The 144179-nt window shown below is 41.4% G+C and overlaps 1 protein-coding gene across 1 annotated transcript; it reads left to right on the top strand.

Annotated features, from left to right (window-relative positions):
* Positions 1-45542: 45542 nt before the first annotated feature.
* On the top strand, positions 45543-115584 carry PASD1 (PAS domain containing repressor 1). Its single transcript, XM_042242340.1, has 15 exons — positions 45543-45614; positions 47762-47851; positions 56662-56786; positions 56967-56971; positions 57392-57505; positions 60105-60232; positions 62250-62323; positions 90642-90708; positions 98009-98135; positions 100677-101305; positions 108291-108473; positions 108770-108961; positions 109302-109903; positions 111135-111402; positions 115462-115584. The coding sequence occupies exons 1-15, from the start codon at positions 45543-45545 to the stop codon at positions 115582-115584; spliced, it is 2799 nt and encodes a 932-aa protein (XP_042098274.1).
* The last annotated feature ends 28595 nt before the right edge of the window (positions 115585-144179 follow it).

The following is a 144179-nucleotide window of genomic DNA, read 5'->3' as shown; positions in this document are numbered from 1 at the left end:
TATTTATTTTATACGTAGTAGTTTGTATCTCTTAATCCCCTACCTCTGTTTGTCCCCCCACTTTCCTCTCCCAACTGGTAACCACTAGTTTGCCCTCTATCAGTGAGTCTGTTTCTGTTTTGTTACATTTGTTCACTTGCGTTTTTTAAGTTCCACATATAAGTGAGATCATAGAGTATTTGTCTTTCTCTGTCTGACTTATGCCAGTAAGCATTATGCCCTCCAGGTGCAGGAGTGAGCAAGCCTTTGTGCACATTCTTCATAAGCAGAGTCTAGGTTTCCTGCAGCCCGCCTGTAAGTCCCACTGGTTTTCAAACCAGCTAAGAGGTCTTTGAACAGCTCACTCTCCAGGGAGGATCTCTGAGCCCCCAGGGTCCCCCTCTTCTCCCACGTCTCCTCCTAGGGGAACAGGTCCCAACCCGCTTGCTTCTTTTCCTTCATATCTGACTTCCTGTGGATATGTATGGCCTTAGTCATAGAAGAGTCTTTCTACCCGTGTCCTGTTTGTTTCAGTGAGGACTGCTCTGCATGTAGATGTCACCTTGACATTTGTGAAGAGAAGTGAGCTCCACATCCTCCTACTCCACCATCTCGATGGCCTGTCTGATTTCCACTAGTTTTGTGATCTTGTTAAGCCACTTGGGGGCTTCCCTGATAACTCAGTTGGTAAAGGATCTGCCTGCATTGCAGGAGACCCTGGTTTGATTCCTGGGTTGGAAAGATCCACTGGAGAAGGGATAGGCTACCCATTCCACTATTCTTTGTCTTCCCTTGTGGCTCAGCTGGTAAAGAATCTGCCTGAGATGCTCAAGACCTGGGTTCGATCCCTGGGTTGGGAAGATCCCCTGGAGAAGGGAAAGGCTACTCACTCCAGTATTCTGGCCTAGAGAATTCCATGGACTATACAGTCCATGGGGTCGCAAAGAGTAGGACACGACTGAGTGTCTTTCACTTTCACTAAGCCACATGAGTAGTAATTTTTAAAGTGTGGACTAAAGCATTTTTTTTTGTTTGTTTGTTTTTAGGCTTGCTATACTCTAACTTCAGATCTCCCATTTGGGAAAATGAACTTGTAAGTCGGTTGTTTCTTCATAGAAAGCAATACATATATCCCTTAGTCTAGGCATAAGTTGTGGAAAGCTTCATTTTCCTTCTTAGGCTGGGTCAAGACCAGTTTGAAACATTTCTGGGTACCATGCAGACAGAGCTTAGTTAAATCTGTCTATTCTTTGCCTTCTATAGTATCAGCTCTGTCTGCCGATCTTCTCAGGATACTTAGGTGTGAGCTCTGCTGTATGGCAAGGACCACACAGCGCTTGGAAATAAGAACACTTGAAAGTCACAGGCAGGAGTTGCCTGGGAAACAAGGGTCTGTCTTCACAAAAGGATTGTACTTTGAGGTGAAATTCACAAAATCAATCAACATGAAGACTCTGGAAACTCTCATTGCGAGCTATTTCATTTTTCTGTGCATTCCACAAGAAGCAAGTGGGAACCTTTTGTGTAAAGTTCCAGCACATGTGATCCCAGAAGGTATTTGAAGTGTATTGAGCAGGGAGGATATTGCAGCTGTCAGCCAAGGCATTCACCGAGCATCCCTTTCATGTGGCCGTGTCTCAACCATCAGCACCGAGAAAAGGATTGTGCGAGAGTGGATTTGGAAGGAGGATGTCTGGCCTGGGCACAGCCAAGAGTCAGCAACAATGAGGGAGATCATTTCAAGTGAAGAGGTGTACAGTTTTTCATTCAGGAAATGGAAGGTTTCTTTGGCCCCTCTTTCTAATTTGAGAACTGTGTAGCTAATAAATTAAGAATTAATAAATTTACTAAAGTGTTATGCATTTTTAAATTTTTCACTGGAGAAGGAAATGGCAACCCACTCCAGTATTCTTGCCTGGGATATCCCATGGATAAAGGAGCCTGGTGGGCTATGTACAGTCCATGGGGTTGCAAAAACGTTGGGCATGACTGAGCCACTTTCACTAAAATGTAAATAGCAAATTGAAGTATTTATTTTAGTAATCTTACTAAAAATCAAAATGTCATTTGTCCTTAGCAATTTTATTTAAATACCTTAAAAATAGCCAAATAAATTCCTCATTGAGTGATATAAACAGTCATACTCTGTCATCTCTTAATTTCTCAAAATCATGATACAAATAAGTGGCAAAATTATAGAACATCAACATTCTCATAACCAATTGATAGTTCATCCCAGAACATTGTATTTCTAAAAAAAAATGACACCATAGTTAATAAAAAAAAGATTTTAAGACAATGAGAATGATCTGCCAAAGAGAAATTAATAAACATAGAATAATGAGTCAGTTTTATAAACTTAAAAATATAAAGTGATTAGAGAAAACATAATGGCAGATAAAAAGAGGAATAAAGTAAATATTATTTTCTTTTCTGGGTTATGAAAAATTGCTTAATAATATTCTTATTCAGTTGTTGCATTTTCCTTCCAGAATCAACATATGTCATCAAACATATGCCATTTTTTAAAGGATACTTTTGAATTGTAGTTAAACAGTATTCCTTCTAAGTTGAGCAACTATTCTAAGTTCTGAAAATCAAAAATAAAAAAGGTTTTTGAACAACTAAACATTTCCAAAAGTAAAACCTAAGATGCTTATTTGGAATAGGTTATGTTTGGATGTTATAAAAATACATGTGTGGTTTTTTAATCTTTTGTGTGATATTGGTGCATAATTCATATATTGATTTTAAATTATTTTTGTTGCATAAGTAAATATGACCCCCTTAAAAAAATGTTCAACAGCTTCTGGGAGACAATTTCCCTGTTTATTTTTGGGTAAGGCAGCCTAGTATACACAGAAGAATGGACTAGGATTCAGGAAAACAGGGGATTGGGCTGGGGAATTACCTTAAGGCAAGGGAATTAAATTAGGGGAAACCACTATACTTCAAAAGGGCTTATTATTCCTTAGTTGAATAATAGAGATCAGTCAGAGAACAAATTGTATTTGTAGAATTGTCAAAGCTACATTGAAAATGACTGGGAAAAAAATCATCTGAAACGGCAGTATTTGCCTCTGAGTGGTAGAATTCTGTTTGCCTTGAGTCTCTGCTCTATTTTGTAAATCTAACAGTCTCAAAAAGAGGAAAACGAAAGTCAGGTTTCTTTTTAAAAATGTGAGATCGCAAAAGAAACCAGAAACCTGGCTCTTTCCAGCGTTCTAATGGTAAATTATATATAGTTCCACAAAACTGTCCAAAGGGCTGTGCCGTGCTGATAGATTTCATCTCTTCAGGAAGTATTGTAGGGAATGGCAGGTCCCTCAGCCCCTCTCTGCAGAGATCGGGCTCCCGGACCTTTTTCTTGAGCGGTGAGTGCACCCAGCATGTAGCCACGCGCACCAGCAATGGTCTGTGCGTCACGGAGCACCTTTGGGAGCTGAAGCTGACAATTGTCCTGCCTCTAATCGGGTAAGCTGTCCAGCCTGTGGGCTGCCAGCTGCCTGAGCTTTACCAAAAGGAGGCGAGTCATTCCTTCTTTCACTGGATTGTTAGCTGAATAAAGCGGCCTGCCACATCCTGCGCACAAAAGCTCTCCATTAGGATTACGCTGCCAGGTTGGAGAATGGTCCTTTCAACGCTGCAAGGCCTCCAAGAGGGGCTGTACTCTGCTGACCACCTTTATGCAAATCCCTCTTCATTATCCAGAGGCCCCATGATGGAGGCCAACTAAGCCTTTCTGGGCGGATAGGCTCCGTGCAGGGCTGGGAGGGAGCCTGCCCAGGTTAGGTGTTTCTAGGAAGAAAAGCACCACGTTTTGTAAAATGCTAGTGTTAATAAATTGAACACTGGGAAGAAAAACATCTTCTTATATTTTGAGATGTTATTGATCAGGAACAAGTGATTCCTCAGATGGAACAGATGGAAGTGGTATAGAGTCTGGGAAGGCAGAAATTATGGTGCTCTGACATTATGCAAAACTGATAACGTCTGTATGTGCTTTTGCCAGTTCTCTCCTGGTTTCTTTCCTGATCCTGGGCTTCTTCCTCATCCTCCAGGGTGGAGAAGCTGCCTGGTCTCCTCACTTGCTTGGGCTCTCTTATCTCCCCTGGTTGCTACTCACTCCCTCCATCCTTCTCATTGAATATGTCCAAGGGTTTATTTTCTCTTCTTCAGGTCACTCCCTTGGAGCACTCATAGTGATGCATCAAATTCCAAATGTTCTTAAAAAAAATTTTATTTATTTTAATTGGAGGATAATTGCTTTACAGTATTGTGATGGTTTTTGCCCTACATCAGTATGAATCTGCATAGGTGTACATGTGTCCCCTCCATCCTGAACCCCCCTCCCATCTCCCTTCCCACCCTATCCCTCCAGGTTGTCACAAAGCACTGGCTTTGGGTGCCCTGCTTCACACATCAAACTTGCACTGATTATCTGTTTTCCATATGGTAATGTATATGTTTCAGTGCTTTTCTCTCAAAGCATCCCACCCTGTCCTTCTCTCCTTTGTGTGTGTCTTGTAGAATGGACTAGAAGAGATCGCCAAGTGATGCATCCAACTATTGCTCTTATCTATCTCCATGGTCAGATTGATCATTCTTGTCAAATAGAGAGTAGATTTTCTTGCATGTTTCATTGAAGCCTAAACATGTAAGAGAATCTGCAGTTGGTGATTTTTCTTTTCAGACTCTTCCATGACCCAGTTTCCCTCCAGTAAAGGATACCTTTGGCCTTGTGACCTTCAACCACTTCAGCCCCTTACTGCCGCAGGCCCATAGCGGCAGCATCATTTCTGCTTTGTAACTCATTCTTTGTCTTTTCTCCTTTTTACCTGCCTCCTTTATACGGTGTCGAAAATCCATCCTCTCTTTTAGCTTTCTTCTGTTCCTTCTGCTTACCTCCTAAACTCAAGCCTTTCCTCAGCCTGTCCACTAAGCTCCTGGCATCATCTCTCTTAAAGTTGCTTTGACCCTATCAGTCCCTTCTCAGAAATTTGCTATAGTGCCCAGTTAGCTTACAAATTAAATTAAAATGTTAACATCTTCAGTTAGAGAATATAACTTATCTGACAATATCAGTTTTCCCATTTGATTCTTATACTTTTCAATATTCTACCTTCTCTCTTTTTAGATAATTATTTTGGCAGTTATGTAGCTCTTCGAAATAATTATTGTTTCTCTGTAGGTCTTTTAGATTTAAGACTGACAATAACAGCAATAAAAAACCCAGCATAGTGCCTTGCCCATTGTTGATAACTATTTGGGATACAAACAACTAACTAAATCCATGGAATCATTTGAAATTGCTGAAGACATCTCAATTTGCCCAGAAAACAGAATCATAGGACTCAATGTCCTGAAAACAGAATTCTTGCTCCCTTGGTAACTTCTTATGGAGTCAAATAGACTGAAGCTTAAGAAATATGGACCAAGAGTGGCCTAAAATACTCCAGTGTAATATGTATCAGGTTCTTGACTCAAATTCAGTATTTCTGTGAGTTTGTATATGTGATTTCCTAGAAAATTCTGCTATGAAGAGTTAGATCCCCGAGATGCAGCTGCTGCTGTCCAAGAGCTAGAAGGAAGAATCCTAGGTGGATGCCAAGTAAGAGTGGAATTGCCAAATGGTGAAAAGAGAAGTCAAAATTGTGGCCCACCTCCTTCTTGGGGTCATTGCCCTCAAGATGATTATTGGAGGAAGAGTCCCCCACATTGACACAGATCTCCAAGTTGGAGAAGCTCCTCCCACAGCTGGAGCAGGTCTCTTTCTAGAGATAGAAGAGAGAGATCACTGTCCTGGTAGATAAATCACAAGCCCTCCCGATCTTTCTCTAGGTCTCAGTAAGCAAATGAAAGGTAATAAAAGACCAGTTTGCAAGAGGAGTGGTGTACAGGGAATAAATTCATCTGACAGAAGTATGTACTGAAAAACAAAATTTTTTGAGACTTCATAAGCTTAATGCATTTTCAAAGTGTTTTATCTGTTCAGATTTGTTTGTTGGAACAGTGACACAAAAGGTATAATTCTCTATGGTTTCCATTGGATCATATGAGGCATGTAATATACATAATTGTTACTTTACAATGTTTCCTCAAGTAAAACTGAATTTGCTTTGAATTTTAGTCTTGCATAGACTGATAATAAACCTCTAACTCCTGACCAGCTAAAGTTGATGTTTAACACTATGGAAACAAAAATTGGCAAAAACTGGAATATTTTTTCAACATAGCTAGGATATGGTATGCAGCTGTAGTTAAACAGTTTTTAAAAGCTGTTGTGAACACAAAGCCAGCCAGAAAAATTAGAGCTGCACCCTTAAGCTAGATTAAAGGTTTTAAAGTTTTAAGTTCCTTTTGTGATTGCTGAATATGAATACATAGCTCTTTGTAATTTTCTTTGTTTGGAAATTTGAGACTACTCAAGATACCAAATGCCCTTCCATTTTAAGGGTGCAATGTAGAGCTGGACTGAGTTACTGTGCAAGATTCTTTTTTCATGCTGTCATTTGTAATATATTTTGTGAGAATCCTTGGTATTAAAGTCTTGGTTACAAATTGTTTTTTAACCTGAAAGCCTGTTTTTCCTTGCAAAACTAAAATCTGAGGTTGATACCAAGTCCAGATGTAAATTTCCTATTGAAAGTCATACTTATATTTTCATATAAAGTGCTTTTGAAAATAAAGTATAAGCATAACTGTAAAAAAAAAATTTCCTTGCTTTGTTTCACCAGTTTATTTTCAGATTTTTAAACTGAAAATGGACTGAAAACAGAGAAAACTTACCTATCAGATTCTTTTTTTCTGGCACATGGGATCTTAGTACCCCAGCCAGGGATTGAAACCATGCTCTGTGCAGAAGGAGCTTGGAGTCTTAACCACTGGACTGCCAGAGAAGTCTCCAGAGTCTTACATGATTCACTAAGATTTCTTTCAATGGTTCACTTAAAATATACCTTTATATAAAGAGAGAAGGCTATCTACATATTAAGTCATCTCTCCTACATTTTTTCCTACATCTTTTTCTATATTTAGACTATTATTTTCATGAATCCTAGGGCTTCTCAGTCAGTTCAGTTCAGTCATTCAGTCGTGCCTGACTCTTTGCCACCCCATGGACTGTAGCAGGCCAGGCTTCCCTGCTCATCACCAACTCCCAGAGATTACTCAAACTCATGTCCATTGAGTCTGTGATGCCATCCAACCATCTCATTTTCTTTTACCCCCTTCTCCTCCTGCCTTCAATCTTTCCCAGCATCAAGGTCTTTTCCATCAGTCAGTTCTTTGAATCAGGTGGCCAAAGGATGAGAGCTTCAGCTTCAGCATCAGTCCTTCCAATGAATACTCAGGACTGATTTCTTTTAGAATTGACTGGTTTGATCTCTTTGCAATCCAAGGGGCTCTCAAGAGTCTTCTCCAACACCACAGCTCAAAAGCATCAATTCTATGGTGCTGAGCCTTCTTTATGGATCAGCTCTCACATCCATACATGACTACTGGAAAAACCGTAACTTTGTCTATATGGACCTTTGTCAGCAAAGTAATGTCTCTGCTTTTTAATATGCTGTCTAGGTTGGTCATAGCTTTCCTTCCAAGGAGCAAGCATCTTTTAATTTCATGGCTGCAGTCACCATGTGCAGTGATTTTGGAGCCCTAGAAAATACAGTGTCAGTTTCCATTGTGTCCCCATCTACTTGCCCTGAAGTGATGGGATAGGATGCCATATCTTAGTTTTTTGAATGTTGAGTTTTAAGCCAGCTTTTTCACTCTCCTCTTTCACTATTATCAAGAGGCTCTTTAGTTCCTCTTCACTTTCTGCCATAAGGATGATGGTATCTGCATATCTGAGGTTGTTGATATTTCTCCCTGCAATCTTGATTCCAGGTTGTGTTTCATCCTAGGGTCTCTGGAGAAAGAGAAAGCTCTTGTCACAGTCCTTAACCAGTTAGTTGACTATGATCTATTCTTCACAGTTTTGCAAGCTAGGTTCAGACAACCATGTGTTGTAGGGAGTAGCTAACATTTTTCCTGCCCTTGGGGGGAAACGGACAACATAAAAACTTTCATACACAGCCAGATAGGGCAGGTGCCATTTGGAGGGCAAGAGAGGGAATGACAAAAGGCTTCCTGGAGAAGATGCTTTGGGGAAAGTGACTTGAGGAATAGATACAGCTTCAGTCATTAAAAATATGAAGAAGGGCCTTCTAGGGAGGAAGACTGGATGGATCTGGATGAAGACTGACAGGGCAATGGTGCATACTTCCTGGGATTCAAAAAGATGTAAGCTATGGTGTGGCTGAAAAGGTGAGGTGGATCATATTCTAGAGGGCCTTGGGTGACAAGCTGCAAAGAGAACGCATGTAACCATGTATGATACCCATATTCAGCAAACATATGGAAATTCTTATAGTCTCCCCTTACTAACATAATCTTATCTGCAGTGAAGTGACATGGAATCGGCCTAGTAATTGAAGCAAAACCCAAACCTACCTGACTAAGGTGGGGCCCAGGGTCCACATTACTGCTGTTGCTGGCTTCATAATGGTTTCAAATGACAAATTTTGTCAGAGGCTCTTCCTTGAGGTCAGAGCTGGACCAAATAGTTCTGGATGCCAGTCACCAGTGGAGTGTGAATTGGGTGTGAATGCCAGCCGGCTTCTTGCAGATGCTCTTTGGCCAGTGTGAACTGAGGTCACATATTGGGAATGGCCCCCGATTTCCCTTAGTGGGTGCTTCTTGAACTTCCACTCAGTGCCAGGTGCTGGGGACAAGGAGTCAGGAAACCAGATTCTGCCCTTGTGCTCATACTCCAGTGGGGGGGGGGGGGGATAGACAAGGACTCAAATAGTGATCAGACATCCTAGAAAGTGGCAAGTGCCCTGAAAGAGAAGTAGACAGTGAGCTCTAGAGGGCTCAAGGAGGAAAAATCTGGGGAGAGCATGGGCGTGATTCTGGAAAAATTTGAGAAAAATGGTATCTTTTTGACACAAATTCATATAATCCAGACCCCCGGATACCTTCAGGCCTCATAGATGCTGTGAAGTATGTTTGGCAAACATCAGAAACAGATCTTTATTTGAGGACCATGCTATTGGCTTTATCCTTAGTACCATCCAGATAGTACAAGGATTATGTGTCCCTCAGAGAAGGCGGGGACACTCCTTATTTAGTGCAAAGAAAATCCATCACACTTGATAGAAGAAATTCCTGAATGTCAGCATCACTTCTGTATCTAAAAACCAAGGATTACAAGTAAACATTTTTCTCTAATTGCACTAAGAGGAGAGTTTTTATAGTGGCAGATCTTCACTTCATCTCTAGGGCTCTTATCAAGCAGACAGGTCAAGTTAGCATAAGAAAGCTCAGTGCCTTGGGTCGAGTAGGCTGCCATTGTGATTCAAGAGGGGCTACAATTAGTGAGAAACTCCAGAAATTTGACTTCATGTAGAAGCTGGCAGCAGTTTAAGAACATTTTTGGGTGAAGAGCAATCCCAGTTTCTCCAGCCCATAGCATTGGTATGAGAATCATAGCATTGTGGAAAAAGTCACTTCTAACCTGGGAAATCTTAGTTCTTGAAAAGGGTTCTCTTGTCTTTATTTTGGGGCTTCTCAGGTGGCGCTAGTGGTAAAGAACCCACCTGACAATGCAGGAGATGTAAGATACAAGGATTCAATCCCTGGGTCAGGAAGATCCCCTGGAGGAGGGCACGGCAGCCCACTCCAGTATTCTTGCCTGGAGAATCCCATGGACAGAGGAATCTGGCAGGCTACATTCCATAGGATCACAAAAAGTCAGACACGACTGAAGTCACTTAGCACACAGCACACATCTTTATTTTAAATGTACGTGATTGTTGACTTCCGTGGTGTTGCTAGAAAGGCTATTTTGATCTAGAAATATCTCTTTGTTCAAAAGTCAGCTAGATAGACTATAAGTGTCCACAGACAGAGCTCACAGTTTCTTCAATTCTTATTCTTGCATAAGAAAATGCCTTTATCTTTTGGGTTTTTCCCTTTATGCTTACTTTTTATATTATAATGTGTGCTTGTAACCTAATGAAAGTAAGAGTCCTCTGTGTTTTGCAATTGACTGGCAAGTTCTGACTGACTGGGGGGAAATCTAAGTAATGAGCCATATTTTAAAATAATAAAAATAATAACGCATGAATTAATGAGTAATTCATACAATCAAGATGTCCTCAGTTAGTTAAAGCACAGGTCAAGATGTAATATCATTCAAGTAGTCACAATCAACTCCGAACACACGCGAAATTGTGTAGAACAAGGAATAAAAAGATCTGTTTAGAGATGTCATTGATTTTTACCACCTACAAACTTAAAATGCAAACCATATGTTATTCTACTTGGACACTTTAAAGGTAGCACTGTAACCATTTCCCTGAGAGAATTTTAAAATCAAGTGAGGGAAAGAAAAGATGTCTTGGTTTTGGTAAACTGGATTTTTTAGATCAGTGATATATGTGTTTGTATGTGTGTTTGTGTATGCATGCATATAAACTCAGTTGTTGAACAAACGCAAATAAAACTGAGCTTGAATGTTAAGTTTTTGCTTCTAATTGTATATTTATATAGGTATATATATGGTAGCATGTTCTCATAGATGAAAAACCAACCTACATATTTCCTTTGAACTGTGATGTATAAAATAAAACTTACTGTTCTTGCAGTAAATATAATTTGGTGTTTAGGTTCTCCGGAAACTTTGTTACTTCTATAATGAGAATGTAAAGAGATATGAAAAATAAGATCATAAAACTTTTTCTTTTAATATAAATTTATTTATTTTAATTGGAGGCTAATTACTTTACAATATTGTATTGGTTTTGCCATACATTGACATGAATCTGCCACGGGTGTACATGTGTTCCCCATCTGAAACCCCTCCCACCTCCCTCCCCATCTCATCCCTCTGGGTCATCCCAGTGCACCAGCCCTGAGCACCCTGTATCATGCATTGAACCTGGACTGGCTTCAATTCATTTCACATATGATAATATACATGTTTCAATGCAATTCTCCCAAATCATCCCACTCTCGCCCACTCCCACAGAGTCAAAAAGACTGTTTTGTTTATGCATCTGTGTCTCTTTTGCTGTCTCGCATACAGGGTTATAATTACCTTCTTTCTAAATTCCATATATAGGGGTTAGTATACTGTATTGATGTTTTTCTTTCTGGCTTACTTCACTCTGTATAATAGGCTCCAGTTTCATCCACCTCATTAGAAGGGATTCAAATGTATTCTTTTTAATGGCTGAGAAATATTTCATTGTGTATATGTACCACAGCTTTCTTATCCATTCGTCTGCTGATGGACATCTAGGTTGCTTCCATGTCCTGGCTGTGCTGTGATGGACATTGGGGTACATGTATCTCTTTCAATTCTGGTCTCCTCAGTGTGTATGCCCAGCAGTGAGATTGCTGGGTCATTTGGCAGTTCTATTTCCAGTTTTTCAAGGAATTTCCACACTGTTCTCCATAGTGGCTGTACTACTTTGCATTCCCACCAACAGTGTAAAGAGGACTCCCTTTTCTCCACACCCTCTCCAGCATTTATTGCTTGTAGACTTTAGGATAGCAGCCATTCTGAATGGCACGAGATGGTACCTCATTGTGGTTTTGATTTGCATTTCTCTGATAATGAGTGATGTTGAGCATCTTTTCATGTGTTTGTTAGCTATCTGTATGTCTTCTTTGGAGAAATATCTGTTTAATTCTTCAGCCCATTTTTTGATTGGGTCATTTATTTCTCTGGAATTGAGCTACAGGAGTCGCTTGTGTATTTTTGAGATTAATTCTTTTCAGTTGCTTCACTTGCTATTATTTTCTCCCATTCTGAAGGCTGTCTTTTCACCTTGCTTATAGTTTCTTTTGTTGTGCAGAAGCTTTTAATTTTAATTAGGTCCCATTTGTTTATTTTTGCTTTTATTTCCAATATTCTAGGAGGTAGGTCATAGAAGATCCTGCTGTGGTTTATGTCAGAGAGTGTTTTGCCTGTGTTTTCCTCTAGGAGTTTTATAGTTTCTGGTCTTACATTTAGATCTTTAATCCATTTTGAGTTTATTGTTGTGTATGGTGTTAGAAAGTGTTCTAGTTTCCTTCTTTTACAAGTGGTTGACCAGTTTTCCCAGCACCACTTGTTAAAGAGATTGTCTTTATTCTGTTGTATATTCTTGCCTCCTTTGTCGAAGACAAGGTGTCCATAGGTGTGTGGATTTATCTCTGGGCTTTCTATTTTGTTCCATTGATCTATATTTCTGTCTTTGTACCAGTACCATACTGTCTTGATGACTGTGGCTTTGTAGTAGAGCCTGAAGTAAGGCAGGTTGATTCTTCCAGTTCCATTCTTCTTTCTCAAGATTGCTTTGGCTATTCGAGGTTTTTTTATTTCCATACAAATTGTGAAATTATTTGTTCTAGTTCTCTGAAAAATACCGTTGGTAGCTTGATAAGGATTGCACTGAATCTATAGATTGTTTTGAGTAGTATACTCATTTTCACTATACTAATTCTTCTGATCCATGAACATGGTATATTTCTCCATCTATTAGTGTCCTCTTTGATTTCTTTCACCAGTGTTTTGTAGTTTTTTATATATAGGTGTTTTGTTTCTTTAGGTAGATATATTCCTAAGTATTTTATTCTTTTCGTTGCAAAGGTGAATGGAATTTTTCCCTTAATTTTCTGTTTTCTCATTATTACTGTATAGGAATGCAAGAGATTTCTGTGTGTTGATTTTATATCCTGCAACTTTACTATATTCATTGCTTAGCTCTAGTAATTTTCTGGTGGAGTCTTTAGGATTTTCTATGTAGAGGATCATGTCATCTGCAAACAGTGAGAGTTTTACCTCTTCTTTTCCAATCTGGATTCTTTTTATCTCTTTTCCTGCTCTGATTTCTGTGGCCCAAACTCCCAGAACTATGTTGGAGAGTAGTGGTGAAAGGGGGCACTCTTGTCTTCTTGACTTTGGGGGAAATGCTTTCAAATTTTCTCCATTAAGGATAATGTTTGCTTTGGGTTTGTCATACATAGCTTTTATTGTGTTGAGGTATGTTCCTTCCATTTCTGCTTTCTGGAGGGTTTTTATCATAAATGGATGTTGAATTTTGTCAAAGGCTTTCTCTGCATCTATTGAGATAATTATATGGCTTTTATTTTTCAATTTGTTAATGTGGTGTATTACATTGATTGATTTGTGGATGTTGAAGAATCCTTGCATCCCTGGGATAAAGCCCACTTGGTCATGATGTATGATCTTTTTAATATGTTGTTGGATTCGGTTTGCTAGAATTTTGTTAAGAAGTTTTGCATCTATGTTCATCAGTGATATTGGCCTGTAGTTTTCTTTTTTTGTGGCATCTTTGTCAGGTTTTGCTATTAGGGTGATAGTGGCCTCATAGAATGAGTTTGGAAGTTTACCTTCCTCTGCAATTTTCTGGAAGAGTTTGAGTAGGATAGGTGTTAGCTCTTCTCTAAATTTTAGGTAGAATTCAGCTGTGAAGCCGTATGGTCCTGGGCTTCTGTTTGTTGGAAGATTTCTGATTGCAGTTTCAATTTCTGTGCTTGTGATGGTTCTATTAAGATTCTCCATTTCTCCCTGGTTCAGTTTTGGAAAGTTGTACTTTTTAAAGAATTTGTCCATTTCTTCCAAGTTGTCCATTTTATTTGCATATAGTTGCTGATAATAGTCTCTTATGATCCTTTGTATTTCTGTGTTGTTTGTTGTGATCGCTCCATTTTCATTTCTAATTTTGTTGATTTGATTTTTCTCCCTTTGTTTCTTGATGAGTCTGGCTAATGGTTTGTCAATTTTATTTATCTTCTCAAAGAACAAGCTTTTGGCTTTGTCAATTTTTGCTATGGTCTCTTTTGTTTCTTTTGCATTTATTTCTGCCCTAATTTTTAAGATTTCTTTCCTTCTACTAACCATGGGGTTCTTCATTTCTTCCTTTTCTAGTTGCTTTAGGTGTGCTGCTGCTAAGTCACTCCAGTCGTGTCCGACTCTGTGTGACCCCATAGATGACAGGTGTAGAGTTAGTTAGGTTATTTATTTGACTTATTTCTTGTTTCTTGAGGTAATCCTGTATTGCTATGAACCTTCCCCTTAGCACTGCTTTTACAATGTCCCACAGATTTTGGGTTGTTGTGTTTTCATTTTCATTCATTTCTATGCATATTTTGATTTCTTTTTTTATTTCTTCAAGATTTGTTGGTTATTCAGCAGTGTGTTGTTCAGCCCCCATATGTTGGAATTTTTTATAGTTTTTCTCCTGTAATTGAGATCTAATCTTACTGCATTGTGGACAGAAAAGATGCTTGGAATGATTTCAATTTTTTTGAATTTACCAAGGCTAGATTTATGGCCCAGGATGTGATCTATCCTGGAGAAGGTTCTGTGCATGCTTGAGAAAAAGGTGAAATTCATTGTTTTGAAGTGAAATGTCCTATAGATCTCAATTAGCTGTAACTGGTCTACTGTATCATTTAAAGTTTGTGTTTCCTTGTTAATTTTCTGTTTAGTTGATCTATCCATAGGTGTGAGTGGGGTATTAAAGTCTCCCACTATTATTGTGTTATTGTTAATTTCCCCTTTCACACTTATTAGCATTTGTCTTAAATATTGCAGTGCTCCTATGTTGGGTGCATATATATTTATAATTGTTATATCTTCTTCTTGGATTGATCCTTTAATCATTATGTAGTGGCCTTCTTTGTCTCTTTTCATAGCCTTTGTTTTAAAGTCTATTTTATCTGATACGAGTATTGCTACTCCTGCTTTCTTTTGGTCTCTACTTGTGTGGAATATCTTTTTCAGCCCTTCACTTTCAGTCTGTATGTGTCCCTTATTTTGAGGTGGGTCTCTTGTAGACGACATAGAGGGGTCTTGTTTTTGTATCCATTCAGCCAGTCTTTGTCTTTTGGTTGGGGGATTCAACCCATTTACATTTAAGGTAATTATTGATAAGTATGATCCCGTTGCCATTTACTTTATTGTTTTGGGTTCGAGTTTATACACCCTTTCTGTGCTTCCTGTCTAGAGAAGATCCTTTAGCATTTATTGGAGACCTGGTTTGGTGATGCTGAATTCTCTCAGCTTTTGCTTGTCTGTAAAGCTTTTGATTTCTCCTTCATATATGAATGAGATCCTTGCTGGGTACAGTTATCTGGGCTGTAGGTTATTTTCTTTCATCACTTTAAGTATGTCCTGCCATTCCCTCCTGGCCTGAATAGTTTCTATTGAAAGATCAGCTGTTTTCCTTATGGGAATCCCCTTATGTGTAATTTGTTGTTTTTCCCTTGCTGCTTTTAATATTTGTTCTTTGTGTTTGATCTTTGTTAATTTGATTAATATGTGTCTTGGGGTGTTTCGCCTTGGGTTTATCCTGTTTGGGGCTCTCTGGGCTTCTTGGACCTGGGTGACTATTTCCTTCCCCATTTTAGGGAAGTTTTCAACTATGATCTCCTCAAGTATTTTCTCATGGTCTTTCTTTTTGTCTTCTTCTTTGGGGACTCCTGTGATTCAAATGTTTGGGCTTCAACATTGCCCCAGAGGTCTCTGAGGTTTTCCTCATTTCTTTTAATTAGTTTTTATTTTTTTCCTCTTTGTTTCATTTCTTTCTACTATTCTATCTTCAACTTCACTTATCCTATCTTCTGCCTCCATTATTCTATTGTTGGCTCCCTCCAGAGTGTTTTTTATCTCATTTATTGCCTTATTCATTATATATTGACTCTTTTTTATTTATTCTAGGTCCTTGTTAAACCTTTCTTGCATCTTCTCAATCCTTGTCTCCAGGCTATTTATCTGTAACTCCATTTTGTTTTCAAGATTTTGGATCATTTTCACTATCATAATTCAGAATTCTTTATCAGATAGATTCCCTATCTTTTCCTCTTGTTTGGCTTGGTGGGCATTTATCCTGTTCCTTTACCTGCTGGGTATTCCTCTGTTTCTTCATCTTGTTTATATTGCTGTGTTTGGGATGGCCTTTCTGTATTCTGGCAGTTTGTGGAGTTCTCTTTATTGTGGAGTTTCCTCACTGTGGGTGGGGTTGGATAGGTGGCTTGTCAAGGTTTCTTGGTTAGGGAAGCTTGTGTCGGTATTCTGGTGGGTGGAGCTGGATTTCTTCTCTCTGGAGTGCAGTGAAGTGTTCAGTAATGAGTTATGAGATGTCAGTGGGTTTGGAGTGACTTTGGGCAGCCTGTATATTGAAGCTCAGGGCTATCTTCCTGTGCTGCTGGAGAATTTGCATGGTATGTCTTGCTCTGGAACTTGTTGGCCCTTGGGTGGTGCTTGGTTTCAGTGTAGGTATGGAGGCTTTTGATGAGCTCCTGTCAATTAATGTTCCCCGGAGTCAGAAGTTTTCTGGTGTTCACAGGATTTGGACTTAAGCCTCCTGCTTCTGGTTTTCAGTCTTATTCTTACAGTAGCTTCAAGACTTCTCCATCTATACAGCACCAATGATAAAACATCTAGGTTAATGAGGAAAATTTTCTCCACAGTAAGGGATACCCAGAGAGGTACACAGAGTTACATGGAGAAGAGAAGAGAAGAGGGAGGAGGGAGATAGAGGTGACAAGGAGGAGAAGATGGGGAATCAAAAGGGGAGAGAACAAGCTAGCCAGTAATCACTTCCCTATGTTCTCTCCACAGTCTGAACCCCTCAGAGATGTTCACGGAGTTACACAGAGACAAGAAGAGGGTGGAAGGAGACAGAGGTGGCAAGGAGAATAAAAGGGTGAATCAAAGAAGAGAGACAGATCTAGCCAGTAATCATTTACTTAAGTGTTCTCCACAGCCCAGAACACATAAAGAGATTCACAGAATTGGGTAGTGAAGAGAAGGGGGAGGGGGGAGAAAGAGGCAACCTGATGGAAAAAAAAAAGAGAGTCCAAAGGGGGAGAGTGCAGTCAAGCCAGTAATTTCACTCCCAAGTAAAAATGGGTACTGAAGATTGGGTTCTTAAACGTACAAAATTGATAACAAATACCAAAGAGGAAAGATTAAAAATCTAGAGTAGAAGTTGGATTCTCAAAAATATAATGTTAAAGAAAAAAACAAAGTCACAAACATCGTAATATATATATATATATGAAGTTTGCTTTAAAAAATAGGATCTCTCATTTTTTTTTCTTTTGCAAAGTAATAGTAGGTTATAATGGAGAAGGAAATGGCAACCCACTCCAGTGTTCTTGCCTGGAGAATCCCAGGGATGAGGGAGCCTGGTGGGCTGCCATCTATGGGGTCACACAGAGTCAGACACGACTGAAGTGACTTAGCATCAGCAGCAGTAGGTTATAAAAATGAAAATTAAAGGAGTAATAGAGGACACAAAATTAAAAAATAATTAATTTAAAAAATGATAATAGTAAAAATATGTCTAGGACTTTCTCTGGTGTTGTTGTAGACAGTGTGGGGTCAGTTCATTTTCAGATAGTTCGTTGATCTGGCTTATACTTCTTCTCAAGATCTATAGGCCCCTTCCTATGTAGTTGGTGCTAACTACAAGGTTTTAATCTGTTGTGCCTGTCACTTCCAAAGCAGTTCCCTCTGTTTATTTTAGCTTCTTCTGTTTGCTGGTCTCTTCAGTGTCTAGTTTCCGCCCTGACACAAGGGGGCAGTGGTGGTCACTTTTTTAGGCTTACTTGTTCAGTCGTGCAGTGGGGAGGACGGAACACTGCGAACAAATATCACTGGCGTGTGTGGGGAGTACTCTCAGTGTCTTGGCCACACTGGGTTTGCCCCCACTCACAGCGTATGTGATTTCCCTGTCTACACTGCTTAGGCTCTAGGTTGCTGTGCTGGGAACTGTCTGAGGCCAGCCCTGGGTTGTATGCACTTCCTAAGCTGTTCAGGTTCAGGTACTCGGGTAGTTCTCAGAGGCGCAGACTCGGTTGAGCCAGCGTTTTGTGCCCTTCCCAGGTCTGAGCAGCTCAGGTGACCAGGTGTTTGGCGAAGGTGGTTGCTGTGACTTATTGCCTCCCCTGTCCCTGCCGCTCAGTTTTCTGGGTGTACAACTGGCGCACCTTCTCAGGCAGATGTTGACCATCCAGAATCCCAAGAAATCTTGGTTAGCAACGAAGCCTGCTTGCAGTTTGGTAGATGATGCCTTTCTGGGGCCACGATAGCCCCGTTCCGGCTCTGGCTGCCCTTGCCTGCCTGTCACTGGAGGAGGATGGGATGGTCTGCAGCTGGCTAGCTCTGCTCAGTCCTTTGTTCTGTGAGCGGGCCTGACGGTGTCTTAGGTTAGGGCTTTTCGTGTGGTAGCTATCCCACAGTCTGATTTGCTAGCCCAAGTTAGTTCCCTCAGATTGCCCTCGGGGCATTCAGGCCCGGTCCTTACTCTAAGCAATGCAGCCCAGGTCTCCCTGCCTAGCCCCTGCTTGCTTGTCGCGGATGCAGGCATCTGTGCTGTTTCTCTGCTGGGGGAGTTACCACTGGGCACGTAATCTGTGGGGTTTAATTATTTATTTATTTTTCCTCCCAGTTATGTTGCCTGCTGTGGTTCCAAGGCTCGCCACAGACTCAGCAGTGAGAGTGTTTCCTGGTGTTTGGAAACTTCTCTCTTTTTAAAGACTCCCTTCCCAGGATGGAGCTCTGTCCCTACCTCTTTTGTCTCTCTTTTTATCTTTTATACTTTCCCCTACCTCCTTCTGAAGACACTGGGCTGCCTTTCTGGGTGCCTGATGTCCTCTGCCGGCATTCAGAAGTTGTTTTGTGGAATTTACTCAGCGTTCAAATGTTCTTTTGGTGAATTAGTGGGTGAGAAAGTGGTTTCCTCATTCTATTCCTCCACCATCTTAGGACTGCCCCTGTCCTTTAGCTTTTTAAGTTACAGTGTTTTCATATGTCTGAGTCCTAAAGGAATTCAGATGAAGTCTAGGGGAAATCAGAAGAGACTCTAGAAGAGACACTACAAAAATCTTTGTATTTTTACTTTATATTAGTTCTAAGCTACATTTATATTCATTCTCAGCTAAATTTATATTCATTCTCTGCTAGATTTTTAAAATGTCAGTCAGAAGATTACAAATTTCATGGAGTAATAAAAAACCAAGGTTGATATTCAGTGCCATGGCTTGAAGTATAGGGACCACAAAACATAGTTTTAAGAGTACAAATAGTTTTAAGCGTACAAACTTTCCAGAATAAGTTCAGGAGTTCTAATAATGTACAGCAATGTGACGATGGTGATGGACAGGGAGGCCTGGTGTGCTGCGATTCATGGAGTCGCAAAGAGTCGGACACGACTGAGCAATTGAACTGACTGACTGAACTGATGTGACGATAGTTAATAATGCCATACTTGAAGTTTGCTAAGTTTGTCCATTATTACTACACAGACACACATACACACACACCAAAGATACTTATGTGAGGTGATGGATGTGTTAATTAATTTGATGTGGTTATCATTTTATAGCTTATACATATATAAAATGTATGCAATTTTATTTGTCAATTATACCACAATAAAGAAAAAATAGAAATTTATTTAGGGAAAAAAAAAAAACAGATCTCCCATCTGAACCCCACAGTAGATGACTTTCATTGCAAAGTGAAGTCTAGCCTTAAGAATAGAGGTTGAAGGATGGGTCTGGGGAGGAAGTGCCTGACAGGGCATCCAGAAGCAAAACAGTAGTATTGTCCCCATGAATCTTCCATCATTAGAGCTCCTTTTCTGCCTCTCAGGGGTTAAGGCTTCTAAGGATTGATATCTAGGTTTAATTCTAGGACATGCTTTGGGAATAATGAAAAACATTAAGTTCTACAGGGTGACTGAACTCTAGTTAAAATCTTAAAAATCTACTCTGCCACCTGGATACATACAAGGCTCATTTGCTAGTTTTTTAGTTGTCCAGCTACAGTGACTAGCAAACAAATCGGGCACATCAGATCAGCAGAGACTGTGGATCAATTCTGCTTTTCCAAGAAATGAAGTCCTAGGAAATTACCGGGGTCCAGCCCTAGTTGGATCCAGGGTAATCTAAGTGTGGATGGTGTCAGCAACTGAGATTTAGAGATATAGAGATATAGAGAGAGATAAAGAAAGAATGTTGCAGTTAAGAAAACAGAGGAGAGAAAGAGGCTAATATTCCTTGGTTTACACAGAAAGCCAATAAAGCCCCAAGACAAGGAACTTGAACCATTCACGTAGGCCGCAGGTACCCTCCCGGTCTCCTGAGGGAGTGAAGATGCAGAGCGCCTTCCCGTTCAGGTCTTAGAAGCCCAGGCAGATAAGTGAACACGGAGGGCCCCTGTGCTCCAAGGTATCAGCCTGAAAAAGAGAGTAAGAGAGAAAGACAGAAAGAATTGACACGGGGGAACCAAGTTTTGGTCAGCGAGGCCTGTCACTTTATTTTCAGAGGGAGCTTTTATACCCTGAGTTGTACACTGAGCAAAATGAAAAATGCAGAGTCAACTCAACATTTCATCAGTATTAACTTTTATCGATACCAGGTTTCTTCCTGCATACTGTTTCATAAACAAGGGTCTTATTTTTGTGCATTATCTTCTGGCCCAGAGGCCTGTTGACATTTTATGACCCCTTTTCGATAAAGGTTGGTCAGCTAAAACACTTTCCCTTGAAATGTTTTTTCTTAAATTCTTTAGCCTGCATCACCCTTAAAGTACCGAGTTACATTTTTATGGAGCAAAGATTCAGTGGGTTACAGCAAAGAAAGAACTTATTAACTCAAAGTCTAATGTTGCTAATGCTAAGGCTATTACTTGTTTCTTCCACACCCTAACTATATGCACTCCCAGGAACACAATGGATAAGGGATGTGGGAACTTGGCAGCAAGCATTGGCTCAACAATGTTGCAAGAGTCTGGATAAACCTGCCAAGTAAGCTAGAATGCTAACGGGGGGTTTGAATTGAAATACTCCTTTCATGCCCAGGAGATTTATCACCTAGAGCCCTAAGGTAATTTTCTCCAGTAAAAGGTGGTCAGGGATAGCCTCCTGTTAATGTCAGAAGAGTTGGTGAAAGGCATAACATAGTAAGACAGACAGATTCTGGTTTTGGGGTAGATGCTCGAGCAGATCCAGGGGGTCCCTCGAGTCCTGATCCACCTTGCTCATCAGGTCTCTCCACATGACCTTGTCGTGGGTGGGATCGGCCCAGGGAGTCCCTCGAGTCCTGCATGACTTGTCATGGGTGGGATCTCCCGTGCTGGCTCCCAGAAGGAGATATTTTGTCCTTTTAGTGGAAGTCAGACTGAGTCTGAAGTTCTTTTTGCCTGTCCATGGAGTGGAAGTAGCCCTGGGCAGTTAAAGTTATTGTGAACCAGCGCTTTAAAAATGCCAGACACTTGGAATTCATTTATTTTGTAAGTGCTTTCATAGGTCATTACCTATTCTTTACCCCTTTGAAACCATTTAAGATATGCTAGGATTGGTAAGCCTCACACAACATTCACTTTGGACATTGAATAGGTTGGATTTTTTTGAGCAGTATTTATTCTCTAAAATTCTAGGACTCCTGGGGATCACATCCTTTTAATTTTTGACATTCAGAATTTCCATTTCTTCCATTCTGTCGTCTGGGTGTGTGAGACTGTGAACCTTGCAAAGAAAAGAGAGAGTTGTTAACATTAGTTTCTGCCAGCACTCTCACAATATATCTAAGTTCTCTATATTGTATTTTGTACTTTTGTACAGTTAATTGGATTAAACAAGTACCCAATGCTTTGTGTGTCTGGAGAAGAGTTCTAGGTACTTTAATGTACAGAAAGCAGGGTAAGAGTCCTGTGGCCCAAGAAAGCTTACATTCTAATACACACAAGGCACAGTGTGTATCATAGTCTTGAAAGGAAAGACTTTGGGGAGATCTGGGAAGACTTATTTATTTATTTTATTTATTTTATTTTTTTCCTACATTTTATTTATTTGGGAAGACTTCTTAGAAAGGATGACATAAGACTGGAAGGCAGTAGGGTGTAGTTTTGAACTCTAATACTAGTCTCTTTGAATTCAAATCACTGGTGTACCACTTACTAGTTGGATGATCTCGGGCTACCTTCTTGTGCCTGTTTCTTGAGGAACTCAGATGATAACATCAGATCAGACCTCATAGCAATGTGAGAAGCAAATAAGTTGCTTACTGTAGAGCTCAGGGCCTCTCCATTGGTCTTGGATAGCAGAGGACCCAGGGGGAGGGCTTAGGAGGAGAGTCGGGATTGGGTTGGTGGATTGGATCATGCTGTCTGAGAGGTGAGGATGGAGTGGAGCGGGGCAAGAGTGTAGATGGACAAGGAGGATGTGGTTTCAGGGTTTGCGATGAAAGGGCCTGAACTTGAGGTCTGGTGTGGATGATCAACAGAAGCAGACAGGCATGAGCCCCAGTGCAGAGGCAGATGCTGATCAGACTGGCCCAAATGGGGGCAGAGAGACAAGAGAGCTATAGAGGGTAGCTTGGCAACCTTCGTTTGCAGGACTAGATTGATGATGGTCATGCTTAGGAGTTTGGTCATACAACTGGGGTTTTTTTCTGCTAATATCTTGCAACCAAGGGAAGCAAATGTTGGTTTTGTTGATGAATGAGGAAGGGGCAGGAACAAACCTTAGGTCACCTCCTTGCTGTTGATCAGCCAGATTCCTAGGTAGCCTTGGGATTCAGGAGGACAGGATTGTGGAAGGAACACTCAGTTTGACCATGGACAAGGATGGAGATTATTTAGAGACTTCATGTACAACCCAGGCAAAGGTTGTAGAGAGCTGTGTCCAAGTGGTGGGTGGTCAGAAAACTCAGAAGTGTCCCATTTATTCAGATGCTATCTTCTCCAATAACTGGGCCTCCAAAATAGTTTAGAGAACTTTCAGAGTAATCATCTCAGGATTTAATGAAAGAGAAATAAAGTGGGTGGTGTAGCAAGACCTTTTCACTGAGGTTTGAAAAGCAATATAGGGGAGACGAGGCACATGTGCAAAGATTCATTTGAATCCCACTTCTGTCAGATACTTACCTGTGTTCTGCGTCCTGTGTCCTGTGTTGATATGCTCAGTCATGTCTGACTCTTTGCGGTCCCATGGACTGTAGCTTGCCAGGCTCCTCTGTCCATGAGATTTTCCAGGCAAATATACTGGAGTGGGTTGCCATTTCCTTATCCAGGGTATCTTCCCAACCCAGGGATCAAACCTGTGTCTCTTGTGTCTCCTGTACTGGCAGGCGGATTCTTTACCACTAGCACCTCAGACAAATTAAGAAAAACTACAATCTTAAAACTTCTTTCCAGTTTTGGACTTCCCTGGTGGTTCAATGGTTGAGAGTCTGCCTGCCAATGAAGGGGACACAGGTTCGATCCTTGGTCTGGGAAGATTCCACATGCTGTGGGTCACCTAAGCCCATGCGCTGGAACTACTGAGCCTGTGCTCTAAGGCCTACGGGTGTCAGCTACTGAGCTTGCATGCCCTAGAGCTGTGCTCTGCAACAAGAGGAGCCACCGCGATAAGAAGCCGGTGCATCACAACTAGAGAATATCCCCCACTCCTCACAACTAGAGAAGACCTGGTGCAGCCAAAATTGAAATAAAGTAATTAAAAAAAAAAAACTTCTTTCCAGTTTTATTGAGATATAATTGGCACGTAATTGTGTAAGTTTAGGGGGTACAATATAACAATTATATATATATATGAAATGATGACTTCAATACATTTAGTTAATATCTATCACCTCACATAGTTAAATGTTTTCCCCTTGTGACAAGAACTTTTAAGATTTACTCTCTGAGCAGATTTCAAATATACAATGCAGTATTGTTGACTATAATCACCATGCTGTAAATCACCTCCCTAAAACTTATTTACTAAAACAGGAGGTTTGTATCTTTTGACCACTGTCACTAACTTCCCCCTCCATCTCCCCTCCGTGCCCCACCTCTGGCAGCACCTAATCTTGTTTCTATGAGGTTTGTTTGCTTGTTTTTAGATTCCACATATGAATGGCATCATGCAGTATGTCTTTTTCTCTGACTGATATATTTCACTTAGTGTAATGCCTCAAGATCCATCCTTGTCAAAAATGGCAGGATTGCTTTCTGTTTTATGGCTGAATGATATTCCACATGGCAAGTGAGAGTAATAGTACGTTACACACTGGGCTGTTGTGAGGAATGAAGGAGTGGTTCATGAAATACTAACACCGAACTATGTGTGAATAAACTCCATAAAACTGTGGCTCCACTCTGCTGGAGCCCTCAGCCTCTCCCAGCCCAACTCCTTGGGTCTTCTAGCCCAGTGCTTCCACAAGGTCATTGTGCATAGGTACCACCTGGAGATCCAGCACCACAATTTCTTTTTTTTTTTCTTTTTAATTTAAATTTATTTATTTTAATTGGAGGCTAATTACTTTACAATATTGTATTGGTTTTGCCATACATCAACATGAATCCCCATTCTGAACCCCTCTCCCTCCTCCCTTCCTGTACCATCCCTCTGGGTCATCCCAGAGCACCAGCCCCAAGGATCCTGTATCCTGCATTGAACCTGGACTGGCAATTCATTTCTTATATGATATTATACATGTTTCAATGCCATTCTCCCAAATCATCCCACCCTCTCCCTCTCCCACAGAGTCCAAAAGACTGTTCTATACATCTGCGTCTCTTTTGCTGTCTCACATACAGGGTTATCATTACCATCTTTCTAAATTCCATATATATGCGTTAGTATACTGTATTGCTGTTTTTCTTTCTGGCTTACTTCACTCTGTATAATAGGCTCCAGTTTCATCCACCTCATTAGAAGGGATTCAAATATATTCTTTTTAATGGCTGAGTAATACTTCATTGTGTATATGTACCACAGCTTTCTTATCCATTCGTCTGCTGATGGACATCTAGGTTGCTTCCATATCCTGGCTATTATAAACAGTGCTGCAATGAACATTGGGGTACATGTGTCTCTTTCAATTCTGGTTTCCTTGGTGTGTATGCCCAGCAGTGGGATTGCTGGGTTGTAAGGCAGTTCTATTTCCAGGTTTTTAAGGACTCTCCACACTGTTTTCCATAGTGGCTATACTAGTTTTCATTCCCACCAACAGTGTAAAGAGGGTTCCCTTTTCTCCACACCCTCTCCAGCAGTTATTGCTTGTAGACTTTTGGATAGCAGCCATTCTGACTGGTGTGAAATGGTACCTCATTGTGGATTTGATTTGCATTTCTCTGATAATGAGTGATGTTGAGCATCTTTTCATGTGTTTGCTAGCCATCTGTATGTCTTCTTTGGAGAAATGTCTGTTTAGTTCTTTGGCCCATTTTTTGATTGGGTCATTTATTTTTCTGGAATTGAGCTGCAGCAGTTGCTTGTATATTTTTGAGATTAGTTGTTTATCAGTTGCTTCATTTGCTATTATTTTCTTCCATTCAGAAAGCTGTCTTTTCACCTTGGTTATAGTTTCCTTTGTTGTGCAGAAGCTTTTAATTTTAATTAGGTCCCATTTGTTTACTTTTGCTTTTATTTCCAGTGTTCTGGGAGGTAGGTCATAGAGGATCCCACTGTGATTTATGTGGGAGAGTGTTTTGCCTATGTTCTCCTCTAGGAGTTTTATAGTTTCTGGTCTTATGTTTAGATCTTTAATCCATTTTGAGTTTATTTTTGTGTATGGCGTTAGAAAGTGTTCTAGTTTCCTTCTTTTACAAGTGGTTGACCAGTTTTCCCAGCACCACTTGTTAAAGAGATTGTCTTTAATCTGTTGTATATTCTTGCCTCCTTTGTCAAAGATAAGGTGTCCATAGGTGTGTGGATTTATCTCTGGGCTTTCTATTTTGTTCCATTGATCTATATTTCTGTCTTTGTACCAGTACCATACTGTCTTGATGACTGTGGCTTTGTAGTAGAGCTGAAGTCAGGCAGGTTGATCCCTCCAGTTCCATTCTTCTTTCTCAAGATTGCTTTGGCTATTCGAGATTTTTTGTATTTCCATACAAATTGTGAAATTATTCGTTCCAGTTCTGTGAAAAATACTGCTGGTAGCTTGATAGGGATTGCATTGAATCTATAGATTGCTTTGGGTAGTATACTCATTTTCACTATATTGATTCTTCCGATCCATGAACATGGTATATTTCTCCATCTATTAGTGTCCTCTTTGATGGCATCACTGACTCGATGGACGCGAGTCTGAATGAGCTCTGGGAGTTGGTGATGGACAGGGAGGCCTGGCGTGCTGCGATTCATGGGGTCGCAAAGAGTCAGACATGACTAAGCGACTGAACTGAACTGAACTGAACTTGATTTCTTTCACCAGTTTTTTTTTTTATAGTTTTCTATATATAGGTCTTTAGTTTCTTTAGGTAGATATATTCCTAAGTATTTTATTCTTTTCATTGGAATGGTGAATGGAATTGTTTCCTTCATTTCTCTTTCTATTTTCTCATTATTAGTTTATAGAAATGCAAGGGATTTCTATGTGTTGACTTTATATCCTGCAACTTTACTATATTCATTGATTAGCTCTAGTAATTTTCTGGTGGAGTCTTTAGGGTTTTCTATGTAGAGGATCATATCATCTGCAAACAGTGACAGTTTTACTTCTTTTCCAATTTGGATTCCTTTTATTTCTTTTTCTACTCTGATTGCTGTGGCCAAAACTTCCAGAACTATGTTGAATAGTAGTGGTGAAAGTGGGTACCCTTTCCTGACCTTAGGGGAAATGCTTTCAATTTTTCACCATTGAGCATAATGTTTGCTGTGGGTTTGTCATATATAGCTTTTATTATGTTGAGGTATGCTCCTTCTATTCCTGCTTTTTGGAGAGTTTTTTATCATAAATGGATGTTGAATTTTATCAAAGGCTTGCTCTGCATCTATTGAGATAATCCTATGTCTTTTATTTTTCAATTTGTTAATGTGGTGTATTACATTGATTGATTTGCAGATATTGAAGAATCCTTACATCCCTCAGCACCACAATTTATTTAGCAAGTCTGGTGCAGCCTGAGACTATGATTTCAGGTAGGACCCATTTTGCTGAGCTGGGAACCACATTAAAAAAATGTTTTTAGATTAAAAAAAATATGGACCATTTTAAAAGTCTTTATTGAACTTGTTACAGTATTGCTTCTGTTTTATGTTTTGGGTTTTTTTGGCCGCAAGGCATGTGGGATCTTAGCTCCCTGACCAGGGATTGAACTTGTACCCCTTGCATTGGGAAGTCTGGACTTTGCAATCAATGGGACCTGGGTTTAAATTCCAATTTTACATCTTTATAATTGTGTGAGCTTTGTTGAGTTCCTTAACCTTTATAAGTCTTGAGTATCCAAACTGTAATATCTGAATTATAATACTTACATGTCAAGGTTTTTGTGAGAATTAACATATAGAAAGTGGCACTGAGTAGCCACTCAAGAATTGGTAGCTTTTATTAGAGATATATTAACAGCAATTTAAAGTCAAAAGGATTGTGAGGAAGGTGCAATCTTCTCAGAGAGGGAAGCAATGGCAAAAACAAACAAAACAAAACAAAACTGGCATTGCAGAGTGGTTTCTTGATGCCACTTGTTGGGGCAAGAAGGAGAGAACCCTGAGATCAAGCCCCATGCAGTCAGCAAGCCGCAGAAATCTAACACGCCAGGGGCTAGTGGTATCTCAGATCTGGATGTAGGGTTGGGCCATGAGGATACCTAATGGATGTCCCCATCATCAGCAATGTCAGGGGAAAGAGCCTGGCTCCATAGTGGTACCGAGCTGCACAGAAGCCTCATCTTCCCTAGCAAAGCACAGCTGCCCGTCTGTAGCAATGGAGGAGGGGGGTGATCAGATTGATGCTTCTTGGGCGTCTTTCTGAGCACCAAGACAAGGATATTGGCCAGAAAACGTACTTGAAGTCTGGGACCATAATGTAAAGATGAGCTAGTAAAGATGCTGTGGGATTGGATGGAGGCGGGGAGGTTCACAGAGAGGAAAGGATAGCAGTCAAGTGGCTGGAATGAACTTAAGGAGGGCGAAGAGGAGGGCTGCTAAATGTGCCACAGAAAGGGCAATGGTAGAGAGTGGTCAGGGAGCATCGTTGGGGAAGAGGCAAAGGAAAATGTCCCAGTGGTTTCTGGTAAAACCAAATATGCCATCATGAAAAATACTCTGTTTCACAGAGAGAGAGAGAGAGAGAGAGAGAGAGAGAGAGAGAGAGAGAGAGCGAGAGAGCGAGAGAGAGAGAGCGAGCATGCACAGCTCTTCACCCTTCCACACCCCTGAAGAGGCTGAAGTTAACTAGTAAGCACTCAATCACCTAGGAAAAACTGCCTTCTCTGTGGGGCTGCCTGAATCCCAGGCAGTTCCTGGGAGGCCTCATGAGCTAGTCAAGCAGATTTAGTCTTGTGTTAGCAGCAAGCCAAACTGCACTGGGCTTTCCCCCACCTTCCTCCTGCCAGTCAGTCAGTTCAGCTCAGCCAGGCTGACAGAGACAAGGAAGCCCCTGTGACCTACACTGTGCAATAATGGCCAGAAAGTGTTTGGCTTGTGTAAACATCTTGTCAAATGTTTATGTGGAATTGGAAAGAAAACCAGAGAGAGACTGAAGAGAAGTAGAATGTAGAGGTGAATGCATCTTTGGCTCTAACTGTGGTTTCCATATATTTGTTTCTTTTTCAAGTAAAAAGCTCCAAGTATTTAAAATGACATTCACAACATCATTGTGGAAGACAATCATGATGTGTATTTGGAGTTATAAAATTTGCTGTGAATCATCAGGGATCAATGCTTGTCTTTCTACAGACACACACATTTTTCTATAAACAATTGCTCAAAAAAATGGTCTTTCAAATTTCAATAGAATGCTGTTTTTTTTTAAGTTTATAGGAAGAAATGCATGATGGCATGCTTCATCAATTTGAAGTCATCTTCTCTCACTCGTATAAGGTTTATTAAATATATTTAATCAGTGAGGAAGAATGAAATTTTTACAGTTCTCATGTAGACAATAATGTCATTAAATGTGTATAGGATAAATACATCAGCCCAGTCGGTGGGATTTTCCAATTTATTTTCAATCAAAACCTTCTTCAAAAATTATAACTCACAAGATTATATGTCATCATTTGTTCATCCATTTGAAGGGAACATAATTTTTCAATGGTTAAAGTCAAAAATGAAAATTAACCTACAGTGAATTATGCAGTATGTGTACCACATACCATGCCAAATAAGTCCAGAAGGGCAAGTGGCAAAGCCATGCTGCAAAAGAGACCCAGAAACAGAATCAGGCTTTCTCATTCCTTCAGGGTGTCCCTAAAGAGTGGCTTTTCTTTTCTTGAACATGAGTTCCTCCACAGGCTCTCCCTGCATCAGCCTGAGTGCTTACCTGGGTGAGGTGGCGGACAAGCCAGGCAATGAAGACAATGAGCCCCATAGCGCAGGTGCACACACAGCAACAGGTCAAAGAGCCACTCTTTCTGAGATCGAAGCTGAGGTTTGTTCTCAGCATATCTCATGTCCCCTTCTGAGGACAGTGTCAGGTCAACTGTGTCCATTGTTGTATTCCTAGCATCCCACACTGAATAAATGTTTGGTGAATAAAAAAAGTGAGTGAAAAAACACCAAGTCCTGCCTGCCACAGTGCTGGTGAACAGCTCCCACCCAGTTAATCCTGTTCCTAAAAGACAGACTGGCTTTAAAAAAAAAAGAAAGAAAGAAAGAAAAAGCAAACTCAGATCTGCAGAGAAATCTAAGTCTCAAAGTGTATAGTGAGGAATACTAAAACGCAAAAGGTTCTTCCATTCTTCATTCTGACAGAATAGTTCAAGTTTTTGTACGGTGCAGTAAAAACTGGCACTGAAAGAGATCTGCAATCCATTAAATTCCTAATCCTAGTCTTACTTCAATTGCGACTGTAGATTGTCTATATACCCCTCTGAAATTTTGCAATCCATTTAATCCCTGTCCACACTATTCCTTAGAAGCACACTGATTTATGGCTGATATCTACATAAATTCACTGATTCAAGGCCGGGGAATAAGCACTGCAGGACTAGAAGCTTCACAGAGGGCAGTACCAAAGATTGTTGTGTAATGGACATAGACACCTTCAACCAGTGGATGGAAAGAACATCACAGGCAGAAAACAGAGCCTGAGTAAGGGCACCAAGGTGAAAGGTCATGCTTACATCAAATCGTCCTTACTGCTTCCTAGCATGTGATCTTGGGTGAGTTACTTAACCGTTTTGAGCCTCTGTGTCCTCATCTGTAAAATAAGAATAATACTAGCACCATTTCACAGGGCTGTTGCAAAAATTCAGTGGCATACTGGATATCAAAGTGCCCACCTAAGTGCCAGATACAGAGTAAGACCACAATAAATGCCTAAAAACAGTGTGATAAGAGACAGAAAGCAGAATAGTGGTTACCAGCTGCTACTGCTGAGTCGCTTCAGTCATGTCCGACTCTGTGCGACCCCATAGATGGCAGCCCATCAGGCTCTCCCATCCCTGGGATTCTCTAGGCAAGAATACTGGAGTGGGTCACCATTTCCTTCTCCAATGCATAAAAGTGAAAAGTGAAAGTGAAGTCACTCAGTCATCTCCGACTCTTGGCGACCCCATGGAGTGCAGCCTACCAGGCTCCTCCATCCATGGGATTTTCCAGGCAAGAGTATTGGAGTGGGGTGCCATTGCCTTCTCCGTGGTTACCAGGGACACAGTTTAAGAGGGACAGAGTTTTAGTTCGAGATGATGAAAAACTTCTGGAAATGAAGAGTGGTAATGGTTGCATCCTGTGATTCATGGGGTCGCAAAGAGTCGGACACCACTGAGCGACTGAACTGAACTGAACTGAATGGTTGCATAGCAATGTGAATGTATTTAATGCCACTCAACTGTGGGCTTACAAATGTTAACTGTTTAACACACTGTTTAACACTGGCTCTCATATATATATATATATATATATATATATATATATATATATATATAAGTTTTATTTATTTATTGGCTACACTGGGTCTTCATTGCTGCATGGGCTTTTCTCTAGTTGCACAGAGTGGGAGTTACTCTCTAGTTGCAGTGCTCAGGCTTCTCACTGAGGCAGCCTCTCGTTGCAGAGCATAGGTGCTAGAGCACAGATTCAATAGTTTCGGTGCACAGGCTCAGTTGCTCCATGGCATGTGGGGTCTTCTTGGACCAGGGGTTGAACCTGTGTCTTCTCCATTGGCAGGCAGATTCTTTACCACTGAACTACCAGGGAAGCCCTCTTGCATTATTTTTGAGATGTGTTTCTTATTTTTGAATGCCACACATACTAATTAGAGCAGACTTTAAACATGCAAAAAAAAAAAAAATTAACCTCCCAAAGTTTCATCATCCAAAGACACCTCTGAATGTTTTTCCCCCTAGTCCTGTTTTCTGTACAGTATTTTATTTGTTCATCTGTATATCATGATTTAAATGATTGTACTGATATACATTATACAACATTATTACCTTTTCTACCTAGTATTATAATAATTATTATTTTTTCATAATACAGATTCTACACAAACATACTTTCCAGTGGCCTCTGCACTGGTTAAAAACCATATGAAAATGTCATTGAAGAGTGTTACAAATGCTGAGACTTTCCATGAAATAAGAAATGCAGTCTTGGGAGAATGGATAAAGGGACTTTGAACTCCTCAGTTCAGTTCAGTCACTCAGTGGGGTCCGACTCTTTGCGACCCCATGAATCGCAGCACGCCAGGCCTCCCTGTCCATCACCAACTCCTGGAGTTCACTCAGACTCACGTTCATTGAGTCAGTGATGCCATCCAGCCATCTCATCCTTGGTCGTCCCCTTCTCCTCCTGCACCCAATCCCTTCCAGCACCAGAGTCTTTTCCAATGAGTCAACTCTTCACATGAGGTGGCCAAAGTACTGGAGTTTCAGCTTTAGCATCATTCCCTCCAAAGAAATCCCAGGGCTGATCTCCTTCAGAATGGACTGGTTGGATCTCTTTGCAGTCCAAGGGACTCTCAAGAGTCTTCTCCAACACCACAGTTCAAAAGCATCAGTTCTTTGGCACTCAGCCTTCTTCACAGTCCAACTCTCACATCCATACATGACCACTGGAAAAACCATAGCCTTGACTAGATGGACCTTAGTCGGCAAAATAATGTCTCCTCTCTAGGTTGGTCATAACTTTTCTTCCAAGGAGTAAACGTCTTTTAATTTCATGGCTGCAGGCACCATCTGCAGTGATTTTGGAGCCCAAAAAATAAAGTCTGACACTGTTTCCACTGTTTCCCCATCTATTTCCCATGAAGTGATGGGACCAGATGCCATGATCTTCGTTTTCTGAATGTTGAGCTTTAAGCCAACTTTTTCACTCTCCTCTTTCACTTTCATCAAGAGGCTTTTGAGTTCCTCTTCACTTTCTGCCATAAGGGTGGTGTCATCTGCATATCTGAGGTTCTTGATATTTCTCCCAGCAATCTTGATTCCAGCTTGTGTTTCTTCCAGTCCAGCGTTTCTCATGATGTACTTTACTTATAAGTTAAATAAGCAGGGTGACAATATACAGCCTTGACGTACTCCTTTTCCTATTTAGAACTAGTCTGTTGTTCCATGTCCAGTTCTAACTGTTGCTTCCTGACCTGCATACAGATTTTTCAAGAGGCAGGTCAGGTGCTCTGGTATTCCCATCTCTCTCAGAATTTTCCACAGTTTATTGTGATCCACACAGTCAAAGGCTTTGGCATAGTCAATAAAGCAGAAATAGATATTTTTCTGGAATTCTTTTGCTTTTTCAATGATCCAGCGGATGTTGGCAATTTGATCTCTGGTTCCTCTGCCTTTTCTAAATCCAGCTTGAACATCAGGACGTTCATGGTTCACGTATTGTTGAAGCCTGGCTTGGAGAATTTTGAGCATTACTTTACTAGCATGTGAGATGAGTGCAATTGTGCAGTAGTTTGAGCATTCTTTGGCATTGCCTTTCTTTGGGATTGACATGAAAACTGACCTTTTCCAGTCCTGTAGCCACTGCTGAGTTTTCCAAATTTGCTGGCATATTGAGTGCAGCACTTCCACAGCATCTTCTTTCAGGATTTGAAACAGCTCAACTGGAATTCCATCACCTCCACTAGCTTTGTTTGTAGTGATGCTTTCTAAGGCCCACTTGACTTCACGTTCCAGGATGTCTGGCTCTAGGTAAGTGATCACACCATTGTGATTATTTGGGTCGTGAAGCTCTTTTTGTACAGTTCTTCTGTGTATTCTTGCCACCTCTTCTTAATATCTTCTGCTTCTGTTAGGTCCAGACCATTTCTGTCCTTTATCGAGCCCATCTTTGCATGAAATGTTCCCTTGGTATCTCTAATTTTCTTGAAGAGACCTCTAGTCTTTCCCATTCTGTTGTTTTCCTCTATTTCTTCGCATTGATCGCTGAGGAAGGCTTTCTTATCTCTTCTTGCTATTCTTTGGAACTCTACATTCAGATGCTTATATCTTTCCTTTTCTCCTTTGCTTTTCACCTCTCTTCTTTTCACAGCTATTTGTAAGGCCTCTCCAGACAGCCATTTTGCTTGTTTGCATTTCTTTTCCATGGGGATGGTCTTGATCCCTGTCTCCTGTACAATGTCATGAACCTCAGTCCATAGTTCATCAGACACGCTGTCTATCAGATCTAGGCCCTTAAATCTATTTCTCACTTCCACTGTATAATCATAAGGGATTTGGTTTAGGTCGTACCTGAATGGTCTAGCGGTTTTTCCCACTTTCTTCAATTTAAGTTTGAATTTGGTAACAAGGAGTTCATGATCTGAGCCATAGTCAGCTCCCAGTCTTGTTTTTGTTGACTGTATAGAGCTTCTCCATCTTTGGCTGCAAAGAATATAAGCAATCTGATTTCGGTGTTGACCATTTGGTGATGTCCATGTGTAGAGTATTCTCGTGTTGTTAATGAGGGCGTTTGCTATGACCAGTACATTTTCTTGGCAAAACTCTATTAGTCTTTGCCCTGCTTCATTCCGCATTCCAAGGCCAAATTTGCCTGTTACTCCAGGTGTTTCTTGACTTCCTACTTTTACATTCCAGACCCCTATAATGAAAAGGACATCTTTTTTGGGTGTTAGTTCTAAAAGGTCTTGTAGGTCTTCATAAAAGCGTTCAATTTCAGCTTCTTCAGCGTTACTGATTGGGGCATAGACTTGGATAACTGTGATATTGAATGGTTTGCCTTGGAAACGAACAGAGATCATTCTGTCATTTTTGAGATTGCATCCAAGTACTGCATTTTGGACTCTTTTGTTGACCGTGATGGCTACTCCATTTCTTCTGAGGGATTCCTGCCCACAGTAGTAGATATAATGGTCATCTGAGTTAAATTCACCCATTCCAGTCCATTTTAGTTTGCTGATTCCTAGAATGTCGACGTTCACTCTTGCCATCTCTTGTTTGACCACTTCCAATTTGCCTTGATTCATGGACCTGACATTCCATGTTCCTATGCAATATTGCTCTTTACAGCATCAGACCTTGCTTCTATCACCAGTCACATCCACAGCTGGGTATTGTTTTTGCTTTGGCTCCATCCCTTCATTCTTTCTGGAGTTATTTCTCCTCTGATCTCCAGTAGCATATTGGGCACTTACTGACCTGGAGATTTCCTCTTTTAGTATCCTATCATTTTGCCTTTTCATACTGTTCATGGGGTTCTCAAGGCAAGAATACTGAAGTGGTTTGCCATTCCCTTCTCCAGTGGACCACATTCTGCCAGACCTCTCCACCATGACTTGCCCGTCTTGGGTTGCCCCGCGGGCATGGCTTGGTTTCATTGAGTTAGATAAGGCTATGTTCCTAGTGTGATTAGATTGACTAGTTTTCTGTGAGTATGGTTTCAATGTGTCTGCCCTCTGATGCTCTCTTGCAACACCTACCATCTTACTTGGGTTTCTCTTACCTTGGCGTGGGGTATCTCTTCATGGCTGCTCCAGCAAAGCGCAGCTGCTGCTCCTTACCTTGGATGAGGGGTATCTCCTTACCGCTGCCTCACGGGCTGCGTCCTGGCACACTGAGTGTGTGCGGCTGTGACTCATGTATTTAAATAGCTTGCAAACAAACTTTGTTGCCCCATATATAGAAAGGGCTATATGAAAACACACATACACACATACTGTATGGTTCAGTTCAGTTCAGATCAGTTCAGTCGCTCAGTCTTGTCCAACTCTTTGTGACGCCATGGACTGCAGCATGCCAGGCCTCCCTGTCCATCATCAACTCCCAGAGTTTACTCAAACTCATGTCCATTGAGTCGGTGATGCCATCCAACTATCTTATCCTCTGTCATTCCCTTCTCCTCCCACCTTCAATCTTTCCCAGCATCAGGGTCTTTTCGAATTAGTCAGTTCTTCATATCAGGTGGGCAAAGCATTGGAGTTTCAGTTTCAGCATCAGTCCTTTCAATGAAAATTCAGGACTGATTTCCTTTAGGATGGACTGGTTGGATCTCCTTGCAGTCCAAGAGACTCTCCAGAGTCTTCTCCAACACCACAGTTCAATAGCATCAATTCTTCAGTGCTCAGCTTTCTTTATAGTCCAAATGCCACATCCAAATACACAACTACTGGAAAAACCATTGCTTTGACTAAATGGACGTTTGTTGGCAAAGTAATGTCTCTTTTTTTTAATATGCTGTCTAAGTTGGTCATAACTTTTCTTCCAAGGAGCAAACGTCTTTTAATTTCATGGCTGCAGTCACCATCTGCAGTGATTTTGGAGCCCAGAAAATAAAGTCTGTCACTGTTTCTCCATCTATTTGCCATGAAGTGATGGGACCAGATGCCATGATCTTAGTTTTCTGAGTGTTGAGTTTTAAGCCAACTTTTTCACTCTCCTCTTTCACTTTCATTAAGAGACTCTTTAGTTCTTCTTTGCTTTCTGCCATAAAGATGGTGTCATCTGCGTATCTGAGGTTATTGATATTTTTCCCGGCAATCTTGATTCCAGCTTGTTCTTCATCCAGTCCAGTGTTTTTCATGATGTACTTTACTTATAAGTTAAATAAGCAGGGTGACAATATACAGCCTTGATGTACTCCTTTCCCTATTTGGAACCAGTCTGTTGTTCAATGTACAGTTCTAACTGTTGCTTCCTGACCTGCATACAGATTTCTCAAGTCAGGTGGTCTGGTATTCCCATATCTTGAAGAACTTTCCACAGTTTGTGGTTATGCACACAGTCAAAGCCTTTGGCACAGCCAATAAAGCAGAAGTAAATGTTTTCCTGGAACTCTCTGCTTTTTTGATGATCCATTGGATGTTGGCAATTTGATCTCTGGTTCCTCTGCCTTTTCTAAATCCATCTTGAACATCTGCAAGTTCATGGTTCATGTATTGTTGATACCTGGCTTGGAGAATTTTGAGCATTACTTTACTAGCATGTGAGATGAGTGCAATTGTGTGGTAGTTTGAGCATTCTTTGGCGTTGCCTTTCTTTGGGATTGGGATGGAAACTGACCTTTTCCAGTCCTGTGGCCACTGCTGAGTTTTCCAAATTTGCTGGCATATTGAGTATAGCACTTTTGCAGCATCATCTTTTAGGATTTGAAATAGCTCAACTGGAATTCCATCACCTCCACTAGCTTTGTTCATAGTGATGTTTCCTAAGGCCCACTTGACTTCACATTCCTGAATTTCTGGCTCTAGGTGAATGATCACACCACTGTAATTATCTGGGTCATGAAGATCTTTTTTGTATAGTTCTTCTGTGTATTCTTGCCACTTCTTCTTAATATCTTCTGCTTCTGTTAGGTGCACACCATTTGTCCTGTTTTGAGCCCATCTTTGCATGAAATGTTCCCTTGGTATCTCTAATTTTCTTGAAGAGAGCTCTCATCTTTCCCATTCTATTGTTTTCTTCTATTTCTTTGCACTGATCACTGAGGAAGGCTTTCTTATCTCTTCTTGCTATTCTTTGGAACTCTACATTCAAATGGTTATATTTTTCCTTTTCTCCTTTGCCTTTCACTTCTCTTCTTTTCACAGCTATTTTAAAGGCCTTCTTAGACAACCATTTTGCCTTTTTGCATTTCTTTTTCTTTTGGGTGGTCTTGATCCCTGCCTCCTGTACAATGTCACAGACCTCTGTCCATAGTTCTTCAGGCACTGTGTCAGATCTAACCCCTTGTATCTATTTCTCACTTTCCCTGTATAATCCTAAGGGATTTAGTAGAAATTTCAAAATTATAATGATTTTTTTAATCCAAATCAAATTTCTATGTATGCATGAAACTGTTCCTAATGGGTCTCTTCTGTCCTATGCTTTGTACCCTTATCTATTTACATCAAAGGTATGTAGTCTTGATGTCTAGCATCTTTGTACATTTTTATTCTTCAAAGTTATTGTAGATATTTCTGACTTGTTGATATTGATGGGAATTCTGTAATTAACTTGTGAAGTTATATAGAAAACCAAACCCAAACAAAAATATAGTGAGTTTTGATCAGAGTTAATTTGTAGATTAGTTGGGGAGATCTGATAAAACTATGAAAATTCCTGCCCAGGAATATGATGTATCTTTCTATTTATTTAGATATTTTTATATTAATCAATAAAGACATTATTTTCTTTGTAATAATTATGCACATTTTGTTAAATTAGCTCCTAACACTGTATCATTTCCTTTACTGTATATATGAAGAATCATGTGTTATTTAAGAACACAAAAAAGTGATTTGAGTAATTATAGAGATTTGGCTTTTTTTGATGGAACTATATAACACCATAAATACATATAATGCAATTTTAATAAATTTCAATTAGGTTATTAAATATTTTTGAATTTAACATTAATATTCATTATAACCCAGTTAGAAATATTGTCTGATTTTCTGTGTTTAAACTTTTTCCAAAGGTTTATTCTTTGATTCAGAAATGGTTTACAGGGATGTTATTTAATTTCCAAATATTTGGGGGTTTTCCATGGATTTATCTGTTTATTATTGATTTCTAATTTAATTCTGTTTTCATCAGAGAACATAGTCTGTATGCCTTTAATGATTTAAATTCACTGTAACTGGTCTCATGGGCCAGTACATTTTGAATCATCATGACAGTTGGAATGTTCAGCCTGTGTTCTACAGTTGCTTAGTGCAGGACTCTGTCATCAAATGAGGCCAAGTCTGTTGGCAGGATAGTAAGTCTCCCAGATCCTTACTTCTTTTCTCTTTATTTGGTCCATTAATTACTGATAGAGGAGTGTTTGAGCTCACCAGATGTAATCGTGGGTTTGTTTATTCCTCCTTTTAGTTCTTACTTCATTTTCAAACTTTGTAATTAGGAGTATACCTGTTTAGGATTGTTTTACCTTCTTAACTGACTCCTTTATCATAATGAAATGTCCCTCTTTTTCTCTAAGACTATTCCTTACCTAGAGTCTTTAATATTAATTAACCACTTAAGCTTTATGTCATTAGGGTTACATAGTATATATATTTCTGTTATTTTACTTATAAGCTGTGACTTTATAATTCAAGTGAGTATCCTGTAGACAAGGTAGTTTGGTCTTACTTTTGTCCCCAGTTTTGACACTCCTAGGCTTTGTATTTGTGCCTTTAGTCCACTGACAGTTAACATAATGATTAATACAGAGAGGTTTAAGTCTACCATCTTTCTATATGTTTTCTGTTTGTCCCATTTGATCTTTGTTTTCTTTGCCTTCTTTTTCTGCTTCTGGATGAAATGAGTAATTAATATTCCATTTTATCTCTTTTGACTTATAATCTATATCTCATGTGTGCTTTATTTGTTGCTCTAGGCAGTTTATAGTATACATCTTCAATTTATTACTATCTGATGTGAATTAATATTGTGCCACTTCATGTATAATGTAAGAACCTCATAACAGTAGATTTTTGCTTTCCACCCTCCTGTCTTTTATATTATTATTGTAATAGATTTGATATCAATATGTATTACAAACCTTATAGTTCCTTGCTTTTATTTCAGTTATCTTTTAAAGAAATTGAAGATGCAAATATTATATTTACTCATGTACATATTATTTCCAGTTATTTTCATTTCTTTATGTAGATATAACTTTCCATCTGGCATCCTTTTCCTTCTATTTGAAGTCCTTCCTTTAACATTTCTGATAGTGCTAGTATGCTGGCCTTGACTTCTTCCAGTTTTTGTTCATCTGCAGGTGTCTTTATTTTACCTTCAATTTCTTTGAAGGGCTCATTCTTAGTGGATATAGAATTCTAAGTTGATTTGTTTGCCCCTAGAACTTTGAAGATGTTTCATTTTCTCTTGGCTTGGGTTATTCTGATAAGTCAGACAGAGGACATTCTTCCCCACTCTATTAAATGTGTCTTTTATTTCTTTTTGCTTTTAAGATTTTCTCTTTGCAATTGCTTTTCAGCAGTTTGTTTATGATGTGCCTTGGTAAGCTTTTCATGGTGTTTAGTTCTTGGATTCATTGAGCTTCAGGAATATACGAATTTATGTTTTTCATCCAGTATGGGAACAATTGGCCATTATCCAAATATTACTTTTCCTCTCCCTTCTAGGAATCTAGTTACCTATATTTTAGATTGCCTGATGTTATCCCATCTGAAAGCTCTGTTCACTTTTTCAGTCTTTTCCTAGCACTCTGCTAGATGTGAAGGATGTAAGTTATGCTTCATCATCTCCCTAGCAGCACAGGTCGGTGTGTTCTCAGCTTGTTCTCAGTATCTGCCTAGGGTTTGACACCTGAGCTTTCTCTTATTTTCTTGAGAGCATTTACAAGATGTTTGCTATATTTTAACAGTGCCTTCTTGTTTAATGCACATGTATTTTAATGTCATTGAATTCTATCTTGAGGTTTCAACCTTGAGATGATGTGTGAGTCTAATTATACAACTCAAAGCAGAGACTTCTGGTGTTGTCAAGGTCATTCTTCTATGCCAAGGATATCAGTGATATTCTGTGATATCAATGATAAGTGCAGGCTTTTGTCTATTGTGGCATGATATATTTGCTAGGCATGAAGTTTTCAATCCACATCTGTCTTTGTTTCATGAAATCAGTGGAATTTAAAGGAATCTAAGGGTTCAGAATTAAACCAACAAGTACCTGACTTTGGGATTAAGTTGTGTAACTTCACAGTGTTTTTGCAACTTTTTCCAAATGCATTCATATGTAGTATTATTGTGACAAACATTCATTGGGGATCACACAATAAAGCAAGTCTTTAGCATCTACAGATGCTTAATGAGATTCTCTTTAAAAGAAGTAGGCATTCCTCAAGGGAAATTGAGAATTTTGATTAATCTTATTGCTTTATGTGATTCATCATAGATTGGTTTCTTAGTAAAATGTGACTCCACTTTGATTTCAGGATTCTTTCTTATATCACTGAAAAATGGATGAAGATGACGGAAGAAAAAGGAGGCGGTATGAATTCCTAATTGACTGATATTTTCCTCAAAGACCTCTCCCCTGTCCTCCCTTCCTATTTCACATCTTGCAAAATTCTCCTTCCTCTGGGAAACTTGACTAACTCAGAGAAATTTGACCTGTCTGGTGGGTACTTCATATCCCTCACCCTAATTGTATTATAATACTTTGTAGGCTTCCTATGGGCTTCCCAGGTGGTGCTGGTGGTAAAGAACCTGCCTGCTAATGCAGGAGACTAAGAGACTCAGGTTCGATCCCTGGGTTGGGAAGATCCCTTGGAGGAGGAAACGGCAACACACTCCAGTATTCTTGCCTAGAGAATCCCATGGACAGAGGAGCCTGACAGGTTACAGTCCACAGGGCTGCAAAGAGTCAGACACAACTGAAGTGACTTAGCATGCATGTACCCTTATGAATAACCTTCTTTGTCTTTTATCAATTAGATATAGAGATTTGTCTGAAGATGAGAAAAAGATGCACATCAATTCTGTCCTCAGAGGACTACATGATTTCCTGCAGAGGAAAGGCTCTCCTGTGAAGAAAAACAGAGTGGAAAAATCACAGAGTATTTCTGCTCTTTCACAAAAGACAGGTTTCAGCTGATCTTAGCTATATTGAAAAGTAGCTGTGGGTGGGACAGCTGGAACTCTCCCTTTACCTCAAACATCATTGTGTGGGATTAATGACTAGATGGGGCTTCCCTGGTAAAGAATCTGCCTGCTAATGCTGGAGATGTAGGTTCAATCCCTGGGTTGGGAAGATCCCCTGGAGGAGGAAATGGTAACCCACTCCAGCCTGGGAAATCCCATGGACAGAGGAGCCTGGCAGGCTATAGTGCATGGTGTCACAAAGAGTTGGACACGACTGAGTGACTAAATAGTAACAGCAGCAGCAGCAGCAATGATGAGATGATCTCCTGAAGCAACTTCTATTATGTGGATATTTAGTTTCTCTCTATTTATAATTTTCTTATGTTCGATGCTAAAAGCATTATTGAGGTTCATGCAAAAGTGGAATAAGGAAATGAGAATTAGTAGAAGTATTCTGGGCAACAGTAGTGCAAATTTCTGTATCTTAGGCACTTGAAGGCATATGTAAATGTTGCTAAGGGAAACAGGGCCCCAAGGGTGTCAAATAGTACCTGTAATATTTAAGTATATTTAACTCAAAACGTCTGAGCAGGTTACGCTCATAAGCACGTAATCATGCTGTAGAAGATCACTCTTACCTTAAAAATATTTTTTCTTGGCCCCATGATACCTTCAGCTGTGGCCCTATTTTTGTGTCCCCTTCACAACAAAACTTCTCGAAATGATTGTATTGACCCTGTGTTCACTTCCTCGTGCCCCATCCTTTCTCAACCCACTTCACTGAGCCTGGAGCTCCCCCCACTCCAGAACAACTACTTCTGTCAGGAATAGCAGTGGCCTCCACATTGCTGAGGTCTTTGGTCCCTTAACTATCCTTATCTTTCATAATAACATTGCACAGGTGATCACTCCCTCCTTCTTTAAGCATTTTTCTCTCAGCTTCCAGGATACCTGGGTAACTGGATTCTTGTTTCTCTCCTAACTCATTGGCCATTCCTTCTCTCTCTCTTTTTCCCATCCCCTCTTTCCCTTTTCAACTTTGAATCATGGATGTGCCCTAGGGTTCAGTCCTAGGACCTTTTGTTTTCTCTGTCTACAGTCATTCCCCACGTAATCTCATCCAGTCCCTTAATTTGAAGGGCTACTTGGATGTCAGTGCCTCCCATTTTAAAAATCTATCTGCAGCCCGAACCATCTCCCTTACCTCTATGCTTGAGAATCATACTCATTATCAAATCAGCAAGAGAGTTTCCTCTGTGACTTCTTTGCTTGGTTGTCTAACAGGAAAGGTAACATCACCATTCAGGACCTCTCTATTCCTCTCACACTCCCAGCCTTGATTTTCCCAGTTTCAGTAAAAGTACCACCATTCTTCTAGCAGCTCAAAATAAACTCCAGTTGTCATTCTTGTGTCCTCCACCAATCCATCAGCAAATCCTTTTAGTTTTGCTTCTAAAGTATATCTCAAATCCATTCACTCTGCCACTTCCATAGCCTTGGTGGACCAACCTAATCCAGGCCACCACCATCTATTCCATTTGAACACACTTTCGAGCGAGGCTCCCTTGCTTCACTTTGCTCCCTCAGCTCGGTTCAGTTCAGTTGCTCAGTCGTGTCCAACTCTTTGCTACCCCATGGATCGCAGCATGCCAGGCCTCCCTGTCCATCACCAACTCCCAGAGTTCACACAGACTCATGTCCATTGAGTCAGTCATGCCATCCAGCCATCTCATCCTCTGTCGTCCCCTTCTCCTCCTGCCCCCAATCCCTCGCAGCATCAGACTCTTTTCCAATGAGTCAACTCTTCGTATGAGGTGGTCATAGTACTGGAGTTTCAGCTTTAGCATCATTCCTTCCAAAGAAATCCCAGGGCTGATCTCCTTCAGAATGGACTGGTTGGATCTCCTTGCAGTCCAAGGGACTTTCAAGAGTCTTCTCCAACACCACAGTTCAAAAGCATCACTTCTTCGGCGCTCAGCCTTCTTCACAGTCCAACTCTCACATCCATACATGACCACTGGAAAACCATAGCCTTGACTAGACGGACCTTTGTTGGCAAAGTAATATCTCTGCTTTTGAATATGCTCTCTAGGTTGGTCATAACTTTTCTTCCAAGGAGTAAGCATCTTTTAATTTCATGGCTGCAGTCACCATCTGCAGTGATTTTGGAGCCCAAAAAAATAGTCTGCCACTGTTTCCACTATTTCCCATCTATTTCCCATGAAGTGATGGGACCGGATGCAATGATCTTCATTTTCTGAATGTTGAGCTTTAAGCCAACTTTTTCACTCTCCACTTTCACTTTCATCAAGAGACTTTTTAGTTCCTCTTTACTTTCTGCCATAAGGGTGGTGTCATCTGCATATGTGAGGTTATTGATATTTCTCCTGGCAATCTTGATTCTAGCTTGTGCTTCTTCCAGTCCAGCGTTTCTCCAGATGTGCTTTAGTTTGACCTATTTTTCATAAACAGCCATAGTGATCTTTAAAAAATATATATCAAGGGACTTCCCTGGTGGTTCAGTGGTTGGGATCCAATGCTCTCGATGCAGGGGCCCCTGCTCAGGGAACTTGTTCATGTTTGCCTTAACGAAATATAGGAAAATATATTTTCTAATACAAGTATTAGAAAAAAGAAACATATGTCACTCTTCTGCTTGAAAGCACATGCTGTTCCACTCAAAACAATGATGGCTCCCTCATGTACACTACATAATCTGGTTCTGCCTGTCTCTCAGACTTCATTTCCCACTGCTCTATCCCTTGGTCACCCTACAGTAGTCCCTTTGACCTCCTGTTATTTAAATTGGCCAAAATCTTTCCTGTCTCCCTTTGTACTTACTGCTTCTTCTGCCTGAGATTCTCTCCTTGCTCCCGGATTTTCACATGGCTCTCTTTCTGCCATTTTTCACTTTCTCAGCAAGGCTTTCCCCATACACCCAGTTGAAATTATTGTACTTCAAGGTATATGCAACCACCAATTCCCTGGTCTATGTGTTGGCTATCTGTCTACCTTCCCCACCGGTCTGTAAGATTCAAAAGAATGGTCATTTTATTTGTCTTGTTCGTGCTCTATCATTAGCCTCTAAAACAGAGTAGGATATGTAGTAGGAGCCCAGTACGTGGTAGTTAATCAAATGAATAAATGAGGTTCAGCTTAACAAGAGTTGCCAAGTTCCTATTGTGAGTTAAGTACTATGTGGGACACTGGGGTTTTAGTGAAGAATTGTATATGGTGCCTACCCTAGAAACAAAACAAGAACAAGTTCATGGGTAATATAGTAATGTAGAAAAGCCCTTTATGTTTGTTTTATAAAATACATAGGTTTTATTTTCTGGAAATATATGGACTGTCTTTTGTCTTTTGTATTTCTTTGTAGGGAGTATAGGAGATGAAAGTCACTAGATGGACCTGAAAGTCAGTGGGGGAATGACCTCAGAAATCAGCCATGGGAGAGGGGCATGGTTTGTTTTCTGAGTTGGAGAAGTTGTGACCAGAATTCAGTTTCCAGGCTGGGACAGGGGTCAGGAACACTGATTGTGAGGCAGTTGTGCAACCGGCATGGTTTATGTGTTATATTATTCTTCCTTCCCACATAGTTACACACCCTCTTCTCATGCCCTCTTAAGTGAGGGTTCAGGAGCTCTTCTGCTCATGCCTGGGCCCCTTCGTATCTACTCATAGAAAAGGATCTGAGACTCCTGCCCACCAAGAGAGCAAGTGCTGCTGTTATATTTGTCTTTGTCAAAGGATGTAACATTATGAATAGGCATTACAGTTTTATGGGTCTCCTCACCATCTTTGTGAGGAGAAGAAACAAACATTTATGGACATACATTCAAATAACTGGAGATTGGAGGGCTGTGTTAGTGAGGTCCCCGGGTTAGTGAAGTCAGTGGAACAGGTGGGATTGGGGGAGGTGAAGTGGGGTGGATGTTGATAGCAGACACTCTGAGTTAGTTCAGGAGCTGAAACTGTTCATTGGGAAAACCAGAAAACCTTGAAACATGGAGAAGGGGGTAGGGGAGACAGAAGAATATCTGCAGCTTTGGAGAATTACAAGATACAGCTTAAGGATTGTCTAGTTGAGGGCCTTTGCTAAAAACTTAATTTGATGGAACAGTCATGGAATTCTGTATTTTAGCCAGGGACTGAGGACATTTTCGCCAGCTTCCCTGGTGGCTCAGAGGTTAAAGCATCTGCCTGGAATGCAGTGTCTTAATACACCTGGAGCATTCAATAGCCTGTACCTTATCTGGTATATTGTGAATATTGGGTTTGGGTAGAATTCAGAAGACTTACAGAAGTCAAGAAAGGGAAAGAACTGGGAATTGAAGATCATAACGTTGTTAGAAAGATCATCCTGCGTACAGTAGAAATTGAGATGGATGATCTTCAAGGTCTTTTTCAATTCCAAACACTTCTTTGTTGATGATAGCTTATAAGCAATTAGTTAGTCTACCTCAGATTCTTCATTAGCACTCAGCATTTTCTCATGAGAGTCTTTTCTATAAAATTAATTATAACTTTGAAAAATCTAATACCCATAAGCTAATCATTTTAATGTGACCATTTTTTATCCTTTCTTCCTTATAAAAATGTCTATAGAAACACTGAATTGGACCCCATCATTTCAGAACTACGAGGATTTTATCCAGAAGACACTACAAGTAAGAGGGAGTTTGTTCTCTGATTGCTTTATATGTAGAATGCATGTAGTAAAAGATACAGAATACTGTTTTTTGAAGTGTGACTAGGGGACTCTACCTACAGAATTACCTAGGGAACTTGGTAAAAACACAGATTCCTGAGACCCACCTTAAACTATTTGAATTGGAATCTCTATCTTAGTAGGGCCAGGAGCCTTCATGTCTAGCAGGCTGCCTGGATGTTTCTTATGCCAGCTGAACCCACTGATCTCCAGTGACAACAAAAATGAACAAGTGTTTGCATAGTTTAGTGGCAAGTTAATTAATTATCTGGAAGATTCATTCAACACAGGTTGTTAGATTCTACAGATTAAGCCTTTTCATTCCTTACTTTTTTTTTTTTCCTCAAGGACATGAGATGTTTATGGTTTCTACTTCCAAAGGAACTGGTAGGTTTTACTGAGTTCAAAGGCCACAGACTAAAGCCCGAATGACCATGATCCTTTGAGTCAGATGGAGAAGGATATGAACTGTGCCTTTATTACTTACTTGTTATGCATCCTTGAGAGAATTGCCATCTCTCAGCTCTGACTTCTTTCTCTGTACAATATCTTAAAGTGAACATGTGTAAAATGTCCAGTGCACTTTCCCGCTCTTCTCTGTCTCATTTCATTTCTCTTATCTTCCATTCCTTTGTCTCCTTGTGTTGCATCTGAGTCATTTCTTCAGCTTTGTCTTCCACTTCAAAAATGATCTTTCCACCTATGCTCTAACTTGCTATTTGACCTACATATTGAGTTTTTATTTTGATGATATCATTTCTTTTGATTAATTTTCATATCTGCCTAGTCAGTTAGGAGTCTCCTCTTCCTTCATTATATTTTCAATACCCTTTTAAGATTTATTTAAGCATAGGAAGCATGTTTTTGGTGTATATATATATTTTTATTAATTTATTAATTTTTATTGCAGTATAGTTGCTTTTAAGCATACTTATTGTACTTATTTTATATTCTGTCTCTGATATTTCTTGTATGTGCAGTTTTAAATCTCATTCTGCATTTTATTCTTTACACTGCCTCTTGTTCATGTTTCATGTTTTTCCCACATTTGTTAATCATTTATGACAAACTTATGTTATTTGGAAATTTATCTACATTCTTTGAGCCCTGGTTTAAAAATCATTCTCAAGAGGTGATTTCAATTTATTTTTCCTAGATATTTGGAGTCAGGACCATTTGAAAGTAAATAATAGACTTGGAGTGTTGAGGGCTACACAGGTAGTTAGTGTGAGTGTGGGCTTCTGTTTGCAATTCCCAGAGGAGACCAGTTCTTCTTTTCCTTTTCTAGCCAGAGCTGAGGCTGAGGCAAGATAGGCAGATTATGAGTTCCCTGGCACTCTTTGTTGGATAAGATCTTTCTATTTTGTCTGCTGAGAGTGTTCCTTTCCTGGCTTGATACGGGAGTCTTTGATTTCAACCCCCCACTTTGTGTGGGTCCAAGCTTTGTTTTCTGTCCCCCTGACTCTGTGCCATCAATGTAGCATAGATGCTCCCAAGCATGTGCTTCCCATGCTCGGAAGCATATGCAAGCTTCGATATCCTTTGACTTCCCATGTTCTAGTCATTTCTGTATCAGATTTTTTCCCGTACTTTACCATAAGCTTCTCCCTGTTTTATAAATTTCATCCATCATTTTAGGTGTTCTTTACTAGGAGGCATTTGTCTGGATATCTGTCCCATTATATAGCAGGAAAGTGAAGGCAATAGCCATATTTATAAGTAGATGACTAACTACAAATGAAAATGCCCTCTAAAATATTCTTACTGTTTTTGGAATTAATTTTGAATTAAGTGTGAAATAACCAACACATGGAAATGAATCTTCCTAGCTTGTGTTGGAGAATTTTGTGTTAATTGGGTGTACACTGAAATGTGTTTGTCTAAGTGAAACATCATTTGATAAACATCTCATGCTTAAGGTTAAGTAGATTCTGTGTAGGAGGCAGAATAATGGAATTTTAATTAATTCTGGGCTTGCTTTATTGATATTTAAGGACCACAATACATTTTCAGTGTGTGATTATAATTATTTATGCATTTAGAAATAAAGCTATCATTTTATTACTGTTCCACTATTTAATTAGATTATTATTCTATTTTCATTAGTCATTGGATGGATTTATGATAATAGTGAGCACAGATGGAATAATAATTTCCGTGGCCCGTCGCATCACTTCACTTCTTGGCCATTTACCTGTAAGTTCTCTCAGTTTTTGGGAAAGGATCATTCGCCTTGTTGTATAGGGGTTCATTATTTGTTTTTAGCAGCATACAACTCATCAGAGAAGACAGTGTTAATGTTGTCAAAATGTGCACCTGGTTTATTTTCCTCTCCATTGGTTTCAGTTTTAAAGCTATAAGAAACAAACTGTGACATAAGGTAATGAAACACTGGGTGTGCACTGGTGTGTGGTTTGTAAACTGCCCTTGAAGGTGATGGTCCCCAAGGTGACTGCTTTGCCAGGCAGCCCTCAACCAGATGGATGTGTCTGATTTTGTACATTTGAGTCTACCACATACTGATTAAACAATGAATGTCATGATTTGGTCATGCTAGCTCATGACATCCATTTCCAGGTCTGATTTGCATTTTGTTTCTTTAAGTTGAGGAATAAGACATGATCTAATTTGGGGAAAAAATAAATGATTGCCTAATTTAGCAATGTTGTACATATTGCTGGAGAGACACTCACATGCGTTATAGTCAGAGTATCAGGTGTTCAAAATAGTCAGTTCTTCCTGAGTCTTTGGTGTCACTATATCCCTCTCAGGAGAGCTTTCTACACTCTTCTCAGCACCACTGACTTAGAATATGATTTCCTAAATTTTTTTCTGGATCTTCAGGCTGTACACCCACCACATATATCACTTAAACATGAAAGGACTGCAAACCTTCATATTGCATGCATGACTGTGTGTGAAAAGGAAATGTGTAGCATACATCCACAACAACCACCACTCCCAAATCTCTGTCACTTGACTGATTGTGTTAATCATATCTGGATTATTGCTTTCATTGGACATTCCTCACTCCACAGAATTGTCTGAAGAACTTGACACACCCTCACCCACAGATCTGTAGCATTCAAGTTTGAACCACACACATTAATAGAATTTTTGTTAAATTATTCTTCAGTTAAGTTCAAAGAGGATTACATGCTTATTCCACTAGTTATACTGTTCCAGTAGGCATGTTCTATGGCCCACTCAGAAACTCAGAGAGTTTTTCTCCTTTTTTTTCTCTTTATTTAAAGGTATCTGTATCCATTTTTAAACTCTTCATTCTCTTCCTTTCTTTTAGAAAGCAATTTACATTTCCAAATTCAGCTTATATTTATAAGATACCAAAACAGCTGAATAAAATGCAAATATTAGAGATATTCCTGGAGAAGGAGATGGCAACCCACTCCAGTATTCCTGCCTGGAGAATTCCATGGACAGAGGAGCCTGGTGGGCTGCTGTCCATGGGGTTCCAAAGAGTTGGACACGACTGAAGCAACTTAGCATGCATAGCATTCGAGATATTCATTGCCTTGGACTTTAGAGGAATCTTATCATAGAAGGAGAATGGTCTTATTAAATGTACATTAAAAGAAAGAATATGAATGTAATACATCATTCATTAAAGTTTGTTATAGTGAAGACCAGAAAGCTACCTAAATTCTTGTAATATTTATATTACTTAAAGCAAATTGGCCATTGACTGAGACCAGTGATTTTACCTGAGGATCCTCCTATGAGGATTTTTATACTGTTATCCTTGATTTTTTATGCATTTTGGTTCAGAGCTTTCACTCTTAAGAGAGTTTCACCATCCAACATTTGAGGTAACAAACACACACGCAAAGAGTCACCCTAAAGTAGAGGTGTCTGGGACATGAGTTCGAACTGCTCATCTTAAACCAGGTACGTGGTAATCTGAGCTTGGTGTACTTAAAGTAAAAGTGAAGTGAAGTCGCTCAGTCGTGTCTGACTTGTAGCGACCCCATGGACTGCAGCCTACCAAGCTCCTCCGTCCATGGGATTTTCCAGGCAAGAGTACTGGAGTGGGTTGCCATTTCCTTCTCCAGGGGATCTTCCCGACCCAGGGATCTAACCTGGGTATCCCTCATTGTAGACAGATGTTTACCACCTGAGCCACCAGGGAAGTAAAGCTATAAGTATTTCTCTGTACATAAATATTAAGAGGAAATGAATTTATATATTCTTTCCAGTGAAAGTCACTCAGTCATGTCCGACTCTTTGTGACCCCATGGACTATACAGTCCATGGAATTTTCTAGGCCAGAATACTAGAGTGGGCAGCCTTCCCCTTCTCCAGGGGATCTTCCCAACCCAGGGATCAAACCCAGACCTCCTGCCTTGCAGGAGGATTCTTTACCAGCTGAGCCACAAAGGAAACCCATATTATTTTAACACAGGGTTGAAAAGGACCATACCTGGGACACAGTTTCACACTTGTGTTTAAATCCTAACTCTTAGTTTTTAACAGCTTGTGATTTTTTACCAAGCTTTGATTTAAAATTTCATTTTATAAATCACCCATCTCATATAAATATGGAGACAAAACCATTTCTGGAGCTCAGCTCCAGGAATCTAAAATTTCATTAAAAATCAAAGGTCCATCTAATCAAAGCTGTGTTTTTTCCAGTAGTCATGTATGGATGTGAGAATTGAACCATAAACAAAGCTAAGTGCTGAGGAATTGATGCTTTTGAAATGTGGTTTTGGAGAAAACACTTTAGAGTCCCTTGGACTGCAAAAGATCAAACCAGTCAATCCTAAAGGAAATCAGTCCTGAGTATTCATTGGAATGACTGATGCTGGAGCTGAAGCTCCAATACTTTGGCCACCTGATGTGAAGAACTGGCACATTGGAAAAGACCCTAATGCTGGGAAAGATTGAAGGCAGGAGGAGAAGGGGTGAAAGAGGATGAGATGATTGGATGGCATCACTGACTGGATAGACATGAGTTTGAGCAATCTCCAGGAGGTGGTGATGGACAGGGAAGCCTGGTGTGTTGCAGTGGTTTTTCCAGTAGTCAGACACAACTGAGCATCTGAACTGAACCTCTGTCTATTGGGCAATTCCAAGCCGATAGGATGGTGAGGTGGAAAGAACTTGGTCTTTGGAGTCAAATAATCTAGAGATTAAAATTTAACTCTCAGTCACTAACTACATGAGCTTTCATTTCTCATCTGTCAGTAGGGGACAATATTACTCAGAGAGTGACTGGACGTGGGATATTATGCATGGTGTGGTTAGTGAAGGCCTGTGTGATCAGGTGATGTACTAGAACAGGATGAGTATGTGAGTCATGCAGAAAGTGTGTTCCAAACAGAAGCAAATGCAAATGAAAAGACACTAAGGCAGGAGTATACTTGGTGTGAAAAGCTATCATAAAGAGGCCACTGGGACTGGAGTGCTGTGAGCAAGAAGAAAAGTTGTAGGAGGTGATGAGGTCAGAGCAGTAACAGAGGTCACCTGGTTTAGGGCCATTGTAATGACTTTGCCTTTTCCTCAGAGATGGGAGGAAACCATTTGGAGCCGATGCAGGAAATTATCTGAATCTAACTTTTATCACAATCACTCTGGCTCTTGTATCAAGAATAGACTATGAAGGTAGGACAGAAATGACAAGGACCTAACAGAAGCAGAAGAGATTAAGAAGAGGTGTCAAGAATACAGAGAAGAACTTTACAAAAGATACCACTCTAGCACAAGAGACAACTCTACACATGGACATTGCCAGATGGTCAATACTAAAATGGGACTGATTATATTCTTTGCAGCCAAAAATGGAGAAGCCCTATACAATCAGCAAAAATAAGATATGGAGCTGACTGTGGCTCAGATTATGAACTTCTTATTGCAAAATTCAGACTTAAATTGAAGAAAGTAGGGAAAACCACTAGACCATTCAGGTATGACCTAAATCAAATACCTTATGATTGTACAGTGGAAGTGACAAATAAATTTAAGGGACTAGATCTGATAGAGTGCCAGAAGAACTATGGATGGAGGTTCATAACCTTGTACAGGAGCCAGTGATCAAAACCATCCCCAAGAAAAAGAAATGTGAAAAGGCAAAAATGGTTGTCTGAGGAGGCTTATAGCTGAGAAAAGAATAGAAGTGAAAGGCAAAGGAGAAAAGAAAAGATATACCTGTCTGAATGCAGAGTTCCAAAGAATAGCAAGGAGAGATAAGAAAGCCTTCTTAAGTGAACAATGCAACAAAATAGAGGAAAACAATAGAATGGGAAAGACCAGAGATATCTTCAAGAAAATTAGAGATACCAAGGGAACATTTCATGCAAAGATGGACACAATAAAGGATAGAAATGGTATGGACCTTACAGAAGCAGAAGATTTTAAGAAGAGGTGGCAAGAATACACAGAAGAGCTATACAAAAAATGGTCTTAGTGACCCAGATAAACATGATGGTGTGATCACTCACCTACAGCCAGACATCCTAGAGTGTAAAGTTAAGTGGGCCTTAGGAAGCATCACTATGAACAAAGCTAGAGGAGATGATGGAATTCCAACTAAGCTATTTCAAATCCTAAAAGATGATGTTGTTAAAGTGCTGCACTCAATATGCCAGTAAATTTGGAAAACTGCAATACACACAGGACTGGAAAAGGTCAGTTTTCTTTCCAATCCCAAAGGAGGGCAATGCCAAAGAATGTTCCAACTACTGTACAATTGTACTCATTTCACATACTAGCAAGGTAATGCTCAAAATCCTCCAAGTTATGCTTCAGCAGTACGTGAACCAAGAACTTCCAGATGTTCAAGCTGGATTTAGAAAAAGCAGAGGAACCATAGATCAAATTGACATCACCTGTTGAATCATAGAAAAAGCAAGGGAATTCCAGAAAAAAACATCTATTTCTGCTTCATTTACTATGTGGATGAAGCCTTTGACTGTGTGGATCACAACAAACTGTGGAAAATTCTTAAAGAGATGGCAATACCAGACTGCCTTATCTGCTTCTTGAGAAACCTGTATACAGGTCAAGAAGCAACAGTTAGAACTGGACATGGAAAAAAAAAAAAAGATTGGTTTCAAATTGGGAAAGGAATGCATTAAGGCTGTATATTGTTACCCAGCTTGTTTAACTTCTGTGCAGAGTACATCATGCAAAATGACAGGCTGGATGAAGCACAAGCTGGAATCAAGACTGACAGGAGAAATATCAATAACCTCAGATATGCAGATGAAGCCACCCTAGATTAAGCAGAAAGCATAGAGGAACTAAAGAGCCTCTTGATGAAGGTGAAAGAGGAGAGTGAAAAAACTGGCTTGAAACTCAACATTCAACAAACGAAGATCATGGCCTCTGGTCCCATCACTTCATGGCAAATAGATGGGGAAAACTTGAATACAGTGACCAATTTCATTTTCTTGAGCTCCAGAATCACTGCAGATGGTGACTGCAGCCATGAAATTAAAAGGTGCTTGCTCCTTGGAAGAAAAGCTATGACAAACTTTTTTTGCTTTGCTAAGTTGCTTCAGTCGTGTCAGACTCTTTGCAACCCCATGGACTGTAGCCCGCCAGGCTCCTCTGACTATGGGATTTCCCTGGCAAGAATACTGGAGTGTTCCAGGGGATCTTCCTAGGCCAGGGACTGAACCCTTGTCTCTTGCATTAGCAGGTGAGTTCTTCACCACTAGTGCCACTTGGGAAACCATGCCCACCCTGTCAGCATATTCAAAAGCAGAGATATCACTTTGCTGACAAAAGTCCATTTAGTCAAAGCTATGGATTTTCCAGTAGTCATGTATGGATATGAGAGTTGGATCATAAAGAAGGCTGAATACCAAAGAATTGACACTTTCAAACTGTAGTGCTAGAGAAGACTCTTGAGAGTCCCTTGGAAAGCAAGGAGATCAAACCAGTCAATCCTGATATTCATTGGAGGAACTGATGCTGAAGCTGAAGCTCCACTCCTTTGGCCACCTGATTGATGCAAAGAACTGACTCATCGGAAAAGACCCTAATGCCGAAAGATTGAAGGCAAAAGGAGAAGGGCATGACAGAGGATTAGATGGTTGGATGGCATCACCAACTCAATGGACATGAGTTTGAGCAAGCTTCAGGAGACAGTGGAGGACAGAGGACTCATGTGCGGCAATCCTTGGGGTTGCCAAGAGTTGGATACAGCTTAATGACTGAGCATGCTCAAGCATGCATTGTCACTGTCACCTTCCTTAAAGAATGTAGTTAATTAATAAGTAACTTATGGCTGCTATTTCCATCCAAGAGAATGTGCATGATAAAAAAAAAAAAACTGCTCACTTTTGACAGGGTGCACAAGGGGTCTCACTCACCTGGGCGCCTCTGGAATTCAGCAGCATGTCTCTTTGTTATGCTGCTGCCCTGCCACCCTCAGGGGGCCACAGGTGGGAGCTGAGGGGAAATACAGCATTACCAAAAACAAACAGCAGAAGTACACCAGCAACTGACACTTGGGGCATACACCCAACAACCTCACAGATCATATGCTTCCTCCCCAAATGATACATAACACCCTGCAGAGCAGAGGAAATCCCTCGATGATTCAGACACGTGTGCAAAGATCCTGTACACTGGGAACAAGACAATGTTATGCATCATGCCCTGCACAGTAGGTAGTTAGCACCTGAAAGCTGGAACCAAATCTCTACTTTGGCTCTTCCCTGCCTTTAAATGGTGTCATCCTGTTTCCACCTGTTCTGGGTGTTAGTTCAGGATCAGATGGCAGAGAGGAAGGGGAAATTAGGGGAGGGGCTGACAACCTATAAAACAAGATAACAATACAAAAATGCAAAACCCAGACTGAGCACTAATAACACTTGTTATAGGGAGTGGTAGGGTAGATATAAGGGACTTTCTATTGGTAGTAATGTATCTTTTTGTTGGTGTTAAAAGGACTCCAAGATAGGTGACTCTAGGAAGACAAAGCTGAACCTTGGTGGGAGATACTGGATAGCCTCTATCAGCTAGAAAATTAAGGAGTTGTATAGTGTGATGTTGAGAGTGTGTAAGCCAAGGACTATAAAGGAGAAGATCATCCACATATTGGAGGACAGGGATTTCCTTTGCTCCACAGGGCGTTATGATTGTTTGGAGAGGAAGAATGTGTTCTGTGAAGTTGTTGGATGTATGCCCCAAGTGTCAGTTGCTGGTGTACCCCTGCTGTTTGTTTTTGGTAATGTATTTCCCTCCACCTCCCACCTCTGCCCCCTGAGGCTGACAGGGCAGCAGCATACCAAAGAGACATGCTGCTGAATTCCAGAGGCGCCCAGGTGAGTGAGACCCCATGTGGACCCTATCAACTTTGAATTCTTTTAGGTGACAATGCTATACTTTCTTCTACCAATGAAAGAACTGGTGAGACTTAGTGCTTTGTACCTCTTGTTGGAGTATTATTGTATTATTTATTATTTCAAGGGCTGGAATGATCTCAACTTATTATTTTATACTTTGCATCGTAATTGTGCATGTGTCGTCTTCCCTACTGAACTCTGTGTTCATTGCAATTTAGAATAGTCATGTCAGGTTCATCTTTTTAAACTATCATAGGTTTCAGCAAAAAAAAAAAAAAAAATAATGAGTTACTTCATGTAAAATATCCAAAATTCAGAAGCTGGCCCAGTAACAAATCAGCCAATTGGACTCAAGGTAGCTGTGGTGTAATGGAAGGAACAATGAATTTGTAGTTGGGTAGAGCTGGGTGTGAATCTCATCTCTGAACTTCTTTCCATTCCATAATTGGACAAGCCTCCATTTCCTCATGAATTCAATAGAGGAGAGTTCTTCTCACAGGGAATCTGATTAGGTGAGCTAGTTTGTTTGAATGTACCTAGTACAGTGTTCTGGCATGGAGCAGATATTAATCAGGTGTTAGGTGAAGGAATGAATGAGTGATCTCTACTGATCAGAGGTAACTTGGTTTGGTACCTAAAGTGTATTTTATAACTAAATCAATAAAGTATTTTCATTGAAAAGTTAAGTTGAAAGAAAAATATTCTATTCTTTTGAGAAGTCAGTTTCTTACTATGCGGCTTTCATTGTCAAAACCTATTGCCTATTAATTCATGTTTTCTTTGCTAAACTAGGGTTATATTTCTGCCCTCAATTGAGCCAAGATTTTTCTTGATTGAGACAGGATCCATCTGCTAATTTGAGCATTGGCCAATTTGTAGGCTGGCTTCTACAAATGGACCATAAAAATATATTTCTGAATTTTGACTGTAGATTAATAATATTAATCAGTTAAAATCTTTTTAATTTGTAGTTCATGACCCAAAGCCATCATTAAACTACAAAGAGTACTTTGCTTATTATTTTGTTTCTATCACATTAAAAACTCTTTACTTAATGTCTGATATTCAGTTAATTCATGTCACCACATTTCAACTACATGGTACAGCATTATTCATTCATCCAACTAATATTTATTGGTGCTCACTCATGCCAGACTATGTTTTAGGTGTTGAGGATGTAGCAATAAATAAGGCAGTCAAGGTTTCTCTTTTAATGCAAGTTATATTTTATTGAGGGACCCTATCCATTTTTAATTTTATATTGTATATTTTATACATGTGACTATGATGTCAGGTAGTGATAAGTGGTATACAAAAAGACAGGAAGAGAATGTCAGGGAGTTGATGCTATTTAAAATACTTTTGAGGGACTTTCCTGGTGGTTCACTGGCTAAGACTTCGAGCTCCCAATGCAGGGGGCCTGTCATGATGGAAGGTAGATCAAAGATCCCACATACCACAGTTAAGACCCAGCACAACCAAATAAACAAATACTTGCATGAACACATTGGAAAGGTAGGAGGTGATGGTCATAGAATGGGTCAATATGAATTGAGACTTTAGAAGTTTAACAGGTCTGACTATAAGATGGCTGAGGTGGGGCAGGTGATAAGCTTAATGGAGGTAAGGAGATAAAGAAATTAAATGCCAGTAATGCATTTAACAAAATTGATTCCCTCTTTCCCTCTTGAGAATGACATCGTGGGTAAAAGCTTCTTAAGCCTTCTGCCTGATGACGAGAAAAGTGAAATATTTTCAAAGATGGCTTTCAGGATTCCTGTTTCATGTTCAGGTACAGATTTTTTTTTTTTCAAATAGTAGATGCTTAGATTTTAAGAGACAGATATCACTTAAAGGAATAATAAAGACATTAGAGCCAATATAGCTGCTGATCATATATTAATTTAACTTACTATAGTTTCATAAATTTTATTTCTAATGTTAAACTTTCCCCACTATTAAATCTTGTACTTTATCATGAACCTTGAGTTTTTCAGCTTTTGTATAATTGCATTAGTATTATGTAAATTATGTTTTAGGTGATACCCCACTCTATGGGGTAGAGGAAAGATTGAAGGCAGGATGAGAAGGAGACAACAGAGGATGAGATGGTTGGATGGCATCACCAACTCGATGGACATGAGTTTGAGTAAACTCCATGAGTTGGTGATGGACAGGGAGACCTGGGGTGCTGCAGTCCCTGGGGTCGCAAAGAATCAGACACAACTGAGCGACTGAACTGAACTGAGCCACTCTATAGACACAACATAGACAGCTATGCAAGTGCTAATATTCATGAAAAGAAAATAATATTTTAAAAATCTAGTCTAAGTGAGACAATAGTCATATGAAATAATCCTTCAGAATATAGTTGAATATAAATGTAAAATTGTTTTGTGTCTGTTTTTGTTTTTTTTTTAAGTGGGAAAACATATTGAATTTTGCTGTCATTTCAAAAGAGGAGATGCTGAATCCAATAACACCTCTACTTATGAATATGTTAAAGTCATCCTGACTCTGAAAGATGTTTCTAATGGTAATCAATAGAGTTTTTAATCTTATTTATATGAAATTCATGAGTTATGCAGCCCTCCATTGGTAATATAAATGCCCTTCTACTGTTGGCACCCTCTCTGCTACCCCTGTGATCAAAGGTTTTGGTGGACCACAAACATTAATTAGACTTTAAAAAGTTATAGCAAAATTTACAAGGTGAGGTCATATGGTAACATGGTAGACAGAGCTGATAAGGATGGCTCTTTCCTTCTACAAATCAAGGAAATTATTGCTTAAACATAACCTAAGGAGTGTATTGCATAGACAACATTAAAAGAAAGGATAAAGTACAGGACACAGTGATAAGGAGTTGATTTTGTGCTGGGCCTAAGTGATTTTTAAATCATACATTGATTCCATTGACTGCAATCTGGAGTAGTAAACGCTTGTTCAGGGACCAACACATAAAACTTAGAGACAAAATGATCAGTAAAATTCTGCCCATTGGCTTAGATGAAGAGTAAGTGTGCTAACTCTGTCAGAGTTTGAGGAAAAATATGTGCTATTTAGAGGAAATCAAAACCTAAATCTGTGTGTCTTAATGTGAACACAGGATCAGAATTTGAAATTCTCAAGGTTTCAGGAACCACACACTGATAAATTAATATAAATACTGTCTTGGGACCATTAAAAGATCTAGGGCTTGAATCTGAGGTAAATAGCCCAACTAATACGTGAAAAGATGCTCAAACTCATTAGTAAGTAAAGAATGAGAAATTTAAAAACCAATGAGTATATGATATTATACATGTTTCAAATTTATATTAAAAAAACCCCAATAAGTAGCAATGTACACACATTAGAACAGCAACAATTAAGAGTATGAATAATACCAAATATTGGTGAGGATGTGAGAAGTGAAAACACTAATACAGTGTCGAGAGGAATGTAAACTCATGAAGCCATCCTGGAAAACAGAGTGAAATTAAGTCAGTTATCTTGTAACTCAGTAATCCTATCACTGGATGGAGATACCACAGAGGTGAAGCTGCAGAGATCTGTGTCTAAGGGGACTTACACTATGTATGTCATAGTGTTGTTTGTAGTAGGAGCGAGTTGGAGACAGCCTAGGTGTAATCATTAGGGAAATGAACAAGTAAAATTTGGGGGAAATATACAATATAGAAAACTTTATAGTAGTTAAAAGTAATGAACTCTAGATATACGTAATACCACATGGTTAGATCTTAAAAACATGCTGTTCATTGAGAAACAATGAGATCTATAGCACAAGACAACTTTTGTAAATTGTGAAAGCATAATAGTACATAGAACCAGGCTACATATTTGACTTGGGCTTCCGGGGTGGCGCTGACTTCCCTGGTGGCTTAGACAGTAAAGCATCTGCCTACAATGTGGGAAACCTGGGTTCAATCCCTGGGTCGGGAAGATCTCCTGGAGAAGGGAGAACCCGGTATTGAACCCGGGTCTCCCGCATTGTAGGCAGACGCTTTACCGTCTGAGCCACCAGGGAAGTCAGTGCCACCTGGGAAGCCCCAGTCAAATATGGCCTGGTACCTGGTGGCTCAGAGGTTAAAGCATCTGCCTGCAATGCAGGAGACCTGGGTTCGATCCCTGGGTAGGGAAGATCCCCTGGAGAAGGAAATGGCAACCCATTCCAGTATTCTTGCCTGGAGAATCCCATGGATGGAGGAGCCTGGTGGGCTACAGTCCCTGGGGTAGCAAAGAGTCGGACACGGCTGAGCGACTTAACTTCAGCTTCCCAAGTGGCGCTAGTGGTAAAGAACCCGCCTGCCAATGCAGGAGACATGAGAGATGTGGGTTCTATTCCTGGGTTGGGAAGATCTCTTGGAGGAGGGCACAACAGCCCATTCCAGTATTCTCACCTGGAAAACCCCATGGACAGAAGAGCCTGGTGGGCTACAATCTGTGGGGCTGCAAAGAGTTGGACACCACTGAAGCAACTTAGAACATATTTGACAAGGTGGTATATTTGACCACATGTTAAAGGTGGTAGATAATAGTGGGTGCCTGTGGGTGGGAAAGGGACAGAGAGAAAAAATAAAATGAGAGTGGGAATTTTATCTGTGTTCATAATATGCCATGAACTAAGAATATAATTAACTCAGTTCTTTGCCACTGAGCTCTAAAAATATAACAAATGAATGAATGAGTAAGTAAAGAATGAAAATTAGCTCACACAGTGGTTGTCAGTTATCTTTGTCACATGCCTTGGAAACTAAAAGTCAAATACCTTAAAAAATACTTGATTCTATGTACACACAAATTACACATATTTGATACCCACGTGGTCCGTGTAAATAAGAGGAGCAAATTTCTTTTGGAGTTAAAACGTCCATTCACAAGGTAAGATTGGAAGACTGAAAAATCACCCTAAACTCACAATTATTTCCCAGTAATGACTCCTTGTTCTGGTGGAGACCAGGGTGGAAAGGGTGGTTGGAATGGAAGGAAGACAGGAAAAATTGGTGGTTCAGAATTCTGAAAATTGTCAATGGGTTGATAAATGGCACACGGATGGGACAGGTGACTGTTCTTTGGTGTACCTGGCCTGCCTTTCTATTAGATTGTCACTTGTGTGTCTCTCTCTCCCTTAGAACATCCTGTACTGTCCCACAGCTTCTTCTCCAGACCTGACTGTGGGTCATCTACCATAAATCTTCCTTTGGATGATGCCTTTTACCTGATGGGGACCATCTGTGTCCTTAGGGCTCAGACTCTACAGGTAAGTGTGTTGGGTGTGTGTCTCCCCTGTTGTGGCCATGCAGGCTTCCTTTAAAGGGACATGTCTTTTTTCGTCTCTCAGCTACTGGACAGCACTGCTAAAGCACCTGATGTGTGCAGAGGGTTGTGTTAGGGTATGTGAGTGAGAAAAGACTAGCCCCTGTGTTTCAGAAGATGAACACCCTAAAGAGATGCACACTCATTGACAAACAGGGTCTGGGGGCTGGGACATAGTAAGAGAGAAATTATCATTTTGGTGGGTGGATAAAAGAAGGCTCTGTCACCAGGTGAGTTTTGAAGCAGCTCTTCTGTCTGCCCGTTCCTCACTTAGTATCTTTCTAATAGAGTATTGTCAGATTCTGTCTCAAAAAAAAAAAAAAAAAAAAGGAAAAATCTTTAGTCTTTAGATTCACCTGATTGGTTCAGACTAATGAGTTATTTACCAAGTGACATACTTAGCAAGCACCTACTGTGTCAGGCACTGTTCTTGATGGTGGAAAAACAGACAGTAGATAAGTAACATTAACAGATGTCATGGAGATGATAAAACAGAATTGTGTGCTAATGACTGGTGGGAGTGGGAGTCCAGTAGTGTCAGGGAAAATCTCTCTCTGACGATGTGCCTTTTGAACAGAGACTATGAATGACGATAAGATGCCAACCCAGGAAAGAAAGGAAGGCAGTCCAAGTAGAGGGTTCAGCAGCTGTAAAAGTCATGAGGTAGTAACTCGCATGGAGAGTTCCAGGGAACAAAGACCATCATATGACTAGACAAAGTGGTTAATATTGTGATGACGTTGTAACATACAATACATGTACTTACATGAGAGGCCTCTGGATCCAGAGTTCACAACCTTTCTTACTAGCTACAAGACCTTACCCAAGTCACTTACATCTTTTAGCCTCAGGTTCTTTTTCTATAAATGGCAAAAACAGTACCTCTTTGAGGGTTGTTGTGAAGTGCAAATAAGACAGCCCCTGGTATATGGTTAGCACTCAGTAAATATGAGTCCTTACAGTCATGATCATCATCGTCATTTTTATCATTATTATTAGTATCATTACAATCCAGAGGGGGCAAAAGATCTGCTTTACTTTTCCTCTCTGGTTTAAAATCTGGGCTTTAACTGACCACATTTCAGAAGCTGTGAGGGACTTCTTTACACTCAATTTAGAGTAGTGATCTATGTGATCTTTAGAAAATTGGTCAAGAGAAAAGCAACTAAAGTAAGTTGCTAAATCTGTTGGCCCCATTCAGTATCCCTCTCCAGCAGTTGTCTGGGATTTGAGCTCTCGTGTTTGCCATGAGAAGGCAGACATCCCATTTAGAGGTGGCTCAATGGTAGAGAATCTGCCTGCCAATGCAGAAGACATGGGTTGGAAAGATCCCTGGGTCTGGAAGAGCCCCTGGAGGAAGAAATGGCAACTGACTCCAGTATTTTTACCTGGGAAATCCCATGGACAGAGGAGCCTGGTGGGCTACAGTCCATGGGGTCACAAAGAGTCAGACATGACTGAGTGACTAAAACATCAACAACCCCCAAATCCACTTCCTCATCTGAGAAAGAAAAATCTCATTTGAGATGGTGCCCTCACCCTGGGCTCCCTCTTGGCACAAGGATCTCTGTTTGTGACCTATGCCAGTTTTTCTCTGGGTTTCTGGGACATTTGTTTCATATTAGTGGTCATTTCAAAGAATAAATCTTGTAAGAAAACAGGGCTTTTTGGAGGAAGACTTTGTTCCTAGCGTGGCTGTGTAGTAGTGGAAGGGTGGTTAGCTCAAGAGTTCAACTTTGAAGTGGACCTACCTTGATCCTGCATCTACTAGTTGTACATCTTTGACCAAATCATCCTAGCTCTCAAATCCTCAATTTTCACGTTTGTGAAATCGAGTGCCTTTCTCACAATGATATACAGATGAGTTGGATTTTCAAATCTACTACAACCTTTACAAATATGTCAGATATTTTTACTATGTAAGTGCATTTTAAGTATCTAAAATGCCAATTTTTCTGCAGGGCTTTTTCCGTACAAATGGACCTAGACCATTGGTCCCAAATTCGGATGAGGATAGGCTATCTGAGGACCACAGGTGAGAAGCTATTTTTGTAAGTAATGGGGAACTAGGATAAAATTTTATCCAACAAAACTGAAACAAGAGAAATCATATCTATGACTATTTTTCCATCAAAATGGGGGAAAAAATGAATGCAGGTGAACAATCTAATAGTTTGAATTTCCTTTCTCAGCTAGTATATAATTCATATTTTTTCTAACTAAATATAAATACGAGTAATTGGCTTTCTATGAAAGAAGTAAAGCAATAAACAGAGCAACCTTAACTGAAACAGACATTTAATTACTTTCAAATTAAGACAATAACTGTACACATAGACTTGATTGCTTCTTTTTTTTTGAAACACTTTAAATTGTAGAAGAAGAAATCAGCATTGTAGTAACTGCTATTGTACAGGTGTTCCTCTTTTTTGTGAATCTAATCTATTCTTTAACATTTGTTTGTTAACAAATTTTCAGAGAACAAAGGGAGTAATTCCATTATTTTGACTGGGAAAAATAAAAATACACTCCTGACCTATAGGAAAATGCCAACTTGCTAGATATCACTACCTTAATTTGCCTATTTAACAATCTACCAAGAATTTTTACAAAATAGAAATTGTTTGCAATACTATCTAGTCACTTCATATTTGATAAAATCATTAGTAGATATTTTATATGTAATAAGCCATAATAGTAGACATTGCTCAGAGTAGGATATTGAGAATGGATTACATATTCCTTCTACATCACAGTGTACATGGAGATGTAAATAAATAGCAAAATAATACATTAAAGATGAGCACTAGATGCCAGTGAAAGTTAGCAAAATAAAATAAACAAGATGATGCTTTGAGAGGATTCTTCTGATGGAAGGCATGTTTGTGTGAGGTCTGGTGGTGGGAGGAGGGAGGTGGAGGCTGTGGTCTCTGTTAGGCTTTGGTGGTGGAATGAGGCAAGGAAGAAAGAGCTGGTAAAGAAATGAGTTAAACAGGAAATGTCTGAGGTTCATCTGTGTCTGAATCTGAGGAACAGGGGAGAATCTTCCCTTTCTGGCAGGAGAGCTCAGAAGTGTTTGGTGAGGAACCATTGTCTAAAGCTGCACATACAGCCACAGAACGAAAAACAGAGCTCGCGGTGGCAGTCTGTTTGTGTTCCCTTTGCTTGGCGTCCTACAACACATGACTGAGTTTGTAATTGTGTCACAGGTCTGCTCATGCCACCATCACACTCACGTGCCCCAGCAAGATTTTATTTTTAGAGAATCTCAAATTTCTTGTACATATTCATCACTATATTTATGGTTCATAGGAGTTAGGGACACGTGCATGGCCAAGTTTAAGACTAACAGCCATTCAAAATTCTTAATGTGCTTTAGCAAACACTACAGTGTTTCTTGTAGTACATGCGCTTCTTTGGGCCTCTTAGACTTACCCATCTCCTTCATTAGTTCCTCTACTTTGTTAGAAGACCTTTTACTGCATAAGGTGGGAGAGAGGATATCTATAAAGCATACAGTGTTTAAACAGGAGCTCTAGGTACTACTCTGTGAGAATACCTGAGCTACAATAGCAGCCAACGATATCCTTTCCCCCAAGGGTACATGACTTGAACATATTCTTCCATGCAACTTACAGCAGGTTTGTTTAGTAGGTTTGGGTAATGAATTTTGTGTCAACTAGTAGATCATTATGCCAAATCTTCAGAGAGTGAGAGTTCAGAGACTGAAGAGACCTGCGTTTTATTTTGAAGTGGAACTTAACTGAATGAAAAATATTCTGATGTAGAAACAAGCCAGCTACTACATCTGTGCCACTTGGTCTCCACTCGATATAAGGAAAGGCTTAAAATAATATCTTTTCTAATATAGTGAGAAATTACCATTATTGGAGGGATGTACCATAATATATATTTTAATACTTTCGTAAATATGCCTACAGTTTCTTAAAATATTAGGCAATATATTATTCATCATGTAGACAATAAGATAAAAACATGACAGGAAATAACTGATGAATCTGATGAAGAAAATTCTGTTTAATTCCAGCTCTCCTCACTTCCCTCTCATATCCCTCTTCTCTTTTCCAACACTATGGCTGCTTTTCCAGGTCCAACCACCTCAGGTCTCACATGATGGGTTGTTGGTGGACCTGGCTCATCCACTAGTCTGAAGTCTATAAAGGAGGACTTGTCAGCCTCATCCCTATTTAGCACAGAGCTTGACATTGAGCAGGCAGAAATGAACATCTGCTCAGGGACTCACTGATGGATCCTATCAAAATGATAATCCATTCTATGTCATGAGACTTCACAAATACAATACAGTATTGTTACAGCTCAGTGTGAACCAGTATTGCCTTATTTTTTTTTTTTTTATATAGACTTATTCTTTGTCCTCTGGATATTTTCAGATAGCAACAAGAAGAGAGATACACGTCAGGCATTAGTTTGTAGGCACCCTGAGTGGCAATTGATAATCTGTTCCCCTTTTGTGGTCTGAGGGATGGTTGAAAAAGTAATCAGGCACAAAGTTCATAGGGATCTAGAGCTCCCCAGATGCTTCTGGAATTTCCCTTGGTAATTTTCAGTGTTTTTTTGAAAGGCAAGAAGCATCCTGTTAAGAGGCTTGAAAAGTTTGTGCTTATGAAAGAAACACAGAGAGGGAAATTTAAAATGTTTAGAAGAAAGGATTTGTTTCCAGGCAAGATGTCCTGTCTTTGCATGTTTCAGATCTGAGGCTAAAGAACCTTTCATTTCAGGAGAGGGACTCAGTGGTTGGGTTTTCCATTTGAGCTACAGATACACTGAAGGAGGTCTTGCTTGAACATAGAAAAATAATGAATACTTCAGAACTGGTGAGGAGTAGGCACAGAATTAATACTGTGTGGCCCTTTCCCATCTTCCTACTGCTACAGTCAGAGGAAGCACTGAACTACTGTTAGTATTCTTAGTTTCTATGTATCAGTGAGGCCCCAAATTATGTCATAACATCATCTTAAGAGAAGTGCATCTTGCACTTTATTCCTCATGAGGTGATCTCATGTTTATTGACTTACTCTCCACAAATTGTTAGCTAGATTTTAGACTCATTGTAAAGATGAGAAAGTGCAGTCACAGAGGATGCATGATTTGCCCAAAGCCATGCAGTTGGTTAAGCAGTAGAGCTGGGATAGGGACCCAGATTCTCCTGGGCTAGTTTCTGTTAGGACGTCACTTTCAGGTGCTGTGGCTGGTATGGGGTTCCAAGGAGAAAACTCCAGGAGTCTTTGGGAAGTACTTGATTGGGGACATTACTTTGAGAAAATGTTTTTTTCTTTTAATGTATGTCATTTTAAATGGAGAGAGAGAGGAGTTAGTGTGGTAGGAGGTCACATCAACTGCCTAAACATTTTCGACAAAGGTAGTATCTTTTCCCCCAAAGATAGAGTAGGTAACACTGGAAAATCAGATGACAGGTATGTCTGAGAGTTCTAGTAGCTCTTCCCTTTGTCTGCAGTCTTCAGAAACTCTCCTGCAGAAGGCGGTCCCCAGGGAGACTCCACCTGTCAGCAACTGCACCAGAAAGAATGTCCCTGGTGAATTCCCCTTTCATCTTGTTTTGGTGAAGTGTTATCTTGTACAGAGCTGTGAAGAGAATCTTGCAAAGATGTTCAGTTCAGTTCAGTTGCTCAGTCCCATCTGCCTCTTTGTGACCCCATTGACTGAAGCACACCAGGCTTCCCTGTCTATCACCAACTCCTGGAGCTTGCTCAAACTCATGTCCATCCAGTCAGTGATGCCACCCAACCATCTTATCCTTTTTCACCCTTTTCTCCTGCCTTCAAGCTTTCCCAGCATCAGGGTCTTTTCCAGTGAGTCAGTTCTTCACATCAGGTGGCCAAAGTATTGGATTTTCAGCTTTAGCATCAGTCCTTCCAATGAATATTCAGGATTGACTTCCTTTAGTATTGACTGTTTTGATCTCTTTGCTTTCCAAGGTACTCTCAAGAGTCTTCTCCAACATCACAGTTCAAAAGCACAGATTCTTTGGCACTTGGCATTCTTTATAGTCCAACTCTCACATCCATACATGACCAGTGGAAAAACCACAGCTTTGACTAGACAGACCTTTGTAGGCAAAGTAATGTCTCTGTTTTTTAATATGCTGTCTAGGTTGGTCATAGTTTTTCTTCCAAGGAGGAAATGTCTTTAATTTCATGGCTGCAGTCGCCATCTGCAGTGATTTTGGAGCCCAAGAAAATAAAGTCAGTCACTGTTTCCATTGTTTATCCATCTATTTGCCATGAAATGATGGGACCAAATGCCAAGATCTTAGTTTTCTGAATGTTGAGCTTTAAGCCAGCTTTTCCACTCTCCTCTTTCACTTTCATCAAGAGGCTCTTCAGTTCCTCTTCACTTTCTGCCATAAGGGTGGCATCATCTCCATATCTGAGGTTATTGATATTTCTCCCAGCAGTCTTGATTCCAGCTTGTGCTTCATCCAGCCTGGCATTTCACATGATGTACTCTGCATATAAATTAAATAAATAGGGTGACAATATACAACTTGTACAGGGTCCTATCAGAGAAGGCAATGGCACTCCACTCCAGTACTCTTGCCTGGAAAATCCCATGGATGGAGGAGCCTGGTAGGCTGCAGTCCATGGGGTCACTAAGAGTTGGGCACGACTGAGCGGCTTCACTTTCACTTTTCACTTTAAAGCATTGGAGAAGGAAAAGGCAACTCACTCCAGTGTTCTTGCCTGGAGAATCCCAGGGATGGCGGAGCCTGGTGGGCTGCCGTCTATGGGGTAGCACAGAGTCGGACACGACTGAAACGACTTAGCAGCAGTAGCAGCAGTAGCAGTAGCAGCAGTAGCAGCAGTAGCAGCAGCAGCAGCACAGGGTCCTAATTAGTGAGATTTTGTTGTATGGAGCCTTTGTACAGTTCTGTACTGACTTCATCCCTGTGTGTGCCTCATCTCGACCAGGGAAAGCGCCCTGTACCCTGTTGTATCACATGCCATTTGCTTTGGTTTCCCTAGAACTTTGTATCTAGCTTGCCTAGTCTCATCACTCCAACCCAATGAAACTTATTCATACAGCAAATATTCAGCACCTACTATGTGGGAGTTTCTCTTCTAGGCTCTGAGGGTAGGACAGTGAACAAAAATCCTTATCTTCCTGGGGAGCTTATATTCTAGTGGAGGAGAAAGAAAATCAAACAGTAGATCAGAATAGGTTAGATGGTGAGGAGGGCCAAGGGAAAATAGTAAGCATTGAAGAGACATAGGGAAGCTTATAAGGGAAAGTGAAATTGTATTAGACCTTGCCACATGCAGTTGACATTCTATTTTTTAAGAGATGGTACAATATTGGCAATTTCCACTGGTTAACATAATAAATAGGGTGGCCACCTAAGGCCTCAACAAGAAGGTGACTTTTTAATTACCACCTGAAAGGATTGGATTTGGGAGGAAATATTCCAGAGAAGGAAGAGCAGATGCAAAGGTCTTGAGGCAGGAGCACATTGGGTGTGTTTGAGAAGCCAATGTGTCTGGAGCAGGTTCAGCAGGGGATGACTAATAGGAAAGGAGGGCAGAGATGATTGGAAGATTAGCACACACAGTACTTTGGGAGGACTCCAACCAAGAGGTGTGAGCAGCTGTCAGGGAGGAAGTGGGAGCACCAGCTGGTGGAGTAGCCGGAGGCGGCCATGCTATAGTCATCTACCATTGTTTCCTCCTGTCTTTCACTGCCTCACGAAGCCTGTTTGGACTTTCTCCTCCTCCTCTGCAGGTCACTTGGCTAATTCGACTCCACACAGCCTCCTGTCTCTTTTGGCAAATACTGTGGAGGTCTTGCAATATAGTTATAGCAAAACAGAAACCAAAACCAAAACATGAGATTGGGATTTTTTAAGCTACAATATTTGTTTTTCTTTTTTTCTTAGCTTGGCCAATTACAGGTTGTGTAATCTTAGAGAAGCCTCATTAAGTCTCAGGCTCTCTGTCTATAAATGGTGAGGGTAGTTATTGCAGAATGTGCATGACTATGAACTCAGGAAATGAGATCTATCTCCTTTGATAAGTAAATGAAATCTACATGCTTTGTAAAATACTATGCATAGTTAAGTTGTTATCAACTAGGAAGTACTTAGAAATAAAGAATAGTTACAGTTTAAAACTGTGCTCTATCCTGGGAATTCCTTGGTGGTCCGGTGGTTAAGACTCTGGGCTTTCGCTGCCAAGGGTCTGGGTCAATCCTTGGTCAGGGAACTAAGATCCCGCAAGCCACATGACAAAACAAAACAAAACAAAACAAAAAACAACTGTACTTAATCCTTACTGAGCTATAAACACATTATTAACTGCAAAGAGCTACCTGTTAACCTGATTTATGGACAAGATTTAAAATCTGTGTCTGGTGATTTCTTTAATACTCTTATTAATGTTTACTATTACGATATTTCTCCTTTTCTGTTTCAAGCCAGCACCTTTTAAACATCTGTCTTTTTTAGAGCTCTAGAGTCATTAACACCCAACTATTCCATGTAAAGTGTCCATGCCTCCTTGCTGGGTGGAGGAGGTGTGATCCAGTCTGACCGTGACGGAATTCTCAGCTTTCAGTCAGTTGATCTTGGGACCTCACACCCACCTGGGAGACACACACACACACACACACACACCCACACACACCTACTGCCACAGGGCACTGACAGATAAGGGAAGGACTTGGGGCTTTGCAGCAGCCTGGTGTTGAAGGAAATAGCCCCTGAGCTATTTAACTTCTCTTGTCCCGTTGGTGTGAAAAGGGTCTTGTCCTTGAGAAGGTCAGACATTAAATAAAAGATAGAAGAAAGGGTGCAGTCTCAGGATTCTGGTTTTTAGATTTCATAGTGTTTGTGTGACTACTAGCCAAACCACCTTCCATCTTCAGCTACATGACTTAATTATTTTGATCATCTAAAAGCATAAAATCATTTGACTGTCTTATTAGATTTATGATTGATAAGATCAATTTCCATGTTAATATTTTTTGAAAAGCTCTAAGTAAGTTTTGCACTCCAAACCCATGGAAGCAACCCTTGAAATCACTGAAGGTTTAGACACTAATGAAAAGAAGTTTAATACATTTCAAAGTTTACAAAAATCTGGGATGAATTTTTTGAGTATCAGCCTCTATGAAAAGTAGTTCTGGAGAAATATGCTGGCAGCTGCTTGTTCTACTCAGATAATGAAAGTGAAAAGTGAAAGTGAAGTCTCTCAGTCGTGTCCGACTCTTTGTGATCCCATGGACTAGTAGCCTACCAGGCTCCTCCCTCCATGGGATTCTCCAGGCAAGAGTACTGGAGTGGGTTGCCATTTCCTTCTCCAGGGGATCTTCCTGACCCAGGGATCGAACCCGGGTCTCCTGCATTCCAGGCAGACGCTTTAACCTCTGAGCCACCGGGAGAATGTAATATTTTTTTTCCTGGTAGTTTGCATTTGTCATCCTGTAATGAAGATGTCAGGCTGTGTATTAGGCATCTGAATAAGTGGGACAGGATCCTACTCTCTTTTGACTTAATGCTTTTTGCCTTACATTCTTTTTAAGATTCATATTGAGTAGAGTTCCCTGTGCTCTACAGTAGGACCCTGTTGATTATCTGTTTTATTTATTTATTTGCCATGCTGCATGGCATGCAGGATCTTAGTTGCCCAATCAGGGATCAAATCCGTGTCCCTGGCAGTGGAAGCATGGAGACTTAACTATTAGACTGCCAGGGAAGTCCTGGTTATCTGTATTCTATATAGCAGTGTGTATATGTTACTCCTAAACCCCTAGTGCCTTACTTAAAAAAAAAAAAATTCCAGGATATTCTTTTGAGTTAGCTCCATTAAACATTTTTTTCAACTTTAAAACTTTTTATTTGTATCTTGGCATCCTCCTTTACTCACAACTGTTCACATTTTACTCCATTTGCTTTATCATCGTCCCCTCCATCCAGTTGCTGCCCTTCCTTTCCTCTGTCCGGTCTCTCCTCCCCTCTCCTCCTGTTTTCTCCCTTTTCTTCCCCTTTTCTTCTTTCTTTCTCGCCCCATCCCTTTGCTTCATTCATTCATTCATTATTTATTTATTCATTTTTCCATCCAGTGGATTTTAATCTTTTGCTAATGTTATTTCAATAAATAAATAATTGTCCTCACATCAATAATCAGACAATAATTGTCTGATTGTCCTCGCATCAACCAGTGACAGCCCCTTCAATCTGGCTCCTGTGTCTTTTTGATGCTTCCCAGCATCTTGCAGCATTCCTTCCTTTCGGGCACTGTATGATATTCCAGGTTCATTTTGTGCTTTCTCTGCCTTAGCCACAAAATCAGCTGGTTTTCTAAGACTTAGTCAAAGGGGAGCCCTGTTTTCCTTAAGCACAGCTATTTATAAACGGAGATCTGGTTGCTACTTGTACTCACTGTTACTGACGTATAGGTGTCTTCTGAACTGGGAAGCAAATACACATATACATAGGCATAAAGATCTATATCTGTATTTATTCCCATATCCAACCATCTATATGTATGTGTACTTTTGTGCATGGGTGTATATCCAAAAATCCAAACCATGACTTCATACTGATACTGCCATCTTAATCCAGCACCAGAAGGTTCACTCCAGTCCCCCCACTTTCCAGTTTTGCAACACTCTTCTCACTAGTCAGGGAGGCCTGGGCCCATTATCCTCCATATATTTACTTATTGCTCAAGTCTGGAATGCACATAAAGTAACTGTAGGGTTGCCAAGTCATGTCATTGTGAAAAGCAAATCTCCTCAAATGAGTTAATATTTACATTTTAAGGTGAAATGTACACATAATGAAAGACACAGATCTTAAGTATATTTGACAAATGCATGGACCCATGGGACCCGCATTCCTGTCAAGACAGAATATTTTCAAAACACTGGATAGGTATGTTGTACCCTTTCCTGTTATCCCTGCACCTAGAGGCAACCCCTGTTGTGATGTTTTTCACTGTAGATTCAAGTTTCCTTTACTAGCACTTCATAAAAATGGAACCGTATGATCTATAGTCTGTTGAGTCTGTCCTCTTAAACTCAGCAAAATGTCCCTGAGATGCATCATGTCACAGGTTCAGTAGTTCATTCCCTTTTGTTGCTGTGGAGTATTCTCTTCTATGGATAGACCGCAATTCATTAGGCATTTTCCTTTCGATGAACCTTCATTTCTAGTTTGCAGTTACTATAAAGAAAACTGCAATGAACATTCTTTTACAAGTATGTTTGTGGACACATAGTTTCATTTTTAAATTATTAAGCACATTTATTTGTTCAATTATACAGCAAAATTGATTTGTTTTCTCTTGGTATACAGTTCTATGGTTTTTAACACATTCATTTATTTGTGTAACCATGGTCATGGTCAAGATAATGACCAGTTCCATCACACCCCCTAGTAGTTCCTTGTGCATCCCTTTATAGTCTGTCCTATCTCACCTCACCTCTAACCTCTGTCAACCACTGACTTATTCTGCATGTCTATAGTTTCATCTTCCTGAGAATGTCATATAAACATAGTCACACAGTAAATAATCTTTCAAGACTGGTTTCTTTCCCTCAGTGTAGTTTCTTTGAGATTAATCTGAGTTGTTGCATCAATAACTACATAGTATTGGGTTGCATTTCGTTGTATGCATGTCCCCTGGTCAGGGATTTAATATCCCACATGCTGCACAGTGTAGCCCAGGGGAAAGAAAAAAAAAAAACACCTTGCATTTCACTAATGACTAAAGATGTTGACTATCTTTTCATCATTTGAATATTAAAATGTTTTGCCTATTTTAAAAATCATGTTGTTTAATTTCTTATTATTGAGCTTTGAGAATTCTTTGTATATTCTGGATACAAGTCTTTTGTAAGATATGTGATTTACAAGTACTTTCTCTAGCCTGTCGTTTCTTTTCTCATTCTAATAACAGTGTTCTTTTGCACAACAAAAGATTTTAGTTTTGAAGGATGATTTTACCATTTTTTTCCTTTGATGGATCCTGCCTTGTCATGGCACCATGTCTAAGAATTCATTGCTAAAGCAAAGTTCACATAGATTTTCTTTTTTTCCCAAAAGTTTTATAGTTTTATATTTGGGTCTGTGATCCATTTTGTGTCCCTATTTTATAAAGTGTGCGTTTTAAGTTGAAGTTCGTACTTTTTACCATATGGATTTCCAGTTGTTCCAAAACTACTTGTTGAAATATGATCAATATGATCTCCTGCTCAAAAGTTTTCAGTGATTTCCCCATGCTCTTAGAGGAAAATGCACAGTCCTTTTGTATTATCTGAGGTATTATCTGTAAGGTATTATCTGTAAGGTATTCTGCTCTCATGCCTGTCTAGCCCTCACATCTCATTTTGTGTCGCATGCCTTCTTATCTATTCTGCTCCAGCCTCACTGGCCTCCTGGCCTCTGTGAATTCCCCAAGCTCTTTTCCAATGCAGTGCTTGTGTGCACACTTATGTCCTCAACCTGAAACACTGTTCAACTGTGTTGTCGCATGCTTGGCATGGTGCTCTCCCAGGTCCATTTTGAGTTCTCTTCCCATGGCCCCCTGTTCTTTTACTTTGTCATGCTTTTTGCAGTTTGTAAAAAATACAGTTATCTTTGGGCTATCTGTTCATTGTGCGGATTCCCCATGAAACTATATGCTCCCTGAGGCTGCATTCTCCATGTCCAGCACTGTGCCTGCCCTCATAAAACTTACTGCCTAGAGTGGATGGAGATGGACAAGTAAACCAGAAACCATAGTGAAGTCCTCATTCCATGGAAGTGCCATCGGACTCTTTTCACTGTACTTCTGTTCCTGTTTTCTGCACAGATAACATGTCTTTTCCTTCCATGCTTTGTTTGCTCACATCCTTTTCACCGTTTAGGAGCCAGGTCATTCCTTCTCTCAAAAGTCCTTCCTGCCACCCAGGTTGGACCAGCTCTCCCATCTTGCTCTCTGCTTTCACTGTGCCTTCCCATCATGGGGACTGATTTAGTTCTTCTTCAGAGAATTTAAAGCTCCAAGACAGAAGTATCCAAAGTGCATTCAGCTTGTGTCTCCTTCAGTTCAGAGAAGAGCTAGTCTCATCAAGTTAACTCACTTTCTGATTTCTAGGAAACAAGAGTATGATAAGCCATCTGTCCACTTGGCTGCTAAGAGCTAAGGGGTCTGATTTACAGGATGAAAAAGGAAAAGAAGGCCAAATTTAAAGTCAGATTTCATATCTATACAACCAATTCTTAGACTGCAACCTAAGTATTTGATAAGCAACAAAGACATAAAAAGTTTTTTCTTTTAATATATACTGGGACTTGATGGTTTCTGCTCATTTCCACAACTGGTTCAATACTAGTCCTATAAAAGTGACAGAAGAAACACACAGGATGTCACCTTCAAACAATGACTGAGGGAGTGAGTTTTAAAGCAGGAAGATTGGAATGTCATATAAAACATGGGCTATTAGGCAAAACCTTATCATGAACATATGTACCCAGGCCAGGCCCTCTGGAGCCACTGGCTGTATTGAAAAAAAGTTGGTTCTGCTCTGAGATGTAGAAATGTTGTGTGCGTTTGCTTCCTTTGAAGTGCTACATCAAGGGAGTCATTTTGACTCAAGAGTGATGAACCTCAATTTATAAAACAATGTTTAGACTATTTCAAGCTAGAAGAAACGTTTGATAGTAGATCAAAAATTTTGATCATCACATGTCTGATAATATGAAAGTAATGGTGTCTGCAAGTAAGTATGGTAGCAGATGAATGATAAAAACACATCTGAACTGTCAGTTCTAGTCTTTCAAATATTGTGTTCTCTTGAGGAATGGATACACCCCTGTAGAACCCTCTATCCTCTGCTGTAAGGCTTGGCCAAAAGGATTTATTAGTGGGAAACAGAGCAAACTCTATATCTTACCACACAGTGTTGGTCTTAGGATAGTCTCTAGTCTGATTTATGAATTTCTCCTGGAATGAATTTTCCATAAATATATGATGGAGAACTGTGTACCCTTGACATTCATTCTGCCTATGAATGTCTAGTGTTAGCAGCTGCCATCCAAGCTGGGTTCCAGACATGTCCCAGTGACTCACCAACCAACACTATATGTCTCCTCTACATTTGAAAGAGGGGCAGACCACGGAACACTAATCAGATTCTAAAGGTGCCTTCTTATTTACTTAGTATTTCTGCACTGTTCAGAAGAGGCCAATGACAGCAGTGTTCTTTTCAAGATGATAAAAACCTTGCAAAGAAAATTTTTGGTGATTGATGGTCTACCATATTTTCATAGCATTAGGGTTCTTGTTTCATTGACATTTGTCTGTTTTCTTTCTATTCTTTGACATCACAGCATTTTTCACCATAGATTACTTACCCTTTAAGGTACAGGGGGCATCAGACTAGGATTTTTACCATGTTGATGGTTTGTATGTACTTTCAAAGTGTTATGAATATTATGCATTTCTTGTTTTTCCATTCTGGTGAGGAAATACCAAGTGCCATTAGATGTATTTCCTCTTTTGATCTGTTTGTGGAAAACTGGTGTAATCAAAAAAACACATTAGAGAAGTTCAGACTGGCCCTTGAGAGAGTGATGTTTTCTATGAAATGGATGGAGTAAGCCTTTGCTGGAAACCTGCCCATTTGGATTCCATCCTTTGTAAAACATCAAAATATAGGAGGGTTGGAGCATTGGAGGTTTGTTCCTTTTTAATTGTGTATCAGTAGTGTTTGGAAGAAAGCCTATTAACTAAAACAGGGATTGAGTTTTCTTAGCTATGTGATAAAAGTAATTACCTACCAGATAATTTTAAAAGGACCCATATTTTAAATAGTTAAAACTCAACATTTTGTTTTATGTCTTCACTTTCTAATATATAAAATCAGCTGGACTATTCTATATAAGTTCAGTTATATAGACTGAATTTCAGTTCAGTTCAGTTGCTCAGTCATGCCCGACTCTTTGCGACCTCATGGACTGCAGCACACCAGGCTTCCCTGTTCATCACCAACTCGCAGGGCTTGCTGAAACTCATGTCCATTGCATTGGTGATGCCATCCAGCCATGTCATCCTCTGTCATCCCCTTCTCCTCCTGCCTTCAGTCTTTCCCAGCATCAGGGTCTTTTCCAACGAGTCAGTCCTTCCCATCAGGTGGCCAAAAGATTGGAACTTCAGCTTCAGCATCAGTCCTTCCAATGAATATTCAGGACTGATTTCCTTTAGGATGGACTGGTTGGATCTCCTTGCAGTCCAAGGGACTCTCAAGAGTTTTCTCTAACACCACAGTCCAAAAGCATCAATTCTTTGGTGTTCAAGTTTCTTAATGGTCCAACTCTCACATCCATACATGACTACTGGAGAAACCATAGCTTTGACTAGACAGACCTTTGTGGGTAAAATAATGTCTCTGCTTTTTAATATGCTGTCTAGGTTGGTCATAGCTTTTCTTCCAAGGGTAAACTTACTTATTCTATAATATATAAGAAGTTATATATTCTATATAACTATATATATATCAGCCCACACAAACAATACAATTCTTAAAGCCCTTAGAATCCATGTCCATGTCTTGAGAAGGAAGAATGGAAGGTGTTATTTCACTTGCAGACACTATGTCATCCTTTAATGGGCACCTATCCTCTTTGCACTTTGGCCAGGGAGCAGTGAGGGATGTGGTGCTCAGAGTAGAGAATCTGAGAGAAGAGTCAATTATTTTTCAAGCCATCTTATTTCATTTTCCACCTATCTCCCAATGCCCACCGCCCCCCCCCAACACACACACAAATACATAGCCCAGACTTTCTCCTGTTCTACTCTTTTTGACCCTGTAGTAATGGGTCAGAAAATGCATATCCTTTTTTGCCAGAGCTTGAACCTAAAATCTGCCAGGGTCTTTAATATAGTATAGTCTGTGGTATGAATTTGTTTACTGGAGAAGTCTCGTAGATTCAGGTAATGTACTTCTTCCATTCAGAATATCTGAATAAAATATCATATTTTGCCCTTCCCATCAAAAAAAGAAAGACAGAAAAATTTTCTGACACTGAAAATGATCATTTAATCCAAACATATTTCTGGAAGCAGCCACTCAGAAAGTGTTTCTATATTCAAATGCTAAAATTTTTTAAAAGGAGGGTGAATTTGTTGTCTCTTTGTTCTCAGGAAACTATAATCCTTTAACAATTTCAGATCCATCAAGATCTTTCCCAGGTGAGACCAGACAGGACTTCTTTAATGGGACTCTGTTTTCCACTGGCTTCCATAGTCATTGGGGGGAAAGAAATCTTTCACTTACTTGTGTTTTTCTTAAATTGTGATATGTCTGTTTATTCATAGTCTTTCATTTGGGAGAAGTCATGACCAGCTCCAGGTGAATTCATGAAAAACAAGTTCTTCAAAAAATTTTTGGCTAAATGGCCAATTTGTCTAGTGGTCAAATTGCCAAAAATTAGTTCATGCAAAAATAATCCATAGAATGACCAATGTAAAAAATTTACCCAAACTCATTGATTCATCAAAATCATGTCTTAAGAAATACTTTTATGGAATATATTCCAAAGGTTTAAAAACATTTTTCTGAAAGGGATCTGATAGTAAATATTTTAGGCTTTACAAACTACATAAAGTCTCTATAGTATATTCTCTGTTTTTGTTTTACAGCTTTTTTATAAAGTAAAAAATCATTCTTACCTCATATGAAAACAGGCTGCTGCCAATTTTGGCTCACAGACTATAGTTTGGGCCTTTACGTATTCAAATAATTTGTATTTTTTCACACAAATATGTTGGTTTTAATTATATGCAATGGCTATATTATTGAATATATTCAATGACTATATCCTTATGTTGACCTAAAATAAATAGACTGCCAGATGTTTCTCCAGCAAAGATGAGTTTATTTGGGATCAGCAGTGAATTGCCCTCAAAATACTTAGATAACTGGGACCCATTTCCTAGAGGTTTTTCCTCTCGAGTAAAGAACATGTTTCAAACAGCTTAAACAGCTTATAGTACAAATGGCTCAATTCAAACAGCTTGCAAGCCAATTGCAGCCAATCTTGAGGAAACATCTTGTATTAGAGGAGCTGGGCTGAAGGTGTTTTTATTTTTTTTTCTTTTTCTTTTAATTGGAGGCTAATTACTTTACAATATTGTGGTTTCACCACACATTCACATGAATCAGCCATGGGTGTACTTGTGTTCCCCAGGGTGTTTTTAAAAGCCACTCTCAGAAAGATAGCCCTTTCAAAGGAATAGGCTGAAGGCTGAACCTGCACAGTTTTATTTGAAGCAGCTCCTTCTGGAATTGGGCCAGGAGCATTTTCACCCAGCTTTGGTTGAAGCAATCTGATCTCCAGATTAGACTTCAGTGTCAAATGAATACTTGCATGCAGAACAAGGCCTTTACCTGAAAAAGGAAACCTTCAAATAGATCCTGAATAATTCCTGGAGAGCATCAAATGTAAAGAGGATGTGAGCCCAGATCCAGGAGAAAGACACACCTTCAAACTCCATGGTTGGTGAGTAAAGCAATGAACAACTGTGCACTCTGTGGGTGCCACAGGCATTTGCTCACCAGTCCTGGAGCTGTTGGGAGTCTTCTCTGGTCCCTGCAAATAGACTGCCAGATGTTTTTTCAGCAAAAATTCATTTCTTTGGGACCAGTAGAGAATTGCAATTCAGAATCTGAAACCATGATAAGCCACTTAGAAGTCCCTGCACGGCAAGGGAAGAATGCTTTTACAGAGGGGAAAAGGAAGTGGGGAAGGCTACGGTAGGTAAACAGAGTCCATGGCTTTTTGTTGACCAGTTGAGTCCTTGCCAGGAAAGAAGAGAACTCTCTTCTTCCCATTGGGCTCTGGTATTGTCACAGGCCATGAGAGCACTCCCTCCTGGTCTCCTGACAATTTAATTGACGTTTCTGTTTATTAATTTTACAAACCTTATACATAATTCACTTTATGGAGCTGTATTTTCCTCATCTGTAAAGTGAAAATGATAAAAACACATAAAATAAGAAAATAAAGTGAATGCTTGGAAATCAGGGCTCAGGGAAGTTAAGAGACTTGCTGCTCTAGGTCCCGCAGCTAGGAAATGGCAGAGCTGAAGTTTGAAACCCCAAGTGTGTGTGAACCCCAAATCCTGCCCATCTTCCATGGCAGCTCTGATGTGCTAAGCACAATGGGGGGACTGGGGAAAGTAGGAGGCTGTTTCAGGCATGACCCCTGAGGAGCCCGTTAAGTGAATAGGGAGTCTTAGGGAGAGGTAGGTCTGGAAATGCTAGTATCAATGCAGTTGCTAGGGATGATTGAGAGGTACTTGGACCTGAAGGGAAAAAGGATGCCTACAACTTGACCCATGATTTTACATTTCAGACACAAAGTGGTAGTGGGTTTCCTCTTTAGTTAGAATAGCCTGAAAATTAACTCCTTGAACCTGGGTCACAACCTGCAAGCTAGAAGGGAAATCTGGTTTCCCTTTCTTCCATTGCTTCAGAATAGATCATCTCAGCTTTAAGTTAAACAAGCAGAGACATTTAGGATTATATTTTTACTGCCATCAGTTTCCTGACTCTGTGTCACAATGGATCAGAACACTTCTTAGTTTGTGCTGCATTGACATATGAAAGGATGGTCTTCATTGGACTTCTTTTTCATACTTGCAGTTTCATTTATGAAGCAAGTAGAAGTAGATGGGTTTTTGAGCCAAGAACAACCTTCCATTAAAATGATTCAACAGTATTGACTACTTCACCAATGAATATCAAACCTTGGGGAAAGATTTAAAATAAAGAGTAAAAAACATTAACAGCCCAATTTAGGAGTAACATTTTGAGATTTTACATAATGAGACAGAGGTGCTTTTCTTCGTAAATTTGGAAAGTGTTCTTTTCCTGTAAATACAGCTAGGAAAGTGTTCTTTAATCATTTACTTTCTGTTTAAGGATTAACTGATATAATTTGGAAAAGGGAAGTTCTATTTGTATCTCAGTTCAGTTCAGTCACTCAGTCGTGTCCAACTCTTTGCGAACCCATGAATCACAGCATGCCAGGCCTCCCTGTCCATCACCAACTCCCGGAGTTCACTCAGACTCACGTCCATCGAGTCAGTGATGCCATCCAGCCATCTCATCCTCTGTCGTCCCTTCTCCTCCTGCCGCCAATCCCTCCCAGCATCAGAGTCTTTTCCAATGAGTCAACTCTTCGCATGAGGTGGCCAAAGTACTGGAGCTTCAGCTTAACATCATTCCTTTCAAAGAAATCCCAGGGCTGATCTCCTTCAGAATGGACTGGTTGGATCTCCTTGCAGTCCAAGGGACTCTCAAGAGTCTTCTCCAACACCACAGTTCAAAAGCATCAATTCTTTGGTGCTCAGCCTTCTTCACAGTCAAACTCTTACATCCATACATGACCACTGGGAAAACCATAGCCTTGACTAGACGGACCTTAGTCAGCAAAGTAATGTCTCTGCTTTTGAATATGCTCTCTAGGTTGGTCATAACTTTCCTTCCAAGGAGTAAGCGTTTTTTAATTTCATGGCTGCAATCACCACCTGCAGTGATTTTGGAGCCCAAAAAATTAAAGTCTGCCACTGTTTCCACTGTTTCCCTATCTATTTCCCATGAAGTGATGGGACCAGATGCCATGATCTTCGTTTTCTGAATGTTGAGCTTTAAGCCAACTTTTTCGCTTTCCTCTTTCACTTTCATCAAGAGGCTTTTAGTTCCTCTCCACTTTCTGCCATAAGGGTGGTGTCATCTGCATATCTAAAGTTACTGATATTTCTCCCGGCAATCTTGATTCCAGCTTGTGTTTCTTCCAGTCCAGCATTCCTCATGATGTACTCTGCATAGAAGTTAAATAAGCAGGGTGACAATATACAGCCTTGAGGTACTCCTTTTCCTATTTGGAACTAGTCTGTTGTTCCATGTCCAGTTCTAACTGTTGCTTCCTGACCTGCATATAAGTGTTTTAAGAGGCAGGTCAGGTGGTCTGTATTCCCATCTCTCTCAGAATTTTCCACAGTTTATTGTGATCCACACAGTTAAAGGCTTTGGCATAGTCAATAAAGCAGAAACAGATGTTTTTCTGGAACTCTCTTGCTTTTTCCATGATCCAGCAGATGTTGGCAATTTGATCTCTGGTTCTTCTGCCTTTTCTAAAACCAGCTTGAACATCTGGAAGTTCACAGTTCACGTATTGCTGAAGCCTGGCTTGGAGAATTTTGAGCATTACTTTACTAGCATGTGAGATGAGTGCAATTGTGCAATAGTTTGAGCATTCTTTGGCATTGCCTTTCTTTGGGATTGGAATGAAAACTGACCTTTTCCAGTCGTGTGGCCACTGCTGAGTTTTCCAATTTTGCTGGCATATTGAGTGCAGCACTTCCACAGCATCATCTTTCAGGATTTGAAATAGCTCAACTGGCATTCCATCACCTCCACTAGCTTTGTTCGTAGTGATGCTTTCTAAGGCCCACTTGACTTCACATTCCAGGATGTCTGGCTCTAGATGAGTGATCACACCATTGTGATTATCCGGGTCATGAAGATCTTTTTTGTATAGTTCTTCTGTGTATTCTTGCCACCTCTTCTTAATATCTTCTGCTTCTGTTAGGTCCAGACCATTTCTGTCCTTTATCGAGCCCATCTTTGCATGAAATGTTCCCTTGATATCTGTAATTTTCTTGAAGAGATCTCTTTTCTTTCCCATTCTGTTGTTTTCCTCTATTTCTTTGCATTGGTCACTGAAGAAGGCTTTCTTATCTCTTCTTGCTATTCTTTGGAACTCTGCATTCAGATGCTTATATCTTTCCTTTTCTCCTTTGCTTTTCACCTCTCTTCTTTTCACAGCTATTTGTAAGGCCTCCTCAGATAGCCATTTTGCTTTTTTGCATTTCTTTTTCTTGGGGATGGTCTTGATCCCTGTCTCCTGTATAATGTCACGAACCTCATTCCATAGTTCATCAGGCAGTCTGTCTATCAGATCCAGGCCCTTAAATCTATTTCTCACTTCCACTGTATAATCATAAGGAATTTGATTTAGGTCATACCTGAATGGTCTAGCGGTTTTCCCTACTTTCTTCAATTTAAGTCTGAATTTGGTAATAAGGAGTTCATGATCTGAGCCACAGTCAGCTCCTGGTCTTGTTTTTGTTGACTGTATAGAGCTTCTCTATCTTTGGCTGCAAAGAATATAAGCAATCTGATTTCGGTGTTGACTATCTGGTGATGTCCATGTGTAGAGTCTTACTTGTGTTGTTGGAAGAGGGTGTTTGCTCTGACCAGTGCATTTTCTTGGCAAAACTCTATTAGTCTTTGCCCTGCTTCATTCCACATTCCAAGGCCAAATTTGCCTGTTACTCCAGGTGTTTCCTGACTTCCTACTTTTACATTCCAGTCCCCTATAATGAAAAGGACATCTTTTCTGGGTGTTAGTTCTAAAAGGTCTTGTAGGTCTTCATAAAACCGTTTGACTTCAGCTTCTTCAGCGTTCCTGGTTGGGGCATAGACTTGGATTACCGTGATATTGAATGGTTTGCCTTGGAAACAAACAGAGATCATTCTGTCATTTTTGAGATTGCATCCAAGCACTGCATTTCAGACTCTTTTGTTGACTATAATGGCTACTCCATTTCTTCTGAGGGATTCTTGCCTGCAGTAGTAGATATAATGGTCATCTGAGTTAAATTCACCCATTCCAGTCCATTTTAGTTTGCTGATTCCTAGAATGTCGATGTTCACTCTTGCCATCTCTTGTTTGACCACTTCCAATTTGCCTTGATTCATGGACCTGACATTCCAGGTTCCTATGCAATATTGCTCTTTATAGCATCGGACCTTGCTTCTGTCACCAGTCACATCCACAGCTGGGTATTGTTTTCGCTTTGGCTCCATCCCTTCATTCTTTCTGGAGTTATTTCTCCACTGATCTCCAGTAGCATATTGGGCATCTACTGACCGGGGGAGTTCCTCTTTCAGTATCCTAGCATTTTGCCTTTTCATACTGTTCATGGGGTTTTCAAAGCAAGAATACTGAAGTGGTTTGCCATTCCCTTCTCCAGTGGACCACATTCTGTCAGACCTCTCCACCATGACCTGCCTGTCTTGGGTTGCCCTGTGGACATGGCTTAGTTTCATTGAGTTAGACAAGGCTGTGGTCCTAGTGTGATTAGATTGACTAGTTTTCTGTGATTATGGTTTCAATGTGTCTGCCCTCTGATGCCCTCTTGCAACACCTACCATCCTACTTGGGTTTCTCTTACCTTGGGCATGGAGTATGTCTTCACAGCTGCTCCAGCAAAGCGCAGCTGCTGCTCCTTACCTTGGATGAGGGGTATCTCCTCACTGCCACCCTTCCTGACCTTCATCGTGGGATAGCTCCTCCCGGCCGCTGTCCCTGTCCTTGGACGTGGGGTAACTCCCCTTGGTCGCTGCCCTTCGGACGTGGGGTCCTCCCGGCTTCTGCCCCTGCTTCCGATGTAGGGTAGCTCCTCTCCGCCACGTTTAGTGCGCCGGTTGGTAGCAGCCGCCTGCACTTAATAGTGTCAATTGTTACCTTTATTTGATTTTCCCCTGGGTGATCCAATGACTGCTGCTGCTGCTGCTGCTGCTGCTGCTCAGTCACTTCAGTCGTGTCCAACTCTGTGCTACCCCATAGACGGCAGCTCACCAGGCTCTGCCGTCCCTGGGATTCTCCAGGCAAGAACACTGGAGTGGGTTGCTGTTTCCTTCTCCAACGCGTGAAAGTGGAAAGCGAAAGTGAAGTCGAATGACTATTTGTATCTATTCCTAACCAAAGACGAGCGATAGGTGTGACTCTATTTTATACCTGCATAGACTGGTTAGGTATGAAAGGCTCATCAGTGCTTTTCATTGACAATGTATGTTTATCACTTATTTGTACTTTCTAATTTTAAGCAAATATTTGCCATATATATTGACATATAGAAGAGCATGAAATGTTAAGTTCATGGAAGAATTTAGAAAGCTTTGCTTTTTTATTTTTAATATTCAAGCTAGTACATTTAAAGCAAAACCTAATTGCCTCATAATGTTTTCTTGACAAGATTAGTGTCTTGTCAAGTAACACCCACAACAACCTTTGACATAACACTATTCCACAGAACCTTTTATGATGACAGAGTTGCTGTTTAGTCTGTTCTGTTTAATACAGTAGCCACTAGCCACATGGAGCAGTGGAGCACTTATAATGTGCCAGCTGTGACTGAAAAACTAAATTTTAAATTTTGTTACATTTTTATTTTAATTTAGCCACTATGTAGTTAGTGGGTGGGGCTTCCCTGGTAGCTCAGACAGTAAAGAATCTGCCTGCAATGCAGGAGCCTGGGTTCTATCCCCTGGGTCAGGAAAATCCCCCAGAGAAGGGAATGGCAACCCATTCCAGTATTCTTGCTTAGAGTATATCCCATGGACAGAGGAGCCTGGCAGGTTACAGACCATGGGGGTTGCAAAGAGTTGGACATGACTAAGTGAGTAAACAACAACAAGAAATATTTTAGGACTTACATATTAAAATAATGTAGGGGTATCTGTAGAAGTAACTCTGTTTAGGTCTAAGTTACTTAATGCTGAAAGTCAAAGCAGTGATAAACGCATATTATACATTTTGTATCCCCACCATACATACAAATGACCCAATTAGCTCATTAAGTTGCTACTTAAATCAATACCTTCTAAATAAAATATTATTTTGTTGCCAAAATATACATTTATATTATATATATTTATATATTTATATATATATATATTTAAATTTTTTCATAATTTTCTACAATTATAAATAAGTAAAATAGACATTTTGCGTGCATCCTGTGAAACATAAAATGGAAATTTTCTCTCCATTGGATCAGTATTCACTTTTTGAAACCATGCAGAATAATCCAGTTATTCTATTTGCTTTGTAAAGGCACATTTTTGAGATATTGCAGTTTGGTTCCAGACCACAGCAATAAAGCAAATACCACAGTAAAGTGAATCTCATAATTTTTTTGTTTCCCAGTGCTGCATATAAAGGTTTATACTATGATGTAGTCTATTATGTGTGCAATAGCTCTATGTCTAAGAATGTACATACCTTAATTTAAAAATACTTGCTTGCTAAAGAAAAATGCTAGCTACTATCTGAGCCTTCAGAAAGTTGTAATCTTTTGCTGGTGGAGGGTCTTACCTTGCTGTTGATGGCTACTGATTGATGAAGATGGTGGTTGGTGAAGATTGGGGTGGATGTGGAAATATCTTAAAATAAAAAAAGCAATGAAGCTTGTCATGTGGATTGACAAATGATTTCTTTGTAGCATGCAATGCTATTTGATAGTATTTTATCCACAGTAGAACTTCTTTAAAAATTGGAGTCAACTCTCTCAAACCCTGCTGCTGCTTTATCAGTTGATGTAATATTTTAAATCGTTTGTTGTCATTTCAACAATCTTCACAGCATCTCTATGAGGTGTAGATTCCACCTCAAAGAAACCACTTTCTTTGTGTATGCATAAGAAGCAACTCGTCATCCATTAAAGTCTTATCATGGGTTTGCAGAAGTTTAGTTACGTCTTCAGGCTCCACTTCTAATTCTAGTTCTCTTGCTATTTCCACCACATCTGTAGTTCCTTCCTCCACTGAGGTCTTGAACCCTCAAAGTCATCCATGAAGGTTGAAATAAATTTCTTCCAAACTCCTGTTAACTTTCCCATGAATCACAAATGTTTTTAATGACATATAGAATAGTGAATTCTTTCTAGAGAGTTGTGGATTTACTTTGTCAAAATCCATCAGAAGAATCACTATCTATGGCAATTATATAGTCTTATGAAATGTATTTCTTTAAAGATAAGACTTCAAAGGTGAAATGACACCTCGATTCGTGGGCTGCAGAATGGGTGATGTGTTAACTGGCATGAAAGCAACATTAATTTCCTCTCAATCTCCATCAGAGCTTTGGGGTGACGAGGTGTTTTGTTGATGAGTTGTCATATTTGGAAAGGAATCTTTTATTATTTTTTTTCTGAGCAGTAAGTCTCTAGAGTGGGCTTAAAATATTCTGTAAACCATATAAATGGATGTGCTGTCATCCAGGCTTTGTTGTTCCATTTATAGACCAAAGGCAGAGTAGATTTAGCATGGTTCTTAAGGGCTCTAGGATTTTCAGAATCATAAGTGAGCATTGGCTTCAACTGGAAGTCACCAACTGCATTAGCTCTTAACAAAAGAGTCAGCCTGTCCTTTGAAGCTTTGAAGCCAGGCACTAGCTTCTCTTCTCTAGCTATGGAAGTCCTAGATGACATCTTCTTCCAATAGAAGGCTGTTTCATTTGCACTGAATATCTGTTGTTTAGTGTAACTACCTTCATGAATGATCTTAGCTACATCTTCTGGATAATTTGCAGCAGCTTCTATGTCAGTCCTTGCTGCTTCACCTTGCATTTTGATGCTATGGGTAGAGCTTTTTTCCTTAAGCTTCATGGACCACCCTTGCCAGCTTCAGACTTTTCTTCTTCTGCAGCTTCCTCACCTCCCTCAGCCTTCATAGAATTGAAGAGCTACAGCCTTGCTCTGGATTCAGTTCAGTTCAGTTCAGTTGCTCAGTTGTGTGTGACTCTTTGCTACCCTGTGGACTGCAACACACAAGACTTCCCTGTCCATCACCAATTCCCGGAGCTTGCTCTCACTCATGTCCATAGAGTGGGTGATGCCATCCAATCATCTAATCCTCTGTCATCTACTTCTCCTCCTGCCTTCAATCTTTCCCAGGGCTTCCCTGATAGCTAAGTTGGTTAAGAATCCGCCTGGAATGCAGGAGACTCTGGTTCGATTCCTGGGTTGGGAAGATTCACTGGGGAAGGGATAGACTACCCACTCCAGTATCCTTGGGCTTCCCTTGTGGCTCAGCTGGTAAAGAATCCACCTGCAATGCGGGAGACCTCGGTTGGGAAGATCCTCTGGAGAAGGCAAAGACTACCCACTGAAGTGTTTGGCCTGGAGAATTCCATGGACTGTATAGACCATGCAGTTGCAAAGAGTCAGACATGACTGAGCAACTTTCATTTTCAATCCTTCCCAGCATCAGAGTCTTTTCCAGTGAGTCAGTTCTTCACATCAGATGACCAAAGCATTGGAGTTCCAGCTTCAGCATCCGTCCTTCCAATGCATATTCAGGACTGATTTCCTTTAGGATTGACTGATTTGATCTCCTTGCAGTCCAAGGGACTCTCAAGAGTCTTCTCCAACACCACAGTTCGAAAGCATCAATTCTTCAGCATTCAGCTTTCTTTATGGTTCAGCTGTCACATCTATACATGACTACTGGAAAAACCATAGCTTTGACTAGATGGACTTTAGTTGGCAAAGTAATGTCTCTGGTTTTGAATATACTGTCTAGGTTGGTCATCGAAGAAGGCAATGGCACCCTACTCCAGTACTCTTGCCTGGAAAATCTCATGGATGGAAGGGCCTGGTAGGCTGCAGTCCATGGGGTTGCACAGAGTTGGACACGACTGAGCAACTTCAGTTTCACTTTTCACTTTCATGCATTGGAGAAGGAAATGGCAACCCACTCCAGTATTCTTGCTTGGAGAATCCCAGGGACTGGGGAGCCTGGTGGGCTGCCGTCTATGGGGTCTCACAGAATTGGACACGACTGAAGTGACTGAGCATCAGCAGCAGCAGGTTGGTCATAGCTTTTCTTCCAAGGAGTAAGCGTCTTTTAATTTCATGGCTGCAGTCACCATCTGCAGTGATTTTCGGAGCCCAAGAAAATAAAATCTGTCATTGTTCCCATTTTTTCCCCATCTATTTGCCATGAAATGATGGGGTCGGATGCCATGATCTTCAATTTTTGAATGTTGAGTTTTAAGCCAGGTTTTCACTCTCCTCTTTCACTTTCATCAAGAGGCAAGAGTTCCTCTTCACTTTCTGCCATAAGGGTGGTGTCATCTGCATATCTGAGATTATTGATATTTCTCCTGTTAATCTTGATTCTAGTTTGTGTTTCATCCAGCCCTGCATTTCGCATGATGTGCTCTGTATGTAAGTTAAAATAAACAGGGTTTTTAAACTCTGAATTAGGCTCTGGCTTTAGGGAATGTTGTGGCTGGTTTGCTTGTCTCTCTAGACCACTCAAACTTTCTCCATATCCGCAATAATATTGTTTTGCTTTCTTATCAGTTGTGTGTTCACTGGAGTAGCACTTTTAATTTCCTTCAAGAACTTTTTTTTTTCTTTGCATTCACAACTTGGTAGCAGTTTAATGCAAGAAGTCTAGCTTTCAGCTAATCTTAGCTTTTGACATGCCTTTCTCACAAGGATTAATCATTTCTAGCTTTTGATTTAAAGTGAGAGACGTGATTCTTCTTTCTCTCTCTCTCTGTCTCTCCCACTTTCTTTTTCTCTCTCATCTTCCATTTACTTTATGAAAAGTAAGCTGATATTTAGACTTGCGTGTACCATGAAGCTTCATTATTTCCCTGGGCATCAAAATTCTAATTTTGGCAGAAATTAATTGTTAATTATCAGAGAATAAAGAGTTTCTCTAATTATAGGAAACAAAATTGAATTTGGCCTGAAGACTTTTTTTCGTAATGTCTTAAATTTAAGAACATTTGTTCATACACATTGGCTCTTTTTTTTGTTTGTTTTGTTTCGTTTTGTTTTGTTTTGTTTTGTTTTTAAGCTTGCTTTGCTTACCACTGTCAAAAAGAGGCACTAAGACCTACAGCAAACTTCATTCCAACGCTGGTCCAGATGACTTCAGTTCAATTCAGTTCAGTCGCTCAGTCGTGTCTGACTCTTTGTGACCCCATGAATCGCAGCACGCCAGGCCTCCCTGTCCATCACCACCCCCTGGAGTTCACTCAGACTCATATCCATCGAGTCAGAGATGCCATTCACCCATCTCATCCTCTGTCGTCCCCTTCTCCTCCTGCCCCCAATCCCTCCAAACGTTAGAGTCTTTTCCAATGAGTCAACTCTTCGCATGAGGTGGCCAAAATTACTGGAGTTTCAGCTTCACCATCATTCCTTCTAAAGAACACCCAGGACTGATCTCCTTTAGAATGGACTGGTTGGCTCTCCTTGCAATCCAAGGGACTCTCAAGAGTCTTCTCCAACACCACAGTTCAAAAGCATCAATTCTTCAGTGCTCAGCTTTCTTAGCAGTCCAACTCTCACATCCATACATGACCACTGGGAAAACCATAGCCTTGACTAGACGGACCTTACTCGGCAAAATAATGTCTCTGCTTTTGAATATGCTATCTAGGTTGGTCATAACTTTCCTTCCAAAGAGTAAGCGTCTTTTAATTTCATGGCTGCAATCACCATCTGCAGTGATTTTGGAGCCCAGAAAAGTCAAGTCTGCCACTGTTTCCACTGTTTCCCCATCTATTTCCCATGAAGTGATGGGACTAGATGCCAGGACCTTCGTTTTCTGAATGTTGAGCTTTAAGCCAAATTTTCACTCTCCTCTTTCACTTTCATCAAGAGGCTATTTAGTTCCTCTTCACTTTCTGCCATAAGGATGGTGTCATCTGCGTATCTGAAGTTATTGATATTTCTCCCAGCAATCTTGATTCCAGTTTGTGCTTCTTCCAGTCCAGTGTTTCTCATGATGTACTCTACATATAAGTTAAATAAGCAGGGTGACAATATACAGCCTTGACGTACTCCTTTTCCTATTTGGAACCAGTCTGTTGTTCCATGTCCAGTTCTAACTGTTGCTTCCTGACCTGCATACAGATTTCTCAAGAGGCAGGTCAGGTGGTCTGGTATTCCCATCCCTTTCAGAATTTTCCACAGTTTATTGTGATCCGCACAGTCAAAGGCTTTGGCATAGTCAATAAAGCAGAAATAGATGTTTTTCTGGAACTCTCTTGCTTTTTCCATGATCCAGCGGATGTTGGCAATTTGATCTCTGGTTCTTCTGCCTTTTCTAAAACCAGCTTGTACATCTGGAAGTTCATGGTTCACGTATTGATGAAGCCTTACTTTATTATAAATATGACTTACTTTATTATAAATATGGTGCAGAACTCCTTTCTCTGTAGGAAAAGTGACACCTCACAGATTGACGATGTTATGTATTAAAAAAATAAGAGAGTTAATATTAGTGTATCATATGTTAATTTCTTTTTTTATGAATAGTATTTCTTTATATTTTCAGGTCTAATTTTCCTTGTTATGGCTTCTTAGATACACCCATCATTTAAAAGTGGACATTTAATTTTCAAATACATGGGTTTTTTTAAGTATCTTTGATGCTAATTTCTCATTTAAATGCTTTCTTCTCTTCAGTCACCCTCTGTGGTTTTTTCAGTCTTTTAACTTTATTGATGCTTTCAATGGCTAAGTCAAAGATCTCTTTTGGTAAATGTCACATTGCACTTGAAAATATGTGGGTTATTTTCAAATATCTTTTGATATTGAATTCTAACATAATTCCACAGTGATAAGAGAACAGACTCTATGATTTCAATATCTTTAGACCACCTAGTTTACATCCCTGGATATGTTCCAGTGTCTCTTAGTTTATAGTCTATGGGGATTTAAAAGAATTTGTATCCTACTCTTTTGTGAAAATGGTATAAATCTTAACTGTGTTGAATTAATTGGTTTACAGTGCTTTTCAGGTCTACTATATCCTTCTACTTTTCTATATATCCATTCAATTAAATTTTGAGTGTTTGATATTGAAACTCCAACTAAAAATCTTAATTTACCTACTTCAAAATAATTGTAATATATGGTAGAACTATATGTAACTTTGTTCTATATTTCACAACTTGCCTATAAGTATTATCAATAATTTTTTTGAAAAAAGAGAAAAAAGAAAAATAAGAGATTTTTTTCTTGTTTGAATTGTTAGAAAACAAAATTTAACTGAGTAAATGTGAAGATCTAATTGACTTTATGAGGCGATTCATGAATTGGGCAGCATCCCAAGAGTTATATAGAATGGAAGTTTTTTTAATAGAAAGGGGAGTGGGGCCAGGGAATTACTAGCAAAATCGAAGAAAGGATTATTTTGGGGCCAGGACATTCTTCTTCCTTTGGGGGATAGAAAGGACCATGTGACAGATTACCTAATTGGTGCTGACTAGGAAGTTCCAAACTGGTTGATTAAGATTCCACTGCTGGTAAAGGCTGATACTGCAGTTAGGTTAGGCATTAAATCTGGGTTTAGTAACATGGGTTTTAACACAAGTGATGCCATGTGGGGTGTTTGGTGTTTTTCTTAACAGAACCTCATTTTTACTGTATTACAGAGAATTTAGTGGCAAGTGAGATGTGTTTACCATCTCTCTTTTCACCTATTTATAGGAGTGTTCAAGAGGAAAGAAGATGTTTTGGAATGGATTCCTCAGAAATTGAAATTGTTGATGCAGAGGTACGTACATTGAGTATATAGAGTCATGCCTCATTTCCATAATGTTGACTGTTTAGTTAATGTGTGTGGCCAAGGTGGGGGAAGAAAAGAATTTTCCTGCTACCCTTCTAGGTTCTCAGGTAAGATGCACCTGTAATTAAGACAGGACTAACAGGAGAAAGACAAATGGAAGCTTAGTAATGGATATTAATATATCTCTTATATACATGGGAGAGACCCAATAATATTGAATAACTCTCTGAAATGACTCAAGCCACCACCTTGAATACCATATTCAGCTAAGATAAAAGAAGGTGATGGGAGTGGGTAGTCAGTAGTGGGGATACAGTAAACAAGGGTTAAGTTTTTCTGCAGATTTAAGTCCTGGCCTTCTGCATTAATAAGTTTCTAGAAACTAAGAGTCATCCTTTTCTACCTGGTGCAGAAAGGGAGACACACTTATAAATGGAGATTTCCTTTATAAATATAAATGTATCTTACAAAAGGGTAACTTCTATTGGTTTTCAGAGCTCCTCCTCTGCCTGCTGTTTCTTAGAAATAACCAGCTCAAAATAACTCTTATGCCAACAAGTCACATTTTGGGGTTACAATTTCAGCCTCCCTCGACCTATGTATAAAGGTTTTTAGTTTGAAGTATCCCATATGGACATAGAACATGAGTGGTATTCCATAGTTGCCATTTTATAGTTATTTCTTATTGGAAGCAGTAAAAGCCATGCTTGGAATGGTCCCTGTAGTAGCTTTAAAAAGAATTAAGCTAACCTCTGTGCCAGACATCATTCAGTCTTTTTGACTTGTGAATGCATTTTGAAATCAGAGGTTATATAGCCTATAGCCTGCTCCTATAGGCTATGTGAGTAGACTCATGAGATGGCAGAGTCCTCTGCCCATTATGGGTAGAATGAATCCATAATTAATGTGAATTGTCCCCCATCCTTTCCTTAAGCCATTAAATGTATCATCCAATTATCCATTCACCAGACGTTCCACTAGAGAACCCTATAGGGATACACCTGAATAGAAATATGAAACTTGGGTCTGCCCTCAATAATCTAAATTCTAGCCTGGGAGATAAGATCGAAGTGCAAGAAAAACAGATATATAACAACAAATAACCATCCCAGGAAGCCTTCCCCAATGAATAGTCTTTCACCTTACTTGTTACTCCATGGGTGCATATAACATAGCTACTAGGCTGATTCACTGTGGTGGTGATAGTACTATAGGGAGAAAAGACAGCTTGGGTATCAGAAGATAAGAGCTCAATTCCTGATTCTGCTATTTACCAATTAATTATGTGACCTGGGGAATGTTATTTTACCATGGGGAGCCTCAGTTTCATTATGTGTAAAATGGGAGTGGTAATAATCTCTGCCAGGCTACCTCATAAGGATTAGATAACACTCAAAGGAACTGCATTTATTGAACTGGACAAAAAGTTTACTTGAGTTTTTCCATATGATGTTACAAAAAACCTGAATGAACTTTTTAGCCAAACCCATCTCAGGATATTGTCTGTATTCCTGCAATAGAATGAATCTTCTATGAGAGCAGGGGTAGTAATGTTCATCAGCATGTCACCAAACACCTTGAATAGTACTGGCTGCACATAGTAGGTGCTCATAAATATTAAATACACAAAAGAATATTGTATGTTAAAACAGTCTATTTTTATAGCACTCTTCAAATGTCTGGTAAAGGGATTTAAAGAACAATATTGACAGGTTGGATGTGTAGACTGTCAGTTTGGCTTTCAGCCTTCCATGTGATTTTGCTTAAAAGTATTCACATTCATGAGACTGTGCAGACAGCAGGTGTTTTTAGTATTTAAGTTCTTCTGTAATATGGAAATACTATGAACATGTATTTTCAATATGAAGTGCTGGTTTTTCTATTATATTTTCTAACTCTTGCTCATTCAATAAGCTACTTCTATGTAGATAAAACGTCTCCCTTCTGAAGAGGTATCTCTGCTTAACCCAGCTTTCTGTTCAAGATGGTATGAAACAGCGAGGAAATTAGGTAGAAGAAAGTTAATTTAAGTGGAACAATGCTCTGTTTATACACAAGCTAATTTCAGTTATGTTAGGAAAAGAGGCCAAGACATCCATATAGCTCTGGCCATCAGTCTGACATCTACATAGCTGACAGCCTGACTTCATCAGTCTGTCAACAAATACTTACCCAGGACCTGTTGTGTGCTATGTGTGAAGAATCCAGTCCTTCAACTTAGTGTTTTGAGGAAAGTTGGATTAAAAAAGAACTCTCACTTTATAAACTTTATAAAACCTAAGTAATTTTAACATTTAAAGGTAAGTTTTTTTTTTAAGAATCTTATAATCTTATCACAATGGTACAATTGCTATTTAATTTTGCTATTTCCATTCAGTCTTGGCCTACCATCACTTGTGTTTTTGACTTTGTTATAACGATAGCTTGCCTGCTACTCCATTTCCTTTGGTTATCACTTATTGCTAAAGTCTGTCTTTGGACAGTCTCAAATTTAGTCATTTCAGTAACTGGACAATATACTATGGTATTGAGGGACTTGTGTTTCCAATCAAGATGGAGCAACAGGGACCAGATTGACTTTCCTGCCCAAAACAGCCAAAAATAAAAGACAAAAAATACGATGTAACAGTTTTCAAGATAATGGACAGAAGGCAACAAAAGACAGGGACTCTTAAGAGATGGGAAATTAATGAAATGAGCCCTGCAATTGCCATAACTTACTACCTAGCGAAATTCCAGGCCATGTAGCCGAGAGGGAAGACACACAGGGATCCCAGTAGAATTCCTGAGCTGAGGAGACTGAGGCAAGACTAGATTGTCTAAAGTTGCTTGCAGATTACCAGAGAGGAGAGGGCTGCATGGATGAAGGTTGCTATGGGGATCTGTGAGGGAAGAGAACCACTCAAGAAATTAAAGGAAACAGTGCCAGCATTCATACAGGGTCGGTAATGCTTCCGGTTTCTATCTGCCACACTGGAAATTCTCATAATACACAGGACATGAGGCATAAGAGTACACAGAGAGATCTTGCCTCAATTATGGGGGAAAGTTAGCCCCAGGCTGACTATTGCTCTGGTTCTATCAAGTCATTAAGGGAAGACCAAAGGGATCCTAAAGGAAATCAACCCTGAATATTCATTGGAGGGACTGATGCTAAAGCTGAAGCGCCAATACTTTGGCCACCTGATGCAAGCCGACTCATTAGAAAAGAACTGGATTCTGGGAAAGATAGAAGGCAGGAAGAGAAGGGGACGACAGAGGATGAGATGGTTGGATGGCATCACCAACTCAATGGACATGAGTTTGAGTAAACTCCGGGAGATGGTGAAGGACAGGGAAGCCTGGTGTACTACAGTCCATGGGGTTGCAAAGAGTTGGACACGACTGATTGACTGAACAACAGCAACAGCAAATGGGCCAAATTGTTTTAGGTAATTTAACTACATTCCAAAACAAAGAGTGTTTCTAGGAATGCAAAATGATCCAATACCCAAGAAATAAAATTAACAATATTTGGCATTTAGTCAAAGATTACCAGGCATTTAAAAAAGCAATAATATGTAACTCTTATTGAAGGGAAAACCCAATCAATAAAAACTCACCCAGATCCAATACAGGTTTTAGAATTAGTGGACAGGGATATTAACATATGTGTTACATATGTTCAAATTTTCAAATAGAGATGTGGAAGATGGGTTAAAGTCTCAAGATAAAATTCGAGCAATGAAAACAACACTGGATGGGACTGATGGCAGATTAAACATTGCAGATTTTGTAGACTGGGAAATTTAAAGACATTATAATAGAAATTCTCCAAATAAAGAGAAAAAAAGTTTTAAAAGAACAAGAAAAAAGGAAAGTGTATCAATTGGCTGTTAGAAACTTTTCAAGTAGCCAAATGCACATGTAAATGTAGTCTCCGAAATGTAGAGGGAAGCACAAGAAAAAATATTTGAAATAATAATGGTCAGAGATTTGTCCACATTTGATAAAACCCGTAAACCCAGAGATTCAAGGATCTCAACTGAACCTAAGCAAAAGAAGAGTGAAGAAAACCACACAAAGCATACCCTGGTCCCTGCCAGGTATCATAGTATTTTGATCTGTTGGCTGTTACTATGGACTATGTTATATTTAATAAAGCAGGTTCTGTTGAGAACAGCTACTAAAAGGCTTCCCTGATAGCTCAGTTGGTAAAGAATCTGCCTACAATATGGGAGACCTGGGTTTGATCCCTGGGTTGGGACGATCCCCTGGAGAAGGGAAAGGGTACCCACTCCAGTATTCTGGCCTGGAGAATTCCATGGACTGTATAGTCCATGGGGTCGCAAAGAGTTGGACATGACTGAGTGACTTTCACTTCACTTTTCTAACTGGCAAGGAATTGAGAACAAGGCAAAGTATTGAGAACAAAGTTCTCTCCACGAAACCACCACTTCACTGTTTGAACAGCAGTGGCTTTAAGTAGTAGCATCAATGCTAATCCAAAGCAAATTCTCATGAATTGACTCTGTCCCAATGACTTTATTTTAATGATGAGTTTAGATGAGTTGTTGCCAGCTATTGACATTCTGTCACCCATCTGTAGAGATCTGTTGCTCCTGAACTGTGTTGCACTACATAGGCATTTTGGCAAAATTGGAGCTTGTACATTTTCAGAATGTTTTCCCACTCAAATCCATTGTGCCTGGAGATGGCAGGCAATTCTTCAGAAGATGCTGGCTTTGACCCTGTACCAGGGACTGAGTAGGGCAGGAGAATCGTAGTGTACGTGAGACTTGGAAGCACTTTGCCCAAGCTATGTATTAATGAGGAGGACAGGACAAACCTGACTCAGGGAGCAATCATGAAGGTTTCTTTCATTGATTTTATAACTACAGTGTTCAGTTCAGTAGCTCAGTCGTGTCTGACTCTTTGCGACCCCATGGATTGCAGCACACCAGGCTTCCCTGTTCATCACCAACTCCTGGAGCTTGCTCAAACTCATGTCCATCGAGTTGGTGATGCCATCCAACCATCTCATCCTCTGTCATCCTCTTCTCCTCCCACCTTCAATCTTTCCCAGCATCAGGGTCTTTTCCAATGAGTCAGTCCTTCTCATCAGGTAGCCAAAGGATTGGAGCTTCAGCTTCAGCATCAGTCCTTCCAATGAATATTCAGGACTGATTTCCTTTAGTATGGACTGGTTTGATCTCCTTGTAGTCCAAGGGACTCTCAAGAGTCTTCTCCAACACCACAGTTTGAAAGCATCAGTTCTTCAGCATTCAGCTTTCTTTATGGTTCAACTCTCACATCCATACATGACTACTAGAAAAACCATTGCTTTGACTAGATGGACCTTTGTCAGCAAAGTAATGTCTCTGCTTTTAAATATGCGGTCTAGGTTCATCATAGCTTTTCTTCCAAGGAGCAAATGTTGTTTAATTTCATGGCTGCAGTCACCATCTGCAGTGATTTTGGAGCCCAAGAAAATAAAGTCTGTCAGTGTTTCCACTGTTTCCCCCATCTATTTGCCATGAAGTGATGGGACTGGATGTCATGATCTTCATTTTTCGAATGTTGAGTTTTAAGCCAGCTTACGGGGAAAATCTGACAATTGGGGAAGAAACTTCTGGAGTCCCACCCTTGAGATATACACTCATTTCTAGTTCACAGTTGCATCAGGTCTTGGAGGTTGCATTGATAGCCTGCTCCATGTCTAGCCTCAAAGGCCATGCTTCTCTTTTAATTCCTTTAATGTATTATTCATGGAAACAATTATGGAATAAAAATGAATCTGTGGGGTGGGAGGTGGGAGGGGGTTCAGGATTGGGAACTCATGTACACCCGTGGCTGATTCATGTCAATGTATGGCAAAACCAATACAGTATTGTAAAGAAAAAAGATTCAAAAAAGATTCTTTGCTTTGTTTCTTTGCTTCATTTTTTCCCAAGCCATTTACTATTACTGTACATGTTCCATCAGTTAAGATCATTTGAACTCACTGCATTTCTGTTGATGGGCTAAAAATTATGAACGTACAAAAATGGACATCTTAACATCCAAGTATATATATTTCCCTTGAAAATCACCCAGGAAACAAGGAGCTAGTGATTAAATTGTTATATATCTACGATAAAGAGCAGAACCAAGAGGACAGAGAAAGAGAGGTCATATCATATCTTATTGAATATCTCCCCAGCCAAATATCTTTCTCAGTGTAATGAAAAGATTGACACATCCTCAGAAACATATTGCTCATTTTGAAGGGTACAAAACACTGTACTTGAACAGTGAAGTTGCATAGTTTCCTGAAGTTCAAATGCTGGGACCTGATCTGGATGAACGTGCTCCAACAATCAGCTTCCTTAAGAAAAAATGAGCATGCATCTATGTGTTAATCTAGTCTAAAACAAACACACAAACACATACACAATCTTTTGGCAGAGATTTCCAAGATTTCACTGATAAACCAGGTACTTAAATTTCATATGAACAGTGAGCCCCAGCCTATTCAGAAAGGTTCCAGTTGTTATGTAAGTGGAAGTGGATCACTAAGTGTGAATATAATGTATATAGTTTAAAACAACAGATAGCTTAGACTGAGCTTGAAATCCCTGGAGTATATCACTCATTCTGCTACTCACTTACTGTATGACCTGCTCGTTTTTGACACTATCAAATGGGGAGTTTGCACTAGAAGCTCCCCAGGGTCATTGCTATCTCTCTGTTACTACATAGTGAAGGTACTTTTGTTAATAATACTTTCAACTTTAGTTTGTATAAAAAAGAGAGACGTGGTTAAACAGCCCCCAATTGTCCTTTCCTTTCTCTAAACCTAGTCTGCATGTGGAAGATCTGTAGAAAAATGGCCCCATCAGTGGAGGGTAGTTCTCTTACAGCCTTCCCTCTTTTCTGAACCAGCATGCAACCAACACCTTGAAATGCACACACACATATGTATGTGTGTGCATATGTGTGTGTGTGTGTGTATAGCAACAGCCTTCGATTGGTACACATTTTTCTTATGCTTGTGCTTTTACCACATCTATACCATATTTCTCTTCTTCGTTTTGATGTTGGATAGCATATGACACCCATAATCTCTGCTTGTTGTTACCTTCCAGCAATTTGTTTCAAGTACATGTTTCATGATAATTCTGTTAGATATTCAATTTATTGAAACAATGTTAGAAATGATGTAAAATATATCAAAGCTTGTGTTCTACCTGTGTTTCCTGTCATTTTATATATCTCTTTGTCACCAAATTGAAATGTCATCTTCTCCTTCCCTTTTGGAAATTCCTAGGAACCAGCAAATACTATAGAGATTGAACTTTCTGAATCATCAGATTCTATGGACTCCTTTAATGAAAATTTTGTTATGTCTGATGACTTCAACACAGTGTCCTTGCCAAGCATACCTGCATCACCTGGTGGGTACATTTTAACATTTGGATGAGGACTATCAAAAGAAAAATAGTGATCTACAGAGTAGTTAGTTTTTCAAATGGAGATAGTGTTCTGTTTATAATGGTGTGAAATCACAAAAGTGAACTGTAACTTTCTTCATCATCTGTAAGTTTTTGTGAATGATGATTTGAGAGCAGTGCAAATTAATATCTCAGCAATGGTTCAAGTGTTTGGGAATGATGATATTATTATCTCCAACTTATTTTTTTAAGTTTTTATTGAAATATGTGGAATCTAGATAAAAATGGACTCACAGACACAGAAAGCAAAATTATGGTTACCAAAGGGGAAGGATGGGGAAGGGATAAATTGTGAGATTGGGACTGAGATATACACACTACTATTCATAAAAAAAGATAACTAATAAGAACCTACTGTATAGAACAGAGGACTCTACTCAATACTCTGCAATAACCTATATGGGAAAAGAATATATATATATATATATATATATATATATATAGCTGAATCATGTTGCTTTACACCTGAAACTAACCAACATTATAAATCTCCCATTTAATTTTGATCTAAAGATTGGTGCTAGATCTCAGTCCTTGGAGGAGTAGCACCTTATCTTTTCATACTTATGCAGCCTTTTTTGTATATTAATTGCAGTCCAAAGAAATCTCTTTAAAAAAACACTGTACTATAAGAAGAATTGTTACTAAAGAGTGAAGTGATAGTCTCTCAAAAACAGTGATGTTTACTACAGAAGTTTAAATAGTAAAGACATTTCATTAATATAATTTTATGAAAAATATAATACAAAACAACGGTGGAGGCAAAATGCAAACCATGTCCTCCAATTAGCTGATCTTATCATTGATAACTTGTAGAATCCCCATATATAGAAGTAATGCCTGTATTTTTGAAATATTCTAGTTAAAAATTCTTCCAGTATTGCTGTCAATCTCAAAGCTTTGTTTAAAAAAATCCTTCGAAGAGAAAGACAAGTACCATATATTAACACATATATATGGAATCTAAGATAGTACTGACGATCCTATTTGCAGAGCAAAGGAGACACAGACATAAAGAATGGACATTTGGACACAGTAGGGGAAGGAGAGTGTGGGATGATTTGAAAGAATACCATTGAAACATATACATACATCTATGTACACTAGATAGCCAGTGGGAATTTGCTGTATGATGCAGGGAACCCAAAGTCTCTGTGGTGCTCTGTGACAACCTAGAGACGTGGGATGGGGAGGGATGTGGGAGGGGCATTTAAGAGGGAGGGGACATAGGTATACGTATAGCCTATTCACGTTGATGTATGGCAAAAGCCATCACAATATTGTTAAGTAATTATCTTCTAATTAAATTTTTTTAAAAAGAAGAAAAATCCTTTCTAACCAATTGTTTTTGGTGGAGTATGGGCAAAGTCCATGAACCATGATTGTGATTTTGAAAATGTGTAAGACCAATTTAGTTTACACATTGTAAAATCTGCTCTTTGGGGTGTACAGTTCTTGACAAAGGCAAGGTCATACATCTACCACCACAGTACAAACAGAACAGCTCTGCCACCTCCCAAATTCCTTTGTTCTGCCTCTTTGAACTCAAACTCTGTCCCTCATCCTCTGGCAACCATTGATCTCTACTCCATTGATCTCCGGTTTCCTTTTACCAGAATGTCATGTAAATAGAATCATACAATGTCTAACCTTTTTGGCCTGTCTCTGTTAACAAAATGCATATAAGATTCAAATGTGTGAATCAGTGGTTCATTCCTTTTTTCTTGCTAAGTAGTACTTCATTTTAGGAATGCGCCACGGTTGTTGTTGTTGTTGTTGTTTTTTTTTTTCCAATTCATCTGAAGAAGAACATCTGGATTGGTTCCAAGTTTTTGGTGATTATAAATAGAACTACTAAAACATTTGCATAGAGGTTTTTTGTGTGCCTATACACTTTTAAAGCATTTGGGTAAATTCTTGGGAGTGGGACTACTGGGTCCTATGGGAAGAGTGTATGAAGAGAACTGCCAAACTCTGTACTGAAATGATTCTATCATTTTGCATTATTCAAATAATGTTCTGGGGGCTGCTGAAGGAAAGTCATGTCACACCACCTCCAAGAGCACTTCAGGCAGATCCAAGATCCTGTCTGCTTGGGAACCTAGTTTTTCAGAAGTGCTTTATGACTAGGTTTGATTTGATTTGATTAGTTGAAACATACCAAATTCAAGTAGCAGAGCCAAAAGAACTTTTATAATGAAAAGACACAATGTGAATGGGTAGGGTGCCTGCCTATGCTTGAGTGTATGGAGGTAAAGTGAGACATTCCCTCCTTTTACTTCATTTTCAAATGTGAACAGATTTTAAAATAATGTCCTGAATTACTCCTGGTACCTGGTGCATCTAATCCATAACATGGAGTAAAAGTGTACCTTCCTGTTTCTATAATATATAACAAGAAATAAACAGAAATCTGTGTAATCTGTTTTGGGATGTTAGTAATTTAGCCTTTTTTGTTATGAATTCCAATCTTTTCTTCCTCAGAAATGTACTCAAGGCAGAGCTTTGAATCAGAACCTGAGATGGGACATGTGACTTATGTGTATGAGTTGAGGCATGTACACAAGGTGGATGATATGGATGAGAGAGAAGAGTCAGATGAGGATGTCCAGGAGAACCAGGAAGACCAGGAAGATGAAGAGGACCAGAAGGAAGTCCAAGAGGACCAGAAGGAAGTCCAAGAAGACCAGGAGGAAGTCCAAGAGGGCCAGGAGGAAGTCCAAGAGGGCCAGCAAGAAGTCCAGGAGGGCCAGGAGGAAGTCCAAAAGGGCCAGCAGGAAGTCCAAGAAAACCAGGAGGAAGTCCAAGAGGGCCAGCAGGAAATCCAAGAGGGCCAGCAGAAAGTCCAAGAGGGCCAGCAGGAAGTCCAAGAGGGCCAGCAGGAAGTCCAAGAAGACCAGGAGGAAGTCCAAGAGGGCCAGCAGGAAGTCCAAGAAGGCCAGCAGGAAGTCCAAGAGGGCCAGCAGGAAGTCCAAGAAGACCAGGAGGAAGTCCAAGAGGGCCAGCAGGAAGTCCAAGAGGGCCAGCAGGAAGTCCAAGAGGGCCAGGAAGAAGTCCAAGAGGACCAGAAGGATCAAGAAGACCAGGAGGACCAGAAAGAGCAGGAGTATCAGGTAGGCAGGGTGGGCCAGGTGGATCAGAAGGGCCCGGGGGACCAGTAGTACCAGCAGTATGAGCAGTACCAGAGACCCAGGAAGACCAGGTGAACCAGGTGGAGCAAGAGACTGGTCCTCCAGTTTGGCTGCTGATATCAGAGATCGGGTGCTCTGGGAGTCTTGCTCCACATATCTATCTGTACCACTATCTCTAAAAAGCCCCAAATGTCCACTCTTGTGCTCAATTTCACTTTGCAGAAAGCACACTCTTTGTTTATTTTAAAATTGTGTCACCATTTCTGTTGTACTGGATTTTCTGATGCTGCTGAGAATCCAATGGGCCCTAGCCAACAGGGAGATTGGAGGTTCTTTAAGTAAGACGAAGTACTGTTCTCCTTTTAACGTGAAATATCCAAAGACACTCTGTACTTGAAAGTTTGAGTCAAATATGAAATTTACTAACAAAAGGCACTGTTTTTAAGCACTCTGCTTGTTATTTGTGAGGAGATGCTAACTGTCCCATGGGAGGATGGTTTTCCTGCCTACCCATACCAATACTTCTGCACCACAAGCTAGATCTCCCCAGTGAATTGTCAGAATGTTAGATATATCCCAGGTTCAACTGTCAGCACCAATGTATGGTTCAAGGCCAAATCAAAACATTTGGATTCATGACTCTGTTGTTGTTCTACACCCAAATTTATCTACATAACCACAGGTTTGGGTGGTTATCTTTATATTAGAAAGGATTATTGTCACCAGGATTGGCAGCCAAGATAATGAGTTTATGGTCTGTTATGTAGAGAAGCACATGGCAACCCACTCCAGTATTCTTGCCTGGAGAATCCCAGGGATGGGGGAGCCTGGTGGTCTGCTGTCTATGGGGTCGCACAGTCAGACACGACTGAAGCAACTTAGCAGCAGCAGCAGCAGCATGTGGAATTGTACGCAAAAACTACCAAGCATTAGGTGAGTCTCTTCATTAGATGGTATCCTCTTCTAATGAGAAGAAGCAAGGGCTAGAAAACAACTGTTTTTTGGCCCCAGCATTGTGACCTTGGCACATCCCTGAGCCTCAGTTTCTCCACTTGAAGTGGTCTGCTTGCCTTGCAGGGATTTTTAGACTGCTCTGAAAATTCTTTGAGCTATATAAAAGAAAATTTCTGAAGAAATACATTTGTCTTTGTTTATGTCCCTACCATGCTAGAAAGTTGTGCTTCTTCTTTCACTGATGATAGCTTTCTCTTCTTCTTTGAGTTACTTTCTTTTTAAGCTTTAAATGTACCTTTTGTTTAAAATGGTCAAAATAATCAGCAATGTGTGTAGCCTGGCTCTGCCTGTGATAGTGTAATAGGCTTGTTTCTGGGTGCCATGGACTGACAGACTGGAGTATAACCAGAAGACGGAGAAAAGCTGGAGAAGGGAAATTTTAAAAGATTGTTTCCTTGTGATGAGAACTCTTAGGATTTAATCTCTTAACAGCTTTCATGTATAATATACAATAGTGTTAGCTATATTTTTATCATGTTGTATGTTACATCCTTGTAACTTATTTATCTTTAACTTGGAGTTTGTATCTTTTGACTGCCTTCATCCATTTCCCCACCACCCCCACTCACCTGTGCTAATCACAAATCTGATCTCTTTGTCTATGAGTTTGTTTTTGCAGTGTAATTGACCTAGAACGCTATGTTAGTTCCTGGTATACAACACAGTGGTCTGATATTTTTATACATTTTTAAATGATCACGACAATAAGTCTAGTTATCATCTGTCACCATACAGATATATAATTATTGACTATGTTCCCCACACGGTACTTTTCACATCTGTGACTCATTTAATTTGTAGCTGAAAGTTTGTACTTCTTAATCTCTTCATCTTTTACTCTGATACCTCACTCTTGCCCCCTTTGGCAACCACCTGTTTGTTCTCTGTATCTATGACTCTGATTCTGATTTGTCTTACTTGTTCATTTGCTTTGCTTTTTACTTTTCATGTTTAAGTGAAATCAATGTGTTTGTCTCTCTCTTTCCGAGTTAACTTAGCATTATACACTATTGGTCCACCCATGATGCTGCAAATGACAAAGATTCATTCCTTTTAATGACTGAACATATATATTCCATATAACATATAATATTCCAATTATATGTCTGTGCTGTGCTCAGTTGCTCAGTGGTGTGTGACTCTTTGTGATCCCAAGGACTGTAGCCCACAAGGCTCCTCTGTTCATGGAGTTTTCCAAGCAAGAATACTGTAGTGGATTGCCATTTCCTTCCCCAGGAGATCTTCCCAACCCAGGAGTTGAACCTGCATCTCTTGTATCTCCTGCATTGGTGCATAGGTCCTTTACCATTGTGCTACCTGGGAATCTCAATTGTATGTATCAGTTCAGTTCAGTTCAGTTCAGTCACTCAGTCGTGTCCGACTCTTTGCGACCCCATGAATCACAGCATGCCAGGCCTCCCTGTCCATCACCATCTCCCGGAGTTCACTCAGACTCACGTTCATCGAGTCTGTGATGCCATCCACCCATCTCATCCTCTGTCGTCCCCTTCTCCTCCTGCCCCCAATCCTTCCCAGCATCAGAGTCTTTTCCAATGACTCAACTCTTCTCATGAGGTGGCCAAAGTACTGGAGTTTCAACTTTAGCATCATTCCTTCAAAAGAAATCTCAGGGCTGATCTCCTTCAGAATGGACTGGTTGGATCTCTTTGCAGTCCAAGGGACTCTCAAGAGTCTTCTCCAACACCACAGTTCAAAAGCATCAATTCTTTGGCACTCAGCTTTCTTTATAGTCCAACTCTCACATCTATACATGACCACAGGAAATACCATAGCCTTGACTAGACGGACCTTAGTCGGCAAAGTTATGTCTCTGCCTTTGAATATACTATCTAGGTTGGTCATAACTTTTCTTCCAAGGAGTAAGCGTCTTTTAATTTCATGGCTGCAGTCACCATCTGCAGTGATTTTGGAGCCCCCAAAAATAAAGTCTGCCACTGTTTCCACTGTTTCCCCATCTATTTCCCATGAAGTGATGGGACTGGATGCCATGATCTTCGTTTTCTGAATGTTGAGCTTTAAGCCAACTTTTTCGCTCTCCTCTTTCACTTTCATCAAGAGGCTTTTAGTTCCTCTCCACTTTCTGCCATAAGGGTGGTGTCATCTGCATATCTGAGGTTATTGATATGTATGCTCCATCTTTATTCATTTGTCATTTGATGGACATTTATATAGCTTCCATATCTTGGCTATTGTAAATAGCGCTGCAGTGAACGTAGGGTTACATATATCTTTTTTAATTAGTGTGTTTCTTTTCTTCAGATAAATCCCCAGGAGTGGAATTTCTGGATCTTATGCTGGTTTCATTTTTCATTTTTTGAGGAATCTCCATATTGTTTTCCCATAGGGACTATACCAATTTACATTCCCACCAACAATGCAGGAGAGTTCCCTTTTCTCTTGTTGTCTTTTTGATAATAGCCATTCTCACAGGTGTGAGATAACATCTCATTGTGGGTTTGATTTATGTTTCCCTGATAATTAGTGATGTTGACCATCTTTTCATGTGCCTCTTGGTAATCTGTATGTCTTCTTTGGAAAAAATATCTGTTCCGATCCCCTGACCATTTGGGGACTGTTTATTTGTTTGTTGATGTTGAATTGTATCAGTTCTTTGTGTATTTTGGATATTAACCACTTATCAGTATTTCTTTTGCAAATATATTCTCCCATTTTATGGGCAGCCTTTTAATTTTGTTGATAGTTTCCTTTGCTGTCCAAAGGCTTTTTAGTTTGACATAGTCCCATTCGTTTAGTTTTGCTTTTGTTTCCCTTGCCTGGGGAGACATATCAAAAAATATTACTAAGACTGATATCAAAGAGCATACTGCCTATGTTTTCTTCTAGAAGTTTTATGGCTTCAGGGCTTACATTTAACTCTTTACTCCATTTTGAATTTATTTTTATGTATGTTGTGAGATTCCTTGGCATGTAGCTGTACAGTTTTCCCAACAACACTTATTGAAGAGACTGTTTTCTCTCTATTGTATATTCTTGCCACCTTTGTTGTAAATTAATTACCCATATAAGTGTGGGTGCATTTCAAGGTTCTCTCTTCTGTTCCATTGATCTATATGTCTGTTTTTGTGTCAGTACCATTCTGTTTTGATTACAGTAGCTTTGTAGTATAGTCTGAAGTCAGCAAACATACCTCCAGTTTTGTTCTTCCTTCTCAAGATTGTCTTGGCTATTCAGTGTCTTTTGTGTTTCCATACACAATTTTAGAATTATTTGTTCTACTTCCGTGAAAAATTCCATTGGTATTTTGATAGGGATTCCTTTGAATCTGTACATTGCCTCGAGTAGTATGGTCATTTTGACATTATTTCTATCTATGAGTACAGTATAACTTTCCATCTGTTCATGTCAACTTTAGTTTATTTCACCAGTGTCTTACAGTTTTCAGAGTACAGGTCTTTAAACTCCTTAGGTAGGTTTATTCCTAAGGATTTTATTGTTTTTGATGTAATTATAAATGGGATTATTTTATTGATTTATCTTTCTGATAGTTTGTTGATAATGTATACAAATGCAACAGATTTTCATATATTAATGTATCCCCAACTTTACCAAATTCATTTATAAATTCTAGTAGTTTTTTGGTGATGTCTTTCGATGAGATCCTGACAGGGCCATCTGTAGGGCTACTGTGGTCCTGGAGCTGGTATCTTCCTGCCAGTGGATTGGCCTGGGGTCCAGGGTGTTAAGGGACAGTGCCAGCTCCTTGTGAATGGAGCTGGGACCTGATATTTCTGGCTGCAGAGCCCTCAGGGTCCCAGAGCTGATGTTGCCCAGCTAGTGAGTAGGGTAGGGACCCAGGAGGTCCCAGGAGTGGTGGCAGTTCACTGGTGGGAAAGTCCATGTCCTGAGCCTGCTGGTGGATTGGGTCAGGTCCAGAGGTAGCTGAAACCTCAGGTGGTCCCGAGGCAGCCAACCTGTTGGTGGGTGGGCCTGTATCCTTGTATGGCTATTTGCTTGGCCAGAGGCATCTCCAAACTGGCACCTGTAGACTGTTGGGCCAGGGCAGGGCTGGGTCCCAGGGCTAATAAGCTTGAGAGAGGATCCCACAATGGCCCTTGCCAACACCAGTGTCCACATAGGAGAATGAACTCCAAAAATGGCTACTGTCAGTGTCTATGTCCCTGGGGGGAGCCACAGTTGCCTTCTGCCTCTTGGGAGGCTGTCCACAATCAGCAGGTGGGTCTGACCCAGCCTCTTATCCAGTTACTGCTTCTGCCCTGGGTCCAGGAACATGTGAGACTTTGTGTGCATCCTATAAGAGTGAAATCTCTATTTCCTATGCCCCTTGGCTCTCCTGAAAGTAAGTCCCACTGGCCTTCAAAGCCAAATGATCTGGGAACTCAGCTTCCTGGGCAGGACCCTCAGCCTGGCAAGTCTGATGTGGGGCTCAGACCTCTCACACCCCAGGAGAACCTCTGCAATTGTAATTGTCCTCATGTCTGTGGGTCATCTACCCTAGGGTATGTGACTGAACTATCGTTCAACTCCACTCTTGCTACCCACCTCTTCATGGTTCCTTCTCTGTAGAGAAGATCTGTAGTTGTAGAAGATCTTTTGTGCTGGTCTTCAGATCTTTCTCATCAATAGTTGCTTGGTAGATAGAATTTTGGTGCTCCCACGGGAGCAGATGAGCTCAGGGTCTTCCTACTCTTCCATCTTGGGCACTCCCCTGACTCTTCCTGTCTGTCTCCTGTCTCTGATCTGTTTCAGGTCCCAGTTATCTCTATCTTAAATTAACTCTATTGCCTCTTCACTAGGTTTTTTTCTGGCTCCAGACTGACTTTGTCCTGTCAGTTCATCTTCCACACTGCTCCCCAAAGGCATGTTCTACAACACTGATCTGAGCATGTCACTTCCCCAATCAAATCTGTGCTTTAGAACATGCCTCCTGGCAGCAGTGTTTTAAGTTCCCTGGCCACCTAATTGTGTATGGTCTGCACAAAGCTCTTTTCCCAGCTTCCCTTTCAAGTGTGACTTGCCTCATCCCTTTCCTGCCAATGCAAAGCATTAGTTTGTCCTGAAACACAGTTTCTAATTTTATTAACCTATACATTTGTTTGGGCTTCCCTGGTAGTTCAGTTGGTAAAGAATCCGCCTGTAATGTAGGTTCGATTCCTAGGTTGGGGAAAGCCCCTGAAGAAGGGATAGGCTGCCCATTCCAGTATTCTTGGGTTTCCCTGGTGGCTCAGGAAGTAAAGAATCTGCCTGCAATGTGGGAGACCTGGGTTTGATCCCTGGGTTGGAAAGATCCTTTGGAGGAGGGCATGGCAACCCACTCCAGTATTCTTGCCTGGAGAATCCCCATGGGCAGAAGAGCCTGGCGGGCTCCAGTCCATGGGGTCACAAAGAGTCAGACACAACTGAGTGACTAAGCACACACATACATTTGTTTAGCAGCAGATCTGAGGCTGATACTCAAGTTAAAATTAGATTTCCAGGGCTAAGGGGAGAGTGTTCCACACAGTTGTGTGTGGACACCATAGTTGTGTGAAAGTCATATCTGTGGATTCTGATGGTGCTTAGATGAATGCCTGGATGAAAGGAATGCGAATTGAGCCTCCGTCTTCTTTCTGCATCACTAGCAGGAGCTTTGATGGATGTTTCCACATGTCTCATTTGTGATCTGACCTGCTACACTCTAACTCTTTCACTAAGGACTGTGGGAAGGTTATTTCATGTCTCCGAGTCAATGTTTGGGGAAAAGTTAGACTAAACATTTCCCATAATCTTTTCTGATTATAGGATTTCTGGATTCCCTAACATTTCTTCACACTTTCTAGAAGTGAATGAAGTCAGGGTTGGGGTGTTGTTGTTCACATTCTCAGTTATGCCAAAGCTTGGGAATGAAACAATGTGGTAGAATTTGGAGAAGCTGGTGGCCCCATATATAAACCACAGTGATGTCTCCCCACAGCCACTACAGCTGTCACTGGATATCACATCATACATCAAGAGACAGGAAGAGGAAATGATGAAGAAATTCCAGGAGCAGCTGAACGAGAAGACACAGATACTGCAAACCGAAATAAAAAACCAGAAGAGTTCCCTGGAAACTTTGAAGGAGCAGCTCCAAGACAGGAACGACTCCAAGTCACAGGTCAGAGACCAGTTCTATGCCAGTGGCAAAAGGGAGACGAGTAAGGGACCTGGACAGCCTTCAAGGGGTTAGGCGATAGGGCCTGCTAGTAGTGAGGGAAACTACCTCCAGGGAAGCATGGCACATCTGGAATGATCTTTTGCAGGGACTTAGGGCTTTGCTCCTTTTCTTTTAGTTGCAGGAGCTGAGATGGGCCAAGGCTTTCTGTGCAGTCTTGCTCTATGACCAGCATGTCTTCTGCCGTAAGGAAAGCTATGGCCCCTGAGTAAGACCTTTGTGATACTGTGTCCTTACAGGCACTGCCATCCATCACAGGCCATGTTCACAGTCCTGATTTGCTGGAGCCAGTGCCCAAGAAACCACGCTTTGAGGCAATGAAGAGTCCCTTCTCTGATATTTCGGAGGCATCATCTGTTGGTGGTTCATGTTTACCACATTCTGCCCAGATCTCCGAGGAGCTTCAGCAGACTTTTGATACCTCTTCCCAGGTACAGCAGGCCACTTTCATTGCTGTAGTCAAAAGCAGAGTTCATTCTCATGAAAGCATGGGCTCCCCTGTTTCTCTGGTGGGAGTGGTGGTTTCCCGGTTGGGTACAGTTCGTTCGCCTGAGATAAAATGTCCAGGCCAGCTGTACCTGGGTGCACATGCACACATGCGTGTGCATGGGTTCTGGACCACACAGCTGGGAGCAGAGAGTCACCAGACCACCAGGGCACCCAGAGAGGAAGTGTTCCTGTTGTCTTCTGCCGCAGAGGATGGAGAGTTTGTTCCATGTATGAGGCTCTGGCAGACACTGAGTTGCTCTTCTCTCTTTCCTGTGGATGCAGGTGCCCAATCAGGAGGAGGTGAAGCAGCAGCAGCTGCAACAACAACAGCAGCAGCTGCAACAGCAACAGCAGCAGCTGCAACAGCAACAGCAGCAGGAGGAGCAGCAACAACAGCAGCAGCAGCAGCAGCAGCAGCAGCAGCAGCAGCAGCAGCAGCTACTGCTGCTGCCCGAGCAGCCACAACAGTATAATACCACCGGGGAGAACCAAGTAATGCATGTATTCATGCCAAACCAACCTAGCTTCTCTATGTTGCGCTACAACGAAGGCTTCATGCCCCTATCCCTACCCCTACCCCTACCTCTACGACCGCCGCCACCACCACCACCACCACCACCGCCACCCATGTTTATTCCTATCCAAATGGTGGCTGAACAGCAGCCTTCTGGCTATTATCGTGCTGGAAACCTCAATGCCTCTGGCTACTATCGTGCTGAAAGTGTCAATGCCCCTGGATATTATCGTGCTGAAAACCTCAGTGCCTCTGGCTACTATCGTGCTGAAAGCCTCAATGCCCCTGGATACTACCGTGCTGAAAACTTCAATGCCTCTGGGTACTATCGTGCTGAAAATTTCAATGGCCCAGAAAATGGTAGATTCAGGTAAGGAAGCTGCAAGATGGTCATAACGGCTGAGGTCACTGCTTTCCTATGGTGGCTGGACATCACGCCTGAAACCATGGGCGACATGCCCATGGGCACCCAAAGTCCCCTATCCCAAGCAACATGTTCTAATTCATCCTCCTCTGTGGCCTCGCTGCCTCTGCTGGCATGATCCATAGCCAAGCATGCCTTGATGGAACAGAGGTGTCTCCATAAAAATAAGAAGGCTAGATCAGGAAGCCTCCAAGCTAGGGAAGTAGCATGCCAATCTTGAAATTGCTTGACTTCTAGCCAAGCCCAGTCTCACAGTACAGGGTGTCTATCAGGAAGTCTTGAGCGTCCCCAGCTGAGTAACTCCTGGCTCCTACCTCCCTGCGTCCATTTTCCTGGGATCCTGTGGTCACAGTAGAACAGGTGAAGGGGTCTCCATGGCGCTGACAATCCATATGGCATTGGATACCTAAGGAGCCAAGAACACAGAAAGACAAAGTCCTGGGAGGCAGTATGAGGACAGGAACAGTTTCTGCTCAGGGATAAAATCTTTGGTCGCAATACCAGAAAAAGAAGGTTCTGCTCAGCAATGAAAGGTGGTGGAAGCACAGTCTTGGCACACAATATTTATTTTTAGATGAATGCCAGTCTCTGAGTGGGTCACCTAAAGCTCTCCTGAGGTCCTTCTGGGTCTTCCTTTAGGAACAGTGACCCTGACATGTGGGATGGGTTAATGCCATGTTTCCCACTGGCCTAATTATCAGAATCAGCCTGAGGAGGTTATTGAAAGTGCATATTCAGAGTCTGGGATGATGCTCAGAAATCTCTGTTTATCACACAACCCTCAAGTTTAGGGTGATAGAGGGAGCCCTGGACTTAGAGGAGAAAGCAGACTTGCAGCCTCTCTGGGTCTTGGGCTCCTTTGGTGATGAAGGGCAAGTCCCTGACTTTGGAGTCGGTGAAGTGACTTACACAGAGATCACCATCTTGAAAGAAGCAGGACCGTCCAAATAATAGCAACAATACCACTTGATACAAATGACTAAATTTCCCAGTGTTTCCATTTGCTTTACTTTGGAGAATTGAGTCTTATTCAGGCCAAAGTGAGAGTCCAAGCAAGTGACTCCTGATTTGACTACCCAAACCAAAGGTTCTTTGAGCACCTCTTAATGAGCAAGACTATGTCTCTTGGGCCTCATTGCTAGACCCGTGTCTCTGTAACATGTTTCTTCTATTACAGATTTTTTCCTGAAAACCACCATCAGCCCCGCATGAATCTTTTCTCTATGACCCACGGCCCAGGGTCCCATGCCATTTATTCTGCCAGCCTCCCTCAGACTACTACCATAACCCACAACCCACAGCTTGTTACCCTGGAGACTCCACAGGACTACATCCGCCTCTGGCAACGGCCGCAAGACACGCAGAGTCATGTCTACCAAGCAGTCCAAATGAGTAATTGGGTTCCCAATGAGCAGGCCACCGTGGGACAAGCCACTTGTACTCAGGTATAGCACTCCCTTCTTCTCTGACCCCTACCCAGGTTGGAGGTTCTGCACAGCACTACACCCTTTCTGCATAGGCTCTGTGTGTGAAATCCATACTTTAAAGCACAAGAAAATTTGAGGACAGGTACCCACATGGGGGTAGCAGTCACGGCTGAACAAAAGACTCTCTAGGCTTCCAAGAAAAAGTGAGCTGTTCTCATAGATATTAAATGCAGTCCTACTTGGAAACTTCTCATAAATGTGTTCCCTGGGCATAGTGAGTCTTGCCATATGCTGAACTCAATGCCCTAGATGGGAGACCTTTCTGAACTTCTATATCCTTAGTTCTGCTACAAAATCCAAGGCCTGGTGTGGGTGTGTTTCCTTGTATTGAAAATAAACCAGAAAAAAAAATAAATAAACCAGGAGTCCTTCTGATAAGTACTTGGCATCCAACCATGGAGTGCCCTGTATTTAGCAGGGCAAACCCCACCTTGGGGACCATCTACTGTGGCCTTGTTGCTGGGGCAGTGATGGGAGCTGGTCGAGACCACAGTCACATAGCAGGTTTGGCTCCCAGATAAACTCCCAGCAGTCCCCTTGGGGACCACAAACTCTCAATCTGACTAATGCCACTTACAAAGAATGTTTGGGTTCTGGCTTTAGAAATCTTAAAAGAGCTTCAGTTCAGTTCAGTTCAGTTGCTCAGTCATGTCTGACTCTTTGCGACCCCATGAATCACAGCACGCCAGGCCTCCCTGTCCATCACCAACTCCCAGAGTTCACTCAGACTCACGTCCATTGAGTTGGTGATGCCATCCAGCCATCTCATCCTCTGTCGTCCCCTTCTCCTCCTACCCCCCACTCCCTCCCAGCATCAGACTCTTTTCCAATGAGTCAGCTCTTCACATGAGGTGGCCAAAGTACTGGAGTTTCAGCTTCAGCATCAATCCTTCCAATGAACACCTGGGAATGATTGCCTTTAGAATGGACTGGTTGGACCTCCTTGCAGTCCAAGGGACTCTCAAGAGTCTTCTCCAACACCACAGTTCAAAAGCAACAATTCTTCGGTGCTCAGCTTTCTTAACAGTCCAACTCTCAAATCCATACATGACCACTGGAAAAACCATAGCTTTGACTAATGGACCTTTGTTGGCAAAATGATGTCTCTGCTTTTGAATATGCTATCTAGGTTGGTCATAACTTTTCTTCTAAGGAGTAAGCGTCTTAATTTCATGGCTGTAATCACCATCTGCAGTGATTTTGGAGCCCCCCCCCCAAAAAAATAAAGTCTGACACTGTTTCCACTGTTTCCCCATCCATTTGCCATGAAGTGATGGGACCAGATGCCATGATCTTCGTTTTCTGAATGTTGAGCTTTAAGCCAACTTTTTCACTCTCCTCTTTCACTTTCATCAAGAGGCTTTTAGTTCCTCTCCACTTTCTGCCATAAGGGTGGTGTCATCTGAATATCTGAGGTTATTGATATTTCTCCCGGCTATCTTGATTCCAGCTTGTGCTTCTTCCAGCCAAGCATTTTTCATCATGTACTCTGCATAGAAGTTAAATAAGCAAGGTGACAATATACAGCCTTGATGTACTCCTTTTCCTATTTGGAACCAGTCTGTTGTTCCATGTCCAGTTCTAACTGTTGCTTCCTGACCTGCATATAGGTTTCTCAAGAGGCAGGTCAGGTGGTCTGTATTCCCATCTCTTTCAGAATTTTCCACAGTTTATTGTGATCCACACAAAGGCTTTGGCATAGTCAATAAAGCAGAAATAGATGTTTTTTCTGGAACTCTCTTGCTTTTTTGATGATCCAGCAGATGTTGGCAATTTGATCTCTGGTTCCTCTGCCTTTTCTAAAACCAGCTTGTACATCTGGAAGTTCACGGTTCATGTATTGCTGAAGCTTGCCTTGGACAATTTTGAGCATTACTTTACTAGCGTTTGAGATGAGTGCAATTGTGTGGTGGTTTGAGCATTCTTTGGAATTACCTTTCTTTGGAATTGAAATGAAAACTGACCTTTTCCAGTCGTGTGGCCACTGCTGAGTTTTCCAAATTTGCTGGCATATTGAGTGCAGCACTTCCACAGCATCATCTTCCAGGATTTGAAATAGCTCAATTGGCATTCCATCACCTCCACTAGCTTTGTTCGTAGTGATGCTTTCTGAGACCCACTTGACTTCACATTCCAGGATGTCTGGCTCTACGTGAGTGTGAGTGATCACACCTTCGTGATTATCTGGGTCATGAAGCTCTTTTTTGTACAGTTCTTCTGTGTATTCTTGCCACCTCTTCTTAATATCTTCTGCTTCTGCTAGGTCCATACCATTTCTGTCCTTTATCGAGCCCATCTTTGCATGAAATGTTCCCTTGGTATCTCTAATTTTCTTGAAGAGATCTCTAGTCTTTCCCATTCTATCATTTTCCTCTATTTCTTTGCACTGATCACCGAGGAAGGCTTTCTTATCTCTCCTTGCTATTCTTTGGAGCTCTGCATTCAGATGCTTATATCTTTCCTTTTCTCCTTTGCTTTTCGCTTCTCTTCTTTTCACAGCTATTTGTAAGGCCTCCTCAGATAGCCATTTTGCTTTTTTTGCATTTCTTTTCCATGGAGATGGTCTTGATCCCTGTCTCCTCTACAATGTCACGAACCTTCGTCCATAGTTCATCAAGCACTCTATCTATCAGATCTAGGCCTTTAAATCTATTTCTCACTTCCACTGTATAATCATAAAGGATTTGATTTAGGTCATACCTGAATGGTCTAGTGGTTTTCCCTACTTCTTTAAATTTGAGTCTGAATTTGTTAATAAGAAGTTCATGATCTGTGCCACAGTCAGCTCCCGGTTTTGTTTTTGCTGACTGTATAGAGCTTCTCCATCTTTGACTGCAAAGAATATAATCAATCTGATTTCGGTGTTGACCATCTGGTGATGTCCATGTGTACAGCTTAAGCCCTTAAGAAAAAAAAAAAAACTAATCACAACAAAAATCCAGTAAACTAAGGAAGAATGAAGGAGTTTGAGTATTTTAAATGGTATGATTCATTTCACAAACACCCCTTGACCAGCTGGGCCACCAGCCCTCCAGAAAGGTGGCCCATTAGAGGGACAGCCTTCATGATGCAATCAGATGGTCAGTAGATGCTGTGGTTCATTTACAAAGCCAGACTCTGCTGAGACCCTCATGCATGTTCTCAAGCACTTACCCTGAGAGGCAGATGCCCAGTTAGTGGAGAAAAGCGGACCTGGGGATGTGACACAGGTGGGAGAAGAACCAGGGGAGCAGCCAAGGGCAGGACCATGTCAGATGTTCCCTGTCCACAAGACTGCAGGGGCTCCCACACCCTGCCCTGGCTCCTCTTCTCCACACTCTGGAGCCTTGCTCTCCCTAGGTCCTCCAACACCTCCAGCCTCTGCCCATAGCCCAGCCCTGCCCCTTCTGTTTCCCCAGTCTTGTCCTCTACCCCCTTGAGTTCAACTCATTAAAATCTATCACCTTCAAAAACCAGCCCAAGAGGTTAGCTCTTTCTCCTGCACAAAGTGCCCCACAGTCTACTCTTGGTGACACCATCAGTGTGTCTGTCCCTCCTCCCCTGTCCGCAGGCCAGAATGGGTTGTTACCTCTCCATGTCACATTGAGTGAGCCAGGTAGCTGCCAGTGAGGCCCTGCGTGGAAGTCATCTAGTCTGTGTAGAATGGTGAGACCTAAAGGTAGAGGCAGGGAGAGGCCGAAGAGACCTTCTAATGCCTTGGCTGGCCCTGGCTTGTTGGGAGCTGGGTTGGGGGAAGCCAGACAGGGAATCCAGTAGCCTTAGGCATTCAGACAAGTTTTTGGAGAGCCCAGGCCTACTTCTGCTGCTCTTTAAGCTACTATGCTGTTGGGAGAGGGAAGCTGGGGGGGATCCCATTTCCCCAGCTCCAACTTCTACCGGCACCTTGCAGGCTTGTGTTTTCCAAAGACATCCTTCTCAGCAGCTTACTGGCTCAGACCAAAGGGATCCTCAAACCACTGCAAAATGGGCCCAGGAACTTTAGCAAAGGACTCCATCTTGTCCCCTTTCTCTCAGCAGGTGGCACCCACTGAACAAGTCCAGCATTCTTCAGGACTGCAGACTGTCCAAGCCTCTGGGAATAATGGGCCGAACCAGCTAAACTCCTGTATGTCATCACAGCAGTCCCACTTGAATCCGTAGAGCCGCATTAGCTCTACTTTTCTCTCAGGCCTTGAGAGAAGGGGTGGGGGAAGACAGGCCAATGAAGCCTGCATGGCCAGGGGACCCCAAGGTTCCCTGGACTGGGGGGTGGGGGGTGGGGGGTGAAGACTTTTCTTTCCTAATACATTCTATTCTCATCGTTAGTCCTTCAAAACCTGTGTCTTGGAAATTTTGCTGCCCAGTGTTGCACTTAACTATTCTACCATTTGCAGGCAGGCTGCAGTCTGCTTGGCTTAGAATACCCTTTTTCTGCCAAGAAATATTTTCCAGCACAGTTTGCAATCTAGTAAGCAGCTGTTACATCTCAAGCTGTGAGAATTTCGAGGCCTTGGCTTCAACCATCAAGGCCTGCACCTCCTCCACAGTTGTGCTGGGGACACCCACAGGAAATAGCAATCCAACTGTGGGAAGCTGAAATAGGTCAACAAATTGTGCTAAAATCATCACAGTTCTGCTGCTTAATAAAAACTATCTTTGACTACAACTCTCTGTGAACTTAAAATTGACTTTGGGAACCTAGAAATGGCACCTGCCTTCCCAAGTGGCCATGTGCCCAAGCCCTCTGGATAGCCGAGGCCTGACACAGTTGGCCTGGTGCTACTGTCTCTTTGTAGACTGTGGCTGTGCCCAGTATATCCCATCAGAGGTGAGCTAGGTTGCTCAAGGGCACAGTGCCCATCTGCTCTGCACCCAGGTTCCTTCTCTTCTTTCGGGCAAGTGTTCTCCCTGGAGGAAGAGTGATTTGCTCTCAGTCAAGCACCAAGGAAAGCATCTTCCCAGGTGTGTGCACTGGGGAGGGGAAGAGGGGGTTGGGGGTACTTGGATAACCCAACCTAAAGTCATCATGTACTGTGAATGTCAGTCTTAAAGTATTGAGCCATTGCTGGAATAAGGCAAAGGAAGCTCCTATCCCCAGTGGTAAGTTAAAGGGGCAGTGAGGCCACAGACCCACAGGAGAAGCTTGACATTTGCCAGGCAGCCAGATCGCTACCATGGTGCTATGGACTAAATACCTGCCCCGCTTTGACTCATATATTAAAAGTCTGTCACTAATGGGATGGTATTTGGAGGTGGGGCCTTTGGGAGGTGATTAGCTGTAGATGAGGTCATAAGGCTGGGGTCCTCATAGTGAAATTAGTGCACCTAGAAGAAGAGACACAAAGGGCTTGCTCCCTCTCATGTGTTGTGCACAAAGAGGCACTCACATCAGCTCACAACAAGATGGTGGCTATCTACAAGCCAATCGAAGAGGTCTCAGAATAAAACCTACATTGCTGTCACTTTGATCTTGATCTCCTTGACAGCCTCTAGATCTGTGAGAAATAAAAATCCGTTGAAACAACCACCCTCCCCAACTATAGTTCAGTTCAATTCAGTCGCTCAGTTGTGTCCGACTCTGTGACCCCATGGACTGCAGCACGCCCGGCATCCCTGTCCATCACTAACTCCTGGAGTATAGTATTTTCCCCTTTACACAGAAAAGAGAGGTGGTCAGGCAGGTCCTAGAGCAGCACACTTCCCAAGATAATGCAGTTGGGGCCTCATTCTGCTGTACAAGTCACTGAAGCCCTCTGGGTCTCTGTTTATCCATCAGAAAAAAAAAAAAAAAAAAGAGGGATAAAGAGACAGTGCCTTTTAGCTAGATGATGCTTAACGGCATTGTAGAGCCTTCAAGAGGGGCACTACAAAAGCTGACTTGACCAGAGGCATCCAGTTGGTGTTATTATTTGAATTTGATGTTGAGGGTGTTTCTGGGCCAGGATTTGTCCCATCTGACCAGGATGACTCTGGCTTCACCACCCTCTGGATTTCAGACAAGGATCCTGAGCTGAGGTAGTCTGTGGTTCTCTCAGAGTCTACCTTGATCAACAGCTCAGCTCCAAGCTCAACCCCCAAGCCAGGTGGCCAGAGGGTCATAAGGGCCTACTTTTTTCCAAGGATCCCCACAGCAGTAGCTGCAGTGTCACCCCATCTTAGGATGGGGAAAGTGGAGAGCATGAGGCTAAAGCCCAGAACCAGTGCTCATGTGCCAGCTGGTTCAGCATGAGTTTGGTTTGGATGTGACTAAAGGCAAAACACAGTGAGCAAGGTCTCTTAGGCAGTTCTAGGCCCAGTTACTGTTCCAAGGCATTCTTGGCACTCTTGGCTAAGACCTTAGACTTGGCTGCCTGGGCAGACTGATGGCTTTAACTGGGATCTTTCTTTTTCCTTCTTTTCCCAGGCATGAGCCCTAATTCCCCCAGCTTCAGAGGGTCTCTTGATGATTGTAGCCCAAGAGAAAGCTGTCTGATGTCAGGTGCTGGGAGAGACAGGGTGACCAGGCCAAGAGATGGCAGTGTCCACACGAGGGTCAGGGGTGGCTTTAGCACCAAAGGAATGAGACCTGCATGCACTCTGCATCATGAACTGAGGGGGCGGTTCTGTCCCAGCCTTGCCCAGGGAAGCAGACTTGTGTCAAGAAGACTGATCATGGGCCAAACTTCCCAGACAACTCCACCCGGAAATAGCTATGGCTGTCCCCACGGTCTGTGCTAAACTGCCCCAGGAGGAGCTGGGGGCTCTGCAGCCTGTGCCACAAATGGAAGTTACACCTGGAATGACATGAGACAAAGCTTTTCTGTCCATCACCCTCCCTCCGGGCCCCACAGGCCACACAAACACAGTGCACAACACACTCAATCAGCTCGTCTTTCCTCCCAGACTCCTCTCTGAGGGAGACGAGAGGTTCTTCCAGCAGCCCAAGGGCAGGCATGTGTCAGGGAAGGGCCTGGGAGGGAGACTCCATCCAAAGGCCAAGTGAGCCTTGCTCCTGGGACGCCCAAGCCCAGCATGACAGCTTCAGCCTTGTGGCTTTCCTTACTGGGTGATGCCCTGAGCACTGAGACCCACACATAGCTCAATGGCTGGGCACATGGCTTGGGACATGGGGGCAGCTTACCCCAAGTTTCCTGGCTTTGCTGCTTCTGCTGGACAGTTTTGATCTCACCATAGCTGCCTGGCCCCCACCAGCTTTGATGTTTGGGTGGGGGTGGGGGTAGGGTAGAGGCACAGAGTGGTCAGAGCACTGTGATCTTGTGGGCACAGAGCTCCTACAGCTGAAGGGGGCCCAGACACAGTTGATCCAGGACCCCAGACCCTGGCCTGCCTTCCCTCAACAGTACCACCAGAAGCCTCAAGATGTAAAGTGTGCACCCCTAGTGAGGAGGTCAGCAAGAGTGACCCCTGACCCAGACCGCTGTTGCCTAACCACCCCAGAAGACCTCCTAGTGGCTGGACAAGGATTTCTTTACTCCTCCAGCACAAAGCCAAATTGGCAGCTCCTGTCCAGAAAATTACTGGAGTTGCAGTTCTCTGTGGGTAGAGAGGGCAGAGGAAGTTGGAGGAACATGACACAGCGGCCCCTGTGTGGCAGACCCTTCCCAACACAGACACCATGACCCCCGCCCCTGTCAGCTCATCCCCAGGTTGGGGGCACAGCCTCCTCACTGACCAAGCCTCAGTCTGGATATAATAGGATATTCCAAGTGCAGACTTTATGAGCTGAATATTCATGTAATTTGTAGGTCAGCAAAAATTGATAACTGTTCCTATTCCCAAATGAGTTTGATCATAAAGAAGGATGTGATATGATGATGTGAAAGTCACTCAGTCGTGTCTGACTTTTTGCTACCTTATGGACTATACAGTCCATGAAATTCTCCAGGCCAGAATACTGGAGTGGGTTGCCTTTCCCTTCTCTGGGGGATCTTCCCAACCCAGGGATTGAACCCAGGTTTCCCACATTGCAGGCAGATTCTTTACCAGATGAGCCACAAGGGAAGCAATAAAAAAGGAAGAGCGTTATTAAAATGCCAGCTCTGCTCCATGATCTTCCTCATCTGCATTGGTGGGACACCACCCGGCCAAGGCCCTGCATGGCATCTCAAGGGTTCCAGCTGAAAGCAGTGAAAGTGAAGGCAGCCTCAGAATGTTCTGGGATTTGAGCATTGTTCACTTCTGCCAAAATCCCTGGGAGAAATGTCGGGCAGGAGAGAAGGGGCCAGGGTGGGCTTGGGGGGCTTAGACCTGCCACAAATTCCATCCCCATCTCTCAAAACAGGCCCCAACGACCATAACAAAGACTCCAGTTTATTGCCATGACTCAAGTAAATGTTCCACATGGCATAGAAAAGCATTGTGCTGTTTTTCTGTTTTCATGGCTAAGCAAGACGATGTGGAATGGCTTTCACTGCTTATCAAATAAAACCAAGATCTTAGTCTGGCCTGGTGGCCTGGCCTCACCCTTCCTCCCCAACTGCATGGCCCTCCACCCTTTATACACTCCACCCCAGCCTTGTGGAACCATTGGGTTGGGCACAAGTCCTGGTTCTCCCACCCTCATGGATTTGTCCCTCTTCTCCATGCCCTGAACATCTTTCCGTCTCACCTCTGGATTTCTGATCCTCACCCATGAAGCAGAGCCAAGCCGGAAGGCTCTCTGCTCCCCTTTCTTCTGCCTCACCTGGGCCTCACCGAAGCCCATGTGTCTCTGCTCAGCCCCTGCTGCACACATGCCATTGCCTCCTCTAGGCTGAGATTCAGGGGTAGGCAGTGGGGTCCCCAGAGCCTTCTTTTTACAAATGTCCCCATGAACGTCCTCCACCAAGGGCTGTCCAGCTACCCGAAGAACATTTCACAAAGAAAATCAGCTGGTTGATGCAGGATTTTCAAGTGACAAGTCAAGCCCTTGACCCTTCTAGGGCTAACTCCCAGGAGGCCATCCCTAGGGCACAAGGCAGCCCACTTTCTCAGCCTTGGGCCCCAGGAAGGCGGCTTCCCCTGTGCACCTAACACTTAGCTCAGGTGTTGGTGTTCTTAAGCTTCTGAACCTCATCCAGTCATCTTGCCACCCTGCCTCAGGCTTCATCCTCAGCAAGGGACTCAGAGATGAGGACGGGCTGAAGCTGCTGTGGGACAAAAGTCCTGGCCTCTGGTGGGACTTGGGGGAGGGCTTGGTGGGTGAGAGAGACAGGCGGGAACACTGCAGGGAGGTGGGGTGGTGGCGGGGGGAGCATGGGAGCTGTTGGCAGTGACAACTAAATGCCAAGAAACTCCTGGAGCTCTGGGTGTTTCCTGCCCAGATGGAGGCCCTGACCCCAAGGGTCAAAGGATAATTAACCACACGGTCTTCTTGTTGATGAAACAAAACCCACAACCCTGGAGAATCAAAACATGTCAAAGGCATGGAGGCAAAGGTCGACAGATAGGACAGACAAATTGCAGTATTTAGAATCGTGCATTCAAACGTTTGTGTAATTTATTTAGAAGTTAGCCCACCAGCCCTGCGGGAAGAGGAGTTGGAAGTTTGGCTGAAGTGGGGTGAGATTTCAACTGAGGGTGCAGGTCTCCAGAAAAGAGCTTGGCTCACGGGGAGATTCACACCCAGAACCTTGGAGCATGTGGTCCACTGGAAAAGCAGGCTTCCTGCAAAGAGGGGCCTATGGACAACAGGGCACACGGGAAGGAGCCAGGGCCAAGCAGTTTGGTACTAAACCTCACCCACACACAACAATGCCCACCACTTCCTGGCCTGGACATGGGGCCGAGGAAGGCAGGACATTAAACTTTTATTTTAGGTTTCACTTGCTACCCACTTGCTCTGAGACCATGAGCAAGTTGTTTTACCTCTGTCTGCCTGGTCAGATTCTCTAGAATGCAGGAGAAAGATATGAAGCCTGTTCCAGATTGGGGCCAGAATGAAGAGCCCTCCTGGATTGAGGGACCAATGGATGAAGAAGTAAACACAAGTCTGATCCTTGCCGATCTGGCCCTTGTGCTTCCCCCCTCTCCTTAGTTCTCATGAAGATTCAGAGGGAGTGCCTGGTCCCTGAGAAGATGGACAAAACTTCAGAGGCTGTCCCTCCTTGTTGTGAGGACCTCCCGCCAAGTCCCACTGAGTCCTTTCTGCTCAGCTTACAAGCATGTTCAGGACAGCAGGCCCCAGGCAGCCACTCTTCAGACCCACTGCCATCTTTGACGCCTGTGCTAACCCCTCCACAGCCCATAGCCCTTACCTGGGAAATGATGTGACTCCCAAACCCCAATACCTCACCCTTCTTTACCCATTGGCTTCCAGGCCCTTAGATCCAATTATGTACTAGATGTCTCCCCATGGGTGTCCCCTGGAGAAGGAAATAGCAACCCACTCCTATATTCTTCCCCAGAGAATCCCATGAACAGAGGAGCCTGGCAGGCTACAGTCCACAGGGTCACAAGAGTTGGACATAACTTAGCGACTAAACCACCACCCATGGGTGTCCTCTGGGCACATTAAGGTCGATACAGCCAAAAACAGGTTCTTCAACATCTCCGGAAACCAGGTCTCCACTCAGGGAGAGGAACCATCCTCCTCTCAGTCACCCCTGCCAGTAGTTAGACATTGGCCTTGACACTCCCTTTCTGTGGTCTATCCTATTGGGCATAATTGTCTGTTACCTTCACTAACACACAGTAGGGGCAGGAAAAGCTTGAGTAAATGAGGGAGTGCCTGGCTGAACAGATGACTGGAGAGTCGACCTTGTCTTGTGCTCCCAACATGGGCTGGGCATACAGGAGGCATATGGAAGGTGTGTTGAGCAATGGATCTTTTCTCTCCTCCAGAAGCTCCCCAGGCCCCTGCTTCAGCAATACACCTTTCCGGGTTCAGGGCACGTAGCTCTAGGGCCGCTTTAGGTCGAGTCAGCATGTGAGGCTATATCCCATGGGACAAGCCTCAGGGGAAGTGGGATGGCTCCTCAGGACCAACACATAGATTGAACTTCTTGGTACCAGTTTTCTGTACGTGAGGGTGCACAAGAACACTTCAAGTCTGCTTCCTGTGGTTGCTCACGGCTGGGGCATTGTCCAGAGCCCAGACATGGACCAAGAGCCCAGGACAGGCATGCATGAAGGAGGTCCCCTTATCTCTGTCATAGGGCTCATGATTTCTTCTGTTCCTGCCCCACACACTCCACCACCAGCCACCTGGTGGCACCTTCAGTAGACTCCAGCTTGGATATGCAGTATCATTTGCCCCCACTTCCCCGGGGAAACAGAGCAGACAAGGAGGGGGCCTGGAGCTCTGGCCACACAGCCCCCAAATTTTAGGCAGGGCTTGATTAGACTCATTTCTTGTCGTCTCTTGCCCCCTGGTGTATGGTTGCAGTATTGCAGCTCTCCAGTGTCCTCCATTGTGACCAAGTCAATTATTTTCTGAGCACCTACATAGGGCCAGGCTCTACATGTGGGACAGAACCTTATTCTCAAGATTTCAGTCCATCCCTTGATCAGATCTCTTTATATCTCCCGTCTCTACTCTCCAAGTGCCCTTAGAGTCATGAACCATCATATCATCACTCCCTGTCCCTTCTTGTCTTCTTTCACAATGGACTAGCAAATCCCCAACATTGGATGAACCCAACTATTTATGCTTTGTGCATCTGCACTTAAGCATCTCTGTATTGCTAGAAAGAATCACACAATCTGGCAAATTGCACAGCCTTATAGATTTATGATCTCCAACTCACCTGGGCACACCTCGCTGTGCGGGAAGACCTCTGCGTCTTGTGTTTTTCCAGTCCAACTTACAATGGTGATTTGCCCTCTCCTCAAAGTCCCCATGTCTTCCCACTTTCCTCCTTCTCACCTTGTTCATATTTGATTTAGAAATTAGAATATATGGAATGGAAACTCCCTCATCATACCATCGCCAAGCATATTCACCTGCCTTCCTCTATAACCAAACTTTCGTCCTTTCCGCAAGCTAAAACAGCAGATGCTTCCCTTCTGTTTCCTAAGGCTGATGCCTTCTCTGCACCCTGGATCCATCCTTCCCACTTGCCCCTCTGTCCAGCATCACTGAATTCCCCCTCTCTACTTGACTGTCTCCACACCATGCAAACCTGCTGTCATTGTTACCAGCTGGAAAAAAAAAAAAATCATCTCTTGACTCCTATCTTCTTTCTCCCACATTTTCCTGCTTCCTTTCAAAGCACTTGTCTGTAGGTATTATCTTCAATTCCTCTCTCTTCCCAGTGTAGGCATCAACACTCTTGAATCCAGCCTCAGCTGCCACCAGTCCACTAAAATAACTCTTACCGTGGTCACCTATGACCTCCGTGTTGTCAAGTTCACCCTTCACCTACCTGCCCTAGTGTTACTGTAGCTCTCAGCACTGTTGAGTCACTGGACAGCCTTTCCTGTAAACACTTCCTTCTCTAAAATTCTAGGACACCTCTCTCCTGTTTCCCCATCTGTTACCTCACTGGCTACTCCTTCTCACTCTCCTTTGCTGGTTCTTCCTCCCGACTCTTAAAGTTGGGTCTTGGATTTTTCTGCATCTCTTTCATACCCTAAGTGATCACATCCAGTCCCCTAACTATAAAACACACAAACACACACACCTCACGTTTCTTTTTTTTTTTTTTTTAATTTATATTGGAGTATAGCCGATTAACAATGCTGTGATAGTTCCAGGTGGACAGCGAAGGGACTAAGCTATACATATACATGTATCCCTTCTCCCCCAAGCTTCCCTCCCATCCAGGCTGGCATGCAACATTGAACAGAGTTCCCTGCGCTGTATAGTAGATCGTTGTTAGTTATCCATTTTAAATATACCAGCCACACCACATTTCTTTACCGAGCCAGAGTCATATACACAACTGCCGACGTTACACCCCAAAACTCAGATACCCACTTGGCATTTCAAATATATTATGTTCAAAACAAAAATTTTGATACCCCCACAAGCCTGTTTATCCCATAGTATTCCCTTTCTCGATAGATGGAGCTCCTTGTTCACCTAGTCCTCTAAGGCAGAAATCTCCTGTTATGGGCTGAGTTGTGTCCTCCAAACATTCATATAGTGGCATCCCAACCCCCAGGACCTCCAAATGGGACCTTCTTTGAAAATAGGGTCATGCAGATGGAATGAGTGATCATAAGACATCATACTGGAGCAGGGTGGTCCCTCATCCACCATGAGTGGTGTCTCTATACAAAAAGGGAAATGTGGGCACACACACACAGAGAAACACATGCGAAGATGAAGACAGAGAAGGTGATGCTTCTACAAGCCAAGGAACACACAAGGTGGCCGGTAAACCACTGGAAGCTGGGAGAGAGGCCTGGGACACGTTCTCCCTCTCAGCCTTTGAAGGAACCAACCCTGCCCACACGTTGATCTTGGACTTCTAGCCTGCGGAGCTGTGAGACAATGAATTTCTTACTTAAAGCAGTCTTGTAGACTGAATTATGCCCACCCTCCAGATTCATATGTTGCAACCCTAATCTTTAGGGAAGTAATTAAGGTTAAATGAGATCGAAAGGGTGGGAAACTAATCCAATAAGACTGGTATCCTTAGAGGAAGAGGAAAGAGCACTAGAGATTCCTCTCACTGCACTCACACAGAGGAAAGGCCATGTGAGGACACAGTGAAACGGTTTCCATCCACAAGGAAGGAAGACTGCCCTCACCAAGAACCATATTTGCCAGCACTCTGACCTTGGAGCTCCCAACCTCCAGAACTGTGAGAAAATTGATGTCTATTGTTTAAGCCTACCTAGCCTGTGCTATTTTGTTATGGCAGCCCCAGGTGGCGAAGACAGCCACCCAATTTGTAGTATTAATGCTCTTGGGACCAACCCTAACCTCTTCCTTTTCCTTAACTCTCCATATCCACTCAACAGCAACATCTTGTTGGCTCAAGATCTCTCCTCCAAAATCTATCTGGAATCCATCTGCTGCTCTTCACCTGCAAATTCCCTCACCTGCAAGACATTCTCTGCAATGTCTCTCTCATGTCTTCTTCACTGGTCTCCTTACTTACATTCTTGCTCCTTACCATCCATTCCCTATACAACTTCCAGAGTGATCTTTATAGAATATCAAACTGAGCATGTCACTTGCTTGTTTCAAACCCTCCAACACCTTCCATTGTACTTAGAGAAATTGTGAGCCCCTTGCAAAGTCTTCTAGGGCCCTGCCATCTCTTTGAACTCACCTCCTGTGTCTGCCCCCAACCCTTGCTTGCCATATGCCCCAACCATGCCAGCCTCCCTTATGGCTGTTGAACATCAAGCACTTTTGTGCCTTGGGCTTTTATACTTGCTATTGCTTCTGCCAGAAAGACTTCTACCTTAAAAGCCCCCTACATGGCTGACTTCATCTTTTGCTTTGCTGCTGCTGCTGCTGCTAAGTCACTTCAGTCGTGTCTGACTCTGTGTGACCCCATTGATGGCAGCGCACCAGTCTCCCCCGTCCCTGGGATTCTCCAGGCAAGAACACTGGAGTGGGTTGCCATTTCCTTCTCCAATGCATGAAAGTGAAAAGTGAAAAGTGAAAAGTGAAAGAGAAGTCACTCAGTCCTGTCCGACTCTTTGCGACTTCAGCCTACCAGGCTCCTCCGCCCATGGGGTTTTCCAGGCAAGAGTACTGGAGTGGGGTGCCATTGCCTTCTCTATCATTTTTTGCTTTAGGTCTCTGTTTAAATATCTCTTCCTCAAAGTGGAAGTTGTAACTGTGAGTAGTATTTTTCTCCATTCTATTTTGTGGCTGATTAATAAAAAGGTTAAGTTTTTTGGATAAAATAGTCTTGTATTCATCTGCCTTCCTAAAAAGATTTCTTAATCATATTTAGCTTTCTAAGTAAGCAATCATAGAATTTGCTATTAATGATACACTTTTACAATGTATTATTCAGTATGTATGTCTCTTGTTTCTTATTCTAATGTTACTATATTATTTTAACTAAACCCTCTCCCTTCCCATAAATGCTCATAACAGCACAATTTATCTCCATGTGTACTTATATATTATTTTGCTTAATAAATAAGTTAATAGGTTAAGCACATTGAATAAATAACTGTTTACCTTCTGTCCTTACGTCTGAACTATTGGTATCATAGAGTGTGGTCAAACTGATTCCTCACTCTCTCCCAAGCCCAGGAAGCAGGGTGGACAAGCGTTAGATATATATTAGGGGGAAAAAGTGAAAGAAATGGAGATGTTCTAATGGAAGCAATGATGACAAGACCCTTTCTAGCTGTAACAGGAGTTCTGGGGGAAAGGTAGCCTTTTCCTGGGTCTCAGCTCCAAATGAATGTTACGAGTTGGAGAAGGGGGGCTGGTGGACATTACAGGAGAGGAAATCTCCATAGCAAAGGCCTGGGAGATTTATTGTTTCCCTCCAACTTTGAAGTCATGACTAAAAACTCATGGACATGAGTTTGAGGAAACACCAGGAGATGGTAAAAGACAGGGAACTCTGTCGCTGCAGTCGACAGGGTCACAAAGAGTCAGACGTGACTGAGTGACTGAAAAAAAAATAAAGCCGTAAAAAAACTAAGAAAAAAAATGTTTAAAATATCTTTCTGACCCTGGGATAGGTGAGATTTTCTATGTTTAAAAGAAATGGAAAGAATCACAAAGGATAAACAAGAAGATAAGCATCAATAAAAGGCAAGTGAGAGTGTGCTGCTGCTGCTGCGTGTAAATATGTACAAAGGAGTCAGCCATGACTTAGCAACTAAACCGCTATGACCACAAAGTGATGGAATATTTCAATAAGCTTTGTAAAGAAAATTAAACTACCATACTTTTGCCAGCAAAAGTGAGGTGAATCTTTTTGCACACTGGGATTTAGACCAACCTTGTATAGCACCTCAGTTCTCAGAATCAGACCCTATAAAGGTTCAAATTTTTTAACCAAATGATTTTATACCTCTGCATGCATGTTAAGTCATTTCAGTTGTGTCCGACTCTTTGTGACCCTACGAACGATTGCTTACCAGGCTCCTCTGTCCACGGGGCTTCTCCAGGGAAGAATACTGGAGTGGGTTGCCATGCCCTCCTCCACGGGATCTTCCTGACCCAGGGACTGAACTCATGTCTCCTGCAGCTCCTGCATTGCAGGAGGATTCCTTACCACTGAGCCACCAGGGAAGCCAATTTTACAGCTAGGGACCCATGATTTGCTTTTTTTTTTTTTTTTGGCCATGCCTCAAGGCTTGTGGGAATCTCAGTTCCCAACCAGGGACTGAACCAGAGTCATGGCAGTGAAAGCTCAGAATCCTAACTAGTAGGCCACCAGGGACTTCTCCATGATTCTACTTTTAAGAAACAGATTCGTGTTCTCATTTACATGAGGATGTGCTGACTAAGAGACCCTTAAAGGCAGAAGCTGAGTAGAGTCTGCCTTTAATCCACACCATCTCTGATTCACAAGAAGCATTCAGGGGTTATGTATTGAGTTGGATTAAGCTGAAAAATAAATAGAAGTCTAAAAAAGAATAATTAAACTCCTCTGTCTGTGTTAGCTGCCTCCTACTCATTCGCACGTTCACCAAAATTTAGCTGCTAGAAGTCTCCCCCAACTAATTCAAACATGAGTGAACCAGAAAGACCAGCAGATTTGAAAGACCAACTCCAGTACTAGAGCCAGAGGAGATGCTCGACAATCTTGGTCACTTGCTTTTCTTCCTGCTCATGTGAAAAAAAAAAAAAAAGATGCCTATTTATTTTTTATAAAGATATTCATTTGTAGTATCATTTACAGTAATGAAAGTTGGAAAAAATCTAAGCCTCCAATTCTCTGAGGAATGGTTGGGTACATTTTGAAACCTCCACACAATGAAATTGATTGTATTCATTAAAAAATATGGCAAATCAACACAAGTTATTTAATAAAGTTTAACTTCCCTTTCTGATTGAAACAACAAATACAAGTGAGCCAGGAATAAAAGGATTCTCCTTCAACATGATATATTAAATATATCTGAACCAGTGGTAAATGAAACATCAGTATGCATAGTGAATCCCTAGCAGTGTTGCCATGACAGCCAAGGGCAAGACTTTGTGGTGGGATCAGAGCAAGTAACAAATGGGAGGAATCTGGAAAAAAGAGACACATTTATTCTCATTTGCAAATTCTATGTCACCTACTTGGAAAACTACACAATTAAGAAACTTTTTAGCCAGACAGATGGGTACAAGATAATTTTATAAAAATCATCAACCTTCTCATAAACCAACAACAATTAGCCAGAAAAAAAGTTTCCATTCACAACTGCAATATATATATATATATATACTTTATATGTTATGCAATTAATGTTAATAATAACATGTCATGTATAATATATATTATCTTCTACATATAACATTGTATAACATATGTTAACATATTTGTTGTTGTTCAGTCCCTAAGTCATGTCTGACTCCTTGCAATCCCATGGACTGAATGTAGCACAACAGGCTTCCCTGGCCTTCACTATCTCCTGGAGTTTGCTCAAATTCATGTCCATTGAGTCGATGATGCTGCCTAACCATTTCACCCTCTGTCACCCCCTTCTCCTCCTGCCCTCAATCTTTCTCAGCATCAGGGTCTTTTCCAGTGAGTCAGCTCTTTGCATCAGGTGGCCTAAATATTGGAGCTTCAGCTTCAGCATCAGTTCTTCCAATGAGTATTCAGAATTGATTTCGTTTACGATTGACTAGTTTGATCTTGCTGTCCAAAGGACTCTCAAGAGTCTTCTCTAGCACCACAATTTGAAACCACCAATTCTTTGATGCTCAGCCTTCTTTATGGCCGAACTGTCACATCCATACATGACTACTGGAAAAACCGTAGCTTTGACTATATGGACCTTTGTCAGCAAAGAGATGTCTCTGCTTTTTATTATGCTATCTAGGTTTGCCATAGCTTTGTCATGTTAACATATATGCTATATATTTATATACACACTTTATACATAAAATATTAAAACACAATGGAGTATTACTCAGCCATTGAAAAGAATACATTTGAATCAGTTCTAATGAGGTGGATGAAAGTGGAGCCTATTATACAGAGTGAAGTAAGCCAGAAAGAAAAACACCAATACAGTATACCAACACATATATGTGGAATTTAGAAAGATGGTAACGATAACCCTGTATGCGAGACAGCAAAAGAGACACAGAGGTATAGAACAGTCTTTTGGACTTTGTGGGAGAGGGAGAAGGGAGAGGGTAGGATGATTTGGGAGAATGGCATTGAAACATGTATAATATCATATATAAAACGAATCACCAGTCTAGGTTCGATGCATGATACTGGATGCTTGGGGCTGGTGCACTGAGATGACCCAGAGGGATGGTACGGGGAGGGAGGAGGGAGGGGGGTTCAGGATAGGGAACATGTGTATACCTGTGGTGGATTCATGTTGATGTATGGCAAAACCAATACAATATTGTAAAGTAATTAACTTCCAACTAAGATAAATAAATTTATATTTAAAAAAATATGTAGGACTTATAAGAACAAAACTCAAAAAACTTGCTGAGAAGAATCACATAAGATTTAGGAAAAGAAGTACCAGGACTTTCCTGGTGGTCCAGTGGTTAAGAATCTGCCTGCCAATGCAGGAGACATGGGTTCAATCCATGGTCTGGAAAGATCCTACATGCTGCGGGACAACTAGGCCCATGTGCCACAACTACTGAACCCACGCACCTAGAGCCCGGGAACTGCAACTACTGAAGCCCGTGTGCCTAGAGCCTGTGCTTGGCAAAAAGAGAAGCCACCACAATGAGAAGCTACTCAACACAGCTAGAGAGTAACCCCCACTTGCTGCAACCAGACAAAGTCCAAGTGCAGCAATGAAGACCCAGGGCAGCTAAAAATAAATCAACAAATAAATAAAATGAAAAATACACATATATAAAGAAATACCATTAGCTTGAATGAAAAGATTTATGTTGTAAAGATACCAGTTTCCTCCAAATTTAGTGCAATTACAACTGTGATATCAATGCTGTTATTTTTCTTTTGTAACTTTATGAAACTATTCCAGAGTTTTGATAGAAGAGTAAATAACTAATAATGAAATTATTGGGGGAGAGAAGTAGATATGATTGGGGGCAAAGTGTGAGAGGGTACTTGCCCTAGCCTATATTCCAGGTGTGTTAGAGTTACACTGGTCTTAGCAGTGTGTGGGTGGCATGAGGAGACAGGCTACACTAGAAACAGAGGCAAGGATATATGATATAGACACAGCAGGACTGACACCTCGATCAGTGTGGTGTAGCTGTGGCTTCAGACTTGCTTTAGAGACAAATCTTCAGGATGGCTCTCTAGTCAGTAGGAGTAGGTGGTGATTCTTGAAGGCTGAGGGAATCTTAATTGTCCACATAAAATATATATTGGGGGGGGGAGTTGATTGATATTGTAGGGGCTCAAGTCCCCTTGTTTTTGTTGTTCAGTTGCTAAGTTGTGTCTGACTCTATGACCCCATGGACTGCATGCCAGGCTCCTCTGTTCTCCACTATCTCCCAGAATTTGCTCAAATTCATATCCATTAGCTACCCTTTCTCTTCAACTCAGGTGGAGAAATGATGATATTTCACAAACAGATTAAACAATTAGAAAAATGAAGCTAATCCTGAGCTTAAATATTAAACCAAATTCAATTCTGGACAGATTAAAAATTTACATGTTCACTAATGAAAACACAAAAATGGTGACAAGTCATTTATTTTGAAATGTTGAGGATGGAGAAAGCCTTTGCAAGGATGAAAGCAAAACGAGAGCACAGTCACATGCCAAGGACGTGTACCAATGAGGCCACAGCAGTGTTGTTGACAGTGGAACAAAAGCAATATAAATTGGAATCAGAAAGAAGTGGGAAATAAGGAAGTATTGGTTCAGTCATACTTTGTTTCGTGCTGACAAAGAAAGATGCCCGCTGGATCATGAGATTTTGATAAGGGGGAAAAATAGTGGAAAAAAGCATACATAAGAATAACTCTGAACTACTGAAATGATTCTCACCAGGCAATGAGATTATGGGTAATTTTTAACTTTCTTGTTTATACATGTTTTTCCTCAATGTTTTTATAATGTATATACTATGACTTTTATAATCAATTAAAAATGTTCTTTAAATTAACAAAAATCTTTACATCACATAAACTAAATGATGTAAAATTGGATTTATAGAGTGAAAAACAGGAGGGTAATAAATGCAAATTTTAATAGTGGTTTTCTCTATCTGGTGGGACTGCGACTGGTTCTTTCTGAAATTGCCCAATGGGAGCATATACTTTCATAATCAGAACTGAGAAAAATATGTACAACTCCTGGGCTAGATGGTAGGAAATAAGATGAGAAAGTCAGGAAGGAGCTGAGGCTACAGAGAGGATCTGGCTGGGGAGGCAGACAGACCACCATGAAACATGAATGAATCAGCAAAATGGCACATCGGCAAATGCTCTGAAGGCAAGAAACCAGGGATTGGGAGGGAACTCAGAGTAGGGAGAGGTGGCCTCATCCAAACTCACTTTCCTGTCACCCTCTCATGGCCCTAGTTCCTTGAGGATCAGGCAGCCAGCACAGAAATGGAATGCTCTGTTTGGAGGAGCCAGTTCCATACCACAGCCAAGCAGTTGTATAGCTTGAAGCTGGGCCTTAAGGTGGCGAGGGGAGGTAGGAGGGGAGTGGGACAGTGGAAGATTCTAATCCCTCACCAGAACCAGGAAAGTAGATGAGAGACTCCTTTAACTTCTAGGAACCAACGGCTATGGGGACCAGGTGGGGAGATGGTGCCCAGGCAGTAAATCAAATATGATCAGTGAGATGAACTACATTCCCTGAGCAGCAGTCCAAACTGGCCAACCTCTGGGAGTTGCAAAGCCTGCTTTAGGGCCTGCAGGCTTTTAAAAGAAGATTTATTGGAGTTTATTTGCTTGACACTTTTGTGTCAGTTTCTGCCATACAGAAAAGTAAGTCAGCGATAAGTATACATGTGCGTGTGTGCTAAGTCACTTTAGTTGTGTCCAACTCTTTGTGGCCCCATGGACTGTAGCCTGCCAGGCTCCTCTGTCCATGGGATTTCCCAGGCAACAATACTGGAGTGGGTTGCCTTGCCCTTCTCCAGGGGATCTTCCCTACCCAGGGATCAAACCCATGTCTCTTGCATCTCCTGCATTGGCAGGCAGATCCTTTACCACTAGTACCACCTGGGAAGACTTATATGCATACATATATCCCCTCTTTTTTGAATTTCCTTCCCATTCAGGTCACTACTACACTGAGTAGAGTTCCTTGTGCTATAGAGTTGGTTCTTATAGTCACCTATTTTATACAAAGTAGTGTATCTGTGTCAATCCCCAATTCCTAATGCATCCCACTTTCCCCCCTCTGTAACCAATACATTTGTTCTCTACATCTGTGTCTCTATTTATGCTTTGGAAATAAGATCATCTATATTTTTTTTCTAAATTCCACATGTATAAGTCAATATAGGATATTTCTTTTTCTCTTTCCGACTTACTCCACTCTCCATGACAGTCTCTAGGTCCATCCACATCTCTGCAAATGACACAATTTTGTTCATTTTTATGGCTGAGGAATATTCGATTGTAAGTATGTGTTATGTCTTTGGGCTTCCCTGGTAGCTCATTTGGTTAAGAATCTGCGTGCAATGCAAGAGACCAAAGTTTGATCCCTGGGTGGGGAAGATCCCCTGGAGAAGGAAATAGCAGCCCACTTCAGTATTCTTGCCTGGAGAATCCCATGGACAGAGGAGCCTGGCAGGCTACAGTCCATGGGATCACCAAGTGTCAGCCACGACTTAATGACTAAAACACCACCACCACATCTTTATCCATTCCTGTGTTTATTAACACTTAGTTTATGTCCATGTCCTGGCTATTGCAAATAGTGCTTCAATGAACATTGAGGTGCATTTATCTTTTTATGATTTTCTCTGAGAGTATTCCCAAGAGTGGGATTGCTGGGTCGTATATTAGTTCTAGTTGTATATTTTTAAGGAACATCTATAGTGTTCTCTGTAGAGGTTGTATCAATTTACATTCCCACCAACAGTGTAAGAGGGTTCCCTTTTCTCCACATCCTCTCCAGCATTTATCACCTGTACATTTTCTTTGATGATGGCTATTCTGACCAGTGTGAGGTGATACCCCATTGTAGTTTTGATTAGCATTTCTCTAATAATTAGTGATGTTGACCATCTTTTCATGTTGTTGGCCATCTGTATGTCTTCTTTGGAGAAATATCTATTAGGTCTTCTGCCCATTTTTTAAATGAGTGTTGTTTTTTTTTTAATACTGAGCTGTTTGTATATTTTGATTAATCCTTTGTCAGTTGCTCTATTTGCAAATATTTTCTCCCCTTCTGAGGGTTGTCTTTTTGTCTTGTTTATGGTTCCCTTTGCTGTGCAAAATCTTTTGAGTTTCATTAGGTCCTATCTGTTTATTTTTGTTATTATTTTCATTACTCTAGGCAGTGGGTCAAAGAGGATCCTGCCGTGATTTATGTCTTAAATGTTTTCTGCCTATGTTTTCCTCTAAGAGTTTTATAGTGTCTAGCCTTACATGTGGGTCTCTAATCCATTTTGAGTTAATTTTTGTGTATGGTGTTAAGAAGAGTTCTAATTTCATTCTTTTACATGTAGCTGCCCAGTTTCACCAGCACCACTTATTGAAGAGGCTTTCCCTTTTTTCTTGATGAGTCTGGCTAAAGGTTTATCAATTTTGTTCATCTTCTCAAAGAATCAGCTTTTAGTTTCATTCATCTTTGCTATTCTTTTCTTCATTTCTGTTTAATTTTTTCTGCTCTGATATTTATGATTTCTTTCATTCTACTAACTTTGGGTTTTTTTTGTTCTTCTATCTGCAGTTGCTGTAGTACACCTAACACCTAACACTTAAGGTTATGTTCTTTATGTGAGATTTTTTCTTGTTTCTTGAGATAGGATTGTATTGCTATAGACTTTCCTCTTAGAACTATACCCTGGTGGCTCCGATGGTAAAGAGTCTGCCTGCAATGCAAGATATCCAGGTTCAATCCCTGGGTTGGGAAGATCTCCTGGAGAAGGAAATGGCAACCCATTCCAGTATTCTTGCCTGGAAAATCCCATAGGTGGAGGAGCCTGAAGAGTCGGACATGACTGAAGCAACTTCATTTCATTTCATTTCCCTCTTAGAACTGCTTTTGCTGCATCCCATAGGTTTGGGGTTGTCATGTTTTTGTTGCCATTTTTTCATTGTATTTTGATTTCCTCAGTGATCTCTTTGTTATTTAGTAGCATATTGTTTAGTCACCATGTGTTTGTGTTTTTTACAGTTATTTTCCTGTAGTTGATTTCTAATCTCATGGTGCTGTGGTTGGAAGAGATGCTTGAAATGATTTCAATTTTCTTAAATTTATTGAGGCTTGATTTGTGACCCAAGATGTGATCTATCCTGTAGACTATTCCATGTGCACTTGAGAAGAAATTGCATTCTTCTGCTTTCAGATGGAATGTCCTACAAATATCAACTAAGTCTATTTGGTCTAATGTGCCATTTAAGGCTTGTGTTTCCTTATTAATTTTCTGTGTGGATGCTCGTCCATTGGTATAAGTGGGGTGTTAAGGTCCCCCACTATTATTTTGTTACTGTCAATTTCCCCTTTTATGACTATTAGCATTTGCCTTCTGTATTGAGGTGCTCCTATGTTTGGTGCAGAAATATTTACAATTGTTATATCATCTTCTTGGATTGATCCCTTGATCATTATGTAGTGTCCTTTCTTGTCTCTTGCAGTAATCTTTAAAGTCTATTTCGTCTAATAGGAGTATTGCTAGTCTAGCTTTCTTTTGATTTCCATTTGCATGGAATATACTTTTCTATTCCCTCACTTTCAGTCTGCATGTGTCACTAGAGCTGAAGTGAGTGTCTTGTAGACAGCATATACATGGGTCTTATTTTTATATCCATTCAGCCAGTTTGTGTTTTTTGGTGGAAGCATTTAATCCATTTACATTTAAGGTAATTGTTAGTATGTATGTCCCCATTACCATTTTCTTAATTGTTTTGAGTTTGTGTTTGTAGATCTTTTCCTTCTTGTTTGTTTTCCGCCTAGAGAAGTTCCTGTAGTATTTATTGTAAAGCTGGCTTGGCAGTGCTGAGTTCTCTTACCTACTCAGTTGCAGGGGGATTTATCTTATCCTCTCAGGTGTCCAATGTCTTCTGCTAATATTGAGCAGGTGCTCTGTGAAGACTGTTTCATTTGTAGATGTATTCTTAATGTACTTGTGAGGAGAGACAAATTCCACATCACCCTATTCCACCATCTTGACTCCTCCCTCCCTGCAGGCTTAAAAAAAAATCATTATTTAAAGAAAGTCCCCAGAAAGATGTTATGGGGAGGGAGGTGGGAGGGGGGTTCATGTTTGGGAATGCATGTAAGAATTAAAGATTTTAAAATTTAAAAAAAAAAACTAAAAAAAAAATAAAAAAATAAAGATTGAAAAAAAAAAAAAATAAAGAAAGTCCCCTTCCCCAACACGCCTGAAGCCTCAGGTGCTGTGTGGGAAAACAGTGCCATCTGCAAGTCTCAGTCAAAAAGTTATTCAGATTATGAGACTGACGCGCTGAAAGCTGTGGTACATATACACAATGGAGTATTACTCAGCCGTTAAAAAGAATTCATTTGAATCAGTTCTGATGAGATGGATGAAACTGGAGCCGATTATACAGAGTGAAGTAAGCCAGAAAGAAAAACACCAATACAGTATACTAACACATATATATGGAATTTAGAAAGATGGCAATGACGACCCTGTATGCAAGACAGGAAAAAAGACACAGATGTGTATAATGGACTTTTGGACTCAGAGGGAGAGGGAGAGGGTGGGATGATTTGGGAGAATGGCATTCTAACATGTATACTATCATGTAAGAATTGAATCGCCAGTCTATGTTTGACGCAGGATACAGCATGCTTGGGGCTGGTGCGTGGGGATGACCCACAGAGATGTTATGGGGAGGGAGGGGGGGGGGGGGTTCATGTTTGGGAACGCATGTAAGAATTAAAGATTTTAAAAGTAAAAAAAAAAGTTATTCAGGAGAGTTAGCCTTGGAATCAAATTTACTTTAATTTTACTTATATTTTTCTTCTTCTATAAACGCCTGAAAGATCTATAAGAAAAATCATCATCTGATGAAGTCTAATAGAGCTTTTTCAATAAGTACAAAATAAAAATTGTATGCACTAAGAAAGTATTGTATCATATCTTAATTGGAGGTATGGCTTAACTTCTAGGTCATGCAATTGATGTCATCTTAGATTTGATGTGTCTCCTTAAGACCAGAGGCTGGTGGCAAGTGACATCTATGATGCTTGGTGAGCATTCCTGTAAAGGTAGTGGCTCCAGGAGGCTCAATCTTTTCTGAAAGCATGATTCTGGTGCCCCACCTCCAATCATCAGAATTAGAGGCAAGCAATGTATCTGGACTTGAATTTGGAGCCCTCAAGCATGGTTGTCACAACTTGTATGATCATGGTATCCAGAGAGGAAAGAAGTGTGCTTACCAAGGATCATGGTGGCAGGTACCCTGCCCACAGTGTCCAGGAGAGGGCAACAGGGAAAATGAAGGGCAATAGGGCTAAGGGCTCTGGGAGCTTACTGCCTTAGCACCTTCCTGGCTTAGGCTGCATGTGTGTTATTGTTGTTGTTGTTCAGTGTCTGACTCTTTGCAACCCTGTGGACTGTAGCACACCAGGCTTCCCGCTCCTTCACTAACTCCTGGAGTTTGCTCAAACTCATGTCCATTGAGTCAGTGATGCCATCCAACCATTTCATCCTCTGTCACCCTCTTCTCCAAAGTATTGGAGCTTCAGCTTCAGCATCAGTCCTTCCAATGAATATTCAGGGTTAATTTCCTTTAGGATTAACTGGTTTAATCTCCTTCCTGTCCAAGGTTGGGACAAAAAGGATGTGTGGATATGATGAGCCATATAATGGCCATCCAGCCTTGGCTTTGGTTCCTCAGCCCTGAACAACCTGGTCAACCCAGGTTACCCTGTTCAGACCTCTCAGGACCCCTGGCCCAGGTCTTGAGATGCTTTTGCTGGGTCTTAGGGTTTCTGAAGGCTCCTAGGGTTTCACATGTGCTTGCTTACTTCACATGCCAAATCTGAGGTTAGACTGCTTCCTCTTACAGTCCATCCTCTGGGAGTCATCTGCTGAGGGAAGGGGATGTGAAAGGGAGAGGCAGGGAGCACTTCTCAAACAGAAAGTCAAGATCAGAGCTGTGTTTCTGAAAGTGCGGCTCACCCAGGGGCCCACATCCACATCACAGAACCACCAGCACACTGGATATTGGGTAAGCATGCAGACTTTGGGCTCACCGTCAGGCCTACTGCTTCTGTATGGGATACAGAGCAAGACATGAGAACTGCCATGATCAAAAAGCATACTAGAGGATTCTTGTGCATCATAGTCTTTGAGAAATTCTGGTCTGGGTTTCTTCTACCCTTAGCTGGGGAAGATGATCAAAGGGAAAATGACTGTTCAACAAAAGGGAGGAAATTCCACTGCCAGGGTAGGGGTGCTGGGGACCTTTCAGTCACTGAGGGATCTTTTTCTTCCTCTCACAAAAGGACCAACCTCTAATTCCAGGTAGTTCCTCTGCTGCCTTCAATGTCCCAGTGCTCTAGACCATCAAACCCTGGATTCCCCAAGGATCACTCTGGGCCACATGGAGGAAGATTCTCAGAGGTAGCTGGAGAGGCACAAGCTGGTCTAACAGCCCTAGACCTGCAAGTTCAGGATCAATAGGCTCTCTTCTTGTTTCACTTCCCCTTCCAGAGTTTGTCAAAAGGACATTAGAGCTTGTCAGGAATGTTCCAAGGTCCAGGGTGAGGGCCATGCTGGTAAGGATAGAACTTCCCTTGTGATGGTTTGCATACTTCCAGGCTGGATGAAAGAAAATCAACCCAGAAGCACCCCCTGTGCCACACCATTTGCCCCAGACTAGTGTAATTTTTTAGTAGGTGTTGATTGAGACACTGTTGAACCTGGCTCTGTGCTAAGCTCTTGGCTTGCATTGTCTCAATCAGTCTTGACAAGGATTTTTGAAACTGAGATTATCATTCCCATGATATATATGAGAGACCTGAGGCCTGGAGAGGTAAATTCACTGCCCAAGGCACCCAGTTAGCAAATAGTAAGGCTGACTTTGAACCCAGATGGTCTGACTTCAGAGCAGGATGAAGTGAGGAGCAGGCAGAGGTGCTGAGGAGGATGTAAGTGGTCAGGAATAGGAGCTAGAAGAGAAGCTTGGTGAGGAGGAAGGAGGAGGCAGGAGATGGAGTGCAGTCTGAGCGAGGTGATGGGTGGTATTGGGGTGGGACTCAGGAATAGATCATGGACCAGCTGAGAGTTGAGGAATATGATGGATGTCATTGGGGGCTGTTCTGAGGTCAAGGCCAGGAAGAAGGTGAAGGTCAGAGATGAGGTTGGAATGGGGAGACTCTGGGGGAGTGATTGGAGCTCTCTAATGTCACCATGAGCTGGCCTGGAGAACCCCACCAGGCCGGGGTTAGAATCAGGATGAGGTAACAATCAGTGTAGTAGTCCCCCTTCCCAGCTTTGCACCTCTGCCAATTGCCTTGTTAGGTCTTTTCCATGTTTGCTAGTTTATTGGCTCTCTCTTCCAACCAGAAGGGAATCAGGGCACAGACTTAGTCTGTTTGATTCACCTTTATGTCACCAGCATGAGGCATAATTCATGGAACATAATAGGTGCCCAATAAATGCTCAGGGGGCAAGGCTCAGGGGAGTGATGCTGGATTAGAACATGGGATTTGGCTCTCACTAGAGTGTAGGCTCAGGTGGGGTGATCTCCAGAACAAATGAGTTTGAAGGAGGGGTGAGGCCCTGGGAAGAGCTGAAGGGCACAGTGGGGTGCCCCCCAGGTTCACAAAGAGTCCAAGGAATAGAGTGAGGTGTTGGGGAGGAGGTAAGGCTTCAAGGTCTATGGTACAGTTCAGTTCAGTCGCTCAGTCGTGTCTGACTCTTTGCGACCCCATGAATCGCAGCATGCCAGGCCTCCCTGTCCATCACCAACTCCCGGAGTTCACTCAGATTCACGTCCATCGAGTCAGTGATGCCATCCAGCCATCTGATCCTCGGTCGTCCGCTTCTTCTGCCCTCAATCCCTCCCAGCATCAGAGTCTTTTCCAATGAGTCAACTCTTCGTGTGAGGTGGCCAAAGTACTGGAGTTTCAGCTTTAGCATCATTCCTTCCAAAGAAATCCCAGGGCTGATCTCCTTCAGAATGGACTGGTTGGATCTCCTTGCAGTCCAAGGGACTCTCAAGAGTCTTCTCCAACACCACAGTTCAAAAGCATCAATTCTTCGGTGCTCAGCCTTCTTCACAGTCCAACTCTCACATCCATGCCTGACCACTGGAAAAACCATAGCCTTGACTAGACGGACCTTTGTTGGCAAACTAATGTCTCCGCTTTTGAATATGCTATCTAGGTTGGTCATAACTTTTCTTCCAAGGAGTAAGAGTCTTTTAATTTCAAGGCTGCAGTCACCATCTGCAGTGATTTTGGAGCCCCCCAAAAATAAAGTCTGACACTGCTTCCACTGTTTCCCCATCTATTTCCCATGAAGTGATGGGACCGGATGCCATGATCTTCATTTTCTGAATGTTGAGCTTTAAGCCAACTTTTTCACTCTCCTCTTTCACTTCCATCAAGAGGCTTTTTAGTTCCTCTTCACTTTCTGCCATAAGGGTGATGTCATCTGCATATATGGGGTTATTGATATTTCTCCCAGCTTCAAGGGCTATGGTACAAGAGCTCCTTAAATATATGCCTTTTTGCTGATTTCAGTGTCCACGTAGATGATTCAACTCCTTGGTCTCTCAGTCCATTGACTCTTTCTCTTCTCTCTACCTATCACAGCCACTTACTTCTCTGGTCATATCCTAATACCTTGCCTTATCTGTCACCACCACCCTTCCATAATTGCCATTATATCCTGCTGTCCCAAAGCCAGCTCATTCCTTTTAGTTCTACAAGAACTGCAACAATCCTCCAACTCCAGCCACCACCGGGAACCCTTCAGACAGCCATACTTTTTTTCCTGCCTTTTACTAGACCCTGACTCTATCCTTCTCTTCCCTTCTTACCCAATCTTGCCTACAATCCAAGATCAATCATCAAAATCTCTCTTTTGAATCCACTCAAAACTCCTACGTCCCACTGCCATTTCTTTGTACTCAACTAGCAAAACTCGGCCCTGATAAAATCCAACTTTCCACCTACTCTGTGAAGTTCAACATGACTGGAGAAAACCGTGCAGACATGCTGAGTAATTTCACTTTAAATGAATGGTCATTAAGCCTCAAGTGAGCCCTTTACGCCACCCAGCAATCCTGTTATATTTCCATAGAATATCCAGCTCTCCATCAACTGCTGGCGCCCGTCTCTCACCCTTACTCCCAGCTGATGGCCTGATTTCCTGTTTCAATGAGAAAATAGGATGCATCAGAAGAGAGCTGCTCTGAGCTCCAGCATCACATCTCCCACCTACGTGCATCTTGGCATGTCTCTCTGGCATCATCAATTGTTCCCTCTTTACTGGCTCATTAGCACACATATGTTGCTATGCTGTAATTTCTCCCATATTAAAACAAACAACAACAAAAAAAAACCACTTTCATATGGTCCCCATGTAACCCTACAATTACCAGTTTCCCACTTCTCTGCTCTCCTTTACAACACAACTCCTCAAAAGAACTGCCAGTGGCTACTCATTGGCATTTCTCTTTTTCCACTGTAGATTGAAAGCATTCTCAGCTGCCTTGTTTCCCCATGTCTCTCTGGAAATTGCTCCGAAAGGTCACCATTGATCTCCATGTTGCTGCAATTCTTTGGCCTCTTCTTATTTGTCCAGCCAATAGGGCTTGAGGAACGCATGGGTCCCTCCTTCTTGATACACCTTCTTCAGTTGTTTCCACCTTCTCCTAGTTTCCCCCGCTGCCTCACTGATCACTCGTTTATTTGCTGTTTCCTTCTGAGCTATTGACCTTCTAGATGTTTGCCTGCCCAGGGCTTGGTTCTTGGGTTGCTTTTCTTTTTCTACACTCACTCTTTTGTTGATCTCATCCAGTCTCATGACTTTTAATATGGATTAGATGCTAATTATTCTCCTATTATATCTCCAGCCTTGATGTCACCCTTGAACTCCGGGCTTCTCTAAACAACACCATTGCCGTCTTCCTTAATTCAGTTCATGTACTTCCATCCTTCTTGTTTCTCTGAATAAAATCCTGAGAGCTGTCCTTGACTCCTGTCTTTCTATCATAGCCCAATACCAATCTGTCATCAAATTCTAGTACTCTACCATCAAAATGGACCCCGAATCTGCTTACCTCCCACCACCTCTGCTGCATGACCTAGTGGGAGCCGCCATGACCTCGCACTTGGATTATTTCAGTTAATCTAGCATGTCCCTAAATAGTCTGCTTCTGCCCTTGTCTCTTTATATTACTCTAGCAGTCAAAGTCCTTACAATGGCTTTCAAGGCCCTGCATGGTTGCTTGCCACACCCATTGTGGCATGTCTGATCTCATCCCCTACAATCTTCCTCTCTCACTTGCTCTACTTCAGCACACTGACCTCTTGATTGACCCTAGGACATGCGAAAACTGTTGCTTCAGGGCAGAGGGTGTTTACATACAGTGGTTGTGGAAGACCTCACTGAGAAGATGGCACTTGAGCCAAGACTCTTCTCTGCTTCATTTTTCTCAACACCCAATACCCTGTATATTTGACTTCTTTGGAGGTGGTTTTTTTTTTTTTTTTTTTTTGGTCTCAGTTCCATGAGGGTAGGAGTTAATGTTTATTTTGTTGGCTTCTGTAATCCTGCATTCTAGAACAGTCCTTAGTACATATTAGCACTGAGTGAATACCTGACATCTTTGTATGCAGAGCGCCACAGACTGGGTGGCGTAAACAAGAGATATTTGCTTTCTCACAGATTTGAAGGCCAGAAGTCTGAGATCAAGATGTCATCAGTGTTGATTTATTCAGAGGTCTCTCTTCTTGGTTTGTTAGTGGCAGCCTTCTTCCTGTGTTCTCACATGGTCTCTCTCTGTGTATATCTGTGTCCTGATCATCTTTAAAAAAAAAACAACTTTTGATTTATTTTTTCATTTATTCATTTATTTTTGGCTGAACTGGATCTTCATTGCTTTGCTCAGGCTTTCTCTAGTTGTGCATAGTGGGGGACTACTCTTCACTTCAGTGCTCTGGTTTCTCATTGGGGTGGCTTCTCTTGTTGCAGAGCACAGGCTCTAGGCACATGGGCCCAGTAGTTGCGGTGCACAGGTTTAGTTGCTTCACAGCATATGGAATCTTCCCAGACCAGGGATCAAACCTATGTCGCCTACACTGGCAGGCAGATTCTTATCCACTGAGCCATCTGGGAAGTCTGACTATCTCTTCTTATAAGGACAATAGTCAGATAGGAGTTGACTCCACACTAAAGACCTAACTTTACCTTAATAGCCTCTGCAAAGACCTTGTCTCCAAATATGGTCATATTCTGAGGGGGTTCCCTTGTGGCTTAGTTGGTAAAGAATCCGCCTGCAATGCGGGAGACTTGGGTTCAATCCCTGGGTTGGGAAGATCCCCTGGAGAAAGGAAAGGCTAACCACTCCAGTATTCTGCCTTAGATAATCCAATAGACTGTACAGTCCATGGGTTCTCAAAGAGTTGGACGTGACTGAGCGGCTTTCACTTCACTTCACTTCTGAGGGGATTAGACTTCAACATACGAATTTGAGAGGGGGGTGTAATCCAGTGCATAATATTAGATTAATTTATTGATCAGTGTACAGAGATGGATTGAGACACTGATGGAGTAAGGATCATTGTTAGGCTCAGGAATACAGCAAAGCTTGGTGAGGACATAAGAGATTGGCGGGCAACAGAGCTCATAGGAGGGCTCAATTCTGGGCTGGATGACAATGGGGTAGAGTGATGTGCCAGGGTTGAATGAGACTGGAAGAGAGTACTTCTCTCAGCAAAAGGGAGAGGCCATGGCGAGGAAGATGATGGAGTCAATGCAGTTGAGGGGTGAAGAAAGGAGAGACTGGCCAATGTGGGCAGAAGGGAGGAGGGAAGGAGTCAAAGACTGGTTGGGTGGTTGAGACCTTGGGATGGGATCCTGGGGATATTGGGAATGTCCTTGATGGGCAGGGTCATCCATATTCTTTGATGGGCCCAGTGAAAAATTCAGATCTCTTACTCAAAAAGTATTAATAATTTTAAATGGTGACAGCAGAGCCTTGAACCAAACACAGGGAACCCTTCTAGACATTGAACCCTGTCCAACTCCATTGGTCCAATAGCCATGGACCTGGTCCTGCCAGATGGGCTCTGGATCAGAAATGGAGACAGTTTAGAGGTTCAGATCAGGTTGGGGTGGAAGATCTAGCCTCTTGTGTTGTATTGGGCATTTTTATATGATCTACCTTTTGCCATCTTTGTGTCTTATTAGCAACTATACCACACACATTTTTTGAAGCTGGGTCATCCCATGATGTACCCTACACATGTAATTTTCATGTGTGCCAAGGTGTGTTTGTCGAGATCACCAACGTACTAAGGGAGGCTGCTCATTGAATTTGATGGAGATGGAGGAGAAGTGAACATACACAAGAAGACCAGAGCAGGTCTAGAATTCAGGCAATGAAGATCTGAACT

Source organism: Ovis aries, chromosome X (genome assembly GCF_016772045.2).
Source record: "Ovis aries strain OAR_USU_Benz2616 breed Rambouillet chromosome X, ARS-UI_Ramb_v3.0, whole genome shotgun sequence".
In the NCBI taxonomy this organism is placed as follows: domain Eukaryota; kingdom Metazoa; phylum Chordata; class Mammalia; order Artiodactyla; family Bovidae; genus Ovis; species Ovis aries.
This window is presented reverse-complemented; position numbering and strand designations above follow the sequence as displayed.

Excerpts from the sequence above, each read along its gene's own strand:
- PASD1 (XM_042242340.1), top strand. The coding sequence starts at position 45,543 with ATGTCTATAGAAACACTGAATTGGACCCCATCATTTCAGAACTACGAG. Across the intron at positions 47,852-56,661 it reads CACTTCTTGGCCATTTACCT|AATGACATCGTGGGTAAAAG; the intron begins GTAAGTTCTCTC and ends TTCCCTCTTGAG. Across the intron at positions 98,136-100,676 it reads AAGCATACCTGCATCACCTG|AAATGTACTCAAGGCAGAGC; the intron begins GTGGGTACATTT and ends TTTCTTCCTCAG.